The 125,065-nt window shown below is 40.8% G+C and overlaps 2 protein-coding genes across 12 annotated transcripts; one reads left to right on the forward strand and one right to left on the reverse strand.

Moving 5' to 3' along the window:
• Positions 1–251: 251 nt before the first annotated feature.
• GIN1 (gypsy retrotransposon integrase 1) lies at positions 252–22,262 on the reverse strand. Of its 4 annotated transcripts, none has more exons than XM_073344621.1 (8): positions 22,106–22,262; positions 15,782–15,927; positions 14,802–14,995; positions 12,659–12,964; positions 9,433–9,621; positions 9,151–9,327; positions 8,642–8,930; positions 252–2,299 (listed from the first exon to the last, which is right to left on the reverse strand). In XM_073344621.1, exons 2-8 carry the CDS (start codon positions 15,918–15,920, stop codon positions 2,016–2,018), a joined length of 1,578 nt encoding a protein of 525 aa, XP_073200722.1. In that variant the 5' UTR covers positions 15,921–15,927; positions 22,106–22,262; the 3' UTR covers positions 252–2,015. The 4 variants fall into 4 exon arrangements, with proteins under 4 accessions (XP_073200722.1, XP_073200723.1, XP_073200720.1 ...); XM_073344622.1 differs by lacking the exon at positions 22,106–22,262 and adding an exon at positions 21,631–22,059; XM_073344619.1 differs by lacking the exon at positions 22,106–22,262 and adding an exon at positions 21,614–22,059.
• Positions 21,985–121,126, forward strand: PPIP5K2 (diphosphoinositol pentakisphosphate kinase 2). 8 transcript variants are annotated; one of them, XM_073344611.1, is made up of 31 exons: positions 21,985–22,070; positions 38,854–39,239; positions 41,358–41,553; positions 42,294–42,384; positions 44,559–44,644; positions 49,855–50,009; positions 50,995–51,096; positions 55,483–55,644; positions 60,304–60,425; positions 62,784–62,885; positions 63,456–63,542; positions 65,647–65,722; positions 65,815–65,924; positions 67,022–67,107; positions 67,824–67,949; positions 68,058–68,179; positions 69,430–69,612; positions 75,432–75,573; positions 76,729–76,952; positions 86,338–86,465; positions 86,661–86,775; positions 99,724–99,831; positions 99,916–100,032; positions 100,872–101,045; positions 103,705–103,878; positions 105,148–105,217; positions 107,311–107,430; positions 108,314–108,376; positions 112,514–112,660; positions 116,370–116,495; positions 119,290–121,126. In XM_073344611.1, exons 2-31 carry the CDS (start codon positions 39,096–39,098, stop codon positions 119,355–119,357), a joined length of 3,726 nt encoding a protein of 1,241 aa, XP_073200712.1. In that variant the 5' UTR covers positions 21,985–22,070; positions 38,854–39,095; the 3' UTR covers positions 119,358–121,126. The 8 variants fall into 8 exon arrangements, with proteins under 8 accessions (XP_073200712.1, XP_073200711.1, XP_073200713.1 ...); XM_073344610.1 differs by lacking the exon at positions 21,985–22,070 and adding an exon at positions 22,259–22,360; XM_073344612.1 differs by lacking the exons at positions 21,985–22,070; positions 116,370–116,495 and adding an exon at positions 22,259–22,360 and having other exon boundaries at positions 119,270–121,126.
• Positions 121,127–125,065: the final 3,939 nt, after the last annotated feature.

The raw sequence follows: 125,065 nt of genomic DNA on the forward strand, positions 1-125,065 counted from the left end.
GAAATGCTAGCATGGTGCCTCATGCCCCCATTTTCCTCTGAGCCAGGCTCACCAGTTAGACCAATTTTCAGAGTAGCAGCCCTGTTAGTCTGTATCTGCAAAAAGAAAAGGAGGACTTGGGGCACCTTAGAGACTAACAAATTTATTTGAGCATAAGCTTTCATGAGCTACAGCTCACTTCATCGGATGCATTCCAGTGAAGTGAGCTGTAGCTCATGAAAGCTTATGCTCAAATAAATTTGTTAGTCTCTAAGGTGCCACAAGTCCTCCTTTTCAGTTAGTCAAAGTTTCCAGTGATGTACCACAGCAGCTAGGCAAGGGGGAGATATAGGCTGGCCAAGGAGCCCACCCCAAAGAGAAGAAGGGGGGGCATAAGGTACCTAAATTTATACTCCCTGTGTGCCCTGTGGGGGTATTGAAAAAATAACGAGTTTGGTTTTCAATTGAAATTTTTTGGTTTTCAATTTTTACCAAAAAAAAAAAAAAAATCAAAATTCTCCATGAAAAAAATTTGAAACTAACTTTTCTTCAACATTTTCCCTCATGTGGAAGAACTATTTTCCAACCAGCTCTCCTTCTGGATCTTCTAGTACTATTATCAAAACTATGAACTAAGGGAAATACGCCTGGAAGTATGAAGCCTTGGTCAACAATATGGGTCATGAAGTGCAAAAAACGAGTAACACCAGTCAGTGAAAGAGGTGAGACTAAAGCTCCCAGATCTGGACTCCTTCCCCTAAGCCAACGGGTGGTAATTATCTACTGCCATGGTTCTTGGGTCAAGCCCCAGTTGTGATTTAGGGACTCTGCAAGGTGCACCATAGCAAGCACACAAATACAACAGCTTCTGTGCATGCACACATGGTAATTCCCCCCCAGCTCACAACTCATCTTGGCAAATTTTCAGAGAGAGACAAGGTAAGATGTGTGGATGTCAGGAAGAGCAGGGCTCGTCCTATGTTTAGGACAAGTTTTTTTTATGAAAAGGAAGAATAATAAGGGAGACTGAAGACGGATTCCGAGCTGGAAGATCAGTGAACAACACAACACATTTACCAAGGACTGTCACTACAGGTCAATCACATGAGTGCCAAAATCTTTGATGGCATGATAAAAATCACCAATGATAGGGACAGACAGGACTGCCTGGCTGGATGCTCCAAGCACCTACACAAACCAATTGGTGTGGTGCTCATGCTGCAAAGAGGCTACATCTGAGATTTGCTTTGAAGAGGATAAGGAGAGACAGCCCCTGTACGTGCTTTAGGCAGCCCCAACATGCCTACCAGACTCTAAAAACCTCCTTTCCTTAACAGTGTTTTGATGGGCTGGGAGTAAAACTGGTGAAATTCTGCCCATGTTGCTGTAGGACTGTTTGTGTCTCAAGCAGACTGGTTCTTGTACTGCACTTTGGCAGCCCTGCTGTTTCATGTGGTTGTAGAGTCTTGCGCCAGCGATGAAGAATAGAGGGTATAAAAAGGCAGAGCTCACGACTTTCCCAAAGAGCTGGAAACAAAGTTGTAGAATTGTAGGAGGGTGTAAACCACCTCACCTTCCTGGAGCTGGAGGCAGACTGTGGTCACGTTGTTCATCTTACAGTCCTGGGGTTCTCAGAGCTCTTGAGCCACCCACAGGACTAGTGAAGAGGCCATAAAATGAATGCTATGCTGTACTTTTGTGGTTAAGGACTAATGCGCTGTAGATAAGACCACACTGTTAGTCTATAATTACACTGCAGATTAGAGTTAAGACCCATTGTATAGTGGTGTAATGTGCTTTTACTAAACTATTCCCATATTCCTTGTAAAACAAGCGTAAGCATATCAGTGCATATATACAAATTAATTACCAGACATGTACTATTATTCCTAAACATATACAGTTGTAAATACAAGTATCTAACATTCCATATTTAAAACTTGGCTAAGGAATTTAAAGCTACTAAAGCCCTTTCCATTCCACCAGAGAAGTTGAGGACCATTTCTTCCAGTGAAACATTGTGGGGTTTTATTTACTTAAGTATCCTCTAGCTTGGTTTGAAGAGTCCAGCAGGTTGAAGACCATTGCTCTGGATTTGAGTTAGCTGGCAGAATTCTATGATCTTCGGTAAACTCAGACTGACTTTTACATTCTGATGGTTCACTGTCTTTGCAGGGTAGAGGCAGCAGATTGTTTGCTGCAAGGGTATTTACTTCCCCTTCGACAATGGTGTTTTGTGGGCATGGCCCATATGAACTTTCCGATAAGCCAACGTAGTCATGGTCAACCACTATTGCACCTTGTAAGAGATAATGGTTGTCTGCAACAACAAAGAACATTTTGGTTAGAGTGGCCCTTTCTACTTGATTTAAAGTCATTCTGTATAATTATAGAAATACTAAAAAATGATGCTGGGTGCGAACCTATTTTCAAAGCAGTTTCAGTAGCACGGCTAGAATTTTTGTGAAGTCAGTCTTACAATGTGGACAGAACTTTAGCACCTTAATTTCTATGTGCACCAAATTTTCAGTCTCCTCTCCTCTATGATAAGGCTTGTAATGCTATCATAGTAGAGTACATTCCTTTATTTTTAATGCTTCACCTTGCTATATGTCTGCGGGCCAAACTGAGCACTAGCATAGCTCCCGCTGAAATCAGTACTTTAAGCAATGGATCCTAGATTCTTCTTTCTTTATATACTTATGATTAAATGTGGCCATCCCAAACACATGCTAGAAAACCTTAAACTTTTTACACTACACCACATTATGTTTTCTGATATATAGAACACACACACTGTATATATACACACACACACACACACACACACTGCAGACTGAAAGAATTTAAGAGGAAAGATTGAATGCTACTGTATATTAGGCAGTGGTGCAAGTAAGCCAGTAGGGTTAGGTATGCCATACCATTAAGACATTTATTGCTGGCACACCGTAAAGGAAAGATACATTTTCAAGAATGAATTGTAGAGCCCTGCGCGGATACAAATTTATACCCGTGGATGCGGATAGAAATCGGTATCTGCTGAACCGCAGGGCTCTCCCAGGAACTGCAGTGGTGAAAGGAGCAGAATGTGGGGCTGCTGCTCCCAGGAGCTAGCGCTCCACGCCGGCAGCTCCTCTGGCGCAGCTGTACAGACCCCACACAGGAGACGCAGCTGCATGGAAAGGCTGGGGACGGGGCTTGGGGTGGTACAGCTGCACCGGAGGAGCTGCCAGCACAGGGCATTGGCTCCTGGGAGCATCAGCCCTACGTTGTGCTCCTTTCACCGCTGCAGTTCCCGGAAGAGCCCTGGGTTTCACCGGATACCGATTTCTATCCACGGATATCTGCATCCGCGGGCATAAATTTGTATTCGTGTAGGGCTCTAGTCACAGAACATTTATTGTGAGGGGGAGCAGGGTCGGGAGGGCAATAGCCTACCAGTGAGAGTTAACATCTACTTGCACCACTGATATTAAGCCTCCTTCTAGGATATTTGTGCCCAAGTGCTGGGTTGTAATTTGACTGGTCAGAGCTGAAGATTTTCATTTGAGTTGAAGCTGTTCAGTGTTTAAAAATCACTGCAGTTTGACACCCCTTACCTTTTAGAAAGGAAGAGAATTACTGAGTTCTCTAGATTTATAGTCCTGTCTCACATGGCTGCTGACCAGGGGAATCCAAAGAGTGAAATACTTAGCTAACTGCTAATTTGCATTAGCATCTTTTGAACAAGATCAATCAGCAACTTTAACAAAAGAAAACACACTCCAGAAGTGTCTGTGTGGTTAACTCCAGCAGGATCCCTGGAGGTTTTGTCTGGCTGTAGTGTCACCATAGAGATCTGGGATGGAGGACTGAAACATGCATAATTTAGTCAGGCATTTCAGCTGTTAAAGGCAGGCTGAGCCTGAGCAACCCACCTCTGCTAGAGATGGGTGAAATTTTTCACCCAAAACTTTTTTCAGCCAAAGATGGAGACTTGGCTACACCAAAACATTTAGCGAGTTCATTGTGAGTTAGCCACATTGCTTTGGTAAAACAACAAAAAAAGAAAGAATAAAACAAACAAAACCCAACCCACCAAGCATTTCAAGAAAACTTTAGAAGTTTTCTTTAATTTTTAAAACAAAAAGAATTAAGAAAACCATTGAATACTCAAAAGTGAAAGGAAATGTTTCATTTTAGGTCAAAACAAATTTTTCAGAATTGCCACTAAACTGAAAAATCTGTTATTCAGCTATCTCTTCCCATACCAGGACTGTAAACCCCTTGGGGAGTGCAGCTGGAATCTTTTTTGAGTAAAAGGTGGGTTATTAGAGGTCATGGGTAAGGCTATGTTTTAGTCAGGGGTATTTTTAGTAAAAGTCACGGACAGGTCATGGCCAGCAAACAAAAATTCATGGCATGTGACCTGTCCGTGACTTTTACTAAAAATACCCGTGAATAAAACTTGGTGGGGTGACGGGGGCCGCGCCAGTTGCTGGGGGAGGGCTGCTTGGGGGAATGGGGGGAGCGGGTGGCAGTGCGCAGCCCAGAACCCCCGATGGTGCTTTGAGGGTGGAGGGGGCAGGGCTGGGAGGCTCCCTACCTGGCTCTGCGCCTTCCCCACCCAGCAGCAGAGTTTGGGTCTGGGAGGGGGCAGGGGGTTGGGGCACGGGACAGGGCGAGGCCGGCTCTGGGCGGCGCTTACTTGTGGGGGCTCCCTGGAAGTGGCAACGTCCCCCTTGCTCAGCTGCTAGGCAGAGGCGTGGCCAGGCAGCTCTGCGCGCTGCCTCCGCCTGCAGGCACCGCCCCCACAGCTCCATTGGCCAGGATTTGCGAAGCCAGCGCTCTGGGTGGAGGCAGAGCTGCCTGGCCATGCCTCGACCTAGCAGCTGAGCCACGGAGACGTTGCCACTTCTGGGGAGCCCCCCAAAGTAAGCGCTGCCCAGAGCCTGCCTCACCCCATCCTGTGCCCCAATTCCCTGCCCCTTCCCACACTCAAACTCTGCTGCTGGGGGAGCAGCGGGGGCCCGAGACTGCCCCAGCAGCAGCTGCTGCGCCTGGCACAAGGGCTGCCTGAGCAGCCCGAGTCAGGCGCACCAGCCGCTGCAAATGTCATGGAGATCACGGAATCCGTGACAAACTTGCAGCCTTAGTCATGGGTTAAAGACTGATTCTTAGAGTGGAAGATTCAGTTGTCCTACCCTGGAAAGGCAGGAGTCCTGGCTCTGATTAGCTGTTTCCCAGCTGCTAAGAATAAGAATTGAGATAAGAAAATTTTAGCATTGTACTTTTAGGCAGTGTCTTCACTGCTTAAAAAGGTGGGGCTTTTACAGCAAGATAACAAACCTGCAATAGTTATTGCACTGTACAATCCTTAGGGCTTGTCTACACTTACATTTTATAGCGCTCTAACTTGCTGGCTCAGGGTGAAAAATCACCCCTGTGAGTGCAGCAAGTCTGAGTGCTTTAAAGCGCTCGTGTAGACAGACTCAGAGTGCTGGGAGCCGGGCTCCTAGCGCTCAGAGCTAATCCCCTCACTACAGCTAACATAGTAAGAAAACACCTTTTTGTGAGTGAAGACAAGGCCTTAGTTAAGGAAGTATACATTTGCATATGGATGATAAAGTTTTCTCTTTCCCTGTATTTATTTATTTCTAAAAGGCCAGATTCCAATACGCTTACTCATGTCAAGTAATATTTTGCTCCTCTAATTTAACAGAATCATGGGGATTGCTCACTATTCCACATAAGGAAAGACATTAAAATTTGGCCTAAATTGTTTCATTGTTAAAGTTTGTCAATTACTTGGAAAAGCCTGGTTAAATTTCCCTCCCCATTTTAATGTCTGTAAATATTTAGTCCGGGATTTTATTAGCTATATAAATAGATTTCTAATTCTTTTTCTCCTTTATCTTGTGATTGTTGTTCTTAATCTCTGAAGCACTAGTTGGGAACAGGGGAAATCTAAATTTATATGCAGTCTACAAAGAACATAGTAAACATATTAGGCTCTGATCCTGTGAAGATTTATACGTTAACTTTTCACACTATAACTCCATTGAAATCAATCAGTGAGGCTACTCATATAAAGTTAAGCACCTGAGTACATCTTCACAGGATTGAGGAGCCTTAAACAGAACTCAGAGTTAACTCTAACCCTGCAACTAGTAGACAAGAAAATATGGGTTATTTTTATTAAACTTCTGGGGAGAAAAAAAATGAGTAAGAAGCCAAGTTTTCTTGCCGCTGTGTGTAGTGGAGGCGGACATTTAACAGAATGACCAATTTTCACCTAAGAAATAAAAGTAGTTCCAAGGTGGTTTCAGGTGTCTTTGCTGTGTTAATTACAAAGAAATTGGTATTGCTACAACGCTCAATGAGTTTGATGCACTTTCAACAGTGGGGACTATTGCATGTATGCCAGTAGTGTAGTAGACCTGCCTGAAAAATAAAAAGTAGTTATGTTTTGTGGTAAAGGTCTTTGAACTTTGCGTTATTCATTAGTTTCCAAAGATCATGCTAAGTGACTCAGCACTAGCAACAGAAATGGCCACTGTTATCTGATTACAGGGTGGTGCTATTGTAAGGACAATGCTGCTCAAGGTGTCACAGAAGCAGTAGAAATAGACTGGAGATGCGTAGGGGCATTTCCAGTAACTCTCCCCCTGAAGTATAAAATTTTAGGCCCAGATCCATGAAGGGAGTTGGGGCTGTAACACTGAGTGGTATGATGCCTAACTGTTGGGTGCCTAGAAAAGTCACAGGAACGCTGCAATCTGCAAAGCCTGAGTTGAGATGCCTCGTCTCCCCATACGGTAAGTGAGGAGAAATAGGTACCTAAGAATGGGATCCACAAAAGCTAGTACCTTAGGTGGGCAGCCACCTTAAACTACCAATGGGAGAAACCTCACAAGATGGGTGTGTGCTAAGCCCTGCCCTTCTTTTGGAAATAGGCACCTAACTCGGCTGCACAGACGCACCTATTTGCTTAACAACCAATCCAGGCACGCAGATCTTCCTTTAAATTGAGTGTGGGGCCTGAAAGAAACCAGCAGGGGAGAAGGAACTCCCTTATAACCTTTAGCCTAGTGGATAGGGCACTCACGCAGGATGTGCGAGACCCCTGCTTCAATTCCCCCTTCCTCCTGACAGGAAGAAGCATCAGAGGTGCCCACACTGCTAGGCTTTAGAGCCAGTAATTCTCACTTTCCTGGCCCAATTATATTTAACTCTTCAATTCTGTAATTAAAGGTGGAACAATTTCAATAGGGGAGATGAGGGAGATCCATATCAGAATATTCCCTAGCCTAGTGGGGAGGCTGGACTTCAACTGGAGGTCTCCCACATCCTGTGTGTGTACCCTACCCACTAGCTAGGCTAAAGGTTATAAAGGGAGGTTATAAGGGCTATTTTGTGTGAATTCACCGGAGGGTCGCTAACCAGTACATGTGCTCAGAGGCTACCTACCAGATCAGGCATGCATGCAACTTAGGTGGGCCAGATGACTTTCCTGCTTTGTGAATCACTCTGGGGCTTAGATGGGAGATAGGCATCCTGACCCCTATAGTGAGGCAGTAGTACACATGCTCAGACAGGTGAAGCGTAGGGGATGAGTGACTTTAGGCACCTACAAGGTTAGATGGCAGCCAAGCAGGAGTTTTGCGGATTGCAGTGGTGCCTAAAACAGGAATTTGGCATCTAGGTACCTTTTGGACCACACCCTTAATAATTAGCAAAATAACTAAAAGCATTCTCCCCTCTACACTACAGGTTGAAAGATACCCTACCAGAAACAGTCCATTGAGATGGTACCTACTCTTTAAGGACAGACTAACAGGGTAGCCAAGGAGTCCCTGCCCTGTGGCTGGGCTATATATAAATAGGAAGGGAAGAGGAAGCTGAGAGAGAATGGGGAAGTAGAGCCATCTGTGCTGCAGCAGGCAGTGGTTTCTTTCCGGCTCCAGAAGTCCAGCCAAGCCTGATTTAGTCTTGGGGTTATGTTTGGGAGTTCTGAACCTAGGCCCTGAGGTGAGAATTTAACCAACTGGTATGGTACTTGGTCCTGCGCTGGAGCCTTATTAAAAAGATGACATGTTATTTATTTATTAGTGTGTTGGCGTCTCCCCCCTGACCCATGGCTATTGCCACCCCAATTAGGGGAAATTAAGGGGAGGCCACACCTGCAGAAGAACCACACTGGGTCACAAGGGGACACACAGGGACTGCCCATACCTTTATACATAGACTTTTCATATTATAGGTGCTTTTTACATAATTTGTAACATTCAGCTGTTTGCTCTCTCTGGATTACTGAGAATGATCCAAAATTCCAGATGTGTGAAATTAATAGTTTACCCCCTTTGAGCCATGAACAAATACTGCAAAAACACAGCAGTTTTACTCCTGTCTTCATTGGGAGTTAAGAAATAATCTTTAAACATAGTTCAACCTAGATCTGTTTTTAATGTGTTTACCAGCTAATGTGATTAGGGCCAAATGATGTTAGTTTAAACATGATTCCTTAATGTTGTTTCCAGCCCAGAACCTCCTTTGCTGAAAATGCACTGACTGCACGGACTACTGTACAAGGTCTTTGTAATTAATACTGATATATTTGCTAAGATTTCCTCTCGCTCAATAATATACCCTTGTCTGACAATAAAGCAAGTAACAGATTTACCTTGTCCATTGGATCTTCTTATGTATGGCTTAAGGTGAGACATTTTGATGGGTCTTTTTAGTCTGGAGCCTGTGGTATCTCTTAGTATTGCACATCCATTATCTGTGATGTAGTCTATAATACAGGGACCAATCCACTCTGACTGGAAACGGCCGTCTTTCCACCAGTTTTTCCTTTGTCTAAGTACTTCATGTCCAACTTTAAGATGAAATGGATTTACTTGCTTTGGCTTCCTTTTAATATTGACCTTGTTTCCAGTTTGCTGTTCATCAATCCTATTTTTCACAATCTACATAGAGAAATAACTTGAATTAGAGCTTGTTTTCCTGAGAGGTGTTGCATGTTTTCATAACATTGATTGAATACAGAGTTTACCATGAAGTATACAGAAGTGTTATATAAAGATCTTTGGTCATGCAGGATTCATGGATTTTTTAAATATTTCAAACATGTTCACCTTAACTCTTTTCAATCTTCTCGTTGATAACACTTAAGTATTAGGTATTTACCTGGCATTTTGTAGCTTTTCTTTCCTCCAATACTCGATCAGCCTGTTTAATTGCTTCAAGGATTTTGGCAAACATACATTTATTATCCTCTTGTGCTTCTTGCAGTACATTTGAAGTCTCAGACACATAAGGGTTACGATTAAACATTTTGAAATATGGTGTGTTTTGGACTGGCTCCTATTTATAGGGGGAGAACACAGGTAAACTTAGTACTTGTCTTAGTGGGTACTTGCATAACAACTTCGGTTAACTCCCAACAAAAGAGACATAACGTACACATACCATGGGAGTCAAGTTAAAAGCATAGGCAATGGCAGATAAATTATCATCCCAGTCATTGGGGTGGTCTGCACAGTATTTGTTCAGGAAACTTTTGATTGTCTTGCATGTTCTTTCATTTGTGTCATCTGTCTGAGGATACGATAATACTATTTGTTTCATTCCAAAGAGCTCATATAGTTCTCTGTTGATCTTTAAAGACAAAAACACACAATGCACAGGAACAATCAGTGCTTGTATTACACTGCAGTAAATATTATGTACTCAATACAGTTTCTACCTTTCCTACCACCATATGGGTGACAGAAAAGATTGCCTTGTATACACCCATCTACATGTAAGATCCAATTTAAACAGTACAGTGTGGTCTGAAGAAATGGGCACGGGTGGGGGAGCCAGGAATTGCTGAGTTCTAAACCTGGTTTTGCTACTGACTCACTACGGCTTCAAGAATATCAAAGTCTGTTATTTTCCCCATCTGTACGATGGTGATTACTATCAATCTAACTCTCAGAGGTGTTAATTAGTGTTTGTAGAGTGCTTTGAAAATGTAAAGTTCTTCAGCATCACTAAGTATTACTGTATTTTCCCCCTGGGGCAAATCTGTTCTTCTACCAGATAACAAAGAGAGGCAACATACAGCAGAGAGCTGGAGGCCAACAAAAGGTTCTAATTCAGATTGAGTCACTAACTGAGGGTACGCCTTCACTACCTGCTGGATTGGTGGGTAGTGATCGATCTATTGGGGATCGATTTATCGCATCTTGTCTAGACATGATAAATCGATCCTCAAATCGACACCTGTACTCCACCTCAGCAGGAGGAGTAAGCGGAGTCGACAGGGGAGCTGCCACAGTCGACTAGCCACCATGAGGACGGCCAGGTAAGTCGAACTAAGATACTTCGGTAGTTCGAACCCAGGCCTTAGACTATGACCTCAGGAAAGCCACTTAATGTCCTTATGCTGGATGAGTCAATAGAGACTGGAGCAAATACATTACAATGAAAACTGGTTATTTTATTGCTTAATATATCAGGTTCAATAGGAACTGCTTTGGAGCAAAGGGGCATATTAAGGGCAGGAAGAGGAAGTGGCTAGAATGCTATCCCCAGCTGGCAGGTGGTTCCTGGGGATTGTTGTCAGAAGTTAGAGCAGCACCCATACTAATCTCGCCTGCAGCAAAATTGAAGAGGAGAATCAGGAGCTGTAACTGTTGATTGGTTCTCAGCTTCTTCTCCTCCCCTACCTTCTGGGCTGAAGGGGAGCAATCCTTTGCTAGGTATTCATCTAGGCCCAGGCAGAGCCAGTCATACTCCTATCTTAGGCCAGGACTACATTACAAGGTTTTGTCAGCATAGCTATGTCAGTCAGGGATGTGAAAAAAAAACAACACACTAGTGTCATAGCTGTGCCAGCAAACCCCCTAGACACAGCTATGCAGACAGAAGCAGGCTTTTTTTAGGCATAGCTCATATTTGGGGGGGGGGGTATTATGCAGACAGAAAAGCTGTACATGAGGGGGCTCGGACAGTATAGCTACACTGACAAAGCACTGTAGTGTAGACAAGGCCTTCTCTGCTGGGCTGTGGGAGAGTAACTAGGCCATAGAGGAGCCATAGCTACTCTCTTCTCTCCCCTCGCAGTGCAGCAGGCAGCCAGCAAGGAAGCTGTTGCTCGGAGTGCTCCCAATTCACACTAGAAGTACTCCTGGGACTGCAAGGAAAGTGGTGAGATGCAGTTGAAGAAGAGGTAGTGATGAAGTTGATTCAAAATACTTCAGTTTACAAGCACAGGGTGTGGGTTGTGAAATGCTTATAAATTGAAAATGTAAGTTGTGATAGGGTCAGGCCAGATGGCTACAGGAGAGTGATGAAAGCAGATATATTATCCCCATGTTAAGTAGGTCCCTTTTCCCTGGATAAGGTAACAGGGAAGGTTCCAGAACAATTAGGAACTTTCTGGAAACAATTAAGGCAGACAGGCTGATTAGAACACCTGCAGCCAACCAAGAAGCTGCTAGAATCAATTAAGGCAGGCTAATCAAGGCACCTGGGTTTAAAAAGGAGCTCACTTCAGTTTGTGGTGCACGTATGAGGAGCTGGGAGCAAGAGGCACTAGGAGCTGAGAGTGAGAAGGCGTACTGCTGGAGGACTGAGGAGTACAAACATTATCAGACACCAGGAGGAAGGTTCTATGGTGAGGATAAAGAAGGTGTTGGGAGGAGGCCATGGGAAAGTAGCCCAGGGAGTTATAGCTGTCGCACAGCTGTTCCAGAAGGCACTCTAGACAGCTGCATTCCACAGGGCCCTGGGCTGGAACCCAGAGTAGAGGGCGGGCCCGGGTTCCCCCCAAAACCTCCCAACTCCTGATCAGACACAGGAGGAGTTGACCTGGACTGTGGGTTCACGAAAATGGCCAAACTGAGGGCTGCCGTGAATCTCCGAGGCAAACAAGTCCGCCAATAAATGCAAGACCCACCAAGGTACAGGAGGAACTTTGTCACAAAGTACAAATTTAGTAGAGTCACCATTGATAGCTACAAGTGATCTTCGGGCCACAGATTGGCTTCCCACTGTAATATACACTAAGGTATAAGCAAACTGTAGTACAGGCAGGAGGCAGAGAATTCCTACTAATACTAAGGAGACTACATAGAATGTAAGCTCCACAGGCAAGGACTGTCTGTGTTTGTACAGTGCCTAGCACATAGGGGTCCTGGTCTATGACTAGGATACTACAGCACTACAAATAATAAAGGAAAGAACAGAACCTTCTTTCATGAGGTAGAGAGACAGTTATTCTTGAAGCATGACTGTCTTCTATATGTCACTGCCATTACTCCTTCACAGAACTTTTACTAATAAAAATACATTTATGTCTGTACAAGACAGAGAAAAATACTCATCAAGACATACCAAAAAGTCAAAGTAAGTGTTGTTTTATCCTTTAATTTTCAGTGATCAGATAGGAGCACTCTGGAAAAATATCTAAGACTAAGGCATTATAATTAGTGCCCACCCTCAGATAGCTTGGACCAGGCCCTGAATCATGAGAGTAAAGTCAATGACCTCAACTCCGCAAAGGTAACTGGCAACACATCAGTTTTTATAAACAAGTCACTGTAAATTTGGCAAATAAGCCTCTCAGATTGTTTACAATACCCTTGTATTCTAGACAAACATACCATCTTCCCTAAAATAAAGTCTTTTTAGGGCTGACTTCTCTTACCTGATGAACAAACTCTTCTGCTTGATCAATAACCATTTTTTTAAGCGGTCCATACAAGAAAAACACACTGACAATTGCCTTAGCAATTTCTACCGCTGAAGTGTCTTGTAGTGGCAGAACCACCACCCATTTTGTGAACAAGTCGGTCATCATTATGACATACATATGGTTTCTGCTTGTGGTATTAAAAGGTCCCATTAGGTCTATTGCGACTGCAGTCCATGGATCCTCTGCTTTGATAGGGTGTAATTTGGGTACTATGATGGCTGTATTCTTTGCCACCTGGCAATGCTGGCAAGCATACACCTAGGTCAGAAACAAGAAAAGAGGGACATTAATAAACAAGTGTCTGCTGAAGGTATAATGTCAAAAGAATAAAAATTTAATAAATAAAAATTTATCTATTATCATTCCAAAGAGAGCCAGAGATAAGAGCATCTCAGTCATTCCCCACCCAACCCATTAATTTTACATTTCTTTAAACTACTGAACATTTGAGACAGATATTCAGCTGTAGCAAAAACAAATACAACCACACAACACAGCACAGGTTGGGAGGTGGCTGTATGAAAGTAATTTACAGTTCAACTTTGAATACCAGTGATCCTGGGGCTCAGCATGCTGTTCTAGACCCACAGTATAAATTAAAGCAGCCTTCACTATCTTTGATTAATACAGCAGCTGGGCACCAGCAGCAGGTAGGGAAGCCCAGGTCATGTCCACTTTGCTCCAGTCAAGCTTCCTCCTTTGGTAGGAGGGAGGCGACGTGCATAGGACAAGTTATCCTGGCTTTATGCCACCAGAAGGTCCCCTGCACTAAGGTGATTTTCCTAGTTGCATGGGTTATATAGGCAGAATCTGGCATATCATTGCACAGACCAGCTTTATCTCATTAAACAGATATAAGACGAGATCCTGCTAAACTAAATGCAAAGAACTGTTTTCATTTAACAAGTAAGTTAGATAAATGGTCATCGGTATAAGGAACTGTAGCTGACTTCAAGAGCAACAATAATTTGGCAACACTGAACAAATGTATATGTATCTGTAATACATTTTATGTCTCAAGACTAGATTCTGTGGGTGCACAATCTGTGTGTGTTTGTGTGATAAGAGGTGCAAGAAGATTTCCAATTGGGTGTCCCAAATCAGAAACTCCCTCATGTACCCCTAATGCCCAAAAGGGGATAAAGATCGGCAGAGCCACAACTTCTGTCCTTCCCATACTCTGACCAGCCATTCTGGTGGAGCGTGGGTGGTGCGGGATAGTAAACTGTATCCCATAAATGGGTTTAACAGTGGTCTTGCAGCCTCGATGTATGTACGAGCACCTACATGTATTCTGCCTCCCTGGTGCGCTCACGGAGGCAGCACAGCCTCTCACCATCACTCAGTACAGGCTGTGCCTACAATGCACAATTGTGCTATACATTAAGCTACACTGTTAACAAGAAAAGGAGAAACAGAAAATACAACCACCTTGGCCACATTGCATATACAAAAACACTGATTCTGGGATCTTAAACTTGTAGTTCTGACTTTTTTTATTGTCTGACTAACACTAACTTCAAAAAATAATTTAATAATCTAAACAAGTTCATGTGCTTTGCTGAATCAGAGTCTTAGAGCTACTCAGGACCCCAAGCTTCACAGTGCACTGGAAGTTTAGTCCCAGTGATCTAGCCCACAAACGTAGTTTTTCTAACAGCACATTTTCAATCACTCATAACACTGAAAATAGTCTCTCTTTCTGAACTGATGCTAGGTATCAGCCCAACAGTGAATTGAGGAAGAATTTTCAAAAGCCCCCAAGTGACTTAAAAACACAAATCTCATAGAAGCCAATGAGACTTGGGTGGTTTTTTCAAAAGTACCTACAGATCATAAGTCCCATTGGCTTTTAATGAGAAACATGTTCTTAAGTAACTTAGGGTTTACTTTTAGCACAAACATGCACACGCACCTAACACACACATTTTTTTAATTTTTAAGTATGAGCAAACTATCTGTTCAGCTATTTGCATTAACAAAGTGAAGCAAAAGATATGAGTCTTGTAAAAGAATTATACAAAGTAATCAGCACTCTCTCAATTAAGCTTATTACAAAGATCAGATAAAGATATTCTGTAGCTATGACTCATACCCACTGTTTGACGTCATTTGTTATGGAAGTCCAGTAGTAACTAGACTCCACCAGAGTCAGAGTCCTCGATATGCCATGATGAGCACCCGCAGCACTTTCATGGCATTTGTGTAGCACTCTCTTCTTTTCCTCATCTGAAACAATTACCAAACGCATCTGTTTCCTGTCTTTTCCCACATAGAACAACTTATTTTCTGGAAGGAAAAACATTACAGATTATGTGTCATCACCAAGACAGAACAACAACAGAAGTCTATTAAACTATTGGATATACTTGGTTAGGTATTTTATTAAACTCATGTTATTTACCATTTTCAGCTGTGTACAATTACATACCAAATCTCTCTTTTGCAGGGAATATTTGTTTACTGCAGTACTCCACCAACTCTGAATACAGGGCAATGCACCCTTACTTATCCCCATAGGAGCACAAGAGAGATGACATTCCCCCATAAAGTCTCTCTGAAGCATAATCTATTAAGACTAAGAGGGTCACATGCTTCACAGTTTCTGTTAGCAGAGCTCATTGCACACACCAGGGACTTTTTGCACATCCCTCCATTTCCCACACAAGCACCCTCCCATCCACTCTATGCCATTCCTTCCAGCCCTACTATTACGGTAAACCAAATGCTCCTTGTCAGGCGTTAAAGTTGAGGGTTTATATTTTGAGTTTCCTTGAGTCATGGTCCCTCAATAGCTACAGATTTCACTAATAGCTAAAATGGGCTTTAATTATTAGATGGATCTCCATATCCTTTAAATACAATTAAACATGCTGATAAAGAGGCTAAAGGGGACAGATTTTCTATTTATGTAGAATGTTCATGTGTATGTTAACCTGGGATCGACAGATGAGTTTTATTTTATAAAGCAAGTACAAAAAAATCAAACACTGTTCTCAATGTGCTATGAGCAGTCTTCACCTGAAGGAAACCAGGAAGTAATGCATTTCCCAAGAGGGAGAGAATATTTCTGACCTTTGAAAACAAATTTTTTGGCTGCTCTTCTTATTCCACTTCTCTCACTTGCTAACGTAGTTGGATGATATTCTCCTGTTCGTTTGTAATAGGAGATTTGTTTCAGATGGAGCCCACCATTCTTTCCGCTACGAACCATTCTTTGCCTAAAATGCACAAATATTTTAGTGTATTGCAGTGACAGTTGCTCCAACTTTTACTGGATCCCTTCTAGCCCCTTCATTCCCTTATGCTGAATATCAATTGTACACATAATGTCTGACTGTCGCAGTCCTACTCAAGCTCCCACTTCCTCACCACGTTCTTGTGTTTGGGTTCTACATGCTAGACTCATTTGCTTTTATGCTTTCCTGAATCTGAACATGGTCCAGGTAAATATCTGGCCATATTAATTGTTGTGCTAAACACACTGTTCCCTTACTCCATTTTTATGACCATCATGCTCCATCATTTGTTATCTTATCCTTCACTCAGCTGTAAAACATACACAACACCTATCACATCATGTACTCAATCCCTCTGCCTATACATGATGTTGTTTAGTCAATTATATTGTAAAAGATCCAAGCGATGTGGCTTCCATCACATCCCTTAGAAAGACAATGAAACCACAGAGGGAGACTGCTATTTCTATTTTTAAATACTTATAAGGCTCTCAAATACTATGGTTGGGGATCATATAAGTAACTACGCAGACAGACAGGCATCTTGATGGAAAAAATAGACAAAAATAACTCCCAGAATAGAGATTACCATAAAAGCTTGTCTTACTCATTAATCTGTCAGGCAAATTAGATTTTGAAATCAGACTTTGCACAACAGGTAACAATTACTTCCCCATCCATGTGCTGACTTTCCTCGGTTCATGGTAATAAACTGAAATGCCACTAATAGAATATGTCATTAGTACAGGAGAAGCTTAGGTTTAACATTGGTAGCTTCAGAATAATTCCCAATAAATTCCATGTGAAAGACAGAAAAGTCCATGCAAGTTACATGGATTTTTCCAGTAGTCCATTTAAAAAAAATCTGAACCAGCATTTATAAGCAAGAATTTACATTTTTACAGTTTGATCCTGCTACAGTTGACTTCAATGGGAACAAGATCAGGCCATAACAGACTGACATGCTATATATATATATATATATATATATCATTCCTTAATGTAATTAGGAAATTATTCTTGGTGTGTAAGCAATTTCCCCACTCATCCTTGCACTGCATCACAAGATGCGCAGTGTGACAGAGCACATAATCAGAATTTTAGTTTCCATACCATGTCTAAAAAGAAACAAATGATTAAGAGGAACTGACACTATCTACAAAAAAAACGAGGAGTCCTTGTGTCACCTTAGAGACTAACAAATTTATTTGGGTGTAAGCTTTTGTGGGCTAGAACCCACTTCATCAGATGTATGAAGTAAAAGATACAGGAGCAGGTATAAATACATGAAAGGATGTGGGTCACTATCTAGTCATTTTGGAAGCGATCCACTGTGTCTTGTATGGTCTCATTAATGTTTCTATTTGAACTCTAAAAACACAAATCAGTGGGCTATTGGTTTTCAATTTACTGTTTATACCTTCCTTGTTAAACTCTTGTGAGGGAAAAAGCTCTACAGTTATGTATGCATGAATTTGCAGTATATTCCCCCTCCAAAAAAAAATTAATGTCATGTGTGTTTGCCATAAATGAGATTTCATAAATATCAACACCACATAGCAGGTCTAAGTATTGCTTTTGTTATTTTTAAGGAACCTAAAATTGTGCTTCACAGGTCAACAGAAAGACAAGGTCTTTACCCCATAGAATGTCTAATTTTGGACATCATGGGCCAGACTTTCATGTACATATATGTTCCATTTGTAATACTTCAGAAACACAGAGGGGGCTTACTACAGCTGTAAGGCAGGAGAGACTCCTCAGGAGCTATAGGTCTGGGGTAGCTAAGTTTATACTGGCTGATCCCGGTCCTCCAGCATAGATGACACTTGTGGATGGGGAAGGGCTATATCAGGAGTGGGGCCTGAACACAATGTGCTCTGGTGATCCTGGTTGGCAGAGTGGCTCTTTGGGAACCAGCATAAGTGTCATTTGCCAGCATAAATTGGAGCAACCCAGAAGCTGCTCTGACTCAACTGGTGGAAGCGGTATATATAGGATAACAAACATCAGGAAGCGGATGTGGAGAGGAAGGATGGGCTACACAGCAATGAGATTGTTTTAACTGCTGTAAAATATCAGTAATCAACATTAATATTTCCAATTTTGAGTTATACTATTGCTATAAGATCAGACATGCTGGAACAGCAGCATTAAAAAGCTAAGCTGCATTAAATGTAATAAATTTTCTAAGTACCACATACACCAGGTCACTGGAAACCGTGGATGTTTTTCACATAACATACAGCATTTGTTAGAATAGCACGAAATCACACAACACTATTTAGAATTGCTCCTATGTCTTCCTGTGCAGGAAAATTGCTTCTGTTTTGGTTAAGTGAGAAGTCTTTACTCATCTCCAGCAATGGTAACAACTATATTAATTTGAAAAAGAGGGTTGATAAGTAGATTATATTGTAGACTACAAGTAAGATGGCTGACTCAACAAACACTACAACAAATGCTTAAACATGTACTTAGGTGCTTTGCTGGAAAAGATTAAATAAGCTTCCTTTCTAGACACTAAGAATTTCCTGTGTCCCTATGGATTGTTGCAGTTTTAGTATTTCCTTTCTTACTGTGTGCTTTTCTTCACACCAAATTAGACGACTTTCTGACAGGGAAGCCAAAGGAAGCTGCAAGAATGGTAATGTGCCCCTCCCCAGCAGCATGGGCCTATCATTTCGGGTATTGGAGCATCTCGTGGAGAGGTAAATCACTGCAGGGGGGCAAGGCTGGGGACACCCTGGCCAGTGCCACCCTGCTGAGTGCTGGATCAGACCCATACCCTGTCCACCCAACCCCTTGCATCTAGACCCCCCAGACTCAGACCCCCTTGAGCCTCACCGCCCCCCCCACAACCAGAACCTCCCCATCAAGCCCCCCAAACCACTGAGCTTCACCCCCTGCACCTAGCCAGTGGCTCTGACCCTGCACCGGGCTCATCTGCTAGTCCTGGCTGTGCTGGGGGAGGAGCGCAATTCCCCTGCACTGAGTGGCTGGGTCTGACCTGCCCCAGAAACTTCCCCCGGCTCTGCACCTCCCCTGTTTCCTGCCCCCATCGCTCCTCAGCTGCAGTGGGAGGGATCACTGTACGGCGAGCTGCTCCCCCATCTGCCCAACCCCCTGCAACTGGATCCCCCATACCCAGGCTCCCCCACCAAGCCTCAACCCCCCCTACATCTGGACCCCCACCAAGCCCATCTGCTGACCCCATCCCTCCTGCATCTAGATCCCCCCCATCCACGTATCCAAACCACACCCTGCTGAGTCCCCCAACCTCAAACCCCCACCCTGATTAACCACACCCGCTATGCACCTGGACCACCCCATGAGCCCCCCACATCCAAACCCCTATCCCACTGAACCCCAACCAGCTGCACATGGACCCACACCTCACCAAGCCCCACTTCCCCAGCACCTGGACCCCTTTCTGAGCCCCATCCCCCCAGACCCCTCTGCTGAGCTCCAATCACCTTCACCTGAACCCCCCTGCAAAGTCCCATTGCCCCCACACTGCACCGCCCCCCCCACTTGAGCCATCTACACCCAGATTGCCCCACACAGAACCCTCTCACCTTATACCTGGATCCCCCCCCACACTAAGCCCCTCTACACTTGGATCCTGCTGGGCTGAGCCTCCCTGCCCACAGCTGGTGTGCCTGGCATGGGGCTGCTAACCCTAGTGAGTTGCTTCACCTCCTACTCCTGAGGGAATTCTGCACCAAAAAAAATAAAAATTCTGAGCACAATTTTAAAATTCTGCTAATTTTATTTGTCAGTAATTAAATGTGGAGGCTCCAGCATGGCAGTGGGGAGCACAGGCCACTGGCTGCATGGAGGTCAAAGATCACCCTGCAGCCCTCCCTCTCCCCTCCGCACCCAGGACATAGACCTCTGGGGCAGGCCTAGCCCCTGCGATGTGCCAGGTTCAGGTGCAGCCTCACTGGCAAGTCTGTGTCCAGGGGCTGCTATGTGGAACCTCTGCATTTATTTGTTGACAAATAAAATTTGCAGAATTTTAAAATATTGTGTGCAGAATATTTTTTTGGGTGGGTGGGGGCACAGAATTCCCTCTCTAGTAACTAGAAGAGATGGGCTTTTTAAAACAACTTGTTAGCTAGCACATGTCAAAATCATAGTGCGGATGAGGCAATTATAGTCCTAACTCAAGTGAGCAGGTTGTGGGGAAACACCCGCCTCCACCATGACAGCTTTTCCTAGTCTGAATGCACCCAGACATTTCACAATCTCATTAACGTCTCAACAAGTGAGCATGACAAACAATAGAAGGAAAGGGAACTGGAAGTGTCTTGCAACTCATCAGATATTACTGCTTATATTGGGCCAGATTTTTTAATCTATTCCAGCTACTTTCTGCTACTCCGGTGGTGCACAGCAGCCCTTGAACAGCTATCTAAGGGGTCCCTCTATTGAGGAGGGTTAACAAGTGGCATGGTTCCTCAGCAGCATCTCCTCTCCCCTCCCACTCACAACACCATGCCATGCCAGGCTGATCTCCAGCTGCCAGAATAGAATTTAGGGGCTACAGGCAGCTGGTACAAAGCAACCCAGCCCCAAAAGCAGGGAGGCTAGGATCTGGCCCAATGCATGAAGTGAAATTGAGGGCTTAATATGGTTCTCCAAGATGGAATTTCTGTTTATTCAACAATTTTTAAACAATTAAGAATTTATATCCCAAAATGCTACATTAAAATAACATTAAGGAGAAGTCAAGCACTGAGAAGTCAAGCACTGAGAAGTTTAGGAAATTACTGGGAAATGTCAAATTAAAGTTGTCTGTACAATCTTAATTTATCCCTCCTTGTACATATGCATTCTGATAGTCTTTAATTTATGACCACATACTATCATCTTTTCTTGTCCTGCAGTTTCCTCTTTCTTTCCTTGCAACTTCTGCAACAAATGGATCAGGAATCCTACAGACAAAAGCCCCTTCACTATACAACCCTGATTCAGCTTCTCCGAGCACAGTACATCCTGTGTAATGAATGAGACAGGGGTCCTATGGGGGGAAAAAGTTCGTGACTGTGTAATTAAAGTTAATCATAATGGGTACACACAAGGAAGTGAACGAAGGTTGCATGGGCAACTGTCCTTCCTTAACTTCGGAGTGCTTGATTTTGCAACACTGATGTTCTTTTAACATTTTTTGCGGGGATGCAAAACACACGCTTTTCAGGGTTGCCCAGAGGATGCTGCAAGGCAACGTGAAACTGAACAAAAAGTCTTGTTAATATCACTTTGCTGGTGGGCAGAGCTATCCAGCAGCAGTGGCTGGCACTGGAGCCATCTGTCTGCGGGCCTGGGCACACATCACTGCCTCAGTGTAGACCAGTGGTTTTCAACCGCTGGTCCATGGCCCCCGAGGAGGTTTGCAGACTATGTCTAAGATTTCCAAAGGGGTCTTTGCAACCGCAGATGCTAGGGTGGGTTTTCCTGCATGGAAGTTGACTGTGCGCGAGTACCGATGGGTGAGCCCCACGCGCCAGAAGAGGGGTCCTGCGCCTCAGTGGCCAGCGGAGTTTCCCAACCCCAATCATCCCACACCCCAGCTGAGGGCCCTGGGCGCAGCTGAAGGGCCTGGCGGTCACATCGCGGGGCAGCGGCAGGGCGGCGAAGGCGGCTCCAGCCCAGCCCTACCCACCTCACGCACGGACTCACGGTGCCCGGTGCTGCGGCCTGCAGGGCGGGCGCCTCGGAGCAGATGTTAGGCTGCAGACTGAGCGTGGCTGAGTCCCTCCCTCGGCCCCGGGGAAGCCCACGCCGAGCCTCACGCTCCGCCGCGGCAGCAGCCCTTGCCCAGCCAGCGGGAGTACTCCGAGCCACGTGGACTACGACTCCCAGCGTGCACCGCTCCGATCATCGCCTGGGCAGGCGGCGCAGCAGGTTGGAACTCTTTAGTCTCCATGGAGATGAAAATGGAGCGTTGTATGCTGAGAATGGTAGTCCTCGCGAGACTGCGATGCAAGCTGGGGTCTTTAGTCCCGACCGGCTGTTTCTAAGATCCGCTTGCCTGCGAGGATTTGCACATGCGCGACACAAACCCTGGGCGATATTGTCCCCCTTGCTTCCAGCATGCAACGAGTCGGGCACGTACAGCGGTAACCCATCACCCACTGGATTCATAAACACGCACCTGGCTATCGCGATATCCTGCCCGAGGAGGGTCAGGACCGTGTTTCTCCGGGCTGGCGAGACAAAGTAGTAGCTCCGCGCGAGAGACTTATGTGGCGCCCCCGGAAGTGACGACTCCCAGGGGGTTGGCCCGCGGGGGGCGGGCCCCACCAGCCCGAGGGAGGGGAGGGGCGGGGCGGGGCGGGGCGGGGCGGCTGCTGTTCGTTCCTCAATGGGCTCGGGCGGCGCGCTGCCGCCGGCACCTAAGCCGGCGTGGGTAAGTGAGGAGACCCCGTCGCGCGGTGCTGGGGTGGGTCCCGGCCTAGGGGCGCGGCGAGGTCCCGCTTTCTCCAGCGGCGTGTAGCCCCGTGGGGCGATGGTCGCTACAGCTCCGCACTCCCGGGCCCGCGGGGAGCTGGAGCCCGCTGGGGAAGGGGCTGCTGCGCGCCCGCGGCCAGGCCGGTCCCCGCCGAGGGAGCTGGCGGGGGGGTAGGGCCGCTCCTCGTGTCCGTGCCCATCTCCGCGGCGTCGGGTGCCTGTCCTCGGCCTCCGGGCGGGGGTCGTTGAGTCCCAGGGCCGCTCGGGGGCCGTTTAAATCCGCGTGTGGCCGGCGCCACCCTAGGCGCTTCCCGCTTCTTCGTGCTGCCGCGCAGCCGGGGAGCGCCCGAGCAGCGATCCCCGGGGCAGGCACCTGGGCCCCGCTCTAGATGGCCGTTTCCCCACTGCCCAGCCCCAGCAGCGCCTTTCCTCCCCAGGGCTGTGGGGGCACAGGAGGTGCCCAGTGTCGCTGGTCTGCTCGGTCTCCCCGCCCTTCCCCCGCCCCCCCTCCCGGTGCGGCTTCGCGTGTGTAGCATGAACAGACACCGTGGTGAAAGGCAGCGCTAGGGCTGCTTCCTAGGGACCAAGCGCTGATCTTAACCAGGGAGCTAGAGGTTACTTCTGGAGGAGAAAGCGAACTCTTACTTTCACGAAACTCCCCTGAATCGGTAACCGCGTGTTTGAGGTGGGTGACCCTGGGCTTTGTTCCGTAAACATGATCACTCACAAGATGTCACGCTCCTTATTCCTTAATTGTAGAGTCAGCCTGAGGACAGTGGAATGATAATACACTAGAGTGATGCACAAATTTACAGACTGAAACCCTTTAAAGACTATTGCATGAATGTGTTTACAAAATCTTAGTTGAACTTAAAGAAATAAAATTAGATTAATAAAGATTCTTGGGCCACCAGGTGATTTTCTCCAAGTATGCAGTCAGATAACTTGGATACAATCCTAATGTGTTATTGCAAAGAAACCGAAGTGAGCTGTAGCTCAGGAAAACTTATGCTCAGATAAATTGGTTAGTCTCTAAGGTGCCACAAGTATTCCGTTTCTTTTTGCGAATACAGACTAACACGGCTGTTACTCTGAAACCCGAATTTCCATTGGCTTTTCAGGACACTTCAGCATTTCCCAAACATATTCTGTCTATCATCTAGCATATTAAACATTTCCTTTCAAACATAGTAGGCATAATAATTAGGCTTGATGTCCCGCTCTCACCTGCTTGGTCAGCTGATTCCAGGTATGTCTATGCTACAGGGTCACAGCCATGGCACTGCAGTTGTACCACCGTAGTGTATACACTCCTATGTTGCCAGAAGGGATTTTTCAAGTGAAGTAGATAATCTAACCCTCTAACAGACGGTAGCTAGGTCAACAGTCCACCTGGCTGCATCTAAAGTTGGGGTGAGGTTGTCCTAAATTTTTGCCCTGTGAGACTGTTTTCCCAGCCCTGAGTGATGTATACCAGACCTTGGAGAGAATTATCCATGGAACTTTCATCTTTGCTGCATTGGAGAGTTGCTCAAAGATAACTGTCCAGCTGGAACCCCGTTTCAGAACAGTATTGTATAAATGAATTTATATGGAGCTGTACTGAGATCAGTTTGCAATGTGATATGGTAACAAACAGGCCAATGCACCTTTTGAATGCGTACAGAGAAACATGGAGCAAGGAGGCAATGATAGTCCTGGGGGTAATCATGCCTCATGGTACTTTGGGTTTTGGGCGCCATATTATTAAAAAGATGCTCACAAAGAGGAACAGATTTAGAGAATATCAATGGAAGATATTGGGGTTATAGAGATTGATTTGCAGAAAGAATAAAAGAGCTAAGCAAGGCTTGAATAATAGCTTAGGAGTCGCTAAGTCTGAGGGTTTTGAAGGATGTAAAAACAAAAGATGAAGAAGAATTATTTATAGTAATACAAGATGGGGTATATTTCTGCATGGAGACAAAATTAAGGGGAAATCTCGGATAAATTTAGGAAAAACTTTGACCTTTCTCAAACTGAAATTGTTTACAAAGTGAAGTAATGTAAATTAGGCTGGACAAAACAATAGAAATATATTAGGGCTGTCAAGCAATTTAAAAAAAATAATCTCAATTACGTGATTAAAAAAATTAATCGCGTGATTAATCACACTGTTCATAGAATGCTTTTTATTTAAATATTTTTGGATGTTTTCTACATTTTCAAATATGTTGATTTCAGTTACAACACAAATATAAAGTGTACAGTGCTCACTTTATTTTTATTACAAATATTTATGTGCACTGTAAAAAACAAAAGAAATAGTATTTTTCAGTTCACCTCATACAAGTACTGTAATGCAATCTCTATCATTAAAGTTGAACTTACAAATGTAGAATTATGTACAAAAAATAGCTGCATTCAAAAGCAAAACAATGTAAAACTTTAGAGCCTACGAGTCCACTCAGTCCTATTTCTTGTTCAGCCAGTCACTTAGACAAACAAATGTGTTTTCATTTGCTAGAGATAATGCTGCCCACTTCTTGTTTACAATGTCACCTGAGAGTTAGAACAGACATTTGCATGGCACTGTTGTAGCCGGCGTTGCATGTTATTTATATGCTAGAAGCGCTAAAGATTCATATGTCCCTTCATCTCTAACCACCATTCCAGAGAACATGAGTCCATGCTTGTGACGGGTTCTGCTCAAAAATTATCCAAAGCAGTGCAGACCGATACATGTTCACTTTCATCTTGTGAGTCAGATGCCACCAGCAGAAGGTTGATTTTCTTTTTTAATGGTTTGGGTTCTGTAGTTTCAACGTTGGAGTCTTGCTCTTTTAAGACTTTTGAAAGCATGCGCCACACTTCGTCCCTTTCAGACTTTGGAAGGCTCTTCCGATTCTTAAACCTTGGATCAAGTGATGTAGCTATCTTTAGAAATCTTGCATTGTTACCTTCTTTGTGTTTTGTCAAATCTGCAGTGAAAGTGTTCTTAAAATTCACAGCATGCTGGGTCATCATCCGAGACTTCTATAATATGAAATATATGGCAGAATGTGGGTAAAACAGAGCAGGAGACCTACTATTCTCCCTCAAGGAGTTCAGTGAAAATGTAATTAATGCATTTATTTTTTTAATGGGTGTCGTCAGCATGGAAGCATGTTTTCTGGAATGGTAGCCAAAGAATGAAGAGGCATACGAAAGTTTAGCATATCTGGCACATAAATACCTTGCCGTGCCAGCTACAGAAGTGCTATGTGCACGCCTGTTCTCACTTTCAGGTGACGTAAATAAGAAGCAGTTATCAGTATCTCCCGTAAACATAAACAAATGTGTTTGTCTTAGCAGTTGGCTGAACAAGAAGTAGGACTGAGTGGACTTGTAGGCTGTAAAGTTTTACATTGTTTTGGTTTTGAGTGCAGTTATGTAACAAGCAAAGTCTACATTTGTAAGTTACACTTTCATGATAAAGAGATTGCATTATGGTACTTGTAAGAGGTGAATTGAAAAATACTATTTGTTTCTCTTTTCACAGTGCAAATATTTGTAATAAAAATAATCAAAGTGAGCACTATACACTTTGTATTGTGTGTTGTAATTTAAATCAATATATTTGAAAATGTAGAAAAACATCCAAAATAGCTAATTTCAATTGGTATTCTATTGCTTAACAGTGCAATTAAAACTGCAGTTAATTGCAATTAATTTTTTAAATCATGATTAATTTTTTTTAGTTAATCACGTGAGTTATCTGCAATTAATTGACAGCCCTAAAATATATTATTGCCAGGAAGATGGGGCCGGATCAAGTTATACGTTTTTTCCATGTTGAACTTCTGAATCTGTCACGTGAAATATTTATTTTACACTCAATGGCATAGCGCTTCAAGAGGGACTTTCTCATATCAGTGGAATCATATGATGGATCAGGGCACGTGAACTTTTAAGGCTCTGTTTTCATGCCTTTTTAACCTTGACACTTTTCAGTCTTTGTCTCATTCCAATGTGAATTTTTGACATTTGAAAATAACTAGTTCAGCTGTCTGTGTTTATGGTGCTATGAAAAATTGTTTTCTGCTTTTTGAAAAGGGGTCTTTTATACACTTAATTTAAAAGCAGTGATTTTGTTTTTAAAAGTCCAAACTTGTAGTGGGCATAACTTTCCTTGATGGCTGGTGTGTGTGATATGTTGGACAGATTGAGCTTATAAGTATATTTAGAGGTTAATGAATGTGAAGAGTATCTGCATTATGAATATGGTTTAGATATCTGCAATTTGTGCCAGACATCAGCTCATTGTAGTGTTTGGCAGCACAGTTGCTAATATTTTTGTATCTTGACCAGATTTCTTTTTGGATCCTAAGGCTGCCATGGCACCATGGTTTGTACTCCATGAAAATAGTTTTTTCGCCACATAGCAGTGATTAGCAGCCTTTCCACCCATTAAATGACTTGGGTCAGGATTGTTTTTGAACTAGTTAATGCATAGTGTTCACTCCTTTCAGTCATAAAGTACTGGCACCAAAAAATCCACATCTTATTTTTTCTTTAGAAACATTTCTGCACGAAGAATAGAGTTAATATCTTGCCTATTTTTGCATAATATGAAACTGCCTCATTGGAGGGGGGCGGAATGCCTGAAAGAAGGATTGATTGTAGCAGATAAGTCTAAACAGGTGCATGTACCATCATTAGAGCCCTGCGCTGATACAAAATTTGGATCCGCGTACATCAGCAATCTGCAAAGATGATCTGCGGATATCTGCAGATATAAAGCGGGGATCTGCGGATTTGCAGGGCTCTAACCATAGTGTACACAATGGTTACACAGTGCACATAAGTAATCTCTTCCTAAATTTGAGTGGTATTCACTATCATGGCTTTTTTGTGGAGTACCTCAGAGTTATGAATACTTCAGGAATAGAGGTTGTTTGTAACCTGAAATATTCCTAACTCTGAACAAAACATTATGGTGATTCTTTCAAAAGTTTACAACTGAATATTGATTTAATATAGCTTTGAAACTTTACTATGCAGAAGAAAAATGCTGCTTTTATGCATCTTAATATTAATGAAACCAGCACAAAACCATTTCCTACCTTGTCAAATCTTTATTTAAATTTTCCCTTTATTTATTTAGTAGATTATATTGAACATGGTACTGTATTGTATTTGCTATTTTATTTTATGTCTCTGCTGCTGCCTAATTGTGTACTTCCAGTTCCAAATGAAGTCTGTGGTTGACTGGTCAGTTCATAACTCTGAGGTTCTACTGTATTTTAAAATAGGCATAAACAGGGAAGCACAGTATTTTTATTTACTTTGGTGTCTTATAATACCCTTTCGATCTGTTCTGCCAACTTGAGCGCACGTTTCTCTCAAGTCTCTTTGGTTTCTACGATACACATAGAATGCTCTCCTTGAGCTAATTTCTAATCCGACTTGACATTTCTCCTCAAGATCCACTTCTGCTGTGACACCTGTAATTAATAAGCCAAATGCTGATGACTAGGTTGAGCCACAGATGGGGATAGCTGATTTTCATTTATAAAAGGTGAAAGAGGCATTCTAAGGATTTTTGAACCATCAGGTTGTGTAATAGTGTGATCTTTTTGCTGTTACTTCCCACTTCCTTCGTTTTACACGTTTGTAAGCAAGACAAAATCTAATTTGAAAGTCTTTGTCTTCAAAACTGTCTTCCTGTGTTTGTGCAGCACTTAATACAGTAGGGCTGTGAACCAGACCATTGTTGCTGATGGAACCTTATTTTTGCATTCCTCCACTTTGAGGTTTTTTCGGTGTGCAGCCATATAGTAACCAAATATTTTCTTTTACAAACACAGAATAAACTATTTGTATTTAATGATTATTTACTCAGATTGCCTCCTAAATCACTGGAAGGATTTTGCTTAAAGCTTCCAAAATATGTTACCACTGGGAAGAGACCAAACATGGAAAACTTCAGCTCCAAAACTGAATATTTTAGGAAAAATAAAAAACAAAACTATAGTGAGAGCTACCAGTTGTCTTTCTAATAGAGAGTAGAAATCCTAGTGTATCTATCTCCATTCCCCCCATAGTGACTCCAAAAGCTCTGTTTTCCAGAAGCAAGCTTTGTGGAGTGTGGGAGAGAACCATGGTCCACGCCGCTTGGTGCGGTTCTGAGTCCAGAGTTCTGTTACTGCAATAGTTGCTGATTCATTGTTATCTAGAATGTTTCACTTAACCTCTCTGCACCTCAATTTTCCTATCTGAAATGATGGTAAGATTATTATGAATACTACCACTCTCATTCTAAATGAAAAGGGATGTGAAAGTGCTAAGTTATGACATGCATCTTGAACCTTTGGCTCCTCTCCTCTTGGCTGTAGATGCCAGTATGATGATTGCTGAAACATAGAGTGGTCTGGTTTTGTATTTAATTTAGGGAATGGGAATATTAGGGGACAGTAAAGTTTATTTCCACAGTTTCTTGGCTTCAAATATGAGGATGTCTTTTTACAATGTTTTGATGCTTTAAAAATTTATATGTATTTTTCTTAAATCTACTTCGCCAAGGTGTGTCATGGCTGAGTGTTGTTATGTGAAAGAGATCTTGGGATAACAGAAACATCTGTTTGGCTTAGTGTTTCCCCCTATCTTAAGAGGGGATCTGATGAATATTGCACTGTACTTCTTGATTAAAGAGGTAAAGCAGCTCCATAAACTAGTAGGGCTTGGCAGATTTGGTGTATTGGTAACTCGTGTTTCCGTACAGTTCAGTTATGCCTGTCATGCCCTGGAAAGACAAATATTTGTTATATGAATGTGACAGGTTCCCTGCGGGGTGCCACCTAAAACTGGGGAACCACTGAGCCCACTGGCCTCTCTCACTGTGCTGCTGTGACAAGCTGCAGACACGCTCCCGGTTTTACACTTCCACCAGCATACACATAAGTGGGGACACACCCAGCTGCAGTTACATGCAGGCTCTCTGACCAGCCACTGCATGTGAACCAACAATAGAGAGGCTACAGCCAAAATAACCACCAGCTTCCCAGCCTAGGACCCCAGAGCGGTACTGTCCAGTCCTGGTCCAAACCCCAACCAGTATCAATTTATTATCCAGTTCACCACCACCTCAATGTGGAGAGGAAATACAACAACTTTTGCCCTTTGAGCTAGGATTTCCCATGTACTTTACTCCAACTCACTGGTTTAGATAAAGCAAAAACAAGTTCATTAACTATAAAAGATAGATTTTAAGTGATTATATGTGATAACAAAGAGATCAAAGCAGATTACCTAGCAAATAGACAAAAACGCAAACTTAAGCCTAAAATACTAGAAAGATAAGAGTATAAATTAGCAAATTCTCACCCTGGCTGACGATACAAGCAGGCTGCAGATTCTTAAGGGACAAGCTGCATTGGCTTTACAGCTTGGAATCCCAGGTCTTTCACATACAGGCTAGAAATCCCTTTAGCCTGGGTCCAGCACTTCCCCTGGTTCAGTCTTTGTTCCTCGGGTGTTTCCAGGAGTCTTCTTGGGTGGAGAACAGCAAATGATGTCACTCCCTGCCTTATATAGCTTTAGCATATGGCGGGAACCCTTTGTTTCAAAACTTGGTTCCCAGACCGGTTTGTGGAAAAATACTGACATCCCAAGATAGAGTCCAGAGACATGTTGTCTGGTCACATGCCCTTGCAGTGTTATAGCAGCCATTGCTTACAGGATGGCCAAAGCGTTCACAGGAAGGTTAAGTTCTTCCATGGTCCATTGTCTTTGCTGATGGGCCATCAGCACCGTCTGGCTGCTTCACTGTTGTACCAGAAAGGCTAGTTGTGGGTGTCACTCAGAATAAGCACGGCTCAAATACAGATACTTTTTCAATATTCTTAACTTTAGATACAAAAACGGTACATGCATACAAATAGGATAGTCATATTCAGCAAATCATAACTTTTCCAATGACCTCTCACATGACCTGTCTTGTATAAAATTAATCATAATTATGCCATGATTATATCATAATGTCACTGTGAAGAATATGGGGTGCACTGTCACAGTGAAGTTTGATAGAGGAAAGCCATATTATATGTTTAAATTGTAAAATTTTGCTGAGAAGATTTAAGGAAGCAGTATGATACTCCAGTCCAGAAACAGCCTGCTGGTACTCAAGTGTAGCTACAGGTTTTGTGTAACATTCTCATCTCAGGTGTGTGTTTAACTTAAGGTTAAATAGAATTTTGCTGTTTCTTATTGGAGTATATTTAGATTCTGTACGTTGTCCAGATGAGTTGCTCATTTGTAGCATTTCTCTCTATAGTGTTGGCCGTGAATATCATTCTGTACCTCTCCTTTCTGATTGAGAATTAGAATGTAGCATTCATTGGGAGGGCACTGAGGAGATTACATTACAAGCACCAGTCTGCTGATGAAATACAGCACTAATACAAGCATATTTATTTTAAATTGGATACATCTAGTTTAGTAGCTGAAAGACTTTAATTCACATACTTTGCTTTTTCACATTCCTATTTCCGTATCAAATTGTTGTGGGAAATTTTTTGGCTTGTATTCTCACCCTTTTCATTCTCTCTAGTTTGGGTCCTCTCTGCTTCAGTCAAATACAAGTGGGGAAGGGGACGTTGACATCACTTTTTATTCAGAATATTTCCCCAGGGCCCAACAGGAAATTAGATTTAAACTGACTAGGCTTGTCTGTTTCAATATGGTGCTTCTGTGATTTCCCACGTCCTTGCTCTACATAGCTCTTTACTTTTTTTTCCTTAAGCACCATACAAAAAGTAATAGTTGCAATACTCTGTAAACAGAGTGGTTTTGAAAAAATCAGAATATCCACAATCAGTGTCCAGCATAGACCCTTGTTTCTAAATGACTGGGGGAAAAATGGCTTTAAGGAATGAAAGCGTTAACTTCTGATTAGAGTTCTTCCTAATATACAGGTTTCCCTCTGTTAATGGCATTGTGAAATAATCCACAGTTCAGTGTGGATTGTTGCATCAAACTGTGTAACAACAAGTCGTCTTTGACATCAGGTTGAGAAGAAACAGCACAGGCTTTACTAGGTATTTTGTTTGTTCAGTTGTGGCCCACAGGCTCTTGGAAACAAGCTCTTTATAGTCAACTTGTTGACTTCAGTTGCATATTAATTTAATTCCTCAACTAGTGTGTGTGAGATGTAAAAAGAAAAATTTTAGAGAAGTTTGTCAACTTTAAACATGTTGTGCTCACACAGTGTTTTATTGGTTGTGATTATTGATTATTGAAATATTGATTATTTCTGTAGCATTAAGCAAAGAGCTGCTATTTTACTATCTCTGGAAGATGGGAATGAACTTTTTAATTTGCCTTTGAAAAGTTCGTATCTACCAATGAGAGTTGAAGATTCTTGATTTGGGGGTTCTTGACCCATAATTTCTTGGCTATTCGTAGATTTTTGTGTGAATTTTCTATCAATTTTTTATAATACTTATTGGATCTCATTTACTGGATTAAACTCATTTAATTCTTTTTGTATGCTGTAGTAAATTTTTCTAAGTTAACTAATTCTGTGTTGAAAATTCCTTTTTTTCATCAAAACTGCATATCAGAAATTCCTAAAATACGTCTGCATGGCTGGAGGGGGTTGTCAGGGTTTCCTCTCTACTCTGAACTCTAGGGTACAGATGTGGGGACCCACATGAAAGCTTATTTCTACCAGCTTAGGGTAAAACTTCCCCAAGGCACAAACTTTTTCCCCTTGGGAGGTACGCTGCCACCACCAAGTGATTTAACAAAGAATCAGGGAAAGGACCACTTGGAGTTCCTGTTTCCCCCAAGTCTTACACTTTCTTTCCTGGGGAGGCTTTAGAATAATATCCTAACCAATTGGCTACAAAGTGATCACAGACCCAAACCCCTGGGTCTGTGGATCATAGAGAAATCAGTCAGGCTCTTAAAAGAAACAGAAATTGATTAGAAAGAAAAAAGGTAAAAGAAGCACCTCTGTGAAATGAGAATGGAAGATAATCTTACAGGCAGTCCAATTCAAAACACGGAGAATCCCTCTAGGCAAAACTTTAAGTTACAAAAAGTCACAAAAACAGGAATACACATTCCCTCCAGCACAGCGAATTTCACAAGTCAAAACAAAAGCAAAATCTAATGCATTTTCTAGCTAGATTACTTACTAACTCTACAGGAGTTGAATTGCTTGCTTTCTTGATCTGTCCCTGGGCAGAGGCATCACACAGACAGACAGACAAAGCCCCAGCCCCCCAGATTTGAAAGTATCTTGGCCCCTTATTGGTCAGGTGCCAGCTAGGCTACTTGAACTTTTTAACCCTTTACAGGTAAGAGGATTTTATAGCATTGTATACAGAAAGGTGGTTACCCTTCCCTTTATATTTATGACAGGGGTTAGTAGTAGGATAGACATTTTTTAGTTCTTTTAAAAGATCCTATCCATGTAATTAATGTCTGGCAGATGTTTGACACATCTCGGGCACTATTTTAGTGTATTAAACATTTTTGTAACGTTGTTACGGGAAGATTAATATCGAAGTGGCACAATCAGTATTTAATTCCTTGAAATGGATCAGAGATCTTAAAATGTCAGATTTATTCTTAAAATTGTGGTAAACTGGTGGGGAATGTACACCACTTTCTGTGTTTCTAATGTGTCTTATTACCATGTAAGATATATGGAACTTTACAACAAGTAAAGCACTGAATATGCCCTGGATGGTAATATTTTCATAACCATTTTTGTTCACTCTGTTTTGTCCCTCTTTCCATCTTGCCTGCCTTCCTCCCCTTGCAAATTTTTCTGATTGTGTGGATTTGAGAAGATGCTTTTACTGGGGGGTAGGCCTTATTAAAGGTGTAATTCTTGCATTTCAATCTGCCTTTGGTTTGATCCCCTATAGTAAGAGGTTCCGCATCCGTAATTCTGGCACTTAAAATAGTCCCTTAAACCTGAGAGCCTTATCCTGAGTTGTTCTAGTTGAAGCTTCCCTATGGAGTACAGTCCTCCTGAGAACGAAGTCATGGCTTTATCCAAGCTCTACATATTGTACTGCTCGGCTCCCTCATTTGGCTCCCCATCAGCAGCAACCTAACAAACCTTATCTTTAGTCTTCTGTTACATCATCAACTATGTTGCAAAACTAGAATTTTTAGTCAAATAAAACTCCATTCATAGCAGTGGGAAAGAAATCATTGCATGTGGCAGATGAGGAAAGTGAAGTGGTAAGGAGAAACCTTTTATTTTCAGGCTTTTAAGAAACTTTTGGAAACATATAAGCTTAAGCAAACATAATTGTCAGCTTCTTTCTGAATAGAGGAGTAAATAAAGTTCCAAAGGCAAAAACTTATAGTTGTATAATACTGACTGCTTTTAAGTGCTGTCAAATGCCTGGGTTTGGTCAGTGTGTCTACCCTTGTTTTAATTGTGTTATCAATAAGTTACTGCACTATGAATCTGATGTGCTCTGTATATGTGCTTTATTACACTGTGAAGCTGGCTTTTTTCAGACCACAGAACATATCTGACAGTAAGTGTCAAATATTTCTAACACTTGGTTCTTGACAATGGCATAGTTGTCCCAGTGAATAGTATGCATTTTGAATACAATTTTTGACAATTTACAGAGGGTATCTAAATAACATACTTGCCATCAATACTGTTCTGTTGTTCTCCCCTGCATGGATAATTTAGGCTGAAATGACCTGTAAATAGCAACAGGTGAATTTCAGTCTTCAGAATTTGGATAGATCCCTGAATTGCTACATAGAGTTGCAGTCTCTGCTTTAGTTCCTGACCACTCGAGTTGTACGTCTCTTTTTTTCCGCGGAATTTGAATGGGAGAGAACTGAAGGAAACTCTTAAGTCTGACCAACTTCCCTCTGATTAGAACTGAAACCAGATGATGGGTACCTGCTTTTAAAAGCAAACTAAATCAAATTCCCCTAATTATTAAGGGTATATGACTTTTTTAAAAGTCAGAAGTTTTAATTCCAAAATGTAAGTAAGATTACGTTTTGACAATAATGGTGTAATTTTTGATTTAGGAAGTATTTGTGTAGGTAACATACTTTACCAACAATGCTTAGCCATTACTAGGAATATGATACAGCCCTTCATGAGAGAGAACAAAAGGACATGTATACTGTAATTTTAATTTTTTTTAAAAGTGATGGTTAACCCCCTGTAGAATGCAGTAGAGGTAATGTTACGTTACTTTCCTGTGTGTCCACACTAGCAAAATTAGTACCCCATCTCCGCAACCAACAGTAATGGCACAGATGCAACAGTACTTATCTTTTTGTATAGGACCTTATGTGTTAGGTTTAATCAGGGTTTCATAAGAGCAGTAAAATCCAGAGTCATTTCCACACGAGCACATGCACCTTTACTACTAATGGTGCAGCTGCTTTGTTTCTGGCAGTTGCGGAAATACTAACTTTTATGTAGGTGAATATGGTAAATCCCAAGTTGAATTCCTGTGGAGGTTTCTGGGAATAGGGAAAACTGCTGAAGGGAAGTGGATTTGAATTAGGAAGATTTGGTTTTACATTGGATTATAATTCCTATTTGGGAGTACATCTGGAGAAGAGGGAGGTGGCATTGTATTCCAAAACTCCTATGGCGCTTCACTGAAGTAAAAAACTCAGAGGTTTGATTTGGCTGTTTTATTGCTGAATGTTTGAAGGTCTATATCACTAGTACACACATCCCTAGTTTGGGTAGGATTAAGTTTGCGTATATATTTTATTTCTGGTTTTGATTTATTAGTTTGCTGTGTTGTTCCTGGTACATGTTTAGGTGCGAAATAGTTTGGTATGCTGCTGCTATGCATGGTCAAGAAGTGAACTATGGAGAGCATAAACAGGAAGTGCCAAGGCTTGTAACTTAAAGCAGGAAGTATGAACATGATGTGCATTCTGTTGACGTTCCCTTTAAAGGAATTTTACCATTGCTAGGTATCTTCTGCAAAACCACAATTTTTCACTAGTACAGCTATTTACAGATTAAACTGTAAAACAGAATGCCTATTTGTCAGTCAAGGTATAAGGGGTACATACAGTCTAACTTGGGGCACCTTGAAAGCATACTGTATTGAGGAACAGAAGAGAGTTGTTGAAGATTCTCAGAGGTCCACAGGAGATACCTCTTACCCTAAAGATCTAACTTGCTCCTCTCTGGGTGAGGAGGTGACAGCTGCTCCAGTAACACCTCCTGATGACTTCAAGTTCTTTCAGGAGTTACTGGGAAGGATAGAGAGCAGATAAATTGACACTCTCCATTCCAATCTGCCAGACAGATTGGCAATGCAAATAAATGGAGTCAGAGAAGCCTGCAAAAGACCTATGGCAGACTTCAGCCTCTCTACTTCCAATGTGAAATGGGCAGAAGAAAGATACCAAGTCACTCAAAAGGTATTTGAGTAGTTCTACTTGTATCCGACTCCTAGCTCCCTAGTGGTATCTGCAGCACAGGACAAATCCAAGCAGACAGGACCACCTAAAACCACACTCCTCAGGACAAAGATCCCTAGAGATTTGACCTCTTAGGTAGAAGGACCTACACTCGGGCATCTCTTCAACTACAGACAATCAACTCTCAAACTCTATTTGCTAAATACGACTATTTAGCCTGGGACAGAGTATAACTGTTCATTGAGCTCCCCTAGGAGGCTAGGGCTGACCTGATAGCCATTGTTTAAGAGGAACAATGAGTAGCCAGAACTCGGCTCCAAGTGGCCTAGGTGTTCCATGGCCATAGATATCACCATGAGACGGGCATCTTTATTACAATCCTCAAGGATTCTCAAAAGTCCAAATGACTAAAGAAGATCTCCTTTTGAAAGTCCAGATCTATTGAGCTGCATGGATGAGTTCTTGCATATTGTAAATACTCTAGAGCTGCTCTGATGTTATGCTTAGAAGAAGCAAATGGAATCTTTTTAAAGGGGATAAAGCAATAGGCTGCGTTTATGAAATTTAAGCATTGAAATCAGCATATGTTTCCATACTCATGCACATCTAACGGTTCAGCAGCTGGATCTTATAGTTACCAGTCCTTAGTGTTGCTCAGTCATTTCCAGTGGCCAGCTGAAACTGCACACGAGGGAGGGGGAGCTGGGCTCTGGGCTCTGTCAAACGCTTTCGAAGCTCCGATGTTGATGCAGAACGAACCCAAAGTCCCATGGTGATACGCCCTTCTTTTGTAGTGATAAGTCCCCATACAAGTCTATGGACCTTGCTGTGTCACACCAGAGCTGTCAATGACGAGGTATTCAACGTTGCTCTGTTGAGTATTATTCTGAGTTGTTACTAGGAGGATCCACAGCTGTTTCTTATCTGTCCCTTTGGCTCAACTCCTTTTCTCGTCTTTGGGGTGTATGCCTTTGCTTTAGGGTGGTCGATCTGCCATCCAGGTGATTGATGATAAAGTTGGTGCCTCTTGACTCCTCCACTCCCTTCCTGACCATCCGGCCCAGTCATCCTTTCTCAGTTAATCGCCATACATTCTTCACTTACACCAAACAGTAAATAAGGCCATTACAGCCATAAACCTTCTATCCTTCTGAGAGCAAATGTTAACATAATCAGCAAAGAATAAACTCAGAACAATTTCTTCTTACTAATTCAAGGCTACAATTTCTTCTTGCTAATTCAAAGCTAGCAAAATGGAGTATAAGGCAAAATAAGCAAAATGGAGTACACTTGTACTTGAGACAGTTTCTTCCCATTAGGCTTTTGGTCTACACTGAGATCCCTGGATGTCTGTGTACCTGTTCCTAGGAGAAGACCTCTAAGATAACAGGGACAGTTCAGAAAGTTTCCTCCTATCAGCAATAGTGCTTTATAGACTATCGCCAGCTCCCCTTTGAACTCTTATCTAAGTGCTTTCTTCACCATATCACTCTTAAGTCTTCCTGGTGGCCATCACCTCAGCCAGAAACATTAGTGAGATTCAGGCCCATATAGACACTTTTCCCGGGATAAGATGATGTCTGGGTGTAGGCTTTTTGTGTGTTTGGGGTTTTTTTCCATTTAAACCATCAACTTCCTGTTTTCTTCTCCAAAGCACCCTGAAATCTGTGAGGAAGTACTTTTATATGTTTTCAGAGTTTGTTTCTTTATTACTTGGACAGGACAAAGTCATTCAAGAACTCACCCTGTTTTTGGCATTGGGGAAGGGTGTGCAAGGTCATGCCAACTCATCCCAGAGATAATTGTTCAGCTCAGTGCATTTCAATCTATTACCAACTGGTAGAAACGCCCTTTCCATCAGGAACTGAGGCCCATTCAACTACAGCCGAGACTACCTCTTTAACATGCCTAAAATATTTGTGTATCTGAGACGTGCAGAGCAGCTATTTGGCACTCAGCCCACATCTTTATCAAACATTATGCCCTAGGTTTGGTGATGTGAGCGGTTCTTAGTTAGCTGTAGTTAAGACACAGGACCCGCCTCCTGTTAATTTGGAACTGCTAGCTAGTCTCCATAAGAGGGATCCACATAAAGACTCAGAGAAAGAACAGTTGCTTACTTTACAAGTAATTGTGATTCTTTGTTTTGTCTGTGTGGATCCCAGAAGTTACAGATTACAACAGGAGATTGATCATCTGGGCTCTTTCGTTCTATAGACAACTGTTTTGGCCAAGTTACTTTGCTGTGCTTCAGATTTCTGCTTAAATGGGCATAATATATGTCTTCATCATAAAAGCATTGAGTCTTTATGTTTATAAACCGCTTTGATACTGAAATGAAAGTCACTGTAAATGTTTACATTTGTGTTTATCTATTTAGTGTAGAAGTAGCATTTATTTTGCAATCTTTTTTTTAAAATGGGCTGGAAAAAATCATGCTGTCAAGTAGAAATATAATTGTTTCTCTGCTACTGCAGAATTTTATTTGAAGGTAGATCTATTTGCAGAACTTAACTGGCTTTAAAATCTCTAATCATGGTGATTCCCTTTAATTTTTGGCTAATTTTGTAGAACACCTTTCTTTTTGTCTTTGTTAGTTGCATAATGTGATCAGAAAACTGTGTAGTAAAAAAGTAGCTGAAGTCAAGAATGGGAGTTAAATTTCTGAACTTCTAAAGAGAATTTTGTTCACTTCTCTAACAAAGGCAGAGGTAAAAAATATTTTCTGCACTTCATCTTTTTCAACCACCCTTCCTGATGGAAAAAAATCTGCTTTTGACTCATATTTTCCTTTGTTTCATGATTGATTCCTGTGGATCAATGATTAAACTGTGAATCAATCTCAGAAATAACCTTTTCCCCTAAAATACACATTTATTTAAGACTACTTTTAGTCTGTCTTGGAATTTTTAATTATTTTGGCACTTTTTCCTGACCATTTGTGTATTTTTTGCGCCAGATGATAAGTTTGAAAATTGTGATATAAAACAATGGTTCCATGAAACGTAACTTTTTTCAGGAATTGTTTGTTCTTTCCTTTAGGATAAAAGATTGCCCTCTCAGAGAAACTTAACCTATGGGGTTTTGTTGGAGCAACAACTCAATGAACTGATGATAGCTGTTAAAGTGCATTTGGCAGCTGACTTTGTCACAGTAACAAGTGACTGCAAGAAGTGACAAACTGCAAAGGATTTGTATGTTCCCTGGCTACGGAGAATATGCACAGTATCTCAGCTATTGGAGTGGCTGTAGTTTCAACATAGATCAGTTTAGTGCTTGTAAAGATGTCTGTTAGTGCAACAGAGAGTGACGCTCCTAGGTTCTTTGTGGGTGGCGAAGATGGAGATGAATTATTGGATTCATCCAGATCTGTCAACTTCGATCATTTCTATGACCATGCAGAAGAGGAGGATGAAGAGTATGATTCTGTAAGTACTGTAGGAAAGTGTCTTTTTTTTTTTTTTTTTTTTAAGGTATAGTTAATGGCATTACTTGAAAATACTAAACGCTGAGAAATATTCTTCTCAGAATTTACGGGTACTGTGCTCATAATATGCATTAGGAGTTTGATTCTGTTAGTTCCTGAGGCATTAGACTCAACCCAGCAAAATATTTGAGCACATGCTTAACTTAAATCATGAGTAGTCTACTAAATTCAAAGTTAAGCATGTGCTTAAGTGCTTTGGTCAGTTGGAGCCAGGTAGCTCAGAATCTTGCAGGAATGAGTCCTTTGTGCAACATGTAGAAATAAAGGCATCAATAAAAATAACATGACTTTATGGTCTTAGAATAAGTATGCCTACTAGCATATTTGTAGCTACTTTCTGTTGCTGCTACAGGACTCTTATTAGGTCTTCATCAGTGTAGTATAAAAGTACCTACTCAGATTACTTTAAAAAGATGGGGTCTTAATGGCTGCTGTTGGTAAGTCAAGATATTAACCCAGAGAAAAAAATATTTTTATAAAAATATTTCAATTTAGAAAATCACTGATTAAGGTCCTTGTTTCAGCTTTAATATGAAATCATGTTATATGAAGAAAGTCACATGCTAATAAACTCTAAAAAAAAAATTCTGAATTTTTTTTCCCTTGTATGTTGCTTCAAGGTCACATATGTGCAATTTTCTGGTGCTACAAGTTTGTCCGTAAGCAAGTACTCAGCCTCTGAAATCTTGCAATTTAATTTACATTGTACTGTACTGTGCTTCTAAAGCAGTGATCTAAAATTGATACTTGGATGATCGTATGGTCACTCATGATTATCATGGTAGGGTAGTGGATGGAAAATAAGTAAGATTTTTTTCATTCCCTCAATTATTCCTCATTTTCCAGTAATTGACAGCCACCTTTCCACTCTCCTGTTGTTTATTACACTGGTCTCTAGAAACTCACACAAGGAAGTAGGTTTATTTTATTTTTATTTATTTAAAGCATCAATAGATGGTCTTTCAGAAGGTTCTGAGCTTGGAGTTACAGTTGGTGTATTTGCTAACATCTTAGCTTGACTGATATAGCAGTTCTTGCTTTGCAGTCCATCTAAATTATTATGCTATAACTCTTTAAAACTACAGTTCATAGCTCAGCCTTTGCTTCAAAATAATACTAGCAGATGCATAACTTCTGACTTCTACAGGAAGTGGTCACTAGACTACATTTTCATTGATTGTGGGCATGTTTGCTTATAAGCTAAGCACAATAAACTGTTAATGAATCATAAGGCTGCACAGTTAAAATCTATTTGGAAATGCAAACTAAGCATCCAGTAGCATTTGATAGCTTGGACTGTATTGGCTTTTCATATATTTGTGGTATACATTAAGAAAAAGTTGTACACTACACATTTAAATAAATCCACTTAAAATTGTCACATTTTCTTATCTCTAAAAACTTTGCTTTCCTCTTTTGCTGTTTGAAAGATCCACTGAAAAAAGGAGAAACCAATATAAAGAGAGAGTGTGAAACTGTCTATACAGGAAGTGTTGTGACATGCACAAAGTAAACAGGAAAACTAGAGATTTTTCTCTAATCTGTTACAATAATCCTACTTTACTTGTAACAATAGTGTGTAATAAAATAAAAGGAGGTTTGGAGCTTCTAGGTATGTCTAAATTATTTACATTAATTTCCAAGGGATTCTTCTGCATAATCTCATTTGGGTTTTGACATTCACAGCTCAGTTTTTGATTCTCTCAAATTTGTGCCTGAGAAAAGGACCCATAACAATATTCATAAGTGTGCGGTAGTGCACCTGAACTGGTAAAGAATTATTGCAACACCAGTACTGCTGACAGTTTGTCAGGTCATTCTTCACGTGGCAATAGTAAGGCAAATTGTTAAACACTGTTTTTTCTGAACATCTAATATTGCAAATTGCTAGATGATGGTTTAAAAGTAAAATCTACAAATGTTGGACTGAAATATAATGTCCCTGTTAATTGACTGGTAAAGCACTTATTGTACGCTGGGAATACTTAATCACTTTCACTACCACCACAAACAAAAAAAACCCCAAACCACTAACTCTTAACTTTATTTTTTGTGTTAGCCACCAGAAAGGCTGATTGTGGTTGGGATATGTTCCATGGCAAAGAAATCCAAGTCCAAACCAATGAACGAAATTCTGGAACGCCTCTCCATGTTTAAGTACATCACAGTGGTAATATTTGAAGAGGATGTCATTTTGAATGAACCTGTAGAAAACTGGCCTTTATGTGACTGTCTCATTTCTTTTCATTCTAAAGGTAAAGCTTTTCAAGTAGTAACATGAACCTCTAACTTCATTTTAGACTTTTTTTTTAAATTCTTTTATTTGAATATTTAGCCTAATTAAAGTTTCTAGGGCTTTTTGTTTGGGGTATTTGAAAAATATTAACATCACAATTATAATATTTTAAACCCAGCTTTTAGTATTTCCGTTATTACAGTATTTAAATATTACTGTATTAAATTGTTTGGGATCATCTAGTCTGGTGTGGCTTTTGAAATCTAATGGCTGACCTTGCAAATAACATTTACTTATGAAGCTATCAGATGTATTTGTTCACCTCAGCCCAGTAAGCACAGGACCATTCTCACTTAAAGAAATACTTCTGTACATCTCTTGAGGAATCTTGCTCTATAAACAACTTTCATTTTGGATAGTCACATCCCTCTACCTCTTCCCTCTGTATACTGGCAAAATACCAAATTATTCAGTGACTGGAGATGTAGAACATAGTTTTCTAATGGTTGGAACAAAAGGGCAAGTTAGACTACCAGAAAACTCTTTTCCTCTGGCTCCTTGATTTACTGGGTTACTAGGCTACTCTGACTTTTGTGCTTAGGTCAATTCAGCTATAGATCACACTGATTAAAACAAAAATAAAAAAACCTCTACTCATTCAGGTCATATGTATAATATTGAAATTTGGGTTTTTTTTAGCCAAATACTTAAACATGGCACTAGTAAGTTAATATATATTCCTTAATAAACCTTATTTAGGATTTCCACTGGACAAAGCAGTTGCCTATGCAAAACTCAGGAATCCGTTTGTAATCAATGACTTGAATATGCAGTATCGCATACAAGATAGGTAAGTAATAACTACAAATCAGATATAAACCACTTCAGCTCTATTTTGCTGAAAATCAGCAAATAAAATAAGTATTTAAGACTGTGAAATACTGGAGATATGTAATATCTCAATCATCACAATGACAACACCAATATGTGCATCATTCTAGAGTAGACATTTGACAGTATCTCAAGTGTGTGTGTGTGTGTGTATATATATATATATACACATATTCTTATGTTCTTACATACATGTAGAAGACAATAAATTACAAAACAAATGACTAGTAAATAATAAATAGGTGTATCTTGTTGACCGTAATCTGGTATTGGACTGTACTTCCCCTTTGATCAATACTTTAGAATTATTTATCGCTTTATGTTGCGGTATCTCTTAGAGACCTGGTCTAGGTCAGGACCTCATAGTGCTAGGTTCTGTGCAAACATATAGTAAATGACAACTCCTGCCTCAAATTGTTTACAGTCTGAAAGTAAATCTAGAATGGAGTAAAGGCGGTGCCTTTCTCAATTTGGAAAGATTTAGCATATAGTGTGTACTACTGCGGTCGAAATAGTAATTGCAAGTTATCTCGCTTAGGTATGTCCCGACTGTCCTTCCCTTACCCACACCAGTTGAGTCTGTGAAGCAAGCAGTGAGATCCTGATGAGTTTTTAAAATTAATTAAATGAGTTTAATTTTTTTTTACTTTCAACTTTGTTCTGTGTAATTGAGCTGTAGCTCACGAAAGCTTATGCTCAAATAAATTGGTTAGTCTCTAAGGTGCCACGTTACTCTGAAACCAGTCTCAAAGTATTATTCCATGAGCATTTCACTTTGTCGTTGCACAAGACACTTAGTGACAAACATTTAAAGATATTAGCAAGGGTCGGGGCCAGACCACGTGTTTCCCAGAAGCCGCAGCATGGCCCCCCTCTGGCTCCTATGTACTCCAATGGGAGCTGCAGGGGCGCTGCCTGCAGATGAGGCAGCATGCAGATCTGCCCTACCGTGCATAGGAGCCAGAGAAGGGACATGCCACTGCTTCCAGGAGCCACTTGAGGTAAGAGCCGCTCGGAGCCTGCACCCCCTGAGTCTCCCCCCGAGCCCCAACCCCTTGTCCCAGCCCTGATCCCCCTCCTGCTCTCCAGACCCCTCGATCCCAGCCTGGAGCACCCTCCTGCACCCCAAACCTCTCATCTTCAGCCCCACCCCAGAGCCTGCACCCCCAGCCAGAACCTGCACCTCTTCCCGCATCCGTGCTCCAGCCCTGATCTCCCTGCAGCCCTCCGAACCCCTCGGTCTCAGCCCAGAGCATTCTCCTACACTCCAAACTCCTCATCCCAAGCCCCACCCCATAGCTCGCTCTCCAACCCCAATTTTGTGAGCGTTGATGGCCCATCATATGATTTCTATTTCCCGATGTGGCCCTCAGGCCAAAAAGTTTGCCCACCCCTGTATTAAACAGATGAGTCTCACTGACGTGCACAGAGAAGTTAGCTATGTCCCAAAAAGTCAGCTGTTACAGTTCATATACTATTTGTTATACTTATGTACAACATTATTTGTCGAGTTCATGTGGTTTATTTGCTAAGTTTTTATCTAAAAAACTTATACAAAGCAAAAGCCTGTTCAGATGTTAGTGTTCCGAATCCCCATTGTCATCCAAAGTATCTTCCCTGTCTGCATCACGAGCTGGAGAAGAGTTCTGGGTAGCTCAAAAGCTTGTCTCTTTCACCAACAGAAATTGGTCCAATTAAAGATATTATCTGACCCACATTTTCTCTTTCCATCATGAAAAGCAAATATTAACAAATGAATAGTATAGAAACACTGGAGCCTTTTGTATAGTTCAAAAAAAAAAAGTAAAATTTCAAACACAACAAGTAGTTGCAACAATGCACAAGCATTTCAACAAATTTGGAATTGCACTTGCATTGAATAAGTCTCTCCGTACTCTGCTGGTCCAGTCTTGTGACAAGCTAAAAATGTTGGTATTGCAATTTGCACTGGTTTAGTGACATTGGTGTGAAGTGCAACTGTCTAAATAGACATCCCTTAAAGCACTGTGTACGTGAACAGAGTACCATGATAGTTATTATATAAAGTAAGCTTTGTGTTTCATGAACTATAAAATGTAAAAATGGTTCGAACTTTGTCGCTTTGGTTGGATAACTTTTGTGCTCTTCTTTTAGGAGAGAAGTGTATAGCATCCTCAAAGCTGAAGGCATTTTACTTCCTCGTTATGCAATTCTGAACCGTGATCCAAACAATCCCAAAGGTAACAGATTTTCTTAACTTTCTTATTAAGGTCCTATTTTTACAACTTGGAATATTTTGTTAAACATTTTGAATAGTAACCTTTAACTTACTGAACCCTCTGCTTGCCTGCACCCACTTCTGTGCCCCTTGCCTTTAATTCAGTCAATGACTTCCTGCTCATTGCAAGGGGGAAGGAGATGGGGAGGAGCAGATGCTTACAGCAAAAGTTCCCTACAAAATGTAGTTTGTAACTTTGCTATGGAGATGCTTCTAACTTTTGCACTTGCCATGGTCCATCAGAAGCAGTCCCATCCTGAATAACTTTACCAGTCTGGCTGGTTGGTCTCCCTCTGCCCAGTATAATGAGACCACAGAAGGCACAGGATACTGGGAGACAGTAGGAGGAGCTAATATTTTGAACTGGCTGAGGGCTGTCGTTCTGAAGCATGCTAGGGATGAATTGGTACCAGGGAGCCTGCACAGACAATGTGTTAACGCGTCAACAGACTTACAACAAAGATGTTGCTCCTGGGCTAAAAGGGTCAACATCAACAATTATGGCAAATATGCAAATAACTTCATAATGAAACCAGGCTGTCCAAGCTTCTATTGATCTAACTAAGGTATCTGAACGCTACACAGTCTAATGTATTTATACTCACAACACACCTGTCAGGCAGGAAAGTGCTACTATTTATTTTTTACAGATGGGAATTGAAGTACAGAGACTGTATTTAATTAAATAAATACTGCTGGGAATTTTGTGATTAAGAGGCACTTAATTTCCCAGATATAGATAGGATGACAAATGCCACAGTACGAGTAATAGGGCCTAGATTTTTCCTTAATGTGATAGCTGACAGATTTCGACACCAAATAGTCACCAAACCAACAAGAGGTGATGCCATTTTAGATTTTGTATTGATGGATAGTTGAGGACCTCATAGAAGAACTCGTGGTTGGAGACAACCTTGGTTTGAGGGATCATGAACTAATTCAGTTTAAACCAAATGGAAGGAGAAACAACAATAGGTCTGCAACTAGGGTCCTTGATTTCAAATGGGAAAACTTTTAAAAATTAAGAGAATTAGGGAAGTGGACTGGACTGTACTGGAGAACTTAAGGATCTGAATGTGGAGGAGGCTTGGAATTACTTTAAGTCAAGGTTGCAAAAGCTATCGGAAGCCTGCATCCCAAGCAAGGACAAAAAATTCATGGGGAGAGGTTGCAGAGCAAACTGGATGAGCAAGCATCTCAGTTGATTAAGAGAAAGCAGAAAGCCTACAAGGAGTGGAAGATGGGATGAATTAGCAAGGAAAGCTACCTCTTGGAGATCAGAAAGTGTAACTGTCTGGCTGGTGGTTCTTGCTGACATGCTCTGGGTCCAACTGATCACCATATTTGGGGTTGGGAGGGAATTTTCTCCCTGGATTAAATTGGCACAGATTTTGGGTGGGTTTTTTTTTTTTTTTGGTTTATTTTTGCCTTCCCCTGCAGCATGGGTCACTTGCAGGTTTAAAGTATAGTAAATGGATTTTCTGTAACTTGAAGTCTTTAAATCATGACTTGAGGACTTCTGTAACTCAGCTAGATGTTAGGGGTCTATTATAGGAGAGGGTGGGTGAGGTTCTGTGCCTGTTGTATGCAGGAGGTCAGACTAGATGATTTTGATGTTTCTTTCTGTCCTTAAAGTCTGAGTCCTTGAAAATTCACTCTGCTTAAGATTGTTGCGTTGGAATCCGATTTATATATTGTTTGGTTTTTTAAAAAAAACAGAAGTTTCTTCCTCACTAGAAGTGCAAATCTCAGTGCATCCTTAACTGCGTATCGGCCTACTGATGATTCCCTAATACTTTAAAAAAAAATGTATCAAATTTTAGTTTTTATGTAAATCTTGTAAGATGTTATAGCTAAAACTGAGAGAGAATCCACAAAAAAAGGGTTTAGGGAACTTTGGGATTGAGGGAAATTCCACAGTTGTGTTCCCTGAATATAACTAATTTCCTCTTTTGCGGGGGGGGTGGGGGGGAGTTGAATGGTGTGTCATAAAAACTGGAAAAACTATGAAGTTTTGAAGGCAAGCTGAGAGCATAGGTCAGAATTTTCCAAAATTATCGGTAATTTTAAAGTAAAACATTAAGTGCCTCAAGCACTTTCAGTTGATTTTCAGTGAAGTATAAATCACTTTTGAAAATAGGGCTTGGGCTCATAAGTTAATGAGGCATTTTTGGAAAATTGTACCCATTGGTACCTCAAAATTTGGAAGCTTAACTTGACTCCTGTTAGAGACCTGAATTTCAAAAAGTTCCGAGTACCCCTGATTAGAAACTGTTAAAATAATACAATGGATACTGTTAAAATAATACAGTCGAACTTCAGACTTGGTGTAACAAAATATAACACAGCTAGACGGACAGGAGTTAGAGCATTAAGATAACCCGGCAAAAACTAGTGGAAAGTATAATTTTTTTGTTCATGTTGTGTGTGTATATAGACTCAGTATTTTATGTCACTGCAATAGAAAGTCATAAAAGGATTTGAATGAGGAGAGACTATGGCCTGGTATCTTACCTCAGGAAAGGCATTTCACATATAAGGGCAGCTTGAAAGAAAATGGGATATTTGAAGTGGACTAATGGATATTGAGACTGGTATCACTAAGATGGTTTGGCAGGAAGGCTATTAGAGACCCATTTTTGGAGAAATGGATGTCCCTTGCCTACTAGGTCTTAATCACATTTATAGTAGAGACATTGAACCTGGATCCTTCTAATATATATGGACAAATATTCTCACACCTAATGTTGCCAGGAGAGGGAAGAAGGAATGAAGATGTAAATATAGCTGTGATAGCCATAAATGAAACAATCTTACTTCAAGAATAATTCATAAAGTCACTTACTTACATCATCCATTTAACTATTGAAGTCTCTTTGTTGCCCCCCTTTTTATTGTGTATTGCATTTGAGTCCAGTACAGGCACTCACTTTCATCAGATTCTAGCTCTTGTATCATAAACTTTTTAAAATACAAACCACAGCCAGGAAATTGCACATGGCCTGCTTAAGCAAATATTGTAGCTGGCTGGACTTTGTGCAATAGGCAACTTGAAAAAAGTGAACTCAATTCAGTTAGAAATTGCAATACAAGGTACTGAAAGTTTGCCAAGTGTTTCTGTATCCATTATGATGCAGTCTTACAGTTTATTCCATTAATAGATACTTAGTTTCAGAGATTTTAAGATTTTTGTATTTTTAATTTCATTGGTGGTAGAATTGTAGCATGCTATATAAGTTATCTCAAAAATCTGAATTTCTATCTAAGGGTTAGTTTTTAATTTAATATATGGCAGTGAACATGGTTGGTTTGAGATGATTAAACAGACACTTTGGGACAGATCATTCATAAAAATAGTACAATATTTGAAACGGAACAGAATTATTTCTTGAGGTTATGTACAAGGATATGCATCTTCTTGAGGTAAGAGGGTGAGGGGAGAGATGCTAAGGTGAAGAAAACATTGATATGCCAAGGCTGGCTCTGCCCAGTGTGGAAGGATGTGACAATGATGGCTTCTTTCCCTGTTCTGTAATGCCAAGGGGATTGTTATGAGCAGGTGTTTCAGAATAGAGGCTGGCGCTCTCTCTCCCTGAAATTGAGGGACTGAGGCAAGCAGAGTGGATTAAAAAAAGATCAGTTATTTAAAAATCTTTTTTTAATAGCATTTTTTGTTAAAATACAATAGTTTTCTTTTAAAACTTTTCAATTAAATTTGAAACTATCATAACTCACATTAAGAACGAAACTTGCTATAATTTATTAAAAAATCGTTAAAATACAATGGAAAAAATCAGGCAATACATGTTTGCCGCCAAAGTTTTAAAAGACAGACCAGTGAACTTGTGGAATTCGCTGGCGAAGCATGTGGAACCAGTGTTTGTAGAAGCCCTGGACTTGACTTTGGTAGCAGTAGCTTCTTCTGCAGGCTCAGAGAATATTTTCTTTATTCAGTTTATTCAACTAGTTGAGTTCAGCGACTAGTTAATCAAATGTTGAGAATCCGATTGGGAGCTGAAAAAGTAGGAAAGCTTATTTTTCTCTCCACTATATGAATAAAAATGAGGTTTAGAGGATGAGATCTATTAGTTCTAAAATCTGGAAGGACATGGTTACCAGAAACAGTCAGTTCAGTTCACTAACTATTGGTAATGCATCCTTTTTTTAAAAACAGATCAGTTTTAAATGTAAAACATGTTTTGAAAAACTCCTTCTTCTTATGTATCATGCACATTTAAGGTAGTTTTATTTAACAAATAAACAATTTTAAAATGCTAGTTTTATACCTTTTTAATTGAATTCAAGTTTCCATCCACAAATGACAAATCATGAATAGAAAATCAATCTAGTACATAAGAAATGTATCATTCACCATTTTCTGCCTTAATAAATGGATCAATTAAGCACCTGAATAAATGTATGTTCAATTATATAATTGCTTAAATAAATGTGTATAGGTAGCAAAAAGAAGTACTAAATTACACCAACCATTGGGAATCTGCCTTTCTTTAGGAAAATAATGTACAAAGGCAAAATGTGATTAAAATTGGTGATTTAAATCAAAGTTTCATATATGCTCATTTAACTCATAATTAAATTGCTTTGGTTTAAATCACTCCACACAGGAAGCAGGGGTGGTAGAGATGCTGGTGCGTTCTTTCTCTGTGCCTAAATGGTGCTTGTAAGTCACTGTTGCACTGAGAAAGTACTTCCCAGTGACCCGCAGGGAAGAAACACAGATACTCCCCAGCCAAAGTGAGTTCCCTTCCTGCACCAATACGGATGGCAGAGAGCTGCTAAGTTATGGAGAGGAGGGTGATGAGCAGGCAACAGTGCACCAAAGTTCACTGGTTAAGTGTTTTAGGGCTGGGCTGAGCCCAGCACTGATTGAATTGAATAGAATAGAGTAGAGGCCCATCCCCAGTTTGTAGCAGGGAGATTTTCTGGTGCCAAATCTGGGTCTGTTCTTAGTACTTCCTTCCTTGAATAACTGCTCCAAACATGATTTATAAGAACTTAAATTGGTGATTCCATTTCAATAGTTCAATATTTTTCTTGTCTTAAACTGAAGACTAAAGATATTAATTAATTTTTTTGAAAGTGAGCAGTTGTGACTTTTATTGTATACTGTTACCACATGATATCGTCTTTAATTTATGCTCATTTCTCTAGAATGCAATTTGATTGAAGGAGAAGACCAGGTGGAGGTGAATGGGGAAGTTTTCCAAAAGCCATTTGTAGAGAAGCCAGTGAGTGCCGAGGACCACAATGTATACATTTATTATCCAACATCTGCTGGCGGTGGAAGCCAAAGGCTTTTTCGAAAGGTGCGGAAATTGCCACACTTAAATTATTTAAAAATGTTTTTGTACTGAATGACTGTAATCTTGGTTCTATTATAGTGACTTAAAAAAACCTGAAACCCCAAAATATTTTTGGAGAATCTGATGCAAATCTATACAAACCAGAATCAAAAGACCAAATTCTCTAGCAGAGGTATGGCCTTTGTACCACAGAAGTTGTATGAAAAGGGTCTGTAATCTACCTACAGATGCTCAGCAGACGAGTTTCTTAACATAGAGGAGGTCCGCTAGGATATCCACACTGCAACCAGGGTCTGCTTCTCTGCCCACCATCTTGTTGTGCATATGAATGGATTTATTTTCAAGAATACAAGTTGCCTAATATAGTGGTGGTTTAAACTAAACTGATGAGAGAACATACACAAACTCCTCTTAATGAGGTTGTTGAATTTTCACCTCAAATACTTGAACAGGTCGGAACTGAAGCTGTTATAGAGATCTGTTGACCTGAATCTGTTGACTAAAACAAGGTTCTTTCTAGTGACAATGCATTCCTACTAACTTTTGATTAATTAAAAAGTCATTGCAATTAACAATGAGGATGCATACTGAGGCTGGATGTAATGTAACTTTGTGTGTAGCCTAAATGTTGTACTGTGTAATTTCAGAATCTGTGTCCTTAATTTGGTAGTGCTGCAGTATATTAGCACAGAGGTAGCATGGTACCATTTTATGGTAAAGAAGTACTCAGTCATTTGGGAAACTTTTTATTTAATATTTTCAACCTCTATTAAATAGATATGACTTCATAGTCAAGTCTTGAGATTAAACTATTTGTATTGATAAAGCCTTCCTTTGTGGAATATGTTTAGTTAGTTCTCCATAAAACCAGGAGGGGGAGGGAAATTGTGGAAGAAGAGACAGAAATAAGCTCTGAGAGTGTGCATATTTAAGGAGGTGAAAAGGTCTATCTTAAAGAGAGGCTTTAACAGAAAAATATTTGTTTCAGATTGGCAGCAGGAGCAGTGTTTATTCACCTGAAAGCAATGTGAGAAAGACGGGCTCATACATTTATGAGGAGTTCATGCCTACAGATGGCACTGATGTAAAGGTATGAAAACCGCATATTCTGATTTCTATTTAGAACAGTCAAATATTCCAAGACCTTTGGCAGTTTTTGAGATGAAAATGTGTCTTGTGGGGTGGCAGAGCGCAGGCAGGCTCAGACTTTGGTCCCCCCTTGTGGGGGTTGTGTAGTAATTTTTGTTGTCAGAAGGGAGTCATGGTGCAATGAAGTTTGAGAATTATTAGTATTAGGAATTATTAGTTAGTAGTAGTAGTAGACATTAGAGGAGTATTAGTATATTTTAATAAACTATGACTAATTATAAATGTACACTGCTTTGGAGAAAATACACTAACAGTACATTGTTAATGCATTATCCATTAGGGTTTTTTTAGTTCATTTTCTTTATATATTTAGTTTTTATTAATTTAGATTTAAAATGAGTATAAAAGACTAGGCATCCTTGCATTATTATTAATAAAATCCCAGCAGCGTTACAGTAATTATTTCAGCAGGAACTCAGCCAGTCACCTACAGAATTTCCTTCCCTTCATTGTATGGGGAATAGATCCTGGAAAGACACCAAATTCATGTTATTTTGGACCATGGGAGGGATCAAGTTCCAGAGTCTCTGAGCCCTTGCTGTGAATGCCCTACCAACAACCCCCTCTTATAATGAAGGAGAGATCCTGCTTGGACACTTTGGTTGCCCACAACTGTGGCAGTATGGCATGTGGAGAGGCAATCTTTCAGGTAGGCCTAGTCCCAGGCTAGGTAGAACTTTATGGGTCATAACCAACATCTTAAACTCCACCTAGAGACCAGTAGGAAGATGGTGCAGTGCAGATCCTAGAGTACTGATCTTGTATACTCCCAGTGAGATGCCTTACTCGGTAAGCAAGCTGCTGCATTGTACACCATTGTCACTCTTCAAATGTTTTTAAGGTGTAGTCCCATATGGAACACATTGCAGTAGCTAATCTTGAGGTTATGAAAGCCTGCATCAGAGCCACCTAGCCAAACACAGATGGTAAAAGGCGGCCTGGGTTGTAATACAACCAAACAGAAGTTGGGGGTCTAAAATTAACCCTAAGCTGCAAACTCTCATAACTAATGTCTGTATTCCAACAATTAGAGGGACAGATGTTACCTCCACCATCTCATCCAGTTACTTCCCCAACTCTGCTAGGTTGAGCTTTAGCCAGTACACCGTCATCCATTCTCTAATCTCAGTTAGACACTGGCTGAGCTACTGAATCTCATCAGATGTGATGGAGACATACAGTTGGGTATCATCAGCAAGTTGCAAACACCACGCCTCATGCTTTCTAAAAACCTCATATACACAGTGAACAGCTGACAGAATGGAACCGTGCCGGAGCCATACCTGAGAATTCTTTGGGAAGAGGAGAAATTGCCCACAACAATCTGTTGACATCTTGGAGAGAAAAGAATAAAGCTATTGAAGACAGAGTAGTCCTGACAAGTAACACCTCCCTATGATCAGTGGTATCAAAGGCAGCTGATAGAAGTAGTAGTAGTACCTGTATAGACAAATGATCTTCATCCAGGAGGAGATTATTGACCACTGAAGTCTGTGCCAAAGCCATGCCTGTACCTAGTGTGACAACGGCCTAGGAGGTCAAAGACCTCTAGATACAGCGAGAGGTATCTCACCACAACCTTCTCCTGGGAAAGATGTGATAATAGTCAATAATTAGATTGCTAGTGTTAAGCGATGATTTCTTGAGTAAATGTGATGGAGTTAATTTTGGAATTAATTGAGTTTTGGAATTAATTGAGCAACTTAACAGTAACAAGTTGCCAGCACTAGGTGGCATTCACCCAAGAGTTCTGAAAGAACTAAAATGTGAAATTGCGGAACTGTTACCTATGGTTTGTAACCTGTCCTTTAAATCAGCTTCTGTACCCAATAACTGGAAGATAGCTAATGTAATGCCAATATTTAAGAAGGGGTCTAGAGGTGATCCTGGCAATTAGACCAGTAAGTCTAATGTCAGTACTGGGCAAATTTAGTTGAAACAATAGTAAAGAATAAAATTGTCAGACACATAGAAGAACATAAATTGTTGTGCAAAAGTCAACGTGGTTTCTGTAAAGGGAGATCATGTTTTCCTAATCTATTAGTTCTTTGAGGGGGGCAACAAACATGTGGACAAGGGGGATCCAGTGGACATAGTGTACTTAGATTTCCAGAAAGCCTTTGACAAGGTCCCTCACCAAAGGCTCTTACGTAAATTAAGTTGTCATGGGATAAGAGGGAAGATCCTTTCATGGATTGAGAACTGGTTAAAAGACAGGGAACAAAGGGTAGGAATAAATGGTAAATTTTCAGAATGGAGAGGGGTAACTAGTGGTGTTCCCTAAGGGTCAGTCCTAGGACCTATCCTATTCAACTTATTCCTAAATGATCTGGAGAAAGGGGTAAACAGCGAGGTGGCAAAGTTTGCAGATGATACTAAACTGCTCAAGATAGTCAAGACCAAAGCAGACTGTGAAGAGCTTCAAAAAGATCTCACAAAACTAAGTGATTGGTCAACAAAAATGGCAAATGAAATTTAATGTGGATAAATGTAAAGTAATGCACACTGGAAAAAATAACTCCAACTATACATACAATATGATGGGGGGCTAATTTAGCTACAACTAATCAGGAGAAAGATCTTGTAGTCATTGTGGATAGTTCTCTGAAGACGTCCGTGCAGTGTGCAGCGACAGTCAAAAAAACAAACGGGATGTTAAGAATCATTAAAAAAGGGATAGAGAATAAGACGGAGAATATCTTATTGCCCTTATATAAATCCATGGTTCATCCACATCTTGAATACTGTGTACAGATGTTGTCCCCTCATCTCAAAAAGGATATACTAACATTAGAAAAGGTTCAGAAAAGGGCAACTAAAATGATTAGGGGTTTGGAACAGGAGGAGAAATTAGAGGCTAGAACTTTTCAGCTTGGAAAAGAAGAGACTAAGGGTGGATATGATTGAGGCATATAAAATCATGAGTGGTGTGGAGAAAGTGAATAAGGAAAAGTTATTTACTTGTTCCCATAGTATAAGAACTAGGGGCCACCAAATTGAATTAATGGGTAGCAGGTATAAAACAAAAGGAAATTCTTCTTCACTCAGCACACAGTCAACCTGTGAAACCCCTTGCCTGAGGAGGTTGTGAAGGCTAGGACTATAACAGGGTTTAAAAGAGAACTGTATAAATTCATGGAGGTTAAGTCCATTAATGGCTATTAGCCAGGATGAGCAAGGAATGGTGTCCCTAGCTTCTGTTTGTCAGAGGGTGGAGATGGATGGCAGGAGAGAGATCACTTGATCATTACCTGTTAGGTTCACTCCCTCTGGGGCACTTGGCATTGGCCACTGTCGCCAGACAGGATACTGGGCTGGATGGACCTTTGGTCTGACCCAGTATGGCCATTCTTATATTCTAAATGCCACACTACAGCTTCCCTCAAAGTAATAGGCAGCCTGCCAGCTCTCAGGGGCATTAACAGTCTCTAAAAATAAAGGACCCAGTACTTTCCTATTGGCTTTACCACTCAGGAAGGACATATATGCAAAATACAGGTTTTGGTATGAAGTTCTCTCAGTACCTCAGCAAGTATTAGTGGCTGAAATTCTAGCAGAGAAGACAAGGCCCTTTTTCTCGCAAGACCAAACTCTGCCACCACAGAAGCACCCCTAATTTGATCAGTTTTGTCTGCAAAATATCAAGCAATTTCCTCACAACAGGAGGTACTTGGACTAGCTCCCAAGCTGAGATAGTTTGGTAAAACCAGACATTTTACCACTCCAAAAAAAAAAAAAATAAATAAAATAAAATCTGCTGTCTGAGACTTTGCAGGTCCTATGGTGGAGGAAGAGAACTTATTCTTTGTTTCCTGTACTGCCACAGCATATGTGTTTGATCAATTGTAACATAAATGTTTTGGGTTTTTTAAGGCTTAACACAAGATCTCCACCACTGGTGCTCTAGCCATCTTCCTTCGTGCTTTGTTTGTCACTGATAATCCATCAGGCTGGATGTCCTGTGAGCACAAAACAAAGAGGGAGCCTAGAAGCCACCCCATCATTGGTTAGGAGCATTATCTAATTTGCAGTGAGTGTCTCTGACAGGATGCTGTTAAGAGCTTAAAACTGGGTTCTATGGAAACCAGCACCCTGGTCACTTAACCACAGTTCCCTATGTGTTCTAAAAGTGTAGTTAAGGTGTAAGGGAACACTTACACCTGCTGGTGTGCTGTAGATTGAAGGTTGGCCTGTAGTGGGCCACACAGTAACTTGCTGTGTACACAAGCTCTAGTAATGTTTTTGGACGTGTGTATGCAGCTACGTGATTTGAACTTGACATAAACTCGGTGTAACTAAGTTAATAAATTTTAATTTTTAAATAAAGGTGTACACAGTAGGTCCAGACTATGCACATGCTGAAGCGAGGAAGTCCCCAGCTTTGGATGGCAAGGTAGAACGAGACAGTGAAGGAAAAGAAGTGAGATATCCAGTCATCCTGAATGCAAGAGAGAAGTTGATTGCTTGGAAAGTATGCCTTGCATTTAAGGTAAACAGACCACTTACTAGCTGATCAAATGTGTAGTACTAATTGTTTACTGTGTGAAAATTCTGTTAGTCAGTGCTCATAAACAGAGGTATTATTGTTAGAGATCTCCTGGGATGGAAAAAGAAATTGCACTCACGTTTTTTTTTCCCCCCTAATCTGGTGGACTTCCCCTGTTTTTAAATAATTAGCTTTTTAATATTCTTACTGCATACTGTCAGAGGAAAACCTATTCTACTGCAACATCTTCATAAGTTGCTCTGTCTATGCTGGAAAGAAGGCAGAGTACCACAAGAACTGAGACACCAACATCATCAGTCTATAAAAACAGGGGTGACAGGAGTGACTGTAACAACTATCATGGCATTTCCCTTCTTAGCATTATGGGAAAAGCTTTTGCCCAAATTGTCCCAAATAGACTTCAGACCCTTGCAGACAAAATCTATCCTGAATCACGGTGCGGCTTCACAGCTGAAAGATCTACTATTGACATGATCTTCTTGCTGAGACAATTACAAACAAAAAAAAGAACAAAAAAAGCCACTTTACATAGCCTTTGTCGATCTCACAAAGGTTTTTGACCTTGTCAGTAGAGGCGGACTATTTACCCTTCTAGAAAAGATTGGATTACCCCCCCGCAAGCTCTCAAGCATGATTTGATCCTTCCATGAAAACATGTATGGCATAGTTCAATACAACAGCTCAGTCTGGGAGGCTTTCCAGATACGTAGTGGAGTTAAGCAAGGTTGTGTACTTGCCCCAGCTCTGTTTGGGATCATCTTTTCCTTGCTACTGAAACAAGATTTTGATTTCTCAATTGAGGGAATCTTCTTGCACTCAAGATCTGATGGGAAGCTGTTCAATCTTGCAAGACTCAGATCTCAAACCAAAACTTGGGAGGCCCTTATCCAACACCTCCTCGCTGATGACGCAGCAGTGACAGACCACACAGAAACTCATCTCCAAAACCTTATGGATGTTTTTTCCAAAGCCTGCCAAGACTTTGGGCTTACCATAAGCCTAAAAAGGGTTAATATAATGCTCCAAGGAGTTGAGGAAGCACCCTCCTTCAAGATCAACAACTATGAACTTGAAGTGGTGAACAAGTTCACATAGCTGGGGTCCACTATCACAGTCAACCTTTCACTTGGAATGGAACTCAACATCCACATGGGAAAAGCCACCACAGTGTCTACACCGGGGTCTCAAACTCAAATGACCAGGAGGACCACATGAGGACTAGTACATTGGCCCGAGGGCCGCACCACTGACCACCCACCCACACCCCACTCCACCAGCCCTGCCCCTACTCCACCCCTTCCGTGAGGCCCTGCCTCTTCCCACCCCTTCCAACCCCTTCCCGGAAATCCCCACCCCAACTCCGCCACCTCCCTGCCCCCAGGGAGGCTCAGGCAGGGGGTCGGGGTGGGGCAGGGGGTCAGGGTGCAAGGTGCCAATGGGAACTTTGGGTGAGGTACCTGGAGGAGCAGCCAAGGCAACACACAAACCCCTGTGCCCTCCTCCTCCCCCCAGGTCCCAGCTGCTTCTTGGAGCGGCACAGGTGCAGGACAGGAGGCAGGGAGGGAGCCTGCCTTGCCCCCGGTGCGTGCCGGGCTGGAGCCACTCTAGGTAAATGGCCGGGGGGCTGTGGGGAGCTGGCAGGCCACAGAAAATAACCCCAGCCCACGAGCCGCTTGTTTGAGACCCCTGGTCTAGACTAAGAAAGAGGGTATGACAGAACAACAAACTGACAGAACACACAAAGATCTGTGTGTATTGTGAATGTGTTATCAGCACACTTTTTTTTTATGGGAGCGAGATGTTGATCTTGTACTTTCATCAGGAAAAGAGGCTCAACAGCTTTCATACGCGTTGCCTTCATCAAACCTTTGGTATCTCCTGGAAGGACAGAGTCACCAACACTGAGGTGCTTAAGTGGGCCAGCATGCAAACTCTCCTCAACCAGAAAAACAACAAAGAGTCTGGTGGCACCTTAAAGACTAACTGATTTATTTGGGCATAAGCTTTTGTGGGTAAAAAACCCACTTCTTCAGAGGCATGGAGTGAAAATTACAGATGCAGGCATTATTATACTGACACTTGAAGAGAGAGGAGTTACCTCACAAGTGGAGAAGCAGTGTTGACAGGGCCAATTCGATCAGGGTGGATGTAGTCCACTCCCAATAATTGAGGAGGAGGTGTCAATTCTAGGAGAGGCAAAGCTGCTTTTGTAGTGAGCCAGCCACTCCCAGTCCCTATTCAGACCCTAATTAATGGTGTTAAATTTGCAAATGAATTTTAGTTCTGCAGTTTCTCTTTGAAGTCTGTTTCTGAAGTCTTTGTTGTTCAAGTATGGCTACTTTTAAATCTGTTATAGAATGTCCAGGAAGATTGAAGCTTTCTCCTACTGGCTTTTGTATGTTACCGTTCCTGGTGTCCGATTTGTGTCCATTTATTCTTTTACATAGAGACTGTCTGGTTTGGCCAATGTACATGTCAGAGGGGCATTGCTGGCACATGATGGCATATATCACATTAGTAGATGTGCAGGTATGTCCCTGATGGTGTGGCTGTTGTGGTTGGGTCCTCTGATGGTGTCGCTAGAGTAGATATGGGGACAGAGCAGGCAACAAGGTTTGTTACAGGGATTGGTTCCTGGGTTAGTGTTTCTGTGGTGTGTAGTTGCTGGTGAGTATTAGCTTCAGGTTGGGGGCTGTCTGTAAATGAGGACTAGCCTGCTTCTCAAGGTCTGTGAGAGTGAGGGATCGTTTTCCAAGTTAGGTTGTAGATCGTTGATGATGTGATGGAGAGGTTTTAGCTGGGGTCTGTATGTGATGGCCAGTGATGTTCTGTTGTTTTCCTTGTTGGGCCTATTCTATACTAGGTGACTTCTGGGTACCCATCTCTCTCCTCAACCAGAGATGCCTCTGCTGGCTTGGGCATGTGTGCTGAATGAATGATAGCGCATCCCAAATGACATTGTCTACGGCAAATTGACATCTGGAAAAAGACCCAAAGGGCACCCAAAATATTGTGTTAAGGATGTGTGCAAGTGAGACCTCAAAGAAATGGACATGGGCGTGGACAACTGGGAAGATCACACTCAAGAATGCAGCCTTTGGAAACAAGAACTAAACAAAGGTCTCCTGAGTTAAGAGGGGAAGCAGTCCAGCTTAGCAGAGGAGAAAAGAGTTTGCAGAAGGCAGAGCCCAAAGGGTCAAAACATCACTTTTAAATGTGACAGATGCAGCAGAGATTATCTCTCGAATGGGTCTCTTCAGCCACAGCTGCGGCTGCCATTAAAACCAACTGGGTACATTTTTTACCTCTTGGGGTGGATTCCCATGGTCTCTCGAGACTGAAAGATGCCTACTATTGCCATTGTGGACAAATAGAGACAGCTGAATTCAGAAAACTCATACATGAAATATACCACTGTAGATTAATGTGACATGCATATTTTTCTCTCCTGTTTTGCATGTGTGCATGCTAACTTACTTTCACTCAGTTTAATTTCAGGTTTCAGAGGAACAGCCGTGTTAGTCTGTATTCGCAAAAAGAAAAGGAGTACTCCTTTTCAGTTTAATTTGTAAAGGCTGATGTTTTTTTGTATTAAACAAATCCATTTGCATTCAGTTTGCATAATCTTAAATATATGCTTTGTTAGTAACAATGGGCCTTTGTGATGCAGTTGCAGTAAATCACACAGGGGTGGCTCCTAACTGGTGCCAGCACTGGTCCCAGTGCTAGAATATATTAACCTGTAAAGTCTTCAGTGATGTCAGAACCAAGAGTCCCAAATAAAATGTGTAGTTTTTGTATCTGAAAACTAATTTGAAATAATCTGGGAAAGGAGCAAAATATCTTTACTAATAACTATTTAAGGCTTACATCTACACTATGAGCTAGGGCTATGATTCCCCTCCTCGTGTACGCATACTCACACTAGCTCTCAGTAAGCTAGCACAAGTATAATAACAGTGTAGCTATGATAGCACTCGTGGTGACAGCGGAGGCACAGTACATTCCCACCAATTTCAGTTTGTGTGGTTCTACTCTCACAGCTCTTTGGGGTAGGAACTGTGTTTTGTTCTGTGTTTGTATAGAACCTAGCACAGTGGCTCTTGGTCCATGACTAGGGCTCCTAGGTGCTACATAATATAAATAATTCTGAAATAATAAATAATATTCTGAAAGGTGACTGTTAAAAATGGCATTACTGCATCAAGTTTATAAATAGCATATTTTTTGGTAATTCTGAGAAATAAGAAGGGTGTGTGTGTGTTTACCTCTCTCCTTATCTCTTACCACTACTAGAAACGATGATTCCACAGTCCAAATTCTGTGGACAGTGGGAGTTCTGAAGATAATGTGGATGCAAAAGTGTAACGGAAAGCAGAATTTGGCCTGCAGAATTCATGTTGCTAGTGGTGTGTGAGAAGTTAAGAACTCAGGTTGGGATGTCAGGCATGTAATTAGGAAACATCATGTATAATCTGAACAAATTTAATATGGAGTCACTGAAGAACAATAAATATAGAACCCACAGTGCCATTTTTGTGTTGCCTTTTCAGATCAGAACCATACTTAACATGCAGGTCTGGAAACACGAGACCCTTGACTGAAATGGAAACTGTGCTTTTCACTATTTATTCTTAACAGCAAACAGTTTGTGGCTTTGACTTGTTGCGTGCTAATGGACAGTCCTATGTCTGTGACGTCAATGGCTTCAGTTTTGTGAAGAACTCCATGAAATACTATGATGATTGTGCGAAGATACTTGGGTAAGAGTTCATTAATTGATATTATATGATTGGTGTGTATGTTCATGCAATCATTTGTCTTTGCTATGGAAGTTCTTTCATCCAGTTTCCAAAGTATTTCTGTCTTAAACATTTTTTTTGAGGGCTACTTTTACTCCAGGGTTGAAACAAGTTCAAGGAATCTTTTGGATAGTTTTTTCTTTAAAGCAGAAAAAGCCTTTGCTTTTAAAGCGTGTTGTACCAATAAAATAAAAACCAGCAGGATCTTATTAAAGGGAAAAAGGCAAAATACCACATTTATTGTGAATACAGAAAGAATCATAGTAAGCAGTTAGTTATAGCTATAACATTCCATTCAATCTCATATTTATTCACACATTCATTCATACAAACACACACACACACACATACACACCCACACACACAGGTTCTGCAAGGTTGTTATAGTTACCAGTCTTAGAGTTGCTCATGCCAAGCCACTGGCCAGGTGGCCTGGACATGAGGAGGGAGCAGGGCCTTGTCAGATGCTCATCTGATGCTCCTGGAAGTTGGTTTGCAGAATCAGACCCCAAAGTTCTCACTTTTTAGAGTCTATTTTTATAGGAATTTCTTCCTATGCCAGTCTATGGGAATTGCTTCATCATGCTGTTGCTGAATCAATCAGCAGATAGCACATTCCTGACGGCTCCAAGATGTTATCTTGTTCTTTGGTTCTCCCATTCTTGAGGCTGTTGGGTGGATTCCAGTCTGCCCTCCGGGTGGGGTCCTCTGGTTATTTCCACTTGACGCCTTCTTCAGCCGATGGACACTGGATTCTTAGGCTGGCACCTCCCTGATCATTCAGTTATTATCCACACCAAGCATCCATCCACATACATCCTCTATCTCTATTTTAATCACAATTGTTAATACAACAAAAAGGCGGGGAGTCTCTGGGTGCTGTTTCTGTTGTTAGAGTATTGCTTTGAGTCTCTCTCTCTGTGAATTGCTTTGAGAACAGACTCTGTCTTAGAATGTACTAACACAATTAGCAGCTTGCAAGTTTCACACATAGAGGGAGAGAAACAGTACCAAAAACCAAGAGACCTCTTAATTAGTAATACCCTGGAATTTAAACTCTGGGGAATCAAACTCATTTGTGATTTTAATACAGAACTTCTTTAATATGATCCAACAAGCGAGCATCATCTAGAATAACTAGAAATCAAAAATAAATTTCTAAAAGTTTTTTATTTCCATGTGCATTCCCTTATGCCTTAGAAAAGTGACAGTTGCAGAATTCAAAAGTAATCTGAGAACATCTTTGTTAGAGAGAAAAATAAAGAAATATGCTAACTTGTTAAATTTGCTTAACAGATTAACTAACCCAAATAAAAAGTGCAGGTGTGCTGTACAAAGGTTGGTTGAAAGCACACCTTTGCACTGCCTTCGTCCGGGTGCGGCTTTGGGCATGGCTGTTGCTGCCAATGTTATGTTGAGGCAGCCATCAGACTACTGTAATTCATATTGGCTACAACAGCCTAAAGGGCTGAAAATTTAGACCAGGATTGGAGTGAAATAGAAGGATCCTGGCTGTGCCTTCCCTTCCTTCAACTGTGCCCCCTTTTCTGTGCTACCATGCCACTGATTTGTCACCCATAAACTAGGGTGATTCTGTGTTGTCCAGTTAAACTGTCTTTACAACAAGATTATACTACTGGTGTAGTTCAAAAAGGCCATACCACGCTGAATTATCTGAGCTGAAAGGAGGGGAATAATTCCTGTTAGATAATAACTACAGTCTTGTTGCTTCGAGTTAGTGGCAGGAATTCTGAAGATTCACGTGCACTTCTCCAATTTTACACCGTCAACTTAGTCTTGATTCCTACCATGGTGCAAAAAGCGTTCATCTACATTTTTTCCTTATATTCAAAATAGCATTGTTATAGCAGAGCTAAATCAACAGCATATTTGCACTAAGTTTGGGAAGTCTAGGAATCATTCTTCTTAGATTAAGTATCTAAGATACATTACACCATCCTTTAAAGTTCTCCAGATTAAAATCTGTATGAACAGTGATATAGTTCGGGTTGGTGTACTTTAACATGACACTTACCAGAGTAGATCATAAGAAGCTCTTACAAGAACTTATTATACCTATATTTTACAGATAATGTTAGATTGTTGTCTTTGTAGTTATTGTGACCAGACTTCAATAGTTCAACATAATAGTATTTAAATATTTGAAAAAATAAAAATACATCTGTAAGTGCCCATCCAGTGGTCAGTGTTTGTCTAATAAACTGTTGACTAAAACAGAATATTCCATTTAAAGAAATTAATATATACAGTATTTCAGCATTTTAATTTAGACATACATTTTTGTTTTTCCCCATTTAGAAATATCATAATGCGAGAACTTGCTCCACAATTTCAAATCCCATGGTCAATACCTTTGGAAGCTGAAGATATCCCTATTGTGCCAACCACATCTGGAACAATGTAAGAGAAAAGTATCTTTAGCTGAATTGTGCAAAGTCCTTACATAACCTTTATGTGAATTTTCTCTTCTCCCAAGGTATATCAGCTTTTGGCTAAGGACACTTGTTTTGTGTGCTGAAAACAAGAAGTGAATTGTGATTGCTGTTCCAGCAATCGAAGATTTTTACCCTTAGGCAAGCTGAGTACAGAACAACAGATTTTCAAGTGTAGTCTGTTCTAAAAATAGCTTGCTTAATTGCTAATCAATATTCTACTGTCAGTTTAACACACATTTTTAATAAACATGCTTTTACTAAATAAACCTCAAAATGGATCTGTTTCAAAAACTATTTAAGATAGATATTCTGTAGTTAGCTAAGTCTTAAAACCAGTATTTATAGTAAATCACATTCTTACATCATTTTCAGATAACCTTATGTTCTTGCATATCCTACAAACATTTCAGTACTTAATAAAGTATATTTTTGTCGACTAAATAATTGTCTGTCTGACTCACACATTTAATAATATAAAAACCATGAGTGGTGTATAGAACTGGGAAATGTAACTTGACTTTTTTTTATTTTTCAGGATGGAGTTGAGATGTGTTATAGCTGTAATACGTCACGGGGACCGTACACCAAAACAAAAAATGAAAATGGAAGTTAAACATCAAAAGTAAGTCTGAATTTGGGTAAAGACAGACCTTATTTACACATGCAGTAGCATGTAGGGTACATGAGCTACCCAATGCAGTGAGAGGCAGGCCGCATCCATATTCAGTGCAGTGTGTAGCTACACCTAGCAGTGAAAGACTTCAGTGGGGAAAGGCTCATTACTGGAGCCTTTCTTCCTACTGCCTCCACCATGCAGAGCCTTTCCCTATTGCTGGAGTCTTTCATTGCAGTGGTAAAAAGCTCCAGCAGTGGGACACTACACTGCTAGAAATAGTATTGTAGATGTGGGATGCACGGCATGGGCGAGTAGAGAGCCAAGTAGGGTATATACCCTAGCGTTCAGGTATGTCGGGCATTCTACTAGCCTAAGCAGTGCCTCACGATTTGCACTGCTTTTTATCCCGATGCTAGCTGGGCATGCTGTGTTTGTATGTGACATGCTGCTGTAAGTGTAGACATAACGTAAGTTTGGCATTTAGGGCAAAATTATTGCCTGGGATATGTGGGTTCAACTCAATGAATTCAGTGGGAATTGCACATGCGTATGCACAAACTACATTTAAATCTTAGTGCTTCTTCCTGCATAACATCTCTAAGATGCATCCCGTCATCTCGATCTACATAGCTAATTCACTTGCCCACAACTCCGTCTTCTCACATCTCCCGCAACTGTAACCTCCTTCTCTCCAGCCTTGACAATACAGTTTGTCTAATGCTGCTGCAAAGATCATTTTGCTGGCTCATTGCTTTGACCGCATCACCTCTTAATTTCTGCCCTTTTTCTGTCTCTCCCTTTTCTGCTGCATCAATTGCAAACTACTAGTCTCTGCTTTTAAGGCCTTCATAAGCTATTGCTTCCCAGTTGTTTCTTGATATCTTTTGTCTCTTGCCTTGTACTTGAAGTGTAAGCATTTTGGGAGGCCAGGGGACCCTCTTTGTTATGCATTTATACAGTACCTAACACAGTGGGACCTTAATCTATGATTAGGTGCTACAGTAATTAATAAAAATATCATTTGAGGGATAGATTCTGCACTCAAATTTTAAGTGAAAGATTTGCTGTAAGTCTGCAGAGCCATATGTTTAGTATTTTATAGCTAATAATGTTGTGTTGATTTTTTTGTTAAATTTTGAACAGATATGGCTGTTTACTCAGGATTCTTCATATCTTTTGTGTAGTACCTGTATTTTTTCAGTGTTAGTAAGCTAATAGAAAAACTGTAAGCTCTTTCATTTTGCAGTTGTGTTTAAGGCATGTGCTAGTGAGATGAGACCTCACTGAACAGAGAGGTTCATATCAGAACAAACTTTCTCATAATTGTGGGGTGTTTAAATTGCGGATTGATGAGGTGGGTTAGTTCCAGCTCTTCATTCTGTTTTAATTGAAAATCTTCCTGTTGCCTTAAAGCAGAGGTGGGCAAACTACATCCGGCCCACAGGACTGTCCTGCCCGTCCCTTGAGCTCCTGGCTGGGGAGGTTAGCCCTCCTCCCCTGCTGTCCCTCCTCCCCCACAGCCTCAGCTCGCCACGCTGCCAGCACTCTGGCCCGCCACTCCTGCCAGGCAGCACAGCAGTGTGGCTGGCTCTGGCCAGGCAGCAGGGCTGCGAGCTCCTGCTGCTCTGAGTGGCATGGGGGGGGGGGGTGGAGGTGGGGGTCGGATAAGGGGCAGGGGGTCCCTGGGGGCAGTCAGGGGACAGGGAGCAGGGGGCAGTTGGATAGGCATGGGAGTCCCGGGGGGCCTGTCAGGTGGCAGGGGTGTGGATAGTGGTTGGGACAGTCAGGGAGCAGGGGGAGTTGGATAGGGGGTAGGGTCCGGGGGGAGGGGGGGGCAGCGGTTAGGCGGGGGGGTCAGGGAAGAAGGAGCAGGGGGGTTGGATGGGTGAAGGTTCTGAGGGGGGGAGGGAAGTGGGAGGGGGCAGATAGTGGGCGGGGGCCAGGCTGTTAGGGGAGACACAGCCTTCCCTACCTGACCCTCCATGCAGTTTTGCAACCCCGATGTGGCCATCAGGCCAAAAAGTTTGCCCACCCCTGCCTTAAAGTGTATTAATATTTATATTAACAGTCTTATTAGATATGTTTTTAATCTGTATGTTTTCTCCTAAAGATTTTTTGATCTCTTTGAAAAATGTGATGGATATAAGTCTGGAAAGCTAAAACTGAAGAAACCAAAACAGTTACAGGTAAGTCTGTCTTGATTTTCTTTTCCTTGGTTCTATAATTGATGAATAATAGAATTCCTTGTTATATAGTGGTTTTGTTTTTGTTTTTTTAGGAGGTGCTTGATATAGCAAGACAGCTCCTACTAGAACTTGGGCAAAACAATGACTCTGAAATTGAAGAAAGCAAAGCAAAACTTGAGCAGCTGAAGACTGTTTTGGAGATGTAAGGATCTAATTTTTAATCCTCACATCAGAATTGGCATGACTCTTATTTTACTCTCATTAGCTTTTAAAATGAATTCTCTTACATTAATTTATCAACTGACAATATAATGTATGACAATACTAATCTGAATTTTTGAATATATTGAGAGGAATGATGGTTTTGTGATTAAGACATTGCACTGGTATTGAGGAGGTCTGGTTTTACTTCCTGTGTGACCTTGTACAAATCACTTAATCTAACCTGTTCCTCATCTGTATGATGGGGAAAATACTTCCTTTGTCTTATCCTGTTATCCATGTTGTCTATATAGATTATAATCGTTTGGGGGCAGTGGCTGCCTCTTGCTATGTATTTGTACAGTGTCTTATACAATGGAGTCCTAACCTCAGTTGGCATGTGTAGGCACAATTCTAATACAAATGGTAATTAAGTGTTGTTGCAATTGAATGAAGTCTTGTTCTCAGTAACCCACGCATAGTATGAAAGCTCATTTTAAACTTTAAATAATTTTCAGTATCTCATTATGTATTTAAGGTATGGCAGTTTCTAACTAACACTTAGTGCTGAAATTTATATTAAATATTAACTAGATAGTAATAATTGTTTCTAGACAGTTAACTTGCCCTATAATATATTGTGATAAAAGCTTGTTACACTTGCAAGTGTTATGAATCCCATTTTGGGGCTTCATTGGATAACAAATAGTGGCTATCAGTATGTGACAGAACAGATCTGAATACTGACAGCCGTAAGGGTGTATGGTGCCAAAGTGGAAGAAATTAATCATGCAGTTGGAGAGTGTGGGTGGATGGGAGTGTTTTTCTGGTGAGAGAGACATGAAGTTTCTTGGGCAATGTGATGAAAAGAAGCAATGGACAGTACTTAATATGGCAAGTGCTACATGTTGATGACCATTTAAGTATTCCTTCAATATTTTATTTGATATGTACAAGTACAAATCAGCAAAAATGGGCAGGTTAGTATACAAATCAATTATGATTCAAGGAATTATGATGTCCCTAATTGATAGAGGGATATGATAGTATTGAGTATATATTGGAAAATCCGTCAGTTTCTTTTCCCCCTCACTTTAGGTATGGGCATTTTTCTGGCATAAATCGCAAAGTCCAGTTAACCTATCTCCCTCATGGCTGTCCGAAAACTTCTAGTGAAGAAGAAGGTATAGTATAACCGATACTTACTCACTTACATAATATGTAGAACTTGACATAATAAGGGAGTTAATTGTTTAATATGGTGTTAAATAAAACAAGGACGTGTACTCTGGCCAAGTATTCAGAAACATTTTTGTTTTGTAATGAGATACTGTGATTAGCAATCTCTAAGATGCTGAGTTTCTGTTAGTAAGGTTAAGATATACTTTTGCATTTTAATATTGTTTCGTACGTAACAAAAATATGGAGGGAAGAAATTTTGTAAGCTGTTCACCAAAGATGATGAGGATTAGAAAAAATTCGGTTTTCCATAAATCTCCTAGTACTCCTATTCCTTTCATACAAAAAAGGCTAAAACATACAATAATGCCTAGGTATTTAAAATCCAGTACCTGTGAATTTCCTGACTGCTGATTAGTTTAGTGCTTACTTTCAATTACTTTGTTTTCACTGTAATACAAGTTTCACTTGTTTTTAAAGTACCTAAACATGGGTGTCTTCAGAGTTAAGTATTAGCTTTCGCTGAACTAGAGGGGTATTTCTCTGTTAGAATAGCAAGAGACTCAAATGTTGAAGTCACTTTCCTGAAGCACACAAAACTCAATGTATCACTTCCAGTATTTCTTCAATATTAATCTAATCATAATTCTTTAATAGTCTTTAAATAAACTTTTGCATTTGTGTGTACATTACTTTAAGTGATCTGTCTACATATAATTAGATAACAGAAGAGATGAACCATCTCTACTTCTGGTTCTGAAATGGGGAGGAGAACTGACCCCTGCAGGCAGGGTCCAGGCAGAGGAGCTAGGGAGAGCTTTCAGATGCATGTACCCAGGTGGACAAGGTAATCTTTGTGTGCTATATGGCATAAATTAGCCTTTTAATTTATACATAAAAATAAAATACATGTATAACAAGAGTCTCTGAAGAAGAAGATCTGTTTGTTTTGTAGGAGATTATGCTGGATTTCCTGGATGTGGTTTACTTAGATTACATAGTACTTATCGACATGATCTGAAAATCTATGCTTCTGATGAGGGACGAGTTCAGATGACTGCAGCAGCTTTTGCAAAGGTACTGTGTGAAATTGTATTTTCAACCCAAGAAACCTGAAACTCTCAACAAGAATCTTGTCTGTGTTCTCTAGCAAGTTAGGGAAATGCAGTTTTATTGCAGCCAATGGAATAAAAAAAAAAGTTGAAATTTATTTAAAGTTCATTTAGTACTTATGAAAGGAGATCCAAATGGACATCTCTTGCATTTGAAGCCTTCCAAGCATCAGAAGACATACAGCATGGGAAGCTGCAGTACAAGTTTTTATTTACATAGCCCATGCAATGCACATCAGTCCTTTCCAGTAGACCACTTTTGAGGATGAAAAGGGTATTTTAGTCTACATGCCCGTTTAATTCTTTATCTAAAAGTTCCAACAAACTATGACAAATTGTGGGCATGATGGGTGAAATATAGGCATCTTTTAGGAAATGAACTGAGGCCACAAGTTCACTTTACATAGGTGACATGCAACTGTAAGGCAAATTACACATAGAGGACCAGATTGCTTTTGTGCTTTGATACCACCAGAGATGTAAAATTAATATAACCTGATTTCATTTTCTTTTTAAGATAAGATATTACAAGATTATATAAACATTTTTACTACAGGAATATCCTTTTGTAAGATTGTTAGAGCAGAAACTTCTTAACATTTAGTTGATCTCAAAATAATTAACTGGTGAGATACGGTGGCGAACTGACAAAAGAAATGCTCTTAATCATTATGCTGCTCAAGTATGCATGTAGTAATTTTGTTGTGCTGTAAAAATTCTAGGGTGATCTTGTAAAATTTAATAAAAACTGTTCCATAGCCCTGAACACTGTGAACTTTTAGACATGATCTGTGAAAAATGTAATCTTCAGAACTTCCATGTAAATTAGAAACTTTTTTGACCAAACTTTCATAATACCTTACCTATCTTCATATCAGACAAATTTCCCAGTCCTCTGATCACAGCCCAGACGCTCTGTACCTGCTTAAGTTTTCCACTCATTTCTCTTTTAGCAGAAGTTTGATTGCTTATTCCCATTCCCAAGAAGAGGGATATATCAGGCATCCTAAACATATGTGAGAGAGCACATACAATAAGCTGCTACATAAAGATTTCATTGAGTGATTGAATTTCGGTAACCACAACATTTGAGATACTGGCAAGTTATTTGAACAATATAATGTGGAGTTTACGTTTACATCTTGGTTTAGAAATAGATGCATTACTACATTTTTATCTTTGTTCATTTCTGAATAACAGTGTTGTTTTTTCTAGGGATTACTGGCTTTAGAGGGAGAGCTGACTCCTATTCTTGTCCAGATGGTGAAAAGTGCTAATATGAATGGTCTGTTGGACAGTGACAGTGACTCTTTAAGCAGCTGCCAGCATCGTGTTAAAGCAAGGCTCCATGAAATACTCCAGAGGGACAGAGAATTTACGCCTGAAGACTATGAAAAGGTTAGAAAATACTAAAGAAATTATTTCCAACATAAGTTGATTAAAGTTTACCACAACTAAGTTTTCACACAAGTATTCCTTTATTAGTCCAAAGTCCACTTGTTGTTGGTTATATCCAAAATACCAATACAAGCATAAACACATTTTATATCCTAGCAACAATACAGTTACACACATTGGCCAAATATTCACAACAGGATCTTGCTTGGGCATGATTCCAGAAGGGTAAGGAAAATCCCTAAAATCCTTGCCTTTTTATACACTCTAATAAACAAGTGATGTCATTGCTGGTTATAAGACCTTAGCTAAAGCCAGAGAGAGCCATTTTAGGTCTGGATGCTACGCTTTTGCATGGTCTAGACCAACTTAATGGTTGGGCCCCCTTTTCAAAGTTATCTTCTTTCCTTCTTTTGCCATATTTCTTCCCAACTTCAGGACTAAGCATTTTTTTTGTAAACAAACTATATATAACCAGTTATTTATTGCACCTGGTGCCCAGTTAATCAAAATAAAGAAAACATGGTTACCTCAACCCAAATCTGAAATAAAATAACACTCTGGTTTCAACTGTCACTACAAATTTAACACAAACAATGCTTCTTTTTCATAATTTAATTCTGTTTAGTCATATGCTTTGGGCCTATTGCTCATGCTAATATCCAAACTCAGTTTAAGACCAGCGTTTACTTGGGCTCAATGTAGGCTTATCTTCCTACAAGATAGTTAGCAGGATTCGTTTTCTGTGAATCAAAATAAATAACATTTTGTCTTGATCCTAATATTTGGTTAAAAGTAATGTTTTTATTAGGGCTGTCAATCGCAGTTAACTCTAGTGATTAACGCAAAACAAATTAACTAGATTAAAAAATGTAGTTGCAAGTAATCACAGTTTTAAACGCACTGTTAAACAATACTACAATACCAATTTAAATTTATTATAAATTATTTTGGATGTTTTTCTACATTTTCAAATATATTGATTTCAGTAACAACACAAAATACCAAGTGTACAGTGCTCACTTTATATTATTTTTATTACAAATATTTGCAGTGTAGAAAAAAATAAACAAAAGAAATAGTATTTCAGTTCACCTCCTACAAGTCCACTCAGTCCTACTTCTCGTTTAGCCAATTGCTAAGATAAACAAGTTTGTTTACATGTATGGGAGATAATGCTGCCTGCTTCTTATTTACAGTGTCACCTGAAAGTGAGAACAGGCATTTACATGGCACTGTTGTAGCGAGAGTTGCAAGGTATTTATGTGCCGGATATTCTAAACATTCATATGCCCCTTTATGCTTCGGTTTGTACGCTCTAAAGTTTTACATTATTTTGGTTTTGAGTGCAGTTAAGTATTAAAAATATATATATAATCTACATTTGTAAGTTGCACTTTCACAATAGAAATTGCACTACAATACTGTATCAGGTGAATTGAAAAATACTATTTCTTTTGGTTTTTACTGTGCTAACAGTGTGATTAAAACTGCGATTCATCATGACAGTTTTTTTTTTAATCTTGTGATAAATTGCATTTTTTTAATCATTTGACAGCCCTAGTTTTTATCCCATAGTTTTCTAAAATCAATCTTGTACACTTGTTGGTAATGTCTTGTGTGAAGAAAGAAATTGACAAATAGCAGTGGCTGTGTGGGAAGTTGATGGTCAGTCATGTAATACTTTGTCACATAGAGTTTTACGAGTCCCACAACAGGAACAGATACACTTTTGGGTATGATTGTGAACACGTGTTTGGGGAACAAAACAGCAAACCTTCCTTATTGTTCCATAAGCAAGATTTCAACCTGTTCCACAAGTAAAAAGATAGTGTTAACCTGCCTTTATGTGTAACCATTTACACTCTGCTTCTTTAGTAGTAATATTGACGGTGACAGTGTGTGTTCAAAAAGCTATTATATATCTGTTATAAAGGTTTGCCATTATTGAATTTTTTACAGAACACTATTCTGGTCCTGGGAATTCTGAAGTGCCCTAAGCTGTTACTTTCTAACCGGTGAAGATAAAAGAAATGTTCCATTACATACTCAGACATTGTACTGTAATGCAGGTTACATCAGGTTGTACAAATTAAAAGGAAGGGATCACTTCTGGTTCTACACATTAGGCATATTTCATCATGATTAGATAAGCATGTTTACCAGTGGCTGTCCTCACTGTGTCTAAAGAAACAAATGGAAACTTTCTAATATTCAGAACAGTGTTGAAGTCCGGGCTGCCATTAGATATGAGGCATAGAGATCAAAGCAGTGGGAGATTAGTCTACATCAGTGGTTCTCAAACTGTGGGTTGTGACCCCAAAGTGGGTTGCAATCCCTTTTTAATGGGGTCACCAGGGCTGTCATTAAACTTGCTGGGGCTCAGGGCTGATGCCAAAGTCCAAGCCCCACCACGTAGGGCTGAAACCCTCAAGCTTTGGCACCCCCCAGGGGGCAGGGAGGTTCAGGCTTCTGTCCCCTTCCTGGGATCTTGTAGTAGTTGTCAGAAGGGGGTTGCAGTGTAATGAAGTATGAGAAACCCTGATCTACATATTTGTCACTATTGTATATGTTAGCTGTGATCCGAGGTGCCTGGGGTAGCGTTCACTGAAAATTCCAAGTTCAAGGCAAGCTTCAAAAAGGAGAGCAGATTCTCCCAAAACTGGTGGTTAAAACTGGTTAGACTCACCAACCAGTCACAAACTGTGCTTCTGATCCCCCACACGGGTTATCAAGAAGCTGAAAAAAGAAATCACACAGCCCCCTTTATTGCATTCCAGTTCTCTGTCTCCCAATCAGCACATAGGTCCAGTACAGTAAGAAATTATTTGAAACACTGTTCACTATACAAAATGTTCTTCTGACCCCAAGGGACTAGCCACATGGCCAGATCAATATTAGTTTGGCTCTTACCCAAAATACTAAGCTGTCAGGAGGATTGCCAACCCTCCAGGATTGGCTTAGTCTCCCAGAATTGGCGTTGATCTCCCAGTGACTATTGAAAGCAATCCGGGAGATTTTAATAGGATATTTTAAGAAAATGATGTCATGTCATGATGGAGGAAAAATATCTCCTGGAATAGCTTTAGACAGAGTTGGCAAGCCTAGGTTCCAGCCAGTCCTTTAGTATCTAAAACTAAAGGTTTATTATAAAAGAAGGAAAGAACAAGAACTGGGTTGTTAAATGGTCAAGCAATAAAATACATACATAAGACTTCAGAGTCCATATATCAGACTCGTAGCAGTATTGTTGAGTTTTTTGCCTTGAAAGTCCCTCAGGAATACATCCAAAGCTTGGATGGGTCATTCAGTCCTTTGTTCAAAGCTTCAGTTTGTAGAGAAGTTGCTTCAGAGGTAGGAAAAGTAGGATTGAAGACAAAATGGAGATGATGCCTCTGCCTTTTTATATCCTTCGCATGTGGCCTGTACTACTTTTGTTCCAAACACAAGCTTTACATCACATGCTATGGAAAAGCCTTAGAGTTCTCTGTCCACAGGCATGCCCTACATGTTTTGCTGACTTTCATAAGGTGCAGCTGTTGCCTTCTCTCAATGGGTTAATTGTATAGCTGATTGCCTTTGATAGGCCATCAAGCAGGCTGGATAGTGCTGATGCCAGTCTGTCTGGGGGGTGTCACCCAGAAGCATAGCACAAGTTTGAAATACAGATATATCAACACACATTTGTAATTCACAATACAAAGATGATACAAACATATAAACAAGATTATCATACTTGGGAAAACGTAACATTTCCTCTGATACCTTACACAACATATCTGGTAAGATTCCTTGCAATTTTATAATATTGGTAATAATATTAAGTGTCTCACATAATCCATACAGTGTCACATGAGCATTGAGTTCAATAGTTCAATTTGAAAATTGCGTAATTAGATGGCATTTGAGTGTTTTGATGTAACGTGAATTCAGGTTTGAAGAGCAGCAGCAACTACTGAACTTTGCTCTTTTAGAGGAGACTCCTGGTATACGACTGACCTTTTCTTTTTTGGTTTTTAAGTTGATGGTGACTGTTTTAATTTTAGCTATTTAAGGAACCCCACATGCCTTGTCCCTCCTAATCCTTTTTTCTCCAGAGACCTGCCTTTGCTGAATTACTATGTCATAAAGAGGGGGCACAGAGTACCTAATGTTAACAGAGTAGGTAGAGGTAACAGGGGATAAGAGGAAAGGGGAAGCTGGAAGCACATATAGGTTCATTACCCCCAAGAATCCGGCGTTCTGGTAAGGAAACTTTTGCTCACTGTGTTATCACGTGCACATGCTTGAGTAGTACTGCCGATGACCTCAGTGGGATTTTTCTCCTCCATCCTTAAAATTTCTCATGGAGTCCAGGGATTGTTTTGTCTTGAGCACGAGTGCTAAACGTTCGTGGTGAGGCACCACAGAGGCATCACTTTGTCCTTTCTTTCGTGGTGGCAAATAGAGCGACAGAGGGCCAGAAAGAGAGTGTATTCAGATAGGATAAAGAGAGAATAGTGAACTGCCAGGTGGGGAGGAGATTGAGCCTGACACATTCTGAATGGGAGATTCAGGGCAAACACCATCATATTATATATCCTTATATCCAACCCTCCACCGAGTAGTTCCACTGAGTACTTTTCTGTCCTGCAGCCATCTGTTCCTACCTTTTTGGGGAAGGGGTTACTTATCCCTCTGACCTCCAGGCTGTCTCAGATTCTTTGAGAGCACAGGTACTCCTGCCTTGCCACCACCTGCCCTTGTTCTCTTGTTAATTGGAGGAGAGTGTTTCACCACCTGACTTCCCATGTTTGCTCCAGAAGTTTCGGGGCTGAGAGCACGGGGGATCTGCTTCCCCTATCTTCTTGTCCTCATTGCAATTAGATTACTGCTGTTTGTAGTACCTAGTAGGCTATTGTAAGGCAGTATGTGCTTCCCCCAGATGCTGTTGCTACTCCTTGGCCTGCTCTCTGCTTATGTCGGGGAACGATCTGAACAGGGAGCCAGATTTCTGTCTGAAAAAAGGGAAAAGGTCCTGCAGGTGCTCCTAAAATGTGAAAATACATGTTTAAATATTATGATTGACCACTTGCTTACCCTGCACTTCACCTTTCTAAAAAGTGAAGGTAAATCACGAGGCATTCAGCCACTCTTCAATGTCTTATATAGCATTACTGGCTTACTTAATGGTGATCATGCTTGGCTCCTAAAGTTAAATGATTGGTTCAGTTCTGGAGGATTGACTGTTGATTCCTGCTAGTAACTTTTTGTGTTCTATCCTGAAAAAAATAAGTCTGTGCAGGAGCAGCCATGTATGCTGCCTCCAATTAACTTTTGTTCTGTAAAATTTCCTTTCATGATGTATTAGGAAGTATTTAGCCACAGTGTACCATTCTGATTTCTCTTGACAAAGCTTTTAACAAAATGTTTGTTATTAAAAACAAAATAAAATAAATTATTAAATGTGCACAAAGTTGTGAACTTCCTCAGAATTCTCACTTTTGAGAATAAAATAATTAACATAAGTGGGGAAGTTTAATTCCATTCCTGACATTGCTGTGGTATTCCATACAGAATTGTTTGCCCTCTAAGTATCTCATACAGCCTTAGCTTTTGACACTTGGGTTAAGCTTTCTACTCTTAATTTAGATCGCAGTGTATTAATTCTGACTTTAAGGAAGTTGTGGACTGTGTACTTTTATGCATATGTTGAGTCTAGAAATCTGAGAGTTGAGAGATGTGGGGGGTTTTGTTTTGTTAATGCATCCCATTAGGATTTCCTAGATATTTAGATATAACCAATTTGGCAAGGAATATTTCTGTTTTATCTCATACTGCAGCTTACTCCATCTGGAAGCATCTCTCTCATAAAATCAATGAAGGTGATCAGAAATCCTGTGAGAACATGTGACAAGGTTTATTCCTTGATTCAGAGTTTAACTTCTCAAATCAGGCAGCGAATGGAAGATCCCAAGTCTGCGGGTAACTGAAATGTTTTAAAATGTGTGTTTAATTTGACTTATGTCCATTTGAGACCACTAACTTTAATGGATATGCAGAAGGCAGGCACCCTTTCCTCGTTTGCTTCACTGTTTCACAGATTTTTGCTAATGATACTTTAGGGACTCATGCAAGTTGAGAAGATATGGCTTTAGAATACAGGCTTTTCCCCTGAGAGAGTTTGCTGCAATTAGCACAAGGTTTAGAGCAAAAGACTATGTAGTAACTTTGCCATAACCAGTTATTTCTGGGACCTATACTAAAAACTAAGGTGATAGGCGTAATATTACTCAAATATGCTGCAAAACTTTAAGTTCACAAAGAGGGCAGGCTGCTCTAAATGTAATTTAAGGGAAGATTTCCTTTGAATGTTAGTATCTTCATTAAAGCTTTTGTTTGCTCTACACTAAAACACGGGCCACGATGAATAGAAATGTTGCTCTATAAATTATGTAGTATTAAAACACCATTTTTTTTTAATAGTTGCATTTTATCTCTGTAGGACTTGCACTGATAACTAGAATTGATGTTCTACCATTACTGCTCCTTTTCCCAATCCAAACCTCTAGTCTGCAATTTGGGGCATCTGCCCCTGCTCCCGCCAGTCTCCTGGCTCCCCATATTCCTGGCTTCTGCCCTTGGGATGTGTACAGGAGTGTATGGGAAATAAGGGGCACATCCCCAGAAAAAAATATTTTAATCTAAAATTTTTAAAAAGTCCCTGAGTACTTCTTAAAACTACACTGTATATAATTTATCATGGTACAATTCTGCCTGAAGACCTAGCGATGCACTTGGAAAAGGGAGCTTGGGATAGAGCAGACATGCTTCTGTCTTAGTTACCATGTAATAATTCCATGCTAGTGGCAACGAAAACTGAGTTCAAAACTACCCATACACATAACTATTCCCTCTATTTTGAGCCCTTCAGATAATGATTTCAAGTATCTTTGTGGTAGTATTCACAGGCTTCTGACCCCTTTGCCTCAATGCGTTTGTTATCTGGAGTGAGCTAACATTGTTTTACTCTTAAAACACATTTTAAGACTATAATTTCAATAATACATTTAAATCAGTTTAACTTTTTTGTTGTCAATCCTAAATAGTGAAATAAGAGTAAAATATTTATCTGTCTAGATATTCAACTTTACCATAGTGAAACGCTAGAGTTAATGCTGCGCAGGTGGGCCAAGCTGGAAAAGGACTTTAAAACAAAGAATGGACGATATGACATCAGCAAAATCCCTGATATATACGACTGTATAAAATATGATGTCCAACATAATGGCTCCTTAAAATTAGAAAACACAATGGAAATATACAGGCTATCAAAGGCGTTAGCTGACATTGTGATCCCTCAGGTAAGCACTTTACAACATTAATATGGCACCTTTAGAATAAAAATCAGTAAAAGATGCTTGCTGTCTCCTGTTTTTGGAAGGCTTCTATAGTTTGCAGTGACTAGAGGCTCCAAGATGACCTTCTGTTTACTGAGGAGATTGAATGTCAATGGTAGAGTACAGATTAACTGGCCTCAGTAAATTAGTAGTTCATCAAATCGATTAAATTTAGAGTGAATTTTCCAGTAGCTTGCATAAATATGACTAGGTCAGAGGTGGGCAAACTAGTGGCCCGTGGGACCGTCCTGTCCGGCCCATGAACTCCTGGCTGGGGCCTCCCTTGCTGTCTACACTGCTGTGCGCTGGGGCCGTGAGCTCCTGAGCTGCCTGTCAGGGGGCGGGAGTGTGGATAGGGGATGGGGAACAGGGGGGCCTGTCAGGGGGCAGGGGTGTGGAGGCAATCAGGGGACAGGGAGCAGGGATGGTTGGATAGGGAGTGTGGTCCCAGGGGGGCAGTTTAGAGCGTGGGGTCCTGGGAGGGGGCGGTCAGGGGACAAGGAGCAGGGGGAGTTGGATGGATCCAGTGTTCTGAGGGGGGCAGTCAGGGGGCGGGAAGTGGGAGGGGGCAGATAGGGGGCAGGGACCAGGCTGTTGGGGGAGGCACAGCCTTCCCTACCCAGCCCTCCATACAGTTTTGCACCCCGATGTGGTCCTCGGGCCAAAAAGTTTCCCAACACCTGGACTAGGTCTTAGTTCCCATTAGCCCAGTGTGCTAAAATTAAGTGCCCCATAACTACTATTCTTCATAGATTAAGGAGGGCAGTATAATTGAAGTAATCAAAGATGTCCCTATCTGAAGTTGAATTTTTTCTGTCAGCCTTTTTGCTTACAAGACTCCTTCTCAGGCTGTTTGTAAGGGACACAGTTAGCCTAATTTCACTTAACTGAAGCTAACTGGTAAAGAATTTAAACCAAAATGGAGCTTTCTACTGCTAAAATGCGTTTTGGTTTTAAATATGCTAGCAGTTAAATACAGATACCATCTTCCTTCTAGTGTCAGGGGTAGCTGTGTTAGTCTGTATCCATAAAAACAACAAGGAGTCCGGTGGCACTTTAAAGACTAACGGATTTATTTTGGTATATCTGAAGAAGTGTTTTTTTAACCACGAAAGCTCATGCCCAAATAAATCTGTTAGTCTTTAAGGTGCCATCGGACTCCTTGTTGCTTTCATCTTCCTTTTGTTTCTAACAAGACAGATGCTCATCAGGCAAAAAAATACAATTTGGTTCATGTCTGTAAAATTATATCTTTAATAGTTATCCATATTGCTGAACAAAATAGTATCTACTAACGAATGGCATTCAACAGGGAACCAGGGAGGTAGGAAATAGTTATCTCACTGTCAGTGTGGGAGCAAATTGTCTTCTATCAGTAAAGGAAACAAAACTTAAAATAGCAGAGTTCCTGGAAAAAACGCACAGAGCAAGATTATGGAAATGAGTGCACATTAGTATTGTCTTCGCCACATGGTTCTAGATCTGTCTACTTCTCATTTCCCTTTTTTTTTTTTTTTTTTTTTTTTTAAAAATCTGTCTGCAGTGCAGTTTCAAAACTGAGAACGTCATATACATTACATGGAATTTCACTGGATCTAGATGAATACATAGGTCCCTTTGTCAGTCAAATCTAAACTGCATTCAGTGTTGTGCTGAGTAGACTAAGGAAAAAAACCTAAGTATTACCTTAGTGTTAATGTCTCTTTCACATATAACCAGAATTCTTCCTCTGTGAATCAGACTAATTCATTCACTCTAGTAATGGATTTGCCTTCATTTTTTTGTTTAATATGTAGCATCATTTCTGATAAAATATCTGCTCTGCAAGGTCTTATTTCCAATTCTGTCTACTAGTTCTTTGCCTAGATGAGAGAATTTTTTTTCTGAAGAGAACTAACTAATTGAAATACCACTATAATGCCTTTAAAACTCTTGGCTGTTGGGAGTTGCCCAGGGGATCAGATCTCACATTGTGACATTGTGAGAGCCTGAGAAGATACTAATCAACATATAACTGGAATACATATATTGTACCTTATGCACGTCTGTAACCTTCACAACTTATACTTATTGACAATATTTTTGTACAAGTTTGTCAGCTCTTGAAAGAATGGACTCTATTCTCATATTAAGGTGTTGGATGCCATTGGACAAATCAAGATTGTTTTGAAAGTGGAGTGTGCTGTACTGCACTACAGAAATGTTCAGCTGTTGAAGGCTTGACGTTCATGTGAAGCTTTTTTGTACAAATAACTGGATAGACAACAAGTCATTCTTCTTCGAGAGATGTCCCTGTGGGTGCTCCACTCCAGGTGTTGGTGCATCCCTGCACCTTCACTCAGAGATTTTTACAGCAGTACTCGTACCGGTCGCATATGCGCAGAGCCTGCCCCCTGGCTCTCAGTGTATCTTAATAGTACGCGTGCATGTCCGATCTCCTCAGTTCCTTCTCTACTGTCCCCGGCCTGAGATGGAGCTCAGCAGAGTCGTCAAAGACTTTCTCTCCCTTTGTTACAATTACCTTTCTGGTTAGTTTGTTACGAGTAGTACTTAGTTACCATTTTTCTATCCTTTTCTCTCTCAAAATAAATAAATATATATTTTTTTCTTCATTCCTGTCAGTGGCTGCCACTTCCGACATGCCTCACTCCCCAGGCTTTAAGTGCTGCTCTACGTGCAATGATGCCATCCCTCTGTCAGATGGCCATTCAAAATGCATAAAATGTTTGGGGGAGTCCCACATCCCTCCAAAATGTGCCCACTGCAGCAAGCTTAAATCTAGGACATGGAAGGACAGGGAGCTGCGGCTAAAACTGCTCCTCCTTCAAAAATCCTTAGGGTCAGCTTCAGACCCAGGTGCCGACTCCGGCTCCGCAGCACACCACAGCCCCCCTGTCTCAAAGGAGGACAAAAAAACTTCAAAAAAATGGCACCTTCTCTCACCTGCAAAGGGAACTTCTCGGGAGAAGACTTCCCCAGGCAGGTCTACAGCCTCCCTCCCGGCACTTCTCCGGCTGAGCACTTTTGATGCGCTGGGCTCCTCCGGCGTTGCACGAAACCCGCCCGCTTGCGTCCGCGAAGCTCCAGTGCCAGGGCTTCAGGCTTCCAGTTGCCTGTCTTTCACAGCAGATTCCTCTTGCACAGCCCTCACCTCACAGAGGAGCTCCGGGACTGCAGTTTACACAGTCAAGGGACCTGCTGGTGTCACCTATCCTGCAGTCACCCTTACTCAATGCCTACTTCTCTCCAAATGCTCAGTCAGGGTCCGGACAGCCTTCCTCCAGTGATGAGGAAGCTGGACTACAGGAAGAATTTTCACCATATCAAATCTCCCATCCTCAGACCCCAATCAATAGAGGTCATAGAAAAATTACTTCATCCTACTCTCTGGATCCTGTCCCGTGTTGTGTAAACCCCTGGATGGCACCACCTATGCCCTTCCCACCACAGTGGCAATATTGGGCCACATAGGCATCTTATCCTCAAGACCACACTCCCTATGCCACCTCAACCAGGCGTGACACCTGTCCGGCCCACCAGCTGATGAACCTGCCACTGACGTAAGGCACCAGGCAGCACTGTCACAACTGCAGGATCCGGCATGACGTGCCTCAAACCCAGTAGATCTAGTTGTTACGCCTGATGAAGCCTTACTTCCTCCTCCCCCCACATCTTTGGATGATTTCTCAAAATTTCAAGACTTTTTCAAAAGAGTTGCCAGTGAGTTAAGAATTAACTTGGAGGAGGTTCCTGAACAGCAGCATGAGTTAACGGACATCCTGCAATCCTCTTCTTCTTCTAGGATTGCATTACTGATCAATGCAGCCCTTTTGGAACCTGCTAAGGCCATCTGTCAGACTCCTGCTGCAAGCCTACCTACCTGTAAACGAGCGGACCACAAGTACTTCATCCCTTCCATGGGCTCTGAATTCCTTTTCACTCATCCAGTGCCAAACTCGCTGATGATAGATGCAGTCAACCAAAAGACCAAACGCCCGTTTCCCTGCTTCACCCCATCTGACAAGGCCAGTATGCGATTAGATCTGCTCGGAAGTAAAGTATACACATCTTCCATGTTACAATTTCGTATTGCTAATTATACTGCTGTTCTGGCAAAATATGACCACAAAAATTACAACAAATTCATGGACTTTATTGATGACATTCCGGAAGGAAAGAAACAACAATTCATGGCTCTAGTTTCCGAGGGACAAATCATCTCACATACCGCTCTTCAAGTGGCCCTTGATGCAGCCAACACTGCAGCAAAATCCACTGCTACAGCAGTGGTCATGCGCCGAGGTTCATTCCTTTCCTCGAGAGGTACAGAATACCATTGAAGATCTTCCCTTCGACCGTGACAAACTCTTTCATTGAATGAAGTACGTCGTTCAGGCAAAGACTCAAGGGCAACTTTCCGGTCTCTAGGAATTCAAACTCCTACGACCAGAAGGCGACAATATAGATATCAACCTTATCAGCGTCCACGCTACCCTGCACACCCTACCCTGCTACCCTACCCTGTGCCCAGCAATTCCATAGAGCACATGAGCAGCAACGCCAGATACCAGCGTCACCGTCTCAATTCCTCAGCAGTGTTTCAACCCCCTCCGACTAATAAGCAGATTTGAAGCCTTGTTTGAGGGTTTAGAAAACAGCGTTCTCACTTCAATGCTTACACCGCATGTCCCTATTTTTGGACACTGCCTACGACCATTCTCCCATCAATGGCAGAACATTACCACCAACAAGTGGGTTATATTGGTCGTCACAATTGGCTATTCGATCCCTTTCCTATCCTTGCCTCCTACCCACTCACACTCCCTGTCCTCCTTCAGGGACCCCTCTCACGAGCAACTGCTCCTCCAAGAAGTACATCTTCTTCTATTGGGAGCAGTGGAACTTGTGCCCAAATGGCACAGAGGAAAGGGGTTTTACTCCAATTATTTCTTAACAGAAAAGAAAACCAGGGGATGACGACCTATCCTCGACCTCAGGCGGCTCAACAAATGTATCAAAAAGCAAAAGTTCAAAATGGTTACCCTCACCACCATAATCCCAGCACTGGAGCAGGGTGATTGGTTTTCAGCCCTCGACCTACAGGATGCCTATTTTCATGTGACCGTACATCCGGCCCACAGACGTTTCCTTCGTTTTACCCTCAGCTCAACACATTTTCAATACAGGGTGCTACCCCTGGGCCTATCCACTCCCCGCATTTTTTCACAAGCTCCTAGCTGTAGTCTCTGCCTACCGCAGGAAACAAGGGATCATAATATTTCCTTACCTCAACGATTTGTCTCCTCAAAGTCTCAACACATGACAAACGGCTTCGATTCACGCAGCTCACCGTTGATTGTTTCCTATCCCTCGGCCTACAAATAAAAACAAATCCACATTATCTCTTACCCAGCATCTGGAGTTCATAGGAGCACACCTCGATTTCCAGATGGAAATAGCATCTCTCCCGCCCGATCGCTTCAACACCATAAAACTATTGGCAGCGAAACTTCGCAACAGTCCTCAGGTCACCACTTGAGACTGTCTACAACTACTAGGTCACATGGCCTCGTGCTCTTTCGTGGTCCAAAACGCACGACTATACATGAGGTGCTTCCAAGTTTGGTTTGCCACAGTTTACAGACCAAATGTGCACTCTCTAAACAAGCCTCTATCCATACCTTTCAGAGTCAAAGACTCTCTCCTATGGTGGACAGTTCCCTCCAACCTTTGCTCTGGAGTCCCCTTTCTCTAGGATGCTCCATCCCTCATGACTACCGATGCATCCCTCACAGGGTGGGGTGCACTCATGTCCCACCACACAGCCCAGGGGCTATGGTCTTCAACCAAAACCTCCCTGCACATATATGTCCTAGAACTTCGAGCCATACACAACGCCTTCTGTCACTTCCTCTCATTAATCCAGAAGCAACATGTATGGATAATGACAGACAACATCACCTGCATGTTCTGTGTAAACAGGCAGGGAGGGGCTCGCTCTCACTCGCTTGGCACAGAAGCCATGAAGCTCTGGAATTGGTGCCTTGCGAACAACATTCGGATATGAGCCGCCTATCTTCCCAGAGTTGTGAATACCACAGCGGACAAATTAAGCAGACGCTTTCCCTGGGATCACGAATGGGAGATAAACGAGACGATCATCCACAACATATTCCACATATGGGGCTACCCAACTATAGACCTTTTCGCAGCTGCGAAAAACATGAAATGTCCCGAATTTCCCTCCAGAGAGGGACTGGGCAAACATTCCCTGGGAGATGCGTTCATAATCCCATGGCACCAGGACTTGCTATATGCTTTTCCTCTGATACGTGTTCTCCACAGAGTTCTAATAAAGATACAGACAGACTGTGCCATGGTCTGATTGCCCCGTCGTGGCCTGGACAACCGTGGTTTCCATTCCTCACCAGAATATCAATCCGCCCACCAATCTCGTAGCCCCTCACTCTGAACCTCCTATCATAGCAACACTGTCGATTTCTTCACCCCAACGTGTCCATGCTTCACCTTAAAGCTTGGTTCCTATATGGTTCTCCCAAAACGAACTAGCATGCTCTGAGCAGGTTCAAAGAGTGCTCCTACATAGCAGAACACAATCTACTCGCATCACCTGTCTCCGAAAGTGGAAGCGATTCAAACAATGGTGCTCAACTAATGGTGCTCTTCCTACTTCTGCACCTCTTCCACTTATACTTGACTACCTATTAGACCTCAAGCAATCGGGCCTTTTTCAGCTCCATCGAAGTCCACTTAGCTGCTATTACAACTTTTCATAATAAGATTGATGATACCTCTGTTTTTGCTCATCCAATCACCAAGTGTTTTCTCAAAGGACTCCAATCCCTATACCCAGACATTAAACCTCCTACTCCTCCGTGGGACCTTCACTTAGTTTTATCCTGCTTAACTCAACATCCATTCGAGCACCTAGCCACTTGCTCCCTTTTACACCTCTCTATGAAAACAGCATTCTTAGTGGCAATCACCTCGCCAGACGGGCAGGAGAAATAGCAGTTCTCATGGTAGACCCACCGTATACACTATTTTTTAAGGACAAGGTTACCCTCTGATTACGTCCCAAATTCCTTTCAAAGGTGCATTCCACATCAATGAGCCGATACACCTACCAACTTTCTTTCCCAAACCACATGCAAACTCTTTTGACTCCACCATGCATACGTTAGATGTACAAAGGCCTTTGTCTTTCTATTTGGATAGAACTTTAGGAACTTTTCTAGACTTTGTCTCCATTGCGGAGCATTCCAAAGGGACACCTATTTCTACCCAGAGACTTTCAAACTGGATTTCTGACTGTATCTGACTGCTATCAGATAAAGAAAGTGACGCCTTCAGCCGGCATCAGAACTCACTCCACTAGATCTGTGGCTAGCTCCGTGGCTTTTCTACGCAAAGTTCCCCTGGCTGACATCTGTAAATCGGCCACTTGGTCTTCTGAACACACATTTGTTAAGCACTACGCCCTTACTCAAGGACGTCTCTCTGATACACGATTAGGCAGAGCTGTATTATCTACTGCATTCCTACCAAATCCAAAGTCCCTACCTCCTTGAGATACACTGCTTTTCAGTCACCTGAAGTGGAGGACTCACAGGGACATTTCTCTCGAAGAGGAGGTTACTCCCCCCTGGTGTAGTAACTGATGCTCTTCGAGATGAGTGTCCTGTGGGTGCTCCACTACCCCCCCTACTCCCCTCTTCTTCAGAGTTGGGGTAGCCTCCGTTGTAGAGAAGGAGCTGAGGAGACTGGTCGCGCACGCGTACTATTAAGGTACACTCAGAGTGGGGGGGCAGGCTCTGCGTGTATGCGACCGCCACAAGTACCGCTGTAAAAATCTCCAAGCGAAGGTGCAGGGACGCACCAACACCTTGAGTGGAGCACCCACAAGGACACTCAGCTCGAACATCAGTTACTGCACAGGATGAGTAACCTCCTCCTTTGCTCATTCAGCAACCTGATTTGCTTGTGTTGGTTCTTTGGGTTAATGCTGAAAATGAATACCCGGTTTAGTAAGGCTATTTATAGTCTGTATAGCAATATTTGACACAGATAAGATGTTCTTAAATTCAGAATATATTTACCAATAGAATTTGTGTCTGTTTTATGAAAAAAATTATTTAAGAATTGAATTACTCACTGAAATAGATGGTGCCTAGAGAGGGATGCAAGTGGATTGGTTTTATTTAATTGATGGTAACAACTGGAACTGAGGCAGATTACCATTACTATTCAATATATTTTTACATGAAGAAAATTCAGTGGAAATTAAACTACATGTCAGGCTTTGCATTTAGTGGGTTTAAAGGTGATCTACAAATAGAAGAGAGGACTCCATTTACTTTTGTAGTATGCTGAGTACTCAACATGGCAAAGGTGGGAGGGAAGTCCTGCATAGTATGGACTTCAAATTGTTTGTCTTTTAGGTCACCCGAAGTCCAGAATCAGTTAGGCTGGGTATAACACAGTTACACTCAGTATGCTGGTTGTGTTACTGATTACAAAATATCACTTCTGGGCGTAGGAAGGGAATTAGAGTACCACTGGACCTGTCCTAATGACAGTGTGGGGAGGGAGAGAGAGAAAGACAGGCTCATCAGGTAAATGCCATATTATAGGGATTTGCAAAGGTTTTTTTTTAAATAGGTTATTTGGAGCAATGAGGAAACAGTACATATAAAATAAGAATACTCCCTTAAAAAAAAATTGACAAACCAACATAACATACAAAGAAAAAAGGCCTTTACCTTGCTTTCCACAGTAACCAGAAGTTCTGCTATGGTGTTGGGGAACATCACCAGCCATGTAAGATTGTCTATTTCATTGAGCAGGAGACTCTTGAAAGAGAGTTTTAAAGTGAATATTCTAAGTGCCCAAAATTACCACCAAGAGTATCATTCTGATGTTAATGGAGATTTCTTACTGTTGTTTTCAGATTATATTTGACTGCCTTCAGAAGTGAAAAGGGAAGTACATTTCTTGCAACTGTTGGAGGTCAAATGAAAAAATAGAATGCCTCCTTATTTCAGTTAGGCCACAAAAGAGAACCTTCTTTCAAAAATCAGATTCATCCTGGTATGAAGGAGCTTGGTACTTTTCTGCTGCCACCAAAGGAAACATTTTTTCCATTCATACTTCGTACATTTCCAGTGCAATTTCTTTGTCCATGTTCAGACACTTAAAATCCATGTTTTTCAGCCACAGGAAGTGGCAGATAGCTAGCTACTGTTTTTCAGTTATGAGTCTTGAATTCAAAATTCACTTCAGTGTTCTTTATAGTTTTGTGTCAAAAACTTAATTTCTTTCTGTCCAGGAATATGGTATTTCCAAGGCTGAGAAACTAGAGATTGCCAAAGGCTACTGCACACCTCTAGTTAGGAAAATTCGTTCTGACCTTCAGAGGACTCAGGATGACGACACTGTAAACAAGCTTCACCCTCTGTAAGTTCAGTATTTTTCAATACATGTATGCTGCCAATTGTCTTCAGTACTTAAACGTTCCCGCAACCTCGATAGAGAACCACGTACTTATAAAGCTATGCTTACTTCAAACGATTTATAGTAAGATGGTAGTAAGTTTTCTAATATGGGCATATTTTAATGTCTTTCTTTTTTCCCCCTATATTTTGATTTCAGATACTCCAGAGGTGTTATGTCTCCTGAACGTCATGTTCGTACTCGGTTATATTTCACAAGTGAGAGTCATGTCCACTCCTTATTATCAACTCTTCGTTATGGTGCCTTATGTGACGTAAGTTGGTCATTTTCCTGTTAGAGCAAACGCTGCTGCTGGTATTTTCTGAAGAACCTATGGGACCAAATTCCACTAACCTTAAATGGGAGTTGAGTGCCTAACTTCCTTAGGCTACCTTGAAAATCACAATCTATTTTATTAAACATATTGATTTTGTAATATGTTTGGCAATATGACTTGTGTGCATAACACTAATCTTTGCCATATAGATTTTTTTCTTAGCAGAAAACAAGATGGAAAACGTTTAGCATTACCTTGGTTTTTTTATGGAAGTTAGTAAATATTAGTGTATTTGCTAACATTTGAGCTCTAAATTCGTCATGCTCAGAAAAGACCATATTTATATTCCGATCAAGCAGTAATGCAAAATACCTTTTAAGAATTTCTTGTAAGTAGGTTGAAATTCTTCTCTGAGAAGCTGAGCAGTACTGTCCATCTCCAAAATTGTTTACAATTGGTCCTTAAAACTAACTTGGTGGTGTCTAATATGCAACACATGAATATATTTCACTTAGCTTAAACACCCTACACCTGGTAGCTGCCTCATCAGAAATCAAGCAGGACACTTTCCAAAGTTCTGTCCCTGGAACTTAAGAAGAATAATTTCTCCTCCCAGGTTATTGGTAAGATAGGCAGAAAAATTAATGTTTTACACTTAGTGTCAAATTCTCACATCTGCACCACAAATCATAAAACTAATGTACACTTTTTATTTGAAAGAGTAACATGGTCTTTGTCATATCTGGCAATAGCATCTTATTTATGCAGCATCATAGCAGTGTTTAGAATTTTACAAGCAGTTAAATATTTTTCTTGTGGACACAAATCCTGAAGAGCATAAAACCTAACTCAAAAGGATGTGGTACCAAGAGAATGATTGCTGAGTAAGAATTGGATCCTGCACTAATATGAGTCTGGGCGATGGTAAAATAGAGGTAGAGAAGAGAGATTAGGGGGAAACACAAATTCTTATTCTTTGAGAAGATGCAGCCATATATTCTACGTAGGTGTGTGCACGCCCAATGCACCAGAGCAGGATAACTTTGCCTACCAGTACTTGTAGATGGGCAGTGCTCGTGTCTCGTAACTATAGCCCCGGCTATATCAGGTGGCGCTGCCCCAACCCCCCTCAGTTCTTTCCTACCGCCCATGGCTGGAGTTTGCAGCTCTGTGTGGCTCCTAACCTCACAACCTCTCTATTTCTGAGTGACTTTTTCTAGTTGGAAATAGTTAACTAGTACCCTTAGTATAGTGTTAATTAGCTTTAGTTTAAACATTTCACTGGTGATGCCTTCACCATGGTTTAAATACTGTCATGTGGAGGAATGATCACTGTACACGGTGCTTGCTGTGCTTAGGCAAAGCCCATGCCAAGGAGTGGTGGTGAGAGATCTTCGTCTAAATCAGCACTTGCTTGAACAGGCCACGTGGCCTGCTTCAGCACCAAGACTTACGTTGGATTGGATGTCACCCTTGGGTTCTGAGAGTGCTGCTACTTTGCGTTCTGGAGCTGGCACCTTTCCAAAGAGACACAGGAGTCACTCCTCCTCAACTGCACTGAAGAAAAGACCACACGTAAGACCATCAAGGTTACTCCAAATCGTGTGGAGACTCATCTGTCCCTTTCAGAAAGAATGCAGATTGGCATGATGTGAATGTTGGTACATGGGATGGATCAGGTCCCGTCAACCACTTTCTAGTACTGCACAAGGAAGTGAGAGACCCCTTACTGTCGACCCCAGTTCGGACATGGGGCGTTTGTTGAGTCTGGTACCAACGAGGGCAGTGCCAGCACTGGCTGTTTCTGTGTCAGCAGCGTATCCAGCAACAACGGATCTCCTCTGCCTTTTTGTCTCAACCTCTCCGTTGGCCCAGGACTTTGCCATTGCTGTGTCATTTATAGGCTCCTTGGCTAGGCGAGCTGCTGAACCTGGGGTTCTGTCAGCACCGCACCCTGGTGTTTCCCTTCCATAGTCAGTGGAAGCAGGAACCAATGCCAGGCTCAGCACAAGGGACGTCCTTAGCGTAGAGAACGTCTTCAGCACCCCTGCTGTTGGCTCAGCCAATGTTACTGTGGCAGCACTCGCCGCCCTCCACTTTGCCACAGTCACGTTGGTGCCGCTGCCAACTTCGGGGTTGACACCACTTCCGGTGCCAGAAACAACAAAGGTGTACTCAGTGCCAGCGACAGCATTTCCACCGTTGCCACCAGTTCCCTCTTCGTTCTGGTGTATGGACGAGTCAGTTACTCAGACCTTTCTCCCCTGGAGCCCGGTACTCCTTTACTTCTAGGTTGGGATCATCCTCCTCCCATTTTCCATCGCCTGATCCACACTGGCGGCCATTCATGGAACACTGTGGGTACCGAGATTGGCACTCATCTTGTGGGGAGGACTATGGATTTTTTACTTCAAGGGCTCCTGTGCCTTTGATCAGATATTTTTGGTAATGATGCCCATTTAGCCCATTCATTCCTTGTGTCCTGCACCGAGACTACATGGGGCTGTGCAGACAAACAACTCTCAATTCCTTCTCAACTAACTGCCTTTGGCCCGAGACAGATTCTGCAACTTTTGCCTCTTCTCTGTTCAGCATTTGGATAGATAGTTAGTTACTTTCCTTCTCTTGTTCTTTCCCTTAAAATTGTTTTTAAAATCTTTTTATTCTTCGTTTAGAACTTCGTCTTCTTTCGGGTTATCTTTTATTTTGTAATTTTTTCCTTGGGAATGCTGAGTTCCCTGGGATTCAAGATGGGTGTCTCATGCCACGAGGCTATTCTAATCAGTGATGGCCATCCCCAGTGCCTTGGCTGTTTGGGTGATACCCATATGCCTAGTAAGTGCAAGATCTGCACATCCTTCAAAAGTAGATCCTGAAAAAAATAGGGAAATCAAGATTGAACTTCTAACGATAGAGCAAGCCTTACATTCAGCTTCAGAGCCAAGGGCAGAGGACCTCCCCCCCGCCCCCTGTACATAGATCTCCCAGTACCAATAGTGCCCCGTCCATGCCAAGACTTCAGTCAACAGAGACCACTAGAAAGATAGGAGGTACTGCAACATCAAGTACTTCTACAGTAGCAAAGTCCTCATCTGCCTCTAAATAGGAGGAGGTAGGGAGTAAATCTCCAAGAGAATCTCAGTCACCAAAGCACGAGAGAGCTACAGAGACCTCAGGTCCCAAGGGGAGTTCCATGCAGGCTTAGAGTGATGCTGGTACTGCAAAGGCAAAGAAGAAAACTCAGTCTAAGACAGACTTGGTATCGAGTTTGGGTACCTGGATCCGAACTGGCAGAGACGTAGGTGGAAAGAGTTATAAGCCTGTCCTAGAACAACACTCAGTACCAATATCAAGGAAGTCAACTGTACCAAAGACTGCCAAATCTCATATGGTACCAAGGGAATTGGGACTGACACAGTCCCAGGCCAGGCTCTCAGTGCCAATTACATTGATACAGAAACCATACTTCAGGCTTTCTCCCAGACCAGTCTCTACTATCAGTAATTCAAGAGTTCAGGTACCTAAGGACTCTGCTCTTCAGAGCCAGAGTCTCCCCTATTAATGAGTGCTGGGGTTTGTCAGTGTCAACAGCTGCTCAGTCACCACCCCCTGTATCACATAGGAACCATGCTTGCCCTCGTTGTCTTTCAAGCTGAACAACTTCCCACCATACTCTGGAGTATGTGGAATAGGATGCTTCAGATTCTCAGATCTCTGTGCAGTGTTCCCCTGTCTATTCTAGAACTCATCACTATCCCTCCTGCCCTGATGTTTTGCAAGAGGATAGACCTCAAATGAACACCCTCCTGGCAGAAACACAGATGCCTCAACCTATGCCTTTTGGCGCCCCTCAGTGGCCTTTCTGGGATCCGTGGATGTTCTGTCACCAGAAATTTGTGATGAGGTCTTCACACCACCAGAGGGAACAGAGAAGGACCCATTCTCCTTAACCCCCTTTACAACCAACCATGCCAGACGAAGAGACCTTTGAGGAACAAGGGCAGACAGGGAGGTAACACCTCTTATGAATGTTTCCTCTTCATCACCAGATGAAGCTGTCATGCCTCCACCACCTTCTGTGGAAGATGACTTCAGACCATTTCAGGAACTGATGACACAAGTTGCTGACATGCTTTAGATTCCCTTAGAGCAGCAGTTCTCAACCGAGCAGGTTTCAGGGGGTTCGCCAATTAGTCGGCACTAAATTTGCTGGGGCCTAGGGCAGAAAGCCAAAGCCAGAGCTCTGCCGTGGCGGGTCTGAAGCCTGAGCAGCTTAGCTTCATGGAGCCCCCTGTGGCGTGGGGCCATGAGCAATTGCCCTGGTTGCTACTCCCTAACTCTGACCCTGGCTTTTATATTTAGAAAAACAGTTGTTCCACATGTGGGCTCTGGAGTTTTTAAGCATATTGGCTGGGCCTCAGAAAGAAAAATATTGAGAACCCCTGCCTTAGAGGAGATTCAGGAGTCCCACCATAAGCTCCTAGACATCTTACACACCTTGTCATTGATGAGAATTGCCATTCAAGTGAATGAAGCTCTTATGGAGCCCTCTAAGACTGTTTGGCAAACCCTAGCTACAACACTGCCTACCTCCAACAGAGTTGATAAAAACTATTATGTTCCTGATGGAGAATCAGAGTTTCTGTTCTCTCACCCAGCTCTGAACTCCCAAGTAGTAGATGCGTTAATGAACGAGGTAGGCAACATAGCTCAAGTCCAGCCCATACAGCAAGGACCATAAGAAGCTCAAACTTTCCGGCTGCAAGTCCCATCAGCTATAACTACATTTTCTCAACCGTCCATGACCTCCAAGTGACAATTTTGATGATTTGGTCAAGAGTCTGAACCGTTCCCAGTTGAAGTGGCTTTCCAGCTGCAACATCCTACCCCCTCCCTCTTTTCGGATGCCACCTCTCCCTTTTTCAGGATGCATGCGAGCATATAACATCGGACAAATGGGTTTTGGAATCCATAACTTCTGGTTGCGCTATCCATTTCAAGATTATCCCTCCTATCCATCCCTGTCCCTCTTTAGGGATCCTTCTGGTGGTCAAGTACTAGAACAAGAAGTGACCTCACTTCTAAATTTAGGAGCAATAGAACCCATTCCTATGCAACATGGAGGAAGTGGATTTCATTCAGATATTCCCCCAAAAAAGGGAGTGTGGAGACCAGTTTTGGACCACAGGTCTCTAAACAGATATTTAAAACAACAAAAATTCAGGATGGTGACCCTGGCAGAATAATTTGGTCATTCGAATTAGGAGATTTGTAGGTCAAGAATCGCGAACTAGACACATGTTTTCATGATGCTGTTTGCCTATTACATAGGAGGTTTCTTCATTGCCAGATCAACAATGAACAATCAACACAAGGTGCTTCCTTTTGGACTATCTTTAGCACAAAGGATGTTCTCAAAGATGCTGGCAGTAGTTGTTGCCAACCTTTGTCATTTGGGCATAATCATTTTCCTGTATTTAAACGGTTGGCTGAAAAAGAACAGATCCTATTGGGAAGTGCTGGAGTTAGTAAAGATCACATGTTCTCGGTTTTATAGCCTAGGCCTTCAAATCAATATCAAAAAGTCCATTTTGACTCCACTATAGTGTCTAGATTTTGTAGGGGCTTTCTGGATGCATTGACAGGCAGAGCATACCTAGCAACTAGCAGATTTCTTGCACTAGTGAATCTTATCTCAAGAATTCAGGGCAGCGCTCAACTTACAGTAAGAGATTGCCTTCAGCTGCTGTGATGCATATACACATATTTCTATGTAGTGCAGCATGCCAGGTTACATATCCAAGGTTTACATGGATGTGCCAACCCCACAAACATAATCTAGGCAGGTTACTGTGTGTTCCCCAATAAGTTCTACATTCACTTAACTGGTGGAAGAACCTGAGCAAGACCTGAGAGCAGGCAAAAATGTTTGCCTATGCGTTCTACCTCTAATCAGATTGAAGTCAGTAAAGATAATGACAGACAACGTGATGTGAGCGTATTATATTGAGTGCCAGTTGAGTCTTTGGGTTAAGTTTAGAGGCGAGAGCAACAAGGCTGATGTCATGGTGAGCGTCTGCTATGGACCAGGAGGATGAAGTAGACAAGACTTTCTTCAAACAACTAACAGAAGTTTCCAGATCACAGGCCCTGGTTCTCATGCGGGACTTCAGTCACTCTGACATCTGCTGGGAGAACAATACAGCAGTGCACAGACAATCCAGGAAGTTTTTTGAGAGTGTTGAGGACCACTTCCTAGTGCAAGTGCTGGAGGAATCAACTAGGGGCCATGCTCCTCTTGACCTGCTGCTCACAAACAGGGAAGAATTGGTTGGGGAGGTAGAAGTGGGTGGCAACATGGGCAGCAGTGACCATGAGGTGGTCGAGTTCAGGATCCTGACAAAAGAAGGGAAGGAGAGCAGCAGAATATGGACCCTGGACTTCAGAAAAGCAGACACTGACTCCCTCAGGGACCTGATGGGCAGGATCCCCTGGGAGGCTAATAAGAGGGGGAAAGGAGTCCAGGAGAGCTGGCTGTATTTTAAAGAAGCCTTATTGAGGGTGCACGAACAAACCATCCCGATGTGCAGAAAGAATAGCAAATATGGCAGGCGACCAGCTTGGCTTAACAGAGAAATCTTCAGTGATCTTAAACACAAAAAAGAAGTTTACAGGAAGGGAAAACTTTGACAGATGACTAGGGAGGAGTATAAAGATATTGCTCGAGCATGCAGGGGTGTAATCAGGAACACCAAAGCACAATTGGAATTGCAGCTAGCAAGGGATATGAAGGGTAACAGGAAGGGTTTCTACAGGTATGTGAGCAACAAGAAGAAGAAAGTGTGGGACCCTTACTGAAAGAGGAAGGCAACCTAGTGACAGATGTAGAAAAAGCTGAAGTATTGAATGCTTTTTTTTGCTTTGGTCTTCACAGGCAGCACTGGGGAGAAGGTGAGCAGCCCTCAGTGGTGAAAGAACAGGTTAAGGACTGTTTAGTAAAGCAGGACATGCACAAGTCCATGGGTCCAGACTAATGCATCCGAGGGTGATGAGAGACTTGGCTGATGTGATTGGGGGAGGTCCCGGACAATTAGAAAAAGGCAAATATAGTGCCCATCTTTAAAAAAGGGAAGAAGGAGAATCCAGGGAACCTACAGACTGATCAGCCTCACCTCAGTCCTTGGAAAAATCATGGAGCAGGTCCTCAAGGAATCCATTTTGAAGCAGTTAGAGGAGAGGAAGGTGATCAGGAGCAGCCAACATGGATTCACCAAGGGCAAGTCATGCCTGACCAACCTGGTTGCCTTCTATGATGAAATAACTGGCTCTTGGATATGGGGAAAGCAGTGGACATGATATATCTTGACTTTACCAAAGCTTTTAATACAGTCTCCCACAGTATTCTTGCCAGCAAGTTTAAAAAGTATGGACTGGATGAATGGACTATAAGGTGGATAGAAAGCTGGCTAGGTCATTGGGCTCAACATGTAATGATCAAGGGCTCGATGTCTAGTTGGCAGCCGATATCAAGCAGAATGTCCCAAGGGTCCATCCTAAGGCTGGTTTTGTTCAACATCTTCCTTAATTATCTGGATGCTGGGATGGATTGCACCCTCAGCAAGTTCGCAGATGACACTAAACTAAGGTGAGAGATAGGTAGGCTGGAGGGTAGGGATAGGGTCCAGAGTGACCTAAACAAATTGAAGGATTGGGCCCAAAGAAATCTGATGAGGTTCAACAAGGAAAGTGCAGAGCCCTGCACTTAGGACGGAAGAATCCCATGCACCGCTACAGGCTGGGGATCCACTGGCTAAGTGGCAGTTCTGCAGAAAAGGACCTGGGGATTACAGTGGGCGAGAAGCTGAATATGAGTCAACAATGTGCCCTTGTTGCCAACAAAACTAACAGCATACTGGGCTGCATTAGTAAGGGACAGAGCTAGCAGACCAAGGGACGTGATTATTCCCCTCTATTTGGCACTGGTGAGGCCACGTCTGGAGTATTGTGTCCAGTTTGGCGCCCCCCCCCCCCCCCCCCCCCCACTACAGAAAGGAGGGAACTAGGCTTATTTAATCTGCAGAAGAGAAGAGTGAAGGGGGATTTGATAGCAGCATTCAGCAACCTGAAGTGAGGTTCCAAAGACGATGGAGCTAGGCTGTTCAAAGTGGCAGATAACAAACAAGGAGCAGTGGTCTTAAATTGCAGTGGGGGAGGTCTATGTTGGATATTAGGAAACACTATTTAACTAGGAGGGTGGTGAAGTACTGGAATGGGTTACCTGTGGGCAGGTGGAATCTCCATCCTCAGAGGTTTTTAAGGCCTGGCTTGACAAAGCCCTGGCTGGGATGATTTAGTTGGGACTGGTCCTGCTTTGAGCAGAGGGTTGAATTAGATGACCTCCTGAGGCCTCTTCCAACTTTAATCTTCTATGATTCTGTATCAAGTGTCAGAGAGGAACATGTTCCCCATCTGTCTTTGCTGAAGCAATAAAACTCTGTAATTGGTGCATAATGAACCACATAGTCATCTCGGCTTCTTACTACCTAGTTATTCAAAACACCATGGCAGACATTTCTTTCTAAATTATGAATGAGAACTGAACTGCAGAGTCCTTCACATGATATTCTCAGCTTGGTGGTTCTCATAGGTCAGTGGTAGGCAACCAGAGCAATCTGATTGTGGGTCGTGAGACATTTTGCTGACATTAACCATCCACAGGCACGGCCCCCCACAGCTCCTGTTGGCCGGGAATGGCGAACCATTGCCACTGAGAGCTGCGGGGGGTGGGGTTCTCTATTCACTCACCTCTCTACAGCAAGATTCCTGCAAGGTCTGTCAAATAGCTCCCCACAAATCAGAGACCCTACTCGTAGCTGGGACCAGAACCTGTTCTCAGTGGCTTTATGAAGTGTCTGTTTGAACCACTAGCTAGGTGTTCATTATTAGATTTATCTTTGAAGACAGCCTTTCTGGTAGTGATCACTTTTGCCTGAATGGTGGGAGAATTGATTTATAGTATTTTTCTGAAGAGGCAGTGTTATGGGCCTATTTAAGATTCTTACCTCAAATGTCCTCGGAATTCCCCATTAATCAAAGCATTCATCTTCTGGCTTTCTTCCCAAAACTACTTCGGACTAGTCAAGAAGCCTCTAGATGTGAGACGGGCATTTGCATTCTACCTAGACAGGACTAAACCATTTAGAAAATCTCTTAGACTATTTGTATCCGTTGCGGACAGAAACTAAAATGGTAATTTTGAAACAGTGGTTGTCTATGTGAATCTCGGGTTGTATTAAGACTTGTTTCGACAGAGCTCATGTCCAACCCCCTTCAGGAGTGATAACACATTCTACAAGAGCATTATCTACATCCGGGGTCTCAAACTCAATTTACTTTAGGGCCAGTGCCCATCCTCAAATCCTCCCAGCGGGCCAATAATGTCACTCATGCTGCCCAAAATTCCTCCTCCCACCTGCCTAGGGCTCTGGGACAGAGTTTGGGTTGGGGAGGTGGTCTGGGGTAGGGAATTGCAGTGCAGGCTCTGGGAGGGAATCTGGGTGCAGAAGGGGTGAGAGGTTGGGCTCTGGGAGGGAGTTTGGGTGAGGGAGGGGGTCTGGGATGGAGTTTGGGTGCTGGGGGCAGGCTCTGGGCTGGGGCAGAGAGTGGGGGTGCAGGAGGAGGGGGGTGGGGTTGCAGCCTCTGGGTGGGGGAGGGAGTTCAGGCTCTGGGAGAGAATTTGGAGGTGGGAGAGGGTGTGAGAGAAGGGGTGTAGGCTCTGTGAGGGAGTTTGGGGGGTGTGGGGAGGGGGTGCAGGCTCTGTGAGGGAGTTTGAGGGCAGGAAGGGGGTGAGGGTGCAGGCTCTGGGAGGGGGTCAGGGTGTGTGGTGCTTACCTGGAGCTCCAAGGCAGGGTGGGCCAGGTGGCCTCTGAGCGCTGCTGCCCCAGCCCCTGCAGCTTTCCATTGGCTGCAGGGGCACTTGGGGCGGGGGCAGCGCGGGGAAGCACATGGAGTGGCCGGCAGACACATGGAGCGAGCAGTAGACGCCGCTCAGCTCTGCTGCGCTGCCGGGGCACTGAACTGTTTTAAATCACCTGTGGGGGAGGGAGCGCCCAGGGGCGGCAGGTGTGGACAAAGGAGAGACCCAGCCCAAAATTGCTGGAGCCCTGCGGGGAGGTTCACGGGCCGCGAGTTTGAGACCCCTGATCTACATCCTTCCTTAAGGATGTACATCTTGTAGACATCTGTAGAGCAGCAACTTGATCCTCTGTTCATACCTTTTCTAATCATTACGCTCTGGTGCCCCTGGCAAGATCAAATGCAGCTGTGGCCAATGCAGTTCTCTCTTCTGTATTGGACTGTGCTTCGAACCTTCCACCTCTTTAAGGGGATACTGTTTAGAAGCCACCTGAAGTGGAGGCCCCACAGAGCTGCTATATGAAAAAAGAAAGGGTGCTCTGCTACGTGCCCTCCTTCCCCTTTTCTTCAGTATTGCCCTTAAGGGATTCTCTGGTGGAGAAGGACCTGAGGGTGGTTTGCCTGCACAGCTCCATAAAGCCTCGGTGTGGGGCACGAGGATGCATGGGTTGTATGTGTGGACCAGATGGGCACTGCTGTCAAAAATATATGATCAAAGGTGCGGGGCGCAGGTACACTTGAAGTGGAACATCCACAGAGATACATCTCAAAGAACTCCAGTTACTGTGCAACGTGAGTAACCTCTCCTTCTGTTGGCTCTGCCTGAGCCTTGGCAGAATAAGGGTGCACTAATCAGCATGTTTCTCCTGCTCTGCCCAGTGGTGCAGAGCAGAAGGGATTTTATTTTCTGGTGGAATTTGTACTACTTGTTAGTAGAGCTGTCAATCGCAGTTAACTCACATGAATAACTCAAAAAATTAATCGCAATTAAAAAAATTAATCGCGATTAATCACACTTTTAATTGCGCTGTTAAACAATAGAATACCGGTTGAAATTTATTAAATATTTTTGGATGTTTTTCTACATTTTCAAATATATTGATTTCAATTACAACACAGAATACAAAGTTTATAGTGCTCACTTTATATTATTTTTATTACAAATATTGCACAGTGAAACAAAAAATCATATTTTTCAATTCATCTCATACAAGTACTGTAGTTCAATCTCTTTATCATGAAAGTACAACTTACAAAGTAGATTTTTTTCTGTTACATAACTGCACTCAAAAACAAAACAATGTAAAACTTCAGAGTCTACAAGTCCACTCTTCTTGTTCAGCCAATCACTAAGAGAAACAAGTTTGTTTACATTTATGGGAGATAATGCTGCCTGCGTCTTATTTACAATATCACCTGAAAGTGAAAACAGGCTTTCGCCTGGCCCTTTTTGTAGCTGACATTGCAGATATGCTAAACATTATGTGCCAGACGTGCTAAACATTCATATGCCCCTTCATGCTTTGGCCACTATTCCAGAACATGCCTCCATGCTGCTGCTGATACTTATTTAAAAAAAAAAAAAAAAAAAAGCGTTAAATTTGTGACTGAACTCCTTGGGGGAGAATTGTATATCCTCCTGTTCTGTTTTCCTCGCATTCTGCTGCTTATTTCATGTTATAGCAGTCTCGGGTGAGGACCCATCACAAGTTCGTTTTAAGAACACTTTCACAGCAGATTTGAAAAAACACAAAACATACCAATCTGAGATTTCTAAAAATAGCTACAGCACTCAACTCATGGTTTAAGAATCTGAAGTGCCGTCCAAAATCTGAGAGGGACAAGGTATGGAGCATGCTTTTTCAGAAGTCTTAAGAGCCACACCCCGATGCCGAAATTACAGAACCCAAACCACCAGAAAAGAAAATCAATCTTCTGCTGGTGTCATCTGACTCAGATGATGAAAATGAACATGTCAGTCCGCTCTGCTTTGCATTGTTATTGAGCAGAACCCATCATCAAAATGGATGCATGTCCTCTGGAATAGTGGTTGAAGCATGAATGGGCATGTGAATCTTTAGCACATCTGGCACGTAAATATCTTGCGATGCCGGCTACAACAGTGCCATGCGAATGCATGTTCTAACTTTCAGGTGACATTGGTTACAATTTGTGGGAGATGATGCTGCCCACTTCTTGTTTACAAACTTGTTTGTCCGAGTGGTTGGGTGAAGTAGGACTGAGTGGACTTGTAGGTTCTAAAGTTTTGACATTGTTTTATTTTTGAATGCAGTTATTTTTTTGGATGTAATTGTACATTTGGAAGTTCAATTTTCATGATAGAGATTGGACTACAGTACCTGTATTAGGTGAATTGAAAGATATTATTTCTTTTGTTTTTTATAGTGCAAATATTTGTAATAAAAATAAATATAAAGTGAGCACTGTCCACTTTGTATTTTGTGTTGTAATTGAAATCAATATATATATATGAAAATGAAGAAAACATCCAAAAATATTTAAATAAATTATATTCTGTTATTGTTTAACAGTGCAATTAATTGCAATTAATTTTTTTAATTACATGATTAATCGATTAATTTTTGTAATTACTGGACAGCCCTACTTATTATAAGTTTACTATGAGCTCAGTAATGGGTTTATTGATCACTGTTTGATTCAGTATTTTTATTTTTTACAGGGAAGGGCATTCTTGTTGAGGGGTACATTCTGTGGCTCACAGAAAATTCTCGAGTCATTTCTGCAGCCATAAAATTTCAGCAAATGCAAGGTTCTAAATGTGATCTGAACTTGAAGGGCTAGTCTTTGGTTTGTTTTTCTAGAATGTTTGTTTCATTTTCATTCATTTGGAGGAGCTGTGGGCATTTTGGGTTGAATGTAAAATTTATTTTTAAAATATGAATTAAATATTCATAAGTTAAGATCACCTTTTTCTCTTAAATCACTTCAATTTTATTTTCAAAGGTTTTTTATTTAAAATGTGTTACAAAATGTTTCCATTTCTTTAAGGAGTCAAAAGAGGAACAGTGGAAACGAGCTATGGACTATCTCAATATTGTCAGTGAACTCAATTACATGACCCAGATTGTTATCATGCTGTATGAGGATCCAAACAAGGTAAGTAAATAAAATTGATAAATATCTACAGAAATATGATTAGTTCAAACCGTGTTTTAAAGATTAGATATTCATTGTCTTTAGGAACTTTCTTCAGAGGAACGTTTTCATGTGGAGCTTCACTTTAGTCCCGGAGCTAAAGGCTGTGAAGAGGATAAAAACTTACCAGCTGGTTTTGGATATAGACCTGCCTCCCGAGAGGTAATACTTCTGGCATACTTAGATCAAAAGTTCAAGGATTCTCTGTTCATGAATATGTTCCAATAACTTTTGTGTTAATCACTGGAGAATTAGTTAAAAAGAACAACGCATGATTTTGAATTAACTTTGTGTGTACTGTATGCATATAAAAAAATAAACTAGTGTACTATGAGTAACACTTATAGTCATAATTCAGGCCCTCTGATTTCAAATAGATACTTTACTTCAATAAAAGGTGTATACTCACCTCATTTGTTTTTACTGCCTTTGTAATTGCAACCTTTTATGGTTTTGCCTAATTTGTTGTTGGAGATAGTCCTGTTTCTCCAATGTTCTGACAAATGCATAAGAAAAAATATTAATTGGAATTTTGGGGAATATTGGCTAGTGAGACTAGATTATATTTTTCAGTTTGTATCTGTGTACATCTATATAGTTAAACAATTTGGTGTTACAAATGTTAAGACTCCGTGGGTGAAATACTGCCCCCATTGAAGTCTGTGGGAGTTTTGCCATTGACTTAAATGGAACCAGGATTTTACCCTTTACATATTCAGTGAAACATGTAAGAAGACATGGTGGTGTAAGCAATGATATGGTCACATTGTCACATGTTGTAGAAGAGAGTTAAAGTAGCAAATTCTTTTTCTAGGTATATAAAAAACAGTATTTGTATGGTTTAAGAACCTTGTGTCACCAAACTTCATGCCTATAATTAATGCTTTACTACATACAAAAAATGCTTAAATTATTCTATAACTGATTTCCTTAATGGATTTCCATGTCCAAATAGTACAACGTATGTAGATAACTTGAACAGGTAATATCTTTACGTGTAGAATGAAGGCTCAAAGAAAACCTGCCATAAAAATGATAGTGATGAGGAGTCACATACTTCTAAAAGGGATGAAACGGATCGATCAGTAGTGGTATTCAAGCCAATGGTGTCAGACCCAATTCACATACACAGAAAGTCGCCCCTTCCAAGATCCAGGAAGATTGGTTCTGTTGAAGTAAGTGTTTCGGTCACGGTGCATGTCTACTGAAATGAATTCTTCATTTACTTCTAACAAAAAGTAAAGACTATTCTGTTTTTGATTACACAAAAATAGAATGGTGTCATTCCTCTCAAAGTGGTGCTGTTATTCCATGGGAAATTCTCCATGGCAATGGTTGTCTGAAAGGAATTTCAGAAACGGCATATGGCTGTTGGGCCATATAAATTCTTTTTCTTTCCTTTAGTATTTCAAATCTTATTTTATGACTTTTATTCTATGACAATGAAGATGCACATTTTTTTGTCTCAACTCTTTCTTCTCCAAGCTGACTAACGTACATTGCTTGCATATGCATTCTCACAAGACTGCTGCTAATGGAAACAAAATATTGAGCTTTTTCATTTGTGGGGATTGGGGTGGGGGAAGGAGAGGTGGCTGCAAGAAAATTTCGCCATCTACAATTAACTTTCATAGGGAGCAGCTGATTCCAGTGGCACAGTGGTTGAAGGTAAGAGAGCAAATTGGCAGCATGCTTTGAGGGGCAGGGAATGTGTGTTTTCCAGAGTCTTCAGATAAGTGCCCTAAGACTTTCTGTGCTCTCGGTATAGAGGCCATGACACCAAGGAGTTGAGAAACTGTCATAAAAGGTGCTCTAACATCACAATAGTGGGGCAAGTCAGTGATGATTCAGTGTATGCCATTAATATGGCTGAACAGTAAAGACTCTGTTGGTGCACACTAGTACCTCAGTGACACTGAGGGTAGGTTTACACTTAAAATACCACAGTGGCATAGCTGCACCGGTGTAGCTGCACTGCCTTAGCACTTCCCTGAAGACGCTCCTACCCTGAGGGGAGAGCTACTCCTGTTGGTGTAGTTAATCCACCTCTGCAAGAGATGATAGCTATGTCAATGGGAGAAGCCCTGTTTGGGGCTGTTTGCACCGGGGAGTAGGTTGGTATAATTGCATTGCTCAGGGGTATGGATTTTTCACACCTTTGAGGGACATAGTTACAACGATGTAAGTTTATAGTGTAGACCTGGCCTGACACTAGAACATAAAATGTGCAGTTTACTACCTTATTCTCAGTTGCTTAAAACCTCAAAGAACTGTATGCCCTTTTCCCTGCATATTGTCTCAGGAATAGGTGCTTATATAGAATGGGTACCTCAATAGTAAGAATTCCAAGTAACTTGGTTACTGTCAACATGTGGAGAATAATACGGATGGTTTTGTTTTATTATGATCCATATATAACATAAAAAAATTAAGAGGTGATATTTGTGAATGTATTGCAGGGTTGCATTTCCTGTTTTAACATAAGCAATGGAGGAGTAATATCAATGTTTTTGAAAGTGGCTTTCATTCTGATCATGCAAGCTCCCTTCCTAGAGAGAAGTTCACGTGCAGTTTTATAGTATTTCAAATTTTTAACCATTTTCATTCTCTGTAAATTTTCAGAAGCTGCTTTCAAGAGGTATTATTGATATGCATTGCTAAACTTTGACTTTCAGCAGGTAAAACATTCAAGTAGAATCTGTTCCAGCATCCAGCTATTATGGAAATTCTAAATTTTTACTTCCTATTGAATAATAGTCTTTGATTTTACTCATATAGCTGTGAAAGTTTGTGCAAAAAAGGTAAATTGGAAGAGCTAATATATTTGTGTCTGCCCTCACTGAAATCTGCAAAACAGTCTTTGAAGAATTTTGACCAATTGGTATCTTGAAAGTATAGTTTGACTTCATCTTAAATTGCCTTAGTATTATTTTTTTTAAAGATAAGACTCTTTCCACTCCAGTTCATTCATTTAAAGGGACACTGTCAGGTAGTTTGGGCTCAACCTAAGTCTTTTTTTTTATTATTATTTTTATAATCTGTAGTAAAATAAATTTAAAGTTTTGAATTTTATGTGGGTTATAGTCTTCAGAAGGGTCTAATACAAACATGGCTGCATTGTACTAGTGCATGGAGAAAGAAATGAAGTTGAGTAGTCTCATTTCCTTGAGCTTACAATTAAATGGAAAAACTAAAGAAGATAAATTGTGAGAAACAAATTTATATTTCTAAAAAGGTTCAGTGTTGTTTAATCTAGGTGGTATTAACACAGGTAGAAGAATATTGCTTTTTTTAGCCTGACATTGTCCCTTGAAATTTCTTTCTACTCTTTGGCGCCAGAAGTTCCTTAGTGCTTTAAGGTTAAGAAATCCTTCTTGCCACTCCTCAGGGGTCAGTCATGTAATCTCCAGTCCCATTCCAAAATCCTCTGGCTCTTTGAAATAAGTGGTAGTACTTTAAATGCAAAAGAAAAATCTATTAAATAACAGATAGAAAAGCTTACCATACGCTGAAGGGGGAAAAACTATTAAACAGTATGTTCAGAGTAACACATGTGTTCTGTTACCAGTTCATTTTTAAAGCTGTGGACCAGTTTTTGACTACCATTGTTCTTCTATCTTGCTATTGGTAAAATTTTAGTCTACCAGAAACTTGGTGAAAGTAGTGGATTAAAAGATGTAGTTTGAAATGTTAATCATTCCTAATTACTGTTTAATAGTTTTAAAGCTGTATATGAAAGAGTGCAAACAAACTGTATTTTTTTTCTGATCACTAGCTCTGTGGAATCTAACTTTGCATGATTTGCTGTTTTTTTGCCCCCTTTCTCACTTCCAGGAAGAGAGCCCCCTGAGTGTGTCTAGCCCAGAGTGTATTGGTACCTGGCTGCATTACACCAGTGGTGTGGGTACTGGGCGTCGAAGACGCAGATCAGGGGAACAAATCACTTCTTCCCCTGTCTCCCCTAAATCATTGGCTTTCACATCCAGTATTTTTGGCTCATGGCAACAGGTTTTTAAACTTTACTTCATTAAACATTATTATGCATTCCAAGCAGCAACCAACTGTCTTTAAGGACATCTAATCCCTTGTTATGGATTACATTCCAAGTAAATTCTTACACTTGTCATTAAAATGCACTTTTAAAAATACTAGTTACTTCCAAGAATATTGGGGGAGGAAGGAGGAGAAAGCAAATGCATGTTTTTCACAGAATTTTCACTGAATTAGATATTTCCACAGTGAATTAGTTTTTTTTTACAGGAATTGTAAACATTAAGGCTCCAGAAAAGGCATAGACTACTGTCTAATGAAACTGACTTCAGCTTTGGCTTAGTTGTCCTTTAAGACTTTAAAAACAGCATTGCTTAATTGGTGGTAGGTAAATTGAAACTTTTTTTAAATAAATGACAGACGATGCCACTTAAAATAATTGATGTGGGGTCTGATATTACTATTCAAAACTTGTTTTGTATAGATCATATTTTCAGTGGCCTGGTATTAACTGAGCAGGAAACAAACTCTAGCACTAACCATTCTTGCCTTCACTCCTATATCTGGAGATATCTAATTAAAAAATCAAACACAGTACTTCATCCATTGAATTGTACAATATTTTGAAGACTTTTGTCAAAATATTGGGGAAAGAGCAGGACAAATGACACAGTCAAAATATCGGTGACGATCTAAAGATTGCTCAATTCAAAATATTGTCTGTATATAGGACAATGGATGGTGTTCTAACCATGCCCGTTTCTTTTTCTAAGAGTTTCAATAATTTCCATTTCCTTTTTGGAAATTTAAGGAACTTGTATATGGTAAAAGAGTGTATCAGTAAAGGCTGTGAGCATCTGAAGGCTATGCTGATAGAGCCCGTGCATGGATCAGTGACTGTATGGTGACTTCAACAGCCTGTCTGTCTTTCCTTCCCCGCTCCCATTCCCCTTTCAATACAGGAGCAGTTTAGGAGTGTGCATTTGGTAAAATAAAGTAAAATCTATCTCAACTGTCTGTGGTTTCATCTCTGTCTTGGTCTGTGTTCTTTTTAATTCTGAATGCCCGCTTTGCACCACCTCATTGCAAGGACTTCATATGTGAAATGGACTCCCTTCACAAGGGGATATTGCATGATCTTTCATATTTCGTTTATGTATTTCTACTAACATTTATCATACAGCTTATTAACACTTGTCGGTCTGGAGCAGGCCAATATATCAAGTTTAGTGGACACTTCATGCTGCTATTCTATTTTTTTCTTATTTTTCTGTTTTCCATATGCAGGTCCTCTCAGAGAACAATAGTAACTTACGAACACCAAGAACTATTCTGGAACAAAAGCAGAGTGGTTTAGGTATGTACATGCAATTGAAATTTTGTTTCAAGTAAGCAGATTTTCCAATGCTTTTTGTTTTGCACACAGATGTATGATCTTGGATTTTTAAAACTCTTGTGTAAACAAGAGCAAAAAGTATTTTGAATATAATAGTATCTACTAATTCATTGGGACAGTATAACCCACTGAGTTGACCAATATTTCAGCAGAAAAAGTTCTTTTAATGGAAACGGGATCTTAGGGAACAGTAAAACAATTGAGACTGTTCACTGATTCTTTACTCTGACCAAAGAAAGTTCTCAGGGTTATTTTTAATTTTAAATTATGACTGACATGTTAATATTTTTGTGGAATTCTTTGATTAAGCAAAAGCCCCAGTATGCAAACTGTTACAAATACTTCTCAAGCGAAAATAAATGTCTTCTCCTGTGGTCAGTTAAGACAACTGAAGAGATACTAGTGGGTGCAAAGAAACCCCAGCCTCCTGTCCTTCACCAAGAAACTTTAGTTTCTAATGAGAGACTGAGGTTTTTGCACCTCCCTCTTATTCCCGCCCTCAAATATTCCTATCAATGGACAGAATAATTAATTTTAACTGTGAATTATAACATCTTAACTTGCTTTAATTCAGGAAATGTTCTTCTGCTGTTATCATAAAACAGGCATTACGGTTATTATGCATTAGATAGGAAATCTTGTGCTACTGTAAGTTGTATCTTTTTCTGTAAATGCAAAAAACTGTTTTCAGAAATAACTAACTCAGGACACATTAAACAAAACACACACATAAATACTGTACATTGCACATTAGAAGTAAAAGTTCCACTATCTTTCCATTTAAGGCTTTGTACTTATTTGTATGTCTTATTGTTGTGATATTCTTACTCCTGTTACATTTTCCTAGTAAAATGTATACATCTTGTAGTCTTGACTACTGAAGCCAATCTTTCTAACTTTTTGCTAAAATTATAGTACCCTTCTTCGATGTGACACAGTATAGTTTGTAGAAGCTGTTACATTTGCGTGCATAGTTGAAGGTATTACTTTGTTGAAAAGGCTTTTGCCACAGACCAGGCACCAATTTATATCAGCCATGATTCATCACATGTGCTACTAATGTTTCCCACTGTTGGAAGGCAATAAATCAGTGGGTAGGTGGCTGTTTTTAAATATCCTGCCATGTATATGAAATACAGACAATGAAATCTGAACTGGGCCTCCATCAAGTAATAACATTGGCTTTACAGAATAATAATGAAGATTAAAGGAAAATACAAATTCTAGACAGAGTAATTTCTTTCCATTTTCTTAATTTGGATGAGATTTTCATAGTATGGTGGACTATGTAAACAAAATGTCTTCACACTTAAGTGTATGAATGGTATTTCATCAATTACTTGTTAAACCACTTGTAATGGTAAAATTGTTCATGATTGGGCAACAAAAGTATACAGGTTTTTACATGGAGGACTACTTAATACAAGGGTCTTCTTTAGGAAAGAAGTGAAGCTAAACCTGGTGAAACTTCTGCTTTAAAATTCTATAGTTGGCTGTGACAATAGCTGAAATACCGATACAAGAATGGATAATTTGGTTAACTTGTTTCATGTTAAATCATGAGTGATGGAAAGTGAAATTTTTCTGTGAAAAGTCTGAGGAAAATGTGTGAGTACTTGAAGTTACAGACTGCCATGTCAAGGGGGTCAATTTCCATGAAAGCAATAAGCAAGATTTGCCAGGTTATATTTGTTTCAGAACTGCAGATTCTAAAACATGTAACTTCCATGTCTTTTTTATTCATTTATTTATTTACGTTGATGCTAACTGGTAATTTTTATTTACCGAACCTGACAACGGGAAATGAAGTCCCTTTGTTAAAGTCCAGTCCTCTCTAGTCACATGTAGCAGAGGGTGGTCAAATGTGTAGAAGTTACAATAAATTATGGTAGTTACAACCACTGTGACATTATAAGCATATTATGAACTGTTCAAGGCACTGCCAAAGGCTGCCTTTTGTGTGGTAAGAGCCATGTGCTTGCATGCTGCATGCATCCCCAATGTGAATGGAAGAGCACCTGGTTGTTGTATGTATTTTCTCTAACTCCCATCAGGGTCTCACTGTGCGGGCCTGTTTAGCACCTCAGTACTCGGGGGTTCTTCAAGCGCACCTAACCTACAGGATTATGCTCGTACTCAACGTAAAAAGCTGACTTCTTCTGGCTGCATAGATGGTATGTGCACACTCTCTCAGATGCACACACAAATCCATGTGCACACATTGAAGTTCTAAAGATGAACCCTAGGCTACTGATTCAGTGGAATCGTAGAATCCTTTGTCTTAGCATTAATTAATTGTACGACTTTCTACTGCCTCTTTACTGCCCATAGCTTGGTTATATTAGTTTAATGACACAGTTAATCCTTATTCCTGGCTTCTCTATTTGGTGTACCGTGTAGACAATATACATGGAAAGATTTTCAGCATGTACAGTTTAAGAACAATGAAGAGGTGAAAATGTAGTTGGAAGTGCTCATCACTTAAGCCTCTGATTTTGATAATTAGGTATTGACATTGAATTGAAACATATTACATTGCATGCAGAATTTACAAGGACTCAAAAGGAAAAGACCAGCTTGATATTACTGAGTGAAAATTTTAGGATTCCTTTTTGGTGGGTGTGTGGCTGTGGATAGAGGAGTGATAGGTTTTAGGCTTCAGTAATCTTGGGTAGAATAGCTTTCACAGTAGGCTTCAGCATTTAAAGAAAATGTGCTAATTTACTTTTTTAACACTAAGGTCGAGCAGTATTAATGTAATTTTTTCCAACATTCACTCTTCTCAATGTTCAGCTCTAACCAGATATAACTTTGTATGCCAAAATCACCAGCTCATCCTGCTTTTCTTTCATACACTTTATTAAATACCTTGCAGTTATCAATGAAGCCACATTTTCTAATTTTAACCTCTTTTTGGCCTCTGTCCCTTTCCCCTGGTCCTTTCTGCATGCCACTTAATTCTAACGTTTTCATCTTTTTTCTTCTTTCCTTTTTTGAAATGTGTCCCTCTTTTGGTAGCTGTTATGAATTTCAGGTACCTGTTTTTCTCTTTCTCAGACACCACACGTGGTTCTGCTGTTAAAAGATTTTCTATCTCATTTGCTCGACACCCAACCAATGGTACGTTTTGCTTTTATTTAAAAAAAAAAAAATCCCTTGCTTCATCCCTTAATTTCATTTTATTTCAAATACGGGGTGTACAGTTTCGTCCAATCATTTGTCCTTCCTAACTTCAACCAAGCACAGTTCCAAACATATTCATAATCACTAGATACATTGATATAGTCTTAAATACCTCCTTTATTATTCATTTATATAAATATGATTTCAAAATTCACTCATCAGAAAATCTTGTGAAAATGGAAATCTTTGACAAATTGCATTCTTTCCAATGTCTCAAATGATCAGACTGTGTATGGTATATGATAAAAACAAACTTTTCTGATCTTGAATGGCATATACTTCTCAATAGTTTAACATTCCACTTCTTCCTCTTCCTGCTGCTGCGCTCCACTGTTTCCCTGAGCCTTCTGAATCTAGATAAAATCACAGTACCTGACAACAGGCGTTGGCTACCATCTTCTTGAAGTGTCACTTGATTAAAAAGTAAAGTAAAATGTAGGATCCATTTCAGTTAATCTGCAGTTCTGATGACTGAACAGAAAAACTGCTACTTATCCTTGTCATACTTAATGATCAATATGTTCATCACGTATGCCAGTTACTTGAATACTTCACTAATAATCAGTTAGAGTTGACTTCGTCTTGTGTTGACCTCTTGAACTCTATGGTGAAAGCTAACTCATCTCCAGTCTACCATATTTTAATGAAGCCTATCTTAACATATGCAAGTTGAAAGTATGAAATATGTTACTCATTACTTTCTAGCTCACTACATAGGCCCTATAGCATGCCCTTTTCATAGAAGTTGGCTTCAATCTTCAGCATTTATCACATCTTAGTGTAGATTTTTTCCAGATTTTTTTAATTACCATTTTAAAACTGACACAATACAGTGGCAGGGTAATAAGGTCCTGCCATTAAAAGTGAAGTGAAAATAGCCATAAAGATCTGTGCTATTGACCTCCAACAAACATTTTACTTAAAAGATGGTTCAGGTTAAAAAAAACAAAAGAAAAAGCATAGTTCTCACTTTGTTTTGCTTCTGAATAAAGTCATGAAGTAGTACTTACAATATTGTATCCATTTGGAATTTTTAGTCAATTTTTTTACTGCAGTGGCTTCCTGAAGAAAGTGTTTAGTATAAACTGTTAGAACCATCACCAAACCTGCAGTTATTAAAAAGGCTGTAAAAGGCTGACTTAAACATCATCCTTGAAAATGAGAAAGGTGGGCCTTACTCTATATTAAAATCAAGTCAGATAATCTAAACAAAAGAGATGTACTTAAAAACTCAGTGTTGGCAAAACATTTGAAAGTTGGAAGGTGAGACTAGATTCACGGTGTAGAATCTGTTATGTAACAGTTTCAAAAAATTCTTTCTAAAGGGAACAGGCAGCAACAAACTTTTTGTAACTGGATAATTTTTTAATAAAAATCTCTATTTAAACACAATTACTTTATTGTGTACATTGTGTATTCTGATTCATTTAATATAAATATTTTTCCACATACCTTTTACAATTTAACGCATGCCACATGTGCTCCTGTGAATCCTAAATGCATTCCCTGAGGTGTTCCAGGTTCCCAAGTGTTCTCTACCAACTTTTTAAAATTATCGTTGTTTGTCTGTCTTCTGGACTGTCATTTAATTCTCCCTTTCACTCTTTTATTTCCATAACTTTGTGATGTCATTACAACCTCTAACCCATTTCACAGACACTCTCCACCCCCTTATTTCCCCCCCCCCCTTGCCCCTTCATCTTTAATTCAAGGAACACATTGAAACAAGTAATCTGACAGTGCTTTACCTTATTTTGTGGGGCTCTATGCAGAACATCCACACCTCTTTAGTGCTGGTCCATTTCCTCTGGAATTTCTAGGCGCCAGTGGTATGTGTTTCTAGCTATTAAATGTAAGACAGTAGGATGACTTTTTAAATTGCTGTGTTAACCCTTTCGTTGTCTTGTATTTTGAAGGGGTTACAGGTGAATACAACCAAAACCCAAGGGTGGGTAGTTGGCAGGCACATATATTATTTAAAGGGATATACACTGTCAGGCATTTTTGGCTAAAAATTGTTTTATAAAGACAACCTATTTAAAAGACATAATATGGGCAAGTGGGTTTCTGTGGTATTTGTTTAAAAAGCCATTAAAAAGTTACTAGTTTTATTTGAGTGGTCTGGGTAAATGAAATTTCAAAAAGTAAACATAAATAGTTAGTTCTTCTAAAATTTTCTTTGAAAATTCCTATGGATTTTCTATAACAGCTGTTACCATAGTAGTAGTAATAATAATCATCATCATGAATAGGCATTGAAACATAAGTAGGTTTGTTTTTGTTTTTTTTAAAGCATGTGTCATGACCTAACTTGACATTGTCCCACTAAATTGTTTGCTAGACTAAAATGTAAATATTTTGGAAAACATTTTTGTGCTGTTAACACTTTTGTTAGCTTAAAATTTAAATCTGGTGGAACTTACTGTAATGCAAAGAAAGGGTTTGCGCTTTGCACGCATGCATAATATTTTTAGTATCTTACACTTATGCCAAACACATTTATTTTAATGCTTATACTGCAGCTTAGCTGCTGTCATATTAAAGAAAGTATACATGACGTTGTGTGGTGGTGTTTGTTTTGCACATGACATCTGAGTTTCTAAAAACATGCAACATTAGAACTGTTATAGGGTAAGTGAAGCTGATTTAAGTACCCTTGAGCAGCTTGCTTAGCAGGATTGGCTCTCATTTGAATCCAAGGCTGGGTCCAAATATGAATACAAAAGTTCTTGAGTTGAAATTTTGTAGAATTATTTTCTCTGTAAATGCTTAGTAATGTTTTTTGAGGAAGTTCACATATTGATACCTTTACAAAGGTATCAGGAGAGAGATCACTTGATCATTACCTGTTAGGTTCAATCCCTCTGGGGCACTTGGCATTGGCCACTGTCGGTAGACAGGATACTGGGCTGGATGGACCTTTGGTCTGACCCAGTCAGGCCATTCTTATGTTTTATGTTTAAAAAGAAATGTACCTTGAACAGAAATTTTGGACATTCTTTAAGTATTGTCTTTTCATTGAAATAAACATCTCGGAAGAAATATACCAATTTCTAATTTTTCAGTTCAATACTGTAAATTTAATGTTGCAGCTGTATATAAGAATGCTAATGTGGACTAGTGTCTCCTCTTTTGAAATACTGTGAGATGCAGATTTCATTGAATGCTATCAAGCTTACATCAGTTCACAAAACTGCACTATTAAGCATAGATATGTATTTTAAATGCTTTGTTTTATTTCATTAGGAATAAAAACGTGCATGGCTGGTTTATGAAATGTCAATATGTCTATACTAATATTGGGAAACAAAGTTAATAACACTTCAATTTTGACTTGGTATCATTTGCCATTTTAAGTTGTGAAATTTCTAGTGATATAAATCATTGTTTTAGTAAAGATAGGTATAAATGTTTGTTATAAAATTAAAATATAGTCTCAAGGTAAAAAAATGCTGGTAGTGGTCTTGGAGAACCTTAAAGTGGAAACCGAAAGCAAGTCTTGTCCCTAGCATACCTGAGAGGCTAGAGAGTGTATGCTACAAGGTATTGCCTGTCAGGAATGCCAATGTTTTTAGCTGTTCTCTGTCAGAGCAACTCAGTTAAAAATGTTCACAGCATGACCACGCTGCTACTCCATCTTGAATGAATTAGTTACCTATATGTTGTTATGACCGGTATGGGAACAAGTAGGGAAAATACTGACATTCCCCACCTTTTTTAATGATTGAATAAGTTTGTCTGGAACAGTAGTTAACTTCCTGTACTGAGCAAAGACTAAAGCAAAGATATATTTTGTATCTGTGTACACTGATTGATTTATGTGGACATGGGTATTGTAGTCTGTAGTACGCTATCTTGAGCTTACTATATGACAGAATCTGACATACCTTGTTCTAACTCCATAATGCATAGCATTTTATGTCATGACTTCAAGGATATTGTATGTTTGCATGTTTTGATATCAGACATGTACTTTATGTTCATTTTTATGCAGTGTTTCCTGTCTGTACAACAGTTCCATTCTGGTCTTATTTCTAATGTCTGGAAATCCTCTCTCTCTCTTTATTTTTGTAGGTTTTGAACTATATTCCATGGTGCCTTCCATCTGCCCTCTAGAAACCCTGCACAACTCCCTGTCTTTAAAGCAGGTGGATGAATTTCTTGCCTCCATTGCTGCTACTTCAAGTGACAACCTACCGGAGATGTCTGCTGCTCTATGTTGTAATTCATTTTTTTTACTGTAAACCATAAACACTATTGGTCATAGTTGATCCATAGGCCATTTCTCAAAGTGAACAGATCAAAACGATTATCAGTGACTGGATGACTAACCTAGCGAATATCAGTGTAAATGGGGTAGGATATGAGGCTAAAATATGGACAAAACTAATTAAGAATTACTTAGCAAATTCATAGGTCTTCGAGTCAGCAGGTCCTGATGAAATGTGTCCTAGAATACTTAAGGAACTGGCTGAAGAAATCTCTGAACCATAAGCAATTCTCTTTGAGAATTCATGGAGGACAGGAGAGATCCCAGAGGATCCGAAAAGGGCAAACATAGTACTGGTCTATAAAAATGGGAATAAGGACAACTCAGGGAATTATGAACCAGACAGCTTAATTTTGGTACCCAGAAAGATAATTGAGCAAATAATCAAACAATCACTTTGTAAGCACCTAGAAGAAAATAAGCTGATAAGTAACAGTCAACATGGATTTGTCAAGAACAAATCATGTCAAACCAACTGGGTAACAAAGCTTGTGGATGGGGGAGAGCAGCACACATGCTATATCTCGACTTTAAGGCTTTTGTCACTGTCTCACATGACCTTCTTATAAACAAACTAGTGAAATATAGCCTAGACCAATGGTAGCCAATTATTTTTTGGCAAGGTCCAAATTTCTTGGTCAAGGTATAGTCAAAGTCCGGGCTCTGGAGAAAATAATAACAATTTAAAAAGATAAATAAATAAAAAGATTGGGGGCCATTCAGAAGTGTCTGGCGGTCTGGATTTGGCCTGTGGTCCACCTATTGACTATCCCTGACCTAGATGAACTTACTATTGTGAGGGAGAGTGTACAACTGGTTGGAAAACCGTACTCAAAGTAGTTAAGTGGTTCACAGTCAAGTTGGAAAGGCATATTAAGTGGTTCCCACAGAGATCTGTCCTAGGTCTGGTTCTAGTCAATGTCTTTATAAATGACTTGGATAATGGTATAGAGAGTATACTTACAAAGTTTGTGGACAATACCAAACTGGGAGGCATTGCAAGCAGTGTGGAGGACAATTCAAAGTGATCTTGACAAAATGGTCTGAAATAAAATAGGGTGAAATTCAGTAAGGACAAATGCGAAGTACTACATGTAGGAAGGAATAATCAACTGCACAAATACCAAATGGGAAATGACTGCCTAAGGAGGAGTTCTGCAGAAAAGGATCTGGGGTTTATAGAGGATCACAAACTAAATATGAGTTGACAATGTAATACTGTTGTAAAAAAAAGTGAACATTATTCTGGGATGTGTGAGCAGGAGTTTTAACTGGAGTAGTGTGCACCACACTCATGGAGTAGTGGTCACCACATTCATGGAAAGATGTGATCAAATTGGAGAGAGTTCAGAAGAGAGCAACAAAAATGATTAAAGGTCTAAAAATCATGACCTAAGAGGAAATATTGAAAAAACTGGGTTTGTTTCGTCTGGAAAAGAGAAGACTGAGGAAGTACATAACAGTCTTCAAGTATGTAAAAGGTTGTTATAAAGAGGAGGGTGATACATTGTTATTCACTGAGGACAGGACAAGAAGTAATGGGTCTAAATTGCAGCAAGGGAGATTTAGGTTAGATGTTAAGAAAATCATCTTAACTGGAAGGGTAGTTAAGCACTGGAACAAATTATCTGGGGGAGGGTGTTGTGGAATCTCAATCATTGGGGCCGGGGTTAAGAACAGGTTGACAAAGAGCTGTCAGGGGTGGGCTAGATAATACTTAGTCCTGCCTCAGTGCAGGGGACTGGACTAGATGACCTATTGAGGTCCCTTCCAGTCCTACATTTCTATGATTCTATAATTTACCGAAAATGTTAATCAACTCTTAATATGTTTGAAGTACTTTTTCACTATGTGGTCATTGGTTTCTTTGGAATATGGCAAACTTGGGAACATTATCATACTTGAGCCAATTAATCATTCTCTTATTTTAGTGAAAACACTCTCCCACCCACATTATTGCAAGTCTGGAATGCAGGGGAAAATCAATTTTACTAGTGTCAAATATGCAGTACTTTGTGGCTTACACTACATTTCCACGTTGGATGTAATTTGTTACAGGATATCTGTTAATGCCAATGTTAACTAAACCAAACTTAAATGTGTTGTGCATCTTGTATGCTTTGTGGTATGTGTATTATGGCAAACAGATGTTAAACTACACCGTTAACCAGAAATACAGGAATAGAAAATACGGTATGTTCAACCTGGCTGAGCTAATGTTCCTTCTAGAACCAGAACATCTGCATTTCCTGTTTCGTTTTTTATTATTGAATCTGAATGTTCCACATGCACAATATCTCTTCATTTAATTTTCTTTCTATAAAAGATTCCCTATGCTACGTTTGTTTAAATGGTCCAGAATAGAACCTCAAGTTTGCATCTTGTTGATGTGAATGTGCTGGGGATGATTGCCTTCCACTGTGTCTCTGTTGCTGCTTCTCTTGAAACAGTTTTCTGCAATGCTAGACTTGCAAGATGTGTGGTTTTCACTTTGATATTTATACTTTTTGTGTAGGGTGAAAGGGGAAATGCAAACTTTGGAGGGGCACGTAAAGAAATTATACTACTTGTGGTAAAAATTGTACTTGCTATTCTTTGATATAGTATAACAAACAAGATTGGTTTCCTCTTTCTAGTGTTTTTACTTTGACAGCACTTTATGAATAGTCCGTTTCATTTTTTACCCAGTGTAGTCAATTCCCCATCTTGTTTTATGTGTCTTTTGTACATGAACAGATGGAGAAACATTTTTTTGAAATAGAAAAATGATTGTAAAATGTACACGGAGGCTCACCAGCAGGTATACTACATTTAGGGGGAAAAAGGAGGTTTTAAGCGGATAGTGTCCCTTTAAAATGCAATCTTAATTTTCAGGATTCATTAGAAAAATAATTGTCATTTGCGATGTTGAGAGGAAACCTAGAGGGCTTGCCATCTAGAGTTTGAGACCTTAAAGAATTAAATGGTTAACTGTTGGAAAGGAAGTGGGTCAGGTTGCCCTGTTTTATGAGGGAGTGTTTGGCAGTTGGAAGGAGGAGGGAGTCTTAATTAGTGGCTATGGGAAAGGGCTCCCCTGTGGGTATGGAGTTGGCTTTTATTGGTAACAAGTTTTGGTACTTGGGAGGAAGGGTCAGTGCTCTTGTTACTGACAGGATGGAGCATGAATGCTTTTGGCAGCGGAAAGAAGTATTTTTCCCCACCCTATTTCCCTTTGGGGAGAATTCATTTGTGTGTGGACTCTTTTTTTTTTTTTTTTTTTTGGTCCTCTTCCAAATGTCTATTTGCTCCATTATAGGCTTGTTAATTAAATGTCTCAGACTAGGTAGAGCAAACAAAATGCCAGTCCTCGCAGCATTACATGCCCTGTCAAAAGTCAGGAGCACTTCTGGCAAAGCAACACTCGCTGTTCATTAACCTGATTATTCCTGGCACTGTGAAGCTCTTGTGTTGCTTTCTTAAGATGGATCAGGCAGATTTCATCTCCTTCCCCACACTATGAAGCCACAATAAAGACCAAAAACCCAAAATCCATGGCTGGATTCCAGATTCCATAAGTATAGACTTTGTGCCTTTTTTTCATTTTGGTAATCTGCAAATACTTGACAAACGTTTTGTTCATGATGGTAAAGACGACCTTTCTCCCCTCCCCCCCCCCTTCAGCTTCAGCGTATTTGAGTTCACTGTCTGGAAGAAAAAGTTCTTTAAATACATACACCCCTGCAAAAATCCAGCCAACACCACTTGCAGCCTTGCCTGAGAGGCTAGCAATAGAGAAACCAGCCTTATGTAAGTAACTTCTGTCACAGAGGCAGAACAGCTCATTCTTTTGCTTAAATATACCCAATAGTTATTCAAGATGCAAAGATTTGTTACATATTTAAGATAGTGTGCCATCTACCTGTTGAATAATTTCTTCAAGAATGTTATGAAATAGCATCCCTATCCTTGTATTTGGAATAATTCAGATAGTCACAAAATAAATTCATTAAGGCATTGTACAGTTACTTTAAAAATAACACTTCAGCAATAATGGCTGAACTGTGGCCTCCATAGAATACAGATGTAGTGTACCCTGGTGGTTACAAACAAACTTTCAAATTGTATTCAGGTGACTTGGTGGCAGTCAATCTGCAGTTAGGACTAGACTTCCAGATTTAGACTCAAGTCAGTTAGACACAGTGTGTTTAATAATAAAAAAAAAAAAGGCAGCAACACACAAATATTTTGGTGATAAAGGCAGTTTTAATGTACTATGGCTCTTCAGAAATCTAGTATCTCTGATGATCGTCCTAATGCAAACGTATAATCGAGCTACTGTGTGTTAAATAAATCAGCAGAGAGGAAAGGATCATTCCATCCATGCAGGTGAAGGTCTGAGTAGTGTCCCACGGCTCCCAATAGCCCCATAGGCTTTAGATTTTAGTTTTGATGGGTTAGACTTGGGCAGGTTTTAGCAATTGATATTAATCAAATTCAGTGTTTCTCCCTGTGTTAAACAGATGAAATTTAGCCTTGGAGTGACGCATACAAACAAATAAATAAAACTACCAATTAAACAAATTTTTAATCGTGACTAATTCTTTGCAGCTGTTTATCAAGTACATGAGGCACTTGTCACATTGTTATAGGATCATAGACTCATAAGATTGGAAGGGACCTTAAGGGTTCATATAGTCCAGTGCCCTGCACTCATTACAGGACTAAGTATTATCTAAACCATCCCTGACAGGTGTTTGTCTAACCTGCTCTTAAAAATCTCCAATGATGGAGATTCCACAATTTATTCCAGTGCTTAACCACCCTGACAGGAAGTTTTTCCTAATGTCCAACTTAAACCTTCCTTGTTGCAATTTAAGCCCATTGCTTCTTGTCCTATTTGATATTAATATGATCCAAATGAAACAGAGCTCTTTTTTCAGTTGCTCTTGGGTTTTTTCAAAGTGAAGCCATTTTTCTAACAATAAATTTAACCTTGTGTACAGTAAGGTTCAGATTCTAGTGACCCAGTTTACAACTAAATTCTGTAAATCACAATAAATACATTATGCAACAGATGAATCATAAAGAGGGTGACTGACTTTCACCTTAATCATTTGCCAATAGATCCATTCCAGTGAAGCCATTCTCCACAGGCCCAGTGTCTATTTAAGAAACAAAAAGGTTCCTAGGTTTTTTCTAGCTCTGACTGAAATCTTTGTCAAGTTCATCCACCTTTTAATTCTTTTAATTCAGTCTTGACAGGTTCTGTCTCCAAGAGAACCATGTCTAAATACTGAATCCTATAAACGTAGCCTTCAAGTTCTAGATTTGCCTAGCAAGGCTCCCTCTGTGAGAGTTTGCCAACTTCTTACCCGATGTTATCCAGGAGATTTGAAAAGAAGCAGAATTGTCTTTTCTACGTGCATTTACAAAATGCTGTTCTTTAGATTTGCCCTATCTGTTACAAAATCTTCCATTTGAAGGGTCCTCAGACTTTTCTGCCCTCCCTATTTAATACTTTGGTGTTACATCTTTTTGATAGCTGTTATAACAGTGTACTTCCCAGAAATATATTTCTGGGTGGTAACTATCTTTATCCCTTCAAGATGTCTTATGTTTGTTCTTTAGGATATGTCTTGTTTAGTTTTTTGCTTCCTGTTGCAATGTGATTCCCCTCCCCCCGAGTCAACCATTTATCTTCTCCAGAGATTTAAGGGATATTGAAGTTTGTCTTCTGTCCTTTTTAATTGGCTGTTTGGGGTCTATTGTTGCTTCCTGCTTAAAAGAAGCTGACTGTTTGGAGCACTGAAGCCAGTCTAACTATCACAGCAGGAATACCATATTACTCCCCTATTGGGTCCAGTGTTTTAGAGCCTTTGGCTGAGATTTCCCACAAAGCCTATGCACAGGTACATGAATCCAAGAATTTTTATTTGTTTGACTATAACTAATCATATGAAAAACTTCAACACTATTGTAAATGACTATAGTAAAAGGTTGAACATCTTATTGGAAAAACTGAAACTGCCTTCTCTATCTTCAGTTTATACTAGAAATTTGCTTCAACACATTTTTAAGTTGTTTGGCTCAAGTATATACGTAAATCTGTTTAAAAATGCTGTCAAGAACAGTTTGTAAAAACTTTCCTTTATTTGTTCTACAGCTCTGAGAAGCTTGAAAATATTATTTCCCACCAATTTCCTGCCTCTTCATTAGACAGAAAGAATTGTTTGTTTTTCTGTGGCTTTCAGGGCAGCTCAGATAAATATAATTTGTTAAAATGTGTTCCCTCTTCTGACTGTCTGATTTCTATAAGAGCAGATGTTAGAGGGTTTCACAAACAGTTGCTCTTGGTGGGTTATTTTTTTCATCTGTGGCAGACTATTGAATTTCAAGAGTGAATTGTTCAACACATTGTAACAGTGTCAAAGTAGGTCTAACTTAAGTCCAAACATCTCAAAAGTTACTTAATTCACTTGTTACTTAGTGATTATAATGGGTTACCTGAATTCAGTTTACAGCAAGATTGATGTAAGTTTTAATATTGACCTTTCTTTTGCTGTACAATCTTACCAGTGTAGGGTTTTTTGCTTCTCTGCAGCTACCAGCGGACCCTCCAGTGGCACCTCTGATGTTACACCATCTCCAAAAGAATCTAGCTTGATATGAAATTTGGTGATTAAACCCTTACTGAGAAGAAATGAAGCACTTCAGACAAAATTGGAAGCATCTTCCTTCAAAAACAATCTTCAGTGTGCATTTTTAATGGTAGAAAAGCAAACTAAACCTTGACTCAACTCTCCAAAGCCATTATTGTCTCTGTCTGTCTTGGTGCACTTACCTGTATATAAATTTAAATACTCTTAGCTAGTGCACACTGTATATATTCAGCTGAAAAGTCTGTTCTCATTTTCTAAAATATTTAAGGCAAAGAGGTTTACTCAGCAGTTCAATGAATTGCACAACTTTAATGAAAAAGCTGCACGCCGGTTTTCCCAGTTTCTGTTTACTATATATGTATACTGAGCAAAAAGAAAAACGCCCCAACCCAATAGTATATATTATAGTGGCTCTCAAAGCGCCATTGTAGTTGTCATTATAAACTCCTATTTTCAAGGGGTTTATAATGTGACTGTGAATTTTTTCCTGGGCTGAAATTTGATGCACATGATCTTGGTTAGGAGCATTTTTTTATTTGAATACATTTCCAAAGAAATCGCTTGGCTCTTTGAGTTAAACAAGAGCTTCTTGCATTTGAATTTTTTAATACCATATATGCTGCAGTAACGAGGCACAATGGGGTGAAGTAAGGATAGTGTATTTTCACTTTGAATCTCCTTGTTGTTTGTTTACATCAGACTCCTAACATTTGAATATACTTTTTATTTTGTTGTTTAATATACACGGTTATATAAGGTATATGTCTGTATATCCTCCTACAGAAAAGATTTCTGTTTATATATTTTCTTATTCTAAGAAATTCTTTTGGTTACTGAAGAAGATGCCTTTATTTGCTACATAGGTTTGTTTTTTAAAAAGTCACTTAAAAAAAGGCCACATTAAAAGACAAGGTTTTTAAGGAGCGATTACAGTTGGTCTGGTATCTAACTCTAAATACCCCATCTGTAGGTGGTGCATCCTACTGCCCTTTCATATTAAAGAGAAACTGCAGTGTTACCAGAATGTTTAATGTTTCCAAGTTTATCCGACTACTTAAGCTTCAGCATTTTCTGTAATGTTCATACCATTGGCATTCTAAACGCAGCTGTTGTCAGCGGCTCTCATTAAGAGTGTTGAAGACTTTATTAGAACTATGAGAAGCTTCAGCAACTCAGATTATGCTTTTAAATGGTCAGATTTTGAAGAGCAATCATCCAGGTTCAGCAGTTTTGTGCTTTCATCTGTGGCATTTAGAATTATAGAATGTATTCAAAATGTCATTGTCCCCTTTTGAAAGTTCAAGCGGCTGATTATTAATAATAACTTTATAAACTGCAAGTTAGACTTTTTTTTCCAGTTTAAATTACAAGAGATTTAGTGTCAAAGAAATATTTAAGCATAAGAGCCTTGTTTTCCTTATCCAGAAATTATCAGTGTAACTACAGTTACACTATGAACTTGCCATAGAGTCAGTACAAATCTTTAAATAGGGCACATGTGAAATGGCTTCTAGAAAATAGTCCTATTAAGTGCTGACTAAATAAATTATACCAAAAACATAAAGGGTTCACAGCTATATATTTCAAACATTTCATTTTCTATAATGTAACCATGTAGTATTGACGATGTTTGTCTTGCACACATTTGAATGTACACATCATGTTTACTGTTTTTTAAAAACACTATTAAAATTAAGCGTGCATATCATTCCAGTCAACCAAAGCTCTGGTATAAAAATTTTGATGCGCTCCTAAATAAAAAACAAGGTTAATGGCTAATTTAATGTCTCTTCTGCTTTTTCATGAATAGATAGTATCTCACTTTCTGTATATTTACCTGCTTTTTTGCTCATCCCAGTGCAAAAAAGCTGAAATAAAACATGTTTAGAAATATGAATTTGTATAAGAATTGGAGGCAGCCATGTATGTCGTCATTAAAAGCAATCATCTGAAATGGGGATAGGAGAACACTAAGCCTGTGAGTGCACTGCTGCACCCATGCAGAGCTCCTTTGACTTCTGGGGGGGTCCTTATGGGCACAGCAGTCTGTCCTCATGCAACAAACTGAAGGATCAGGGCCTAAAGTCGCTCAAATATGAAAAGGAAAAATAATTTGGACAAGATCTGGGCAAATCAAAAGTAGGGAAACAACTTCCAGAGAAACACAAATTCAGTAGAATTTCCATTAGTCTAAAAGAAGAATTAAAGAGCGGGAGGGGGGGAACCTATCCAAACACTCAAACAGCCTACTTGTGAAACTTAGAGCAGATAGCTTCTGCCTGGGGTAGCTGACTCTCAAATTTGTGTTTCAAGTAAATTCTAGAGTAGGTTACAGTACATTTGATGGCTCAATTTATTAAAATGTACATACTCCAGAAACATTCTGCCCTGGCATGAGATGTGGCATGTGAAAATTTGAGGTGGATTGCTTTGTTGTTGTTGAAGATAGAGATGAGCTGAAAATCTGGGTTTATAACCAAGTACTTTCAATCGTTAACTATGCAGAGGCGCTGGTCCTTGCACAAGTAAAGAATTTTTCAAAATCAGTTTTATGTCACACCCTGTCACTATCTTTAATCAGTGACTCAGGGTTTTCCCCTCAGCCATAAAACAAGCAACACAGTTTGATGTGGAGTTAGGACCAAACAAATCAGCTTCACAGTTCAAAAGCTTTGAAAATAACTTAAAAGTTGTAGGAAGTTATAAAATTACTTTACCAGTTTTTAAAAACTGAAGATTTCATAACTTTAAGTATCTTCTGGTGCTTCCAAATTGTGATGCTTATTTAGTCCTACTCGGTATCATGTGTAAGATGGCAGCTGCTTGTAATTTTATTATTTTAAGACAAATACTATTCCTTGTAACTGTTTTTTGCCCCATCCTGGTGGAATAGAATAGACCGAGGAAGCCAAAAGCACAAAGATGTGCTTCAACTGTGATGAGATCTCTCGAGCCACAGACGGGGAGCTCTGCCATGATTGCGCCCAGCCCATAGAGTGCACCCTAATTCAATCAGTGGGATAATGACAGCTGGACTGCTTTTTTGGGGCCTCCACATCCCTTCCACAGCCACCTAGAACATCTCCAGAGACACATGCAACAGTGGATATGTCCTTTCAACTCTTGGGATTCAGCAGAATGGACCGTCCTCACCAAGCAATGATTTTCCAGAGGTGAATTTAACAATGCAATCCACCTCTAAAGAGAGAGACTCCATTGCCAATCCCAGTTAAGTGGGAGCGAAGAGGCAAATTCATAAATTACCAATGTAGATATCGTAGTTTTAAAGTCAAGTGAATAGGTACATTCACAGGAAAACATAAAACAGAAGGACACCTATGATAGAGCTCATTGGGACCTCGTGAGAAGTGGGAGAGGGGTGGATGATACGGACCCACCTAAAGACACTTACCTGCCATAGGGAAAGCAGGATTAAAAAATACTCCAAGGACTCCAAACTTTTATTCCCTCCCCCTCCCCAACCCAATTCTCGGGTGGTAGATGCGGTAAATGAGTGGGGTAAACAACACTACTCCAAGTCTCTGCTATATGACAAGGAACAAAAGTGCTTAGCCATCTTTGGACAGATGTCCAATTCATCCGTGACCCTACAGTTTTGGATTGTAAACTATCAGGCAGTCATGGCTAAATATAATTTCACAAACTATAATAAATTTACAAACTTTATTGATGATCTTCCACAAGAACAGAGGGAACAATTTCAGGTTATCATTGCAGTTGATCAGTTATTAGCCAGAACGTCACTTTAAGTGTCCTTGGATGCCACAGACACTGCTGCCAGGCCCATCTCCGCGGCACTATTCACAGGGCATCATGGCTCCAAGTTTCAGAGTTGCCAAGAGAAGTTCAGAATATTGTTGAGGACCTCCCTTTGATGGTCAAAAGTTGTTCTCAGAAACCACAGACCACTCTTGTCATATGCTGAAAAACTTCAGGGCCACATTAAGATCTCTGGGTATATATTGTGACGGGGCAAGGTCAGATGGCTACAGAAAAGTAGTGGGAGACCGATCTATTAGCCCCAGGCTAAACAAATCCCTGTTACCAGGATAAGTAAATGGCAGTTGTTCCAGGTCAATTAAGACACCTGGGGTCAATTAAGATCTTTCCAGAAGGCAGGAAAGATAGCTAGGTTGATTGGGATACCTGAAGCCACTTAGAGGCTGGCTGAAACTAGTTAAAAGCCTCCCACTTAGTCAGTTGGGTGCGTGTGTCAGGAGCTGTAGGAGGAAGCCATGCTGTTGGAGGAACTAAGCAGTACAAACGATATCAGGCACAAGGAAGGAGGCCCTGAGGTAACAGTGAAGGAAATATTGAGTGGGGGCTGCTGTGGGGAAGTGGCCCAGGAAATTGTACACATCCTATTTCCAAAAAGTCCACTACCATAGCTGCTACTTTTAAAGTTCCTGGGCTGGAGCCCAGAGTAGAGGGCGGGCCCAAGCTCCCCACTCCCCTCCCCGATTAATCACTGAGATTGGGAGACAACAGAGACTACAAGGGAGGGTGGCTTCTCCTCACCTCCCTTGCTGGCTTATGATGAAAAGGTCACAGCCCACTGAGCCATTTGCCTTTAGAGAGAAAAGGGCTATGTGGAGGGTTACAGTGAGCTTCTGAGGCTAGTGAAATCCGCCAGGAAGCGCGGGACCCACTGAGACAAGGACAGAGCTTTGTCAAAACTGGTGTGAGGAGTGGGATCATCATTCACAGAGTGGCGGAAGAAAGAGGTTTTAAAAAAAAAAAGTTCACTGGGGTTTTTTTGGTTTGTTTTTTGTTTTGTACCACAATGGAGGAGGTGGTAAGAGCTCTGGTACAAGCCACGGCAGCCCAGCAGGAGGCCACCCGGGTTCAGGGAATGGCACAACAGAAGTCTGTGCGGCTATAGCAAGAAACCAATAAATTATTAATGGGCCAGGCGACCCAAGATCGTGCCCTCTTGCGAGAAGTAGTGGATCAGCTGAAGATCCTCACCACCCAGGCCCGAGGGTCTGACGACGCAAACCCTGAGGGCCACTGGTGGTCTGCCAAAGATGACTTGGGAGATGACATAGAGGAATATCTCCTCTCATTCAAAAGGACTGCTCAGCATGAGGCGTGGTCCCAGGAGCAGTGGGCCAGCATTCTTGCCTCTTCTTTGTGCAGAGAGGCCCAGAAGGCCTACTTTGACTTGCCTGCTACAGATGCTATTGACTATACCCAGCTGAAGGCAGAGATCCTAGCACGATCAGGGGTGATGGCAGCAGTACGGGCCCAGAGGTTCAGTGAGTGGAAATACCAGGAGAACAAACCCCCGAGGTCCCAGCTATTTGACCTCATATACCTCGCACGAAAGTGGTTACAGCCTGAGGCATGCAGCCCGGAGGAGATCTTGGAGACCCTGGTCATGGACCATTACATGTGGGGACTGCCACCAGATCTCGTTAAATGGGTAGGCCAGAACGATCCATCCACCTAAGACAAGATGATTGCGCTGGTAGGAAGACAGATGATAGCCAGGGAATTGACCCAACTACCCAAGGAAGGTCTCCTTTGAAGCAGGCACCTGACCCCAACCATGGAAGGTTGGGCAGCCAAACCCCCAGGGAGTCCTAGGTGGAAGAAGGGGGGGGCCAAAAACCAGCGGGGACCCCAGAAGGAAGGGATTGGCCTGAGTGATGGGGAACCCTGGGACTTAACCCCCTGGGATAGGGGAGTGATTAG

Source organism: Lepidochelys kempii, chromosome 5 (genome assembly GCF_965140265.1).
Source record: "Lepidochelys kempii isolate rLepKem1 chromosome 5, rLepKem1.hap2, whole genome shotgun sequence".
NCBI lineage: Eukaryota > Metazoa > Chordata > Testudines > Cheloniidae > Lepidochelys > Lepidochelys kempii.

Excerpts from the sequence above, each read along its gene's own strand:
- GIN1 (XM_073344621.1), bottom strand. The coding sequence starts at position 15,920 with ATGGTTCGTAGCGGAAAGAATGGTGGGCTCCATCTGAAACAAATCTCC. Across the intron at positions 14,996-15,781 it reads CAAAAAATTTGTTTTCAAAG|AAAATAAGTTGTTCTATGTG; the intron begins GTCAGAAATATT and ends TTTTCCTTCCAG. Across the intron at positions 9,622-12,658 it reads CAGAAGAGTTTGTTCATCAG|ATCAACAGAGAACTATATGA; the intron begins GTAAGAGAAGTC and ends TTGTCTTTAAAG.
- PPIP5K2 (XM_073344611.1), top strand. The coding sequence starts at position 39,096 with ATGTCTGTTAGTGCAACAGAGAGTGACGCTCCTAGGTTCTTTGTGGGT. Across the intron at positions 41,554-42,293 it reads CATTTCTTTTCATTCTAAAG|GATTTCCACTGGACAAAGCA; the intron begins GTAAAGCTTTTC and ends AACCTTATTTAG. Across the intron at positions 75,574-76,728 it reads GGAAGATCCCAAGTCTGCGG|ATATTCAACTTTACCATAGT; the intron begins GTAACTGAAATG and ends TTATCTGTCTAG.